A 126,527-nucleotide genomic window follows, 5' to 3' on the forward strand; every position below is an offset into this window, starting at 1 on the left:
CAGCAGTTCTACCAGGACACACCGGGTAATATCCTGTTAGAGTCCATCTGGTTTCTTCTCTCTCTTGCTATGTGCTGCAGAAAGACAGAGAGAGTCACCCAGATGGAATAAGATGAGCAGTTACACTTTCTCACTTTCTCTCTGCAAACAGATCTGAGAGACAATAATCTGATGTACCACAAACTGTGAATTACACACAGTCCAATAAAGAAGCAGATAAATAAATAAATCTCAACACTTCTGGCTGAGCTCACTCTAGGTGAGACGCCGTCTATCATCTAATTCAAAGGTGCACTTAAGATCGAGCTTTGAACCTTGTGAGGCATCCGTCTGCTGCGCTGCCACGCACAGCACTTATGATTTGAGTGCGAGGGAGGCTGTAGTCGCAAGCCTGAATACCACATGGCGGCAGCATTTTGTAAACATGAATAAAAATGATATATCTTCAGTGTCACTGAGTCTCCATGCTCAGACTCCAGATCCATAGTCCTCTGAGCCACTCTGAGGAATTTATATACCAACTTCTCCCCTCAGGCCTGTCAGCATTTTCCCTCCAAATCATGACGGAGAGCTGAACAAAGAAACAACTTATGTAAGTTAAAATAAGGACTTTCCACTCTTATAATCTCATTTATTTGGTTGAGACTTAGTGCATGTGTGTGTGTGTGTTGTTTTTATGTCCAAGTATACACTGAACATACTCTTCCATGAATATATGCACATAAAAACTATTTCTGTATATAGAGTAAGTTGTGATCTATATACTACAATATTTATTTATAGCAGTCTTTGCACAGCCATCTGTACAACTGACTGAGAGCTGCTGAGAACCTGAGCCAAACTACCCGGCCAATACATTTAATTCACACTCTTCTACTTTATGTATAAGGACAGGGGTGTATGTGGGGTTATACAGTATATGTGTTTACATATTAATTGCAGAGGCTGTGGCTGACGCAGCAGCTAGCAGCACAAAACTAAGACCCACTTCCCACAAACCTTATTTCCTCCTGTCACAAAGACGATGCTGCCGGTTGTCAGCCCCGACAGAAAGATGCTCCTTCAGTGTTGTTTTCTCATGTTGGAAGTGAATCTTCCTCTGAGAACCTCATGAAGTCTGAAAGCTTTGACTCTGTTTGTGTTGAGAGAACATCTTTATCTTGCAAATTTCCAGTAAAATCTGACCCAGATGCAGACAGAGTAGACTGCAGCACAGAGGCCTTAAAAGGCTGCCAATCTTCCCAATGATGGACTGTTTGTTAATTACATTACGTGAAATCAATGCGGTGATGCTAATGTACTGTGTGTAGACATTTACTGTAGGTCCTGTATGCATCCTATCATGTCCTTACTGTATGTATTAATATTGTATGTACATATACACATGGAATGAAGGTGCACTCACCCACAGTTATGAGCTATCGCCGGCAGAGCACAGGAGACAGACAGACAGACAGAGCACACTAAGGATAGTCCGTGGTGTGAAAGAAATGAAAGAGAAAACATAAATTAAACAGACAGAAGAAGACAAACAAAAATCTCACTCTATGAATCCGCCTCACTGTGTCTCAGTAAGAGATTTACAGCAAAACGAGGAGTGAAGTCAACAAAATCGCATAACACTTCTGCAAGATGAGTGTGTTTGTGCATGAACATGTGAGCAGGTAGGAATGAGTGTGTGTAAGTAAACGTGTGTATAAACAAGACAAGTCTGCAGCCACACCACTGGCTCCGATACGGCATGCTAACAATGACATTGCTAACATGCTGATTCCAGCGAACCTGGCGAAATTATGGTTTCACGCATTGTGCTGTAAGAGTTCGGCACTCTGGGGAAAACTTACATTGTGACCTGATGATGGTGCTGGATGAAAAGTTCACCAAAAGTAATGCAATTAGTCTACAAAGACATAGGAAGTCTTAGTGTGTCATGTCAGAGATTTAAGGCAAGTACACTCAAATTAATCTCCAAGTTCTTTGTAAGAACTTTGCAAACTCAACAGAAGTACACAACTGCACTTCCATGTGAGCATGTAAGGATGAGGAAAACACAAAAAGCCCTCAAACAGCGAATGTAATATCTGTAATGGCTTCAAAGGAATTGATTGAGATCATTGGTTTTGTTTGAATCACAGTGTTATGTACAAACGTGTCTCGAGTTGCAATGGTTTCAGCTGTCATAAGGAAAGCTGACTGGCCACGTTCAGCACACAGACGCTCATGTAGAGGAAAAGCAGAAAAGGCAAATGAACATCAAGACACAGCTGACATGTTTTTATTTGCCCTCGGCCAAGACATTTGGCCTCATATATTCTAAGCTGAATAAAATGAACTGAGCTCCTTAAGTCGCCTGCGCGCACTCGCAGTGTGAAGTGAGACTGGAGTTCAGGCACTTTGACATCTTCTTAGTAATTTATCTGTAAAAGCTGAGTTTGTTTCTGGAGCGGGAAACAAACATTCACCGCTTTGATCTTAAACACTCCACCGACCTGATGTCTTTGCTCCACCGCCATCACCAAACACACTCAACGAAACATGTGCTGTCTGTTCAGCGTGGAAGCCAGGAGTGTGCTTACCTACCTGTCGTATACAGAAAAAGGTAATTTTAGTGCAAACGGAAGTGGTAGAAAATACTTATTAACTTGTAGCCTTGACTGTGAATGAACCACAGTCACTGAGAGTGGCAGCTTCACAATATACTGTACTATAAAGCGTACAAGCTATTAAAATGATTTGCTTGATAGTAATGCTTACAAATACTGTTGAGAAAAAAACATATTTATTCCTGTACTATTGACGGCACAATAGTAAGACAGCTTGACAGCTTTGGGGCTGCAGAACAAGCTGTAAACACAACATTGTACCTTAGAAAGTTGCTAGCATGTTAGCAAACGGTTTACGCTTTAAGCACACACAGAGCAAACATTAGCAGTCATGTGTGTTTCCTGATGAACACACGTTCAATAAGTCTCTCTAAGAGGAAATATCTGGCTTTAAACGCTCCTCTATGTTCCCCAGCTGGTTTCTAACTTTGTCTATCTGCTGTTTGGTGCTGAGCAGGCAACGGACAGTTGGTTTATCAGAGTGTTTTTTCACTCCAGACAGCTGCCTGCCGTGGCTGGAAAAGATGCTGATAAAAACAATGAGAGTGAACCACAAAAGGAACAGTCGCTTGTGGGCCACAAACCAAAACAATGAGCTAAAAGGCGCAAAAACGCTTTGGAGAGCTGAGCAGATCTGTAGGTTTGTCACTATGAGCAACACCTTTCCCATTATACCTAGTCTGTTAACCCACGTTAATATAAAACTTTAAGTAAGGTGAGATTTCACTATTTCTGCCTAATGCAAATCAGTTTACAGAGACCTCCTCCTGCACTCCCTCCAAGTCTGCCTTCAGTTTCTTTCTCTGTGTAAAGCTGCATCAAGGTTGCCGTGTGCAAGTGTATTTAGATCATAACGAATGAAGCTTAATGAAGCTTTGAATGGTGCCTCACATTTTCAGCCCTCAGTCTCTCTGTGTGTTACAAGCCTAGATGTTTGTAAAGTCTCACAACCCCTCTGAGATCTTCAGAGTTATCCTCCAACATTTAAAGAAGATCAATATCCAGTGAATCCCTTGTGTGTCTTTTTCCGAGTACAGCCTGCAATTTTATGGATTTTATGGAATGGTGTTTTTCCTGACTCACATGGCATGTGTCGCCATTTACAGGGCAGAGCGATTGTGTCAAAAATCAATGACTAGGACAAAAAAAACAACTGAAAATAAATCCTTCAGTGAGAGTTTTTATTTCTCCGTCAGAGTGTGACCTGAAGGAGGCTGCGAAGATCAAAATACAGCTTGTCGACATCTCTGAAATAAAATAGTGACTCTAATTAGCTAAAAGCTAATTATTCCGATGAATGTCTCAGAATTCATCATGGTGAATACTTAATATATGCAGAGGAGAAATTCATCTTGACTAGGTTGAAATAAAATAAATATATTTGCAATTATGCTGCTGGAAGATGCACATCAGAGTGGAAAGGAACAAGATGTTGTCGTCATTACGAGGGATTTAAAGGCAGGAACCTGGGACTGAATGAGGTCTGTGAAGTTCCCGCTCGGCATGCAGGCTCATTATTTCTCTGTGTAAAGGAAGAGAGACAATGTTGGCAAGCGCATGTATTTTTGCATCACTTGCCTTGTGTTTGTTCATGATGCAGATGTGAATCACCTCAGTTTGATCTGGTTAGAATGACAGGCGGCATAATGCACCCTGGAGAACAGACGGGGTCGGGCGTACAAGCCGAACAACAACAAAGAGTCGTTGTTGTTTTTTTGTTTCTGGATTTGCGACCTGAAACGTTTCATCAGGACTTCTGCTCAAAAGCACAAATCTTCATTAAAGGACACTGGCATCTCTGCCTGCATGTAGCCACAGTATAAACATGTATATATATGTGTATATATATGTTATTTATGAGTAGTGTGTGAAATGTGTACATCATTACATTGTGTACTGAGTTGTTTATATTTGCTTATCAAAGAGATTTATATGGAATACACGATGAATGAAAGTGTGTTTTATTTTGTCTCCAGCACAGTGATGGATATGTTGTCATGACGAGTCGCTGACACTTCCGTGAGTCAGTTGACACATCCTGAACCTCACAGAGCTGCGAAGAAAAATCACGCAGATATTGAGTAGTATTTTTTGCTTGTTAAAGGCTGGTTCACCTCAGTAACAAAAAAACATCTTTTCTCACCTCTAATGATATCTTGCCATGAAGATAGTTTTATTTGAAATATCTGCCTCCACCCTAACACACTGGAGGTGAATGGACTTATCCACAAAAACACACAGCCAACAGTTTTCACTGGGACTATTTCTCCAGTAGAAGGTATGAAAACTATTTCTCCAGTAGAAGTGTAAGGTTTAACACTAATGAAATCCTATTTACCTCCATTACACTGTGGTGGCAACAGAAACCTCACAGATAGATATCTCAATATCCATTGGAGGAAATATTCAGATCCTTTACTCAAGTAAAAGTAGAAATACCACGCTGTGAAAAGACTCCATTACAAGTAAACGCCCTGCACTGAAAATGTAAGAATTATTACCAAAATAAAGTATCAAAAGTAAGAGCACTTCATGCAGAAAAATAGTCCCTATGAGATAAATTATATCAACGGATTACTATTACTGATGGATCAATGTTTAAGTAGTATTTTACTCTTGTATTTCACTGTGAGTGGACCTTATATGATTACATGTGACAAATAAACTTCATTGAATGAGTGAAGGTAGAGCTAATTTGAACTCTTTTCTAATGTAACCAGTAACTACAGCTGCCTAATAAATATAGAGGAGTACAGACTACAACATTTCCCTCTGAATTGTAGTAGAATATAATAATAAAGTAGCAGAAACTGGAAATACTAAATAGAAGTACCTCAAAATTGAATGTACAGTACTTAGTACTAGTAAATGTACTTAATTAAATTCCAGCACTACCTTTATGTCTCGGTAATAGTAGCGCAAAGTGAGATACTATAACAAAGTACCTCTTGCTAAAATATGAAGCCAGCCATTACAAATACCCTTCAGTAGTTTATGTGTGTTAGTTGGGTAGTTATGTGGCATCCTGACAACGCACTTTGAAAAACAGACATCAAAGCACTCGAGAAAAAGTAGACTTTTAAACTTCCAGTTGCGCCAGATGACAAGAAAAGCCACAGCTCAGACATTGTAGAGATCCTCAGTCAGAAATATAAAAATATTGACTCTGATAGAGCAGCACAAAAAAGAATAGACACAATCAATGTTACCGAAAAAAAACCCTCTTGTAGTGTTTGATACTGAAAGATTGCACTCAATTGATTCGCTCCAAATAAAGCCGTCCAAGGCTTTTGTCTGCCCGTTTCTGAGAAAACTTGAGTCAGGAGAGTGACGTCAAACCCTCCTGAAGATTTAGTTTCAGTCTAAAAGAACAACTTAAATGGAATTAGTATTCTGTAGAAACCTTTTATGCTCTCGCTCAGGTACTATCTGTGCAGATATGAAAACCTGGCACGCAGGATAAATTGCAGCATAAATCAGAGACAAGGTAAGCAAAACTGTCCTGCTGCAAGATTAATTCACCCTCCTCCCTTCACTTCACCCCCCAAAGTGCTGGACTGTCTATCCAGTGGAGTTACAGACAGAGAGGCTTGCAAATGCTCACATGTCCCATCTCGATGCATCTGGATTTGATGGATCCGGCTAAAATTATGTCTGGAGGTTTGAAGAACTAGTGAAAAACACCGGCCCTGTTTTAAACATTAACATCTCACTTAAGCTATCATTTTGATTCATAGCTTAATCAGTTATTTTCAACAGTATTTTAAACATTTCATACTTTTTTATTGCACCTTCATGAATAGTCCATCTATGACAGCAGTATCCCCCGAGGCTCTGTGGACATTTTATGCTTCTGAGCTTTTTTTTTTTATGATTCTCCTCTAACTAATGCATACAATTTTAACTTTAACTTTAATTTTAACGTCTCAAAGCACTTCATAAGAACGGAAGTGAGCGCCACACGTCGTTTAGACCAGTAGTCTAAACCTTTTCACGTCAAGGACCCCTAAAGTGACACAAATTAGACTACGGACCCCCACCAGCGTCCCGCATCTGATAGGATTTCTGCTTTTAGATGTTTTATTACAGAGTCTGTCACCAAAATAGTCGTACATTCGGTCGCTGTGTTACTTATGGATGCAATTATTGTGAAAATAAATGATTCCCCCCTCAAGGACCTTTCAGAAGACAGAGACAATGGTGGTTTTCTTGAAGCAGGTGGGAACAATCTCCTGTGACAGCGAGGTGTTATAAATGTCAGTAATGACATCAACTAGCTGTTTGGCACATGTTCTTAGTACGCAGACGTTATCAGGTCACTCATGTTCGCTCTCTGCAGGATTACTCTCACATCCACTGTGGATACTGACTGTGGAGTACAGGAGGCTTGACAGCTGACTCTTTGTTGAGGAGATCAAAGCAAGCATAGAAGGAGTTAAGCTCATCTGGCGACCTCACACATGATGGTGGCCGCTCCTTCTTTCGTAGCCTGCGATGGTCTGGATTTCTTGCCACATACAGTATATTTGGTGTCCGTCCTCATGTCTCCACTTTTGCTCCTTGTCCCACGACCAAAAAGAAGTTAGTCACACTTCTGTATTGTATATATTGCAGGAGTGATCGTGTCAGTTCATTCTCTACCGCGGACGACGTTTCTAAAAGCACTCTCTCTCTCTCTTTTAGTGCGAAAGTTAATTCTTGACCTTGGAAACGGTTCCTCAGGAGATGGAGCTGTGCTCAGTTGTCATGGAAATAAATCAGATGTCATCAAGCCGTCATTGCGGCCTTTACTTAAGTCACATGATAACGACTGAGCTGTCTCCGTGACAACTGGGAAAACTCCATCCGCTGAGGAAGACCCTAACACTGACCCTGAGATAAGATTATTTTGTCAAAATCCTGTTGCTTGTTTTTCTAAATCACTGTGTTATAAGAGGAAGTGAAATCCAATTGATTCTATTCCACCTGTATATCCAGAAAAAACAACTACATTTCATATTATATTCTATTTTATAGATCATACATTTAGTTATGTGTTAAATTACTGTACAGTGATTTCAGGAATTTTAGATACTTCTTTGAAATAAAAACACAAAAGTCCCTTAATTTCTCATTTTGTTCTAACAGCAAGCCAGGAGCTTTATATATATATATATATGGCTTCTGGAAAACCATTTGTGAGACTCTTTCTACCGCCCTTCGTAAATTACTTCCCTTGCTGCCACGAGTGCTGTTACTAAATGATAGCATCAATTTGGAAACTATGAATATCACAAAAGCAATTGTGGTCAGCCGGTCTTAGGGCAACTGCAAAAATGATAGCGTGCAGATGGATCGCACACATTATTTCATGGACTGACTCACTGAAAATACGTGGTGCTAAAATCTCCAACAAAGAAGTTCTGCTGATGAAGATCAGATCATATGTGCGTGTGCTCCTCCTTGTGTTGTGTGTCTGCATGCAATCACATGCGTTCTACTCATCTCAACTTTGTCTGTATTAAGGAGGTGTCACTGCAGCGTTGGTGTCACGGCGTCCTGTAGCGGACCCAAAGGAGACGTTCTGCTTTGTTTTAAGATGCAAAAAAAAAAGTGATCAGAAAAAAAGTTTAGGGAAGGTTGTTGATGGTTGTTTCTTTATTTAATTAAATAAAGAAAACCCTGGCTGATTGGTTGACGCTACTATTTTTCAGACAAACATGACAAAAGAAATTCTGTGAGATCAAGCTCAACGTCCTTAGGACAGTTAATGATGTTTTTTTTATTGTTCATTGGTTTGTTTTCAATGCAAACAAACCTGTTAACACAGCATCCCTCCACCTCAACAATTTCCCAATGTGGCAGAGGAGACTGACACACAACCCAGCAAATGAAATATAAAAAAAAATACATCAGATAATACAATAAAAAAAAAAAAGTGTCTGAGAGGAAGGTGAGTGACAGCTTTCTCTTCTCAAGAGTCCTGACCGAGGTCTCGTATGCCAGCGTGCATAAAGAATCTATAAATGAAAATGCTGCGCTACGGTGAAATGCCACTGTAAGTCGTCTATTCAGCGTTCCAGACTCCAGGTTTTAATGTTTGATCCAAACGGAGAGCATCTTTTCTTACATTTCTAAAGAGGAGGATGTTTGACAGGAGACGCGCGGCGACAGCACCTGTCACGTCGACACAAATGAGGTGTGCAGTTCAAAAAGCCTCTTTAAATCAGATATAAGTGAGGAATTGTGTCAGTTTCCACACACACACTCCACGGCTGCCGTTAGAGTGGCAAATCAAAAGAAGAGCATCTTTAACTCCCTTATGCTGAGCCACCGTGGCACACAGGCATTTCTCCGTAGCAACAGGCTGACCCCGTTTCTATGGTTATGGTGTCCCTTCTGCATTTCTTCCAGGACAACGATGGCAAAAGGAAAAAAAAAAAAAGAGGACATGAGTATGTGGGCGCTGCTCAACCTACAGCAGGTGGTTCATTTAACCACCACAAACAAAGGAAGGTACTGGCAGGAGCAGCCGACAGCACGGTTCACATCCCCCCTCAGTGCTGAGCTGAGTTAAAGGGTTGTAGCAAGTTCAACAAAGAGGACTCAGCTTTTGAACTGAAACTGATCAGTCAATACCTCCAGATTGTAACCCCCCCCCTCCAGAGTGCCAAGTTAAGATGCAGCCTACAGGTATATCCGCCTCAACGGCTCTCAGCTCTGAAAGACAGCTTGAAAGGGGCCATGTCAGTTTGCGCAGGATTTCTGGGGGGTTGAAACCCTCTGAGCTGAACGACTCAAGCGGATAAATGATGTGGATGGTGATTTTATTTCCAACTTGTTCCTCCACTTCTCCTCCCTTTTTTTTTTATTTTCTTCGTAGCTCTGCTCAGTCCCTTCTTCCTCCGAGCAGTGACTGAGTCTGCCTGCCGTTGCTATGCAACAATCAGAGTAACGAGAATCATTATTGAATAAGTCATTAACTTAAGGCAATAGTTTAAGGGGGGCATTTCAGACCTGGAGACATGATCTTACTCCTCATTTATCAAGCCAACAGAACAAACTGTGTGAGATTGTGTGATACCCGCAGAGGCTTTCTGTGCAGTGCAGTTGATGCTCTGCCACTCAGTGTGATGAGTGGTTATGACAGCTGATGATAAGTGGCTGCCAGACGCTGATGTAAAGCACCGCCACAGAGGCTTTTCTTCTTCCTGGTCCCCAGTGTCCAGAACCACACCCCAGCTCTTGACCCTGAGTGACCCCTTCAGCAATCCAATTCCATTTCCTGCTGCCAGCTGCCCTGAATGATTACTCTGACTAACTCCATTCATAGAGGTGGGGGGGGTGTGCAAGGGCTATGAGTGTGTGTGTGTGTGTGTGTGTGTGTGTGTGTGTGTGTGTGTGTGTGTGTGCAGCTGAGAGAGTGTTTGTCCCTCCGTCTGTCAGGGTGTGTTTTTGCAAGAGACGCACATTTTGATTCACAGTGTGTGTCGTGTGGGATTCTGTTCAGCGCTTTGGCAGTTTGTGTGGGAGTGTGTGTGTGTGTGTGTGTATCTGTGTCATTTTTTATTACAGGTTTGATTTTGTGTCTCGGAGAGTCCCCTGGCAAAACAAACACAGACACCAATTAAAAGCTGCTGCAGTGTCCCAGCCTCTTTACATCGCTAATAACGCGCCTATAGAACGAGCCCTCTTTAACCCTCCTCGTCTCGTCCACACCTCGGAAACATTAACACACTTTATTATTATTAGTATTATTATTATTATTATTAATAATAACCCATGCTGGTTTGAAGTGGGCGGGGCAGAGTTGGGAAAAGGTGATGTCAGCTTTCTTTTTCTCCATGGACCAATCAGAATCTAACAATATAAGAAAGAATCAGAGTCTGATAACAGTTGTTGAACTGTTTGCTCACGTTACCACGGAAACACCACTGCTGATCAGAACCTGACCCGGTTGCACCAGCTAAGTGTTTACAAAATGTACACAACACTATATAGACGTTATGCTAATAACATACTCAGATATTTCCCACTCATTCTAAACTCAGAAACACTCATATTTCTCCATGTATGCGTATGAACATAACAAAGTCAGACCTACTTTTACAACGGATTTGCCGTTAAGTTGAAGATATTGAAACTAGCTAATAATTACTGAGAACTTAGAAGGGACTTTACACATTGTGAATAGCTGGTGCAACCAAGCAGATTAGCTGAGTTTTAAACTACTATTACTAATTTCAACCTTGTTTGTTGCTTATTAAGTCACAAATACTTTCAAAATGACACCGTGTGTTGAGATTGTTTTATCGAGTCACTTTAATGGAGAAAATAGACCTTAAAGCTACTTTATGTCGTTAAAAAGTAATTTCTTTTTATTTCCAGGGCCGTCGCGTCGCCTCTAATTCCCACAGACAATGTGATGTCGAAATTAGACATTTCCTGCATGGTTACAGACAAATCTAAGTATCAAAGTATCGAACACCTCAGCAGTAAATGTCAAGTGTCGGTGTTCATCCCTTCGAATAGAAGAGTAACATTTTCTCTCCAGACTGAATCATTTTTAATTAACTAATCAACTGGGAGAAATCTATTGTACTGAACAAGAGCTGGAGCGACGGACGGATCCCCACAGTACAGTACAGCCTCAGCAGCCAGAGTGCATTGCAGTGTTTTGATTTAGAAGACTGACTTTAATGTGTTCACAATAGTGAAAACTCACTCTCCTGCTTTTACTACGCTCCACCACCACTCACTTAATGCAACAAGCTCACGGCTGTTCTCTGGCGGCTGTAGAGAAAGTAAATCTGGGAAATTTAAGAAATGACCAACAGAGGCTGAAGAGAAGTGGGGGAGCTCTCAACGCACACCTGTGTTGTGACTTTCCCCTCCTCCTCCTCCAGACGTAAACTCTTATTCCACGACATTACGGACAGATTAACATTAGAAATCAACTTGATATTTCATTAAGAGGTCAGCTGATTCCACCCATTTAATTACATTAACGAGGTCGAGAGTGAGCGAAGGTCGCGTGGAGGATAATGTGATCCTGCTGGCCGTAAGCACTTCCAATTACAGAGGCTGCACAGCACAGCTCTCTGCACACCGTAAGCAGGGGATACAATTGTTCATTCACAGCATCTTCTGTCAGAGCAGGCTATCCATTACTTCCTTCCTCTTGAATGCAATGTTACATTTCACTCCAGTACTGCAGCTGGAGTGGTTTGGTTTTTGATAAGCGGGTGCTTGATTGAGGAAGTTGTTAAAATGCTCTGGGGTTTTTTTTGTTTTTTTTCACTGATTCACAGGCCTCCCACGAGCAATTAAGTAACACCAATTACCAGGAGAGCTTTCCCCCAGGGGTTTGTTGATTCTCTCTCTTTCTCTCGCTCTCACTGTGTGCTTTTGAACATCTGCAGTCAGAAACCCCCAAGTGTATTTGGAGTAAACTGAGCTTCCCTCCCGACGTCGGTGCTCAACCACAAAATCTAATTACACCTCCTGTGGTATTACTATTTGCGTTTCAACAAATCCGAGTAAACACAAGCGTCACTTCAGCATGTCGCAATTATATTAAACAGAATTTCTTTGGAGTTCAACACCGATTCATGCAATTGTTGTTTTTGTAAACCAGATCTGCACTGCTTCGTTAGTTGCTGTAAGTCAGTGAAGTGCTGTTTCTAACGAGGTGGAAAATGGAGGCAGTATCAGTGACGCTGCTCCTGGTACAGGTTTGATTTCCCTTGCAAGCTGCAGTGTACACACACACACACACACACACACACACACACACAGGCCTTCAACACACACGTCTGCACTGGCATGTAGACATGAATTCACTGAAAGAGCTGCATCATTAAAAGCAAACAAAAAGGTGGGTCAGAGATCATCATAAGGCAGAAAAACCATCCACCAATGTAAACAAAATATATATTTCAGGAAACCATATTTCATGTTTTACCTTTTACATTAATCATGTATGACCTATTTCTGAATTAACGTAGAGGTTGAAATCTTAATACACCACTAACATGTACTTAGTTACTGGTTGCTGTAATTGTGAAGTTATGAGGCTTTCAGAGTTGATCAAATCAAGTAGACGTCTTCTAAAATTACAGTATTTTTAATACAAAATTCCCTCCTTGTGTTTTCCCAGACTGCATTTCCTCGCTGAGCTGTGGTGGACGGATAATAACACAAAGAGGGAGGTCTGTACTCAAAAGACCGTAACTTTACAGATACCCACTTGACATGACTAAGGCCGCGTTCAGACCGGCTTCAGCTCTGCATGAAGAAACACAGCCTACTCATTCATTTAAATGAGGCCAGTCTGACAACGCAGGATAAAATCCTGTCTCAGAGTACTATAAACCTGATAAGCCTTCAGACTCATGGATCTGTTCCTCAGTCTGGACTTCCTGGATTATATTTCATTGTCTCAGCTGAAGCAACACGCCCCCACCAACGCAGCCCCTTGGCCTGTTTTTGTCCTTCATATTAGCTTCAGCTGAACTTTAAACTGCAGTTTCGCTGTGGATTTTGTCCCCAACCACTTACATTGGGGTTGGATCAGGAATGGATCTCTTCAGGGCCAGTATGGACAGAAGGAGCGGTTACAGCAAACAAAAACCATTCAAATGTACATACAGGCCTGTGAGTACTGTATTAAGACAGACTTGAAAAAATGTGAACATATCCTTTAAAAAAATGTCCATATGAACCAAAAATGTAGCCTCAGCTGTTAGAAATAAAAAGGCATTAAACCCCGATTATAGGACAGCTCTGGTTGGATTTCCACAGCACTTTTCTGAGTCTTTTCCGCTTGTCCTGTCCATGAATTCAGCTGAGCACCTCTAAATCCTCATCAGCCACTGACAAATGTGAGCAGGATTCCCGAGTCGGGCTGGAGCCTGCTCTCAAATTGATGGAGCCGTACAACTTTGCTGCGTGTTTGGAATATGCAAAGGCTTTCCTCCTCATCATCTCCCCCTTCCACATGGAGATCATGAGGAGGGTGGAGAGCAGCACGCCCCCGAGGGTGAGCAGGCACAGTCCCGCTATGACACACCGGTCCAGATGGGCCCCCACCCTGGCTTTCTCCCTCTCCAGCCGCTCCATCTCCCGGGCGGACACGCTGTCAGGGTTCACCCGGACGTCCCTGGGGACCGTGTAGGATATGGCGACCAACGAGATGCCGGTCACCAGGCATGTCACGGCGATGATGAAGCCGTAATCCACCGACTTCCCCGAGCCGTCAGAGGAGAGGTCGTCGTCGGACAGCAAGTAAAGTTCCGGGATGTCCTCCTCCTCCTCCTCCTCCACCGCCACCTCCTCATCCTCGTACAGTTCACTTGAGGAGCTCTGGCTGAGTCTGCAGGTTTGTGGGCTTGTCCCTATCAGCTGCACATCATCATCCTCTTCATCATCTTTGTGCTTGCAGGTGAAGGATGTTTCCGTTTCCTCCTCCGGACGCGCGGCTCTTCGGGTCTCTGTCCAAGGTGCTGAGCCCTCTCCCCCGCAGGGATGAAGTGACTTTCCGCCGCCGCTGCTGCAGCTGATCGCGTCGACACTTTGCTTATTTAAAACCAGGGAGGTGTCTCTCGGATCGGGTTGATCAAAGTAAAACAGTTCGAGATCAGCCATTTGAACGCGGGCTGGGTTTCCTGATCTGTCAGCAAAACGTGCAACAAAAAAAAAGAGAGCAAACAAGAAGATGTTTAAACCTGAAATGACTTTAATTTATTCTCCATGCTTTGTCGCTGCAAGCCACTTTACATCTGTGCCTGAAGTATTTGCTCAAGCAAAATCTACATCTCTGTCTCTCTCGGGTGCACCGCAAGCATTTCAAAGTACAGCTAAGCAAGTCTTACATGAAAATATTCAATACCATAATGCCATTTATACTGCTCAACAACACTTTATCTTTTGTCTTTTCTGGCTTCTGCAAGCTCTCGAGAAAACACTTAGTAACCATGCGACACGCTAATAAATCTAATTCCATCTCTTGTGTTTCAATAATCGCTTATTAAGCAACAAAACGCGGTTTGCGGAGTACCTCTCTCCCCGTCTGTGGCTGCTCGCATCCCCGGCTGCTTCTGCTCCCTGGTCAATTAGAGGGGAAGGTTTGGCAGACCCCTCCCACGGACTGAGCTCCGGCAGACCGCCTTATTCTGCTTATTACCGAGCCAACTTCAGGGTTCCCCGGCAGACTGCACCGTGGCCAGGGGAGCAGAGACGTTTCAAATGACGGCTCCAGCTTCTCATAAGGCTCTCCATATAAAGGGTGTGTGAGCAGTAGCTAATAGCTCAATTAATAGTTAATTAATTCTTTATGGATCAGCTATAAGCCATTAATAAGAGCAACTTTTGGGTTGCCAGGTTGTGAGGAATATGTCTTGCTGGTGAGTCATTTAATGGTGAAGTCACGATTTTCTCACTTTCTACTAAACCATCAAGACTGCAGTTAAATGCAAATAAGTGGTGAGGGTAATGAACCACACGTGTTAATAACATCATTGATGAAAGGTCCTGAGTTTCTCACTTTCTAATAAGCCACCAGCAAAAGTTAATAAGTGCAATTAGTCTATAAGAGTCTGCAGCCATGTTAGCAGCTCAGTGTGTGCTAACATGCTAACATGCTGATGTTTAGCAGGTAAAATGTTTACCATGTTCCCATGTTCACCATCTTAGTTTAGCATGTTAGCATGCTAATATTTGCTAATTAGCACAAGCGCTAATTACTGATGAGACAGTCGCTAGTTTTGCAGGTATTTTGTCATATACCTGGTTGTACTGGACGAATTTAAATGTTGATCTGATGATGGCGCTAAACGGAAAGTCGGGATCAAAGTTATTACAAATCATCCTGTGGGGAACATGAACACCTGTACCAAATTTCATTACCATCCATCCAATAGTTGTCAGGACATTTCACTTAAAACAACTGTCAACCTCATGGTGGCGCTAGAGGACAAGTCAGAGGATCACAAAAGTCATTATGATTCATCCTCTGGGAACCATGAACGTCTGTACTAAATATCAAGGCAGTCCGTCCAATAGTTGTTTAGATTTTACAGGCAGGACCATACATGAAGCCACGCTGCTATTGTGGCCAATGAGTCTAATAGGGACTTTTACAATAAATCATCAGGTCTGAAGTTGGAAATGTCAATAAATAGTTAATAAATGGATTTTGGTCCAGATGCCCAGCAGCTCTCCTCCGGAAGGTCAGAGATCAATGGTCCATTGGAAAGGTCTTCCTGATAAATCACAAACTAAAGCGCTAAAAGGACAAAGCGAGTGTTCTGCTGGAGGAGGAAAAACACCAGTCAGAGAGATTTTTCACAACCTGGCAACCACAAGTTGTTCTTAATAATGACATATATCTGATCTATGAAGGGCCAGTAAATAATTGATCAACCACTAATAAAGTCATTAGTTACTAACCCTTTAGGGCTTGAGAGGAAGAAAAGGTGACGTGTTACCGAAATGACGGCATGTGTAGCTATTGTTGATAACAAAGAATGACGAAGCAGGAATCAGTGTATTTTTGTGAGACAGCAGTAATGTGATTTATGCTTCATTGATTGCTGAAGAGAAAGTGTCTTTTCAGGCGTGTCCCCACTTTAGGGGGGTCAGAGGTCAACTGGAGAGCAGGATCCCTGCAGCCGAGGCAACAAGTCCTCCAAACAAAAAACATGGTCATGAGTCCAAGAGCCCACCCCCACCCTCACCTTTATATTGTTTTTACTTGGATTTTGATGGTTTATTAAATCAGTTAAATGTTCAATTATATTTTTTGTTAATTTTATTTAACAACATGAAGGTCTAAATGCAGTTTCAAAGCTTTCCACAATTCTTCATCATTATTGTCCTTTTTTTTTTAAAGGAATGGTTCAACAATTTTTCAAAACACACTTTTCTTGCTGAGAGTTAGACGAGAAGATTGATACCACTCTAGCGTTACTACGGTAAATATGAAACTAATTACAGCCAGCTGCTAGTTAGCTTAGCTTAGCACAAAGACTGTAAACAGGGGGAAACAGCTAGCCTAACTCTGCCTAAAGAGCTCTTATTAACACGTTATATCTCATTTGTTTAATCGGTACAAATGCTGGTGTTGGTAGATGGATTTTGTTACCTTTGGACGGATCCAGGCTATCGCTTTGTTTCCAGTCGTTATGCTAAGCTAAGCTAACCGGCTGCTAGCTCCAGCTTCTACTAAACGGACAAGAGTGCAAGAAATTAATTCCTTTAATTGTAGTGAGTCTAAAAATACAAGAATCACTCCACCACCAGAAGTAAAATACATGACATGATCCCAGTGTCCTCAGTGGTAGCTCGGTGCTCATCAGCACTTCAGCGAGACACGATCCCCTCGTCTCATTAATGACTGGAGCATCCTTCCTTCTGGGAACACATTTAACATCATTATGGGTATAATATGCATTCAAACAACATTATTGCAACAAATAAACTTGTTTAAGTCCAGAAAAAAAGGGATTCTCCTCCTTTGAAATGAGCGTTTGCACATCTTTTTCCTGACTGGCCCATTTTCAAAGGAGCACCACGCAGCCAGAAGAAAACTCCGATATTCAATCAAAACCGCGTCAAATCCTTATACAGTCAATGCTGAGTGAAAAGAGCATTGCAGAGCATTGGAGCATATGTAGGCTATAGGTAGCCAAAGGTCATAATTTCAAAGCGCTTCAGTGCTCCACCATTCAAGGTCATGTCTTCTGTTTACTAACATCAACCGTCCTGATGCTTGAGGGTATTCAATAAATACTGTACGCTCCGCTCGCTGTACATTTCGCGGTCAGGACCTTTTTCGGAAGAGGGAGAAGAGAAGCGAAGGCGACCCGCTTCAGGGTGGCTTTAACATTTCTGACAGAGAAAGAGGAAGGAAGACATGTCTAAAGCAACAGATTTCACAGCTGCGCAACACAGCATATAGACGTATAGTCTGCAGAGGATCCATGGTCTCTCTGCAGAAGACCTGTGTGTGTGTGACACAAAACTGCAGAAGAAGAAGAAGAAGAAGAAGAAGAAGAAAGGAATCTCTTTGGCCAATGTAAGTACAGTGCAGGGAAAATACACTCTATGGACAAAAGCATGCCATATGCTTTTGTGTACTTTTGGTCGTGGACTGTTTTTATGATGATATGCTACAGCATATTATAACATTTTAAACAACAGTGTTCGGCGGCTAAGCTGAGGCTGTTACAGCAGCTTTTTACTGCCCATGGTTTGGCAGGAGATGTTCGACAAACACACAGGAGTGATCTTCAGGTGTCCACATACTTTTGGCCACTAGCGGTGCCAGAGGCGCATCAGTCAGAATGGGTCTCATCCATCGTCACGGCATCATGGATCCCCACAGTACTACTTTAAATTTAAACAAGAAAATGCATGGAGCAGTTGTTTTAGCATCATATTCTCCACTTCTGAATCTTTTCAGCCTGGTGATGGTGGAAGGTATGAAAACAGTTCCATGCTCTCATGCCTTCTCTCCAGGCAACAGAGGAGACGTGGTCATACTGATGTGGGCGATAACCAAGGTTTGATATGCCACTCCGGGCAACGTTTGACTGATACAGTCAAGGTTTCTCTCTGTCTTTGCTGCACTTTACACGCAGCCCACAGTATTCATTGTTTACAGTACATTCGTCCTACAGCCTTCAGTGTTGTGGGAAGAATAAGAAGTGTCGAGTGTGGTGCAAGGAGATGCAGACAGTTGGTAAGCATGTTATATAAAATCATGTGGCTTTTGTTGCAAAAAGTCAATGTTGAGACGTCACAATGTAATTTTTAATGTAATGTTTTCATTTTGCAGGTTAAGTTTGCACTTTGTGTTTAGGGTTTTCAGAGAATTAGCCATTCCTCCAATAAACGTTTGTAAAACGACTGATGTCAGGAGATATTAGTGAGCTCAAATCTAATATTTGTTGAGTAAAAGATAAAAGCATCCATATTACACCACCCTATTTTTATTATTATAATTATTTGAACCTGCCAATTGTAATTTATTATAATATTCATCAATACTTTACTTTTAGTCCCCCTATTTAGAATTTATAAGCAGTATATAAACAGTTAATAAATGGTTTATAACACATTATAACACATTTGTAAGCAGATATAACTGTTTATTAATGTATGTTTCAACAACTAAACTTCTCCTGTGGGTGAAACACAGTTGTGATAATATTCTTCATAGTCTTCATAGGAGACGTTTTACTAATAACACTTAGAAATGTCCTTGTTGTTGCATACAACTGCATTATAGTGTGTTATAGCTTTAATAAATGTTTGTATACTGCTTATAAATGTTTATTTGTTGTTCTTGAAACTCATGACATGAACGCGATGCTGCAACATTAGTACAGTTTCTGCCGCCTGCCTATAGCAGCCTGTAATACATAACCATGACTGTGCCATGTCAGAAGGAGTCACGCATACTTTCATGACCTACACACACACACACACACACACACACGCACACACACACACGCACACAGAGGCCTGAAGGGGCTTCTGTCATCAGTCCAATGTTAAACACAGCACGTAACATGTCCACATGCCAAACAGCTGGAGGTCGAGGACGAAACGTTGGTTCATTAGTCCAATGTGTAACGACAATGTTAATAAAGTAAAAGTATACAAGTTAACATCAACAAATCAGTTCTGAACACATACATATCTATATGCTGTAGCTATCTGACTTAAAAGAAAACAAACTGAGAGGGGGGGGGTGGAGATGTAGCAGAGACTGCCCTCAGTGCCCTTGAGCAAAGCTGCACACAGTCGTTCAGCTGAGGCCTCTCAGCGGCTGACAGCACTGCGTTTTGGTAGTGATGTGTTCCCCCGGGACGTGAGTGTGCGTAACCTAATCCCACCCTATAACCACATCCCCCCAGGCAGTAAACAGAAACAGGGAGAATTCATCTGTCTGATCACGACTTTAAGTGCAGCGCTGCAGTGAAATTAAAACTAACCACCGAGAGACGGATTGAGACGAGGGCCTGCAAATACTCTGCTCCATCACAATCCGACAAAACCACCAGGCTGTTCCCATGAGATATTTTCCTAGTAACAACGCTGCCCTGTTGTTTATGATCTAAAGTGATTTGTCATTTCCTCCAGAGATGCTCCCAACCAGCAGGCCCGTTTTATTTGCGCCATCCGGCGAAGTGTGGCATTTTACGCTGACGGATCTGCTGTGAAGCCGGAGCGCAAGTCAAGCTAAGAATAGCTGATGGGAAGCCAGCAGCAGCAGCAGCAGCAGCAGAGGCGAAGACGCTGGCTCAAGGTTAGACTAGGACACAGCAAAACAGACGTACAGGAAGACACAACTGAGTCAGACGGCCTTTCAGCAGGGCAGGGAGGATGTCTTTGATTGGATAAACACACGCACACATGAACGCACATATGCCTGCTGGATTGTTTGTGTCCCGTGGTCACTAACCAGAGGCAGGCTGGTGCATAAGAGCTGAGTCAAACCGCAATGCTAAGCTGAGCTGAGTAGTCCGATTTCTCTCTCTGCGGTCTCACTCAGCACAACTTAAAGGCTGTTTTTGGAGGAGGTTCAAACAGGGAAATCATAAAGATATCAAACAAACGTTTGCCCTGAAAGCAGGAGAGCAGCTGAACTACAGGCATCAGAGCACCGGAGGCGACTGGAGTCTGATTATCTTATCTGAGTGATGAAGTGACCCTTTGAACAATAAACAACTCTCAAAAAGTCCCTTAATGTGCGATCATTTCACTACATCACCATTTCCTTCTGTGTGCTTATCCTCAGGTTTTATTTGGTATAGTTTACAGCAGTGGTTCCCAACCTGGGGGTCCCGACCCCCATTAGGGGTCGCCAAAGCTCCACGGGTGGGGGGGGTCGTAAAGCCCTCTTGATTTTAAGGGTGCAAGATCTTTTTTATATAAATATAAACTATAATATATATATACATTTAATTAATTTCTGCAAAGAAGACAACTAAATTTAAGTGTTATTTTAGAAATGTATATCTTTATTTATTCATTATAAAGCCGGGCTGCTTGGACTATTAAAACATATAAGAAACACATAAGAAAATCATAATACAGACAGAGTTGTGTTCCTAAAAATATCAGGAAAAATCTGTCTATTCAGAATTTTATACACATTGCTAGTTTTACTTCCTGCAGGTATTAAGTTCACTACTGAGGTTAATTGTACAGTTAATTATCTTATTGTTTTTTATTTTATAAGATATTTCAAAAGAAGTAGGCTACTTTTTCCCCTTTTATGTGACTGTGTGTGGGTGGGGGGCGTTGGGGGTTGTCAGTGTATATACAACAGTAAAATAGGGGTCCCTTAAGAAAAAGGTTTGGGAACCACTGGTTTATGGTATAAAAATGGTGTCTCCTTCAGTAGCTGTCCTAACTGTATGCAAATCTACACCAGTGAATAAAGGACAGCGTACCCCCACTTCCTCTCATCCCCACTTCACTGATACTCCATCTAGGACAAACATCTCCATCTCCATCCACAAACAAACACGCCTGAGTTCATCCATCAATTATTGGACACGTTCCTGATTAAAATCCCGGGTTTTGTTCAAACTCTGTCTGGGGGGGGGGGGACAGTTTTGTTTCAGCTTGCACAGGAGAAATCGGGCCAAATTATGTGTTTCTTTTTTGTCTTGCGCCAGATTGTCTGAACAGTTGCTGCATCATATTTCTGAGAAGTTTTTTTATTTGCTTGCAGTTTTGCAGAATTCAGATCAAATCCTGTTTGAAAACCAGGACAGTGTGAAATGAAAGCGGGTGTACCAGCTTACAATGACTTCTGATGAGCGTAACAGCTTTAAAAACTTGCTTCTTTAACATCAGCTAAATGTGAATAAGCTGTTATACAAATTACAAGAAGTTTAAGTTGTCAGGTTATGAGACCAGATTTAATGCTGACATTTCCACGTTTTTGACCTCAGACTACTTCAGTGTCAGTGTTATTTATAAAACAGTTTCAGGACTTTATCTTTCCCAGCAGTAAGCAGCTTAACACTCATTTGGCAAAAAATAAGTAAAACTTAAACGTATGTTCTGAGTTGCACTACGAGAGACACGAAACTGTTACGGTCAAACTGACTGAAGCTGTGAAATAAATACTGCATTCGGCCATGTATTCATATTGTTATCTACAGTAGAATTATGAAAAATGATGTTTTAATGGGGGCGGACTGTGTATTATTTACTTTTACAGCTTCAATCTGACAACTTGATAAACATTTCTCTCTTAGCGGAGACGCAACACAACAACCTTAACCGTGCTTCACCGTCCCGAAACAACACAACAACCACAGGACAAACTGTTTCCGCTGACTTGTCTTTTGGCAGCTCTCCGAGCGTGACTTTATGGACCACTCGAGTATTTCAGGAAGAAAACTGGAGAACATCCAAAAACACACATTTACAGCATTTATTATACTAGTGCAACTGTGGACTTGATGGCTTGTTGTAAAGTCTCAATCTCACTACAAGGTTCATTTACCAACCAGTGAATGTAACTAAATACATTTACTCAGTTACTGTACTTTTGATGTACTTGTATTTGACTTCAGTAATTCCATTTCCTGCTTTATACTTCTACTATTGTACTTTTTACTCCACTACAGATATTTGTCAGCTTTAGATACTTGTTACCTTATCTGACAGTTGAAACAATCCCAACTTTTGACTTTACAAACTTATAAATGGCGACTTATGAATTAAATACAACGATATGCCAGAGTGTGACGTGTTAGAGAAGTATAAAATATTCACACACACTTGAGGTCCACCACAGATATTTTAAATCCAGTCACAATAGCAACCATTTGGCATCCCTCTAACAGGTCAAAGCATCAGGTTCAGCCTGGCGGCGGCTGCAGGCTGCAGAAAAGATTCTTTATTTCTATCTGCTTTTTCTTTCTTTCTCCTGTTTCGATAAGAAGAAAAATAACATTCTCAGCTCAAAATGTTTAAATCAAGCTCTCCACAGCCGTATGTCTTTTCTTGACTCGATGTGTCTTGAAGGTGAACTTCTACCTGATTGACATAATGTCCAACCAACAACAACACACACTGGTTGTGTTTCCATTGAGCACACTTTATTGTACTCTGGAGGTTGTTTCGTTAAACGATTTTTCAACTGTGAAATTCAAAGCTGCAGGAACAGATTTTGAACGTTTCTGAGAGGAATCCCTGCAAGACATTATGCAACACTGCAATCACTGAGCATGAAACAGTAAAACAGACAAACATTCAAATGTTAGTTTTAAAGTTTGTCTTTTGAAACTACAGGTTACATTTCAATGAGTGCTTTCCACCTTTAAAACCTTTCTTTGAATCTTATGAATATTTCACGATTTTAACCCACCCACATACCTCCACACTGTCGCACCTGGACGCCACGCCGAACAAACTCAGCCTTCTGCCGTTGTCGTGAGCACAATCAGGCTTCCCTGATGTTTATGCAGCGATCATCGGTGTGTGTGTGTGTGTGTGTGTGTTGTGCATGAGAACAGCCCAGACTGTGAGGAAACAGGTGGTGGGTGGTGGGGAAGACGGAGAGCTGTCTTATGAGCAGGAGTGATGCTTTCTGTCAGTGGAGGTTATGAACTGGACCCCACAGTGTGCTCACCATTAACTCAGGGGGGGTCAGGGTCAGAGCAGCGAGCAGTTTGTTTATGACCAACCTTGAGTCATGGGTCTGTAGTGTGTGTGTGTGTGTGTGTGTGTGAGGTTGACAGCCATATGGGTCTCAGTTGACTCGGACTGATTTCCTTTAAAATGACCTGCCAACATCTCAGTAAATCAGAGCGGCCAAAGGTCATTTTTCATTTTAAAACACTGTTATGCTTTTCGTGAAGTAGTGAATTATGCAGTTATATTTTATACGTCTGGAGAAACGCAAAGCCATCTCTTTTTTTTTTTCAACACATTTTTTGATTTATTGTACAATACAGCAGTAAGCTTACGTGTTCATTGCTGTGCACTCTGTGCAACAGCAGCATAACTCAAAGGAGTTGACACATTTTATGGTTTTCGGGAAGAGAAACAGACGCACTGATATATATGTTGTATGCTGAGTCTATCCATATTCATGAGGTACCTGCAGAGGATATCGTAATCTTTCCTCTGCTGCCGTGTTTTATGGTGTTTCTGTCAGACCTAAGCAGTACTTGTGTTGAACGTCGGTGAAGCGCGGCAGAAACACGACACACTGGCTGTTTTTGTTATTGTCAGAGGTAATGGTCCGTGGGCCCAGACGTCACCAAGTCCTCCAGCTCCGAAGTCCCACATGTTCCCCCTGCTGGCAGAGTTCCCCTTCCTCTCTCTCTAAATGTAAATCTGACAGAAACAGAATTAAGCACCGTCGGTTCTCCTGCACGTTCTAACTGTCACTGATTACTACTCATGAGGGGGTCTCGTCAGCCCAAGAAATCACTTGTATTGTGGTCTGTATCTCTGGGTGAGCTTCGTCTACTCTGAGAAATTAACCCTGGTGACGTCACGCTGATGTCATCAGGCCTCAAAGTGTCTTTATTTTTTACAGAAAGCCCACGTTACAAACTCAGGGAGTGCAGTTTGAAAGACCAAGCAGAATGAGAGACGCTGTTGAGTTGCATTATGGGAATTGTAGGATCCAGTGTTTCTGGAGGTTGACTCATACTGGTGACTAAAAATCATATGTGATATATCACCCTCTGCTGCATCAGTCCTTTTTCTTTAGATCTGTCTCTCACAAGTCCTCCAGTTTCACAGAAGTGCAAAGTTTCCCTTTAAGATTATTGTTTGATAGCTTTCAGTAGAAAGTAACTACTAGTACTTTACTTATAGTATTTCATTTCATTCTTCTACTCCATTACATTTCAGAGGGAAATATTGTACTTTATACTTCACTACTGAAGTCAAGTAGTTATTTTACATATGAGATATTCTTTTAATTTCCTCCTTGACATGTAGCTACCCCCACCCTGTTTTTAAATGACTAACCTCAACCTTGTTGTCATGTTAACATTATTACCTGTGTGTGTGTGTGTGTGTGTACTTTTACATGTAATATTGTATTTTCTTTTCTATTATTCTTTCATGTGACTTGTAAAGTGTACAGAGACTCTGTGTGATGTTCACTGTGAATAGTTTCAAAATCTTTCTTTTTTATTGCTGTGAACTTGTTTCAGGTATTTTCAAAAACCTCTTCAGAATCGTAGTGTTGCCAACTGCCTTTCTTCTTTCAAGCTACAGAAATTCCTTTCTAGAGCATTTTTAAACAAATTGATTTAAATTAAAACCAAAATATCGTCACCACAACAACATATTTTCAGAACGTTTTAAGAAGACATGGTTTGCAGGACTCAGTCATGTATATATTTGTGTACATGTCTTTCCTAATGTTAATAATAGTAATAGTAGTTTGTGGATCTGCTCTCTTAACAATGACGTCACATTACAGCTGTACTGTCGGTCTATACGTCATCCCGTCCGTCTCTCTTCCCTCTTTTCTTGTCATGTCTTTACTGCTCTCTGTCAAAATAAGGTGGGAATGGTTCTTTGGATTCAAGTTTGTGGGGAAAAAAGACATAGATGTAGGATTCAGTGAGTGAGATAATTGAAATGTATAAATTTTAAATGCTCAGGTTCGTCTCGGTTGTGGTACTGCTCAGGTGCGTCCTTTGGGTGGCAGTAAAACTCTTTCACTTATTTTCTTCAAGTGATTTTGCTTCTTCTTTCTGCCACTGCAGCTTTGACTTCAATACAGCAAATGTGTTAAAACAGGAGCGTCTGTGTAAACCAATAATAATGAGTTTGCAAACAGGATAACTCTGCAGAGGTCCTGGTTTCAGCTGTTTGGAGGACATGAAGCTTTTCTCTCTGTATATTTATAACCAAGTGATAAAAGGCTGAGAGACAGTTAAAATCTAGTTTTGTACCATTTTACAGTCCAACAGTTGCCGCAAAAACGGCATCTTAAATCCACATAGTTACCCTTTTAAAGTGGAGTTGACCTTATTCCTCCTTTTCTTAATTATCAATTTAGAAAAAAAACATAAAATCCCTGAAATGGCCAGCAGCAGTAAACGAATCATCCTGATAATCACAGCAGATTTGTATCTGCTGACGTCACCCAGGACTCACACAAAAAAAGCAGATGAACAAAAATGGCAACAAGAAATGGAGCTAAAAGTGGCTCTTTCTTCAGAGCTGGGAGATAATGGGAGGAAGGGAGGGGTAGGGTGTGTGTGTGTGTGTGTATGTGTGTGTGTGTGTGTGTGTGTGGGGGGGGGGGGGTCATTATTATGTAATTCCCCATCGTCCTCGTCCACCTGTTGTTCGGGATGGACGGCTGGCAACTTCAGAGCTCGCAGCACAATCGCGTGAATAAAGCGTGTGTTGGCGTGATGATCACCACTCTCAGCTCGGGTCCTGGAGAATGTGCACAGTTGGTGTGGAGGAGAGTTTCCCACCTCCACAGCGTTGTGCAGAGAACAGGCAACTGCAGATTCACATGTTGTTGGACAGCATGGCAGCTAATGCGGGTCACCGCAGATCTGTCTTTCACTGCTTTTCATACTGGCGTTACAATAGTTCAGCTTGGAGAGCTCACATATTGAAATAGACTGCGACAGCATCCTATTCAGTGAAGCACAACATGATATAAGTTGAATAACTGTACAGTTTAGCAGGCATGTACTCTAATTAGTACTTGAATTAACCAGAAATGTCAGTAATGTGAAGTATAGTCTCACATTTTGGCAGCAGTTGGTACGCTATGTTTGCCTGCATTATGTATCAGGAAGATTTCTTTTTAAATGTTAACAAAATATGTTTTTTTACGACTTTTTAGTGCATACACTGATATTTTAACAGCTCTCACAATAAAGCCGTGGCAATGTAAGATATTATAAAGACACGTGTCAGATGTGATGGTGACAAATGGACAGAAGGTGTAACAGCATATAAGACTGAAAGTGTGAAACAATATGATGCAAAACAAATGAACATTTCACATAAATCTGTTCTTGAATCTATACCAGCTTTGTAACTTCATCAGGGCTGTAATTTATTTATTTTGTTTATTTATTTTATTGCTTCTTAATGTAGGGAATTAAAAGTTAAGGAAACTATAAACATTTAAAGGAATAGTTTGATATAAAGACTTTCTTTTGGGTGCGTGTTCAACATTTTCTGAGTGGGCGAATCTAGACGAAGTTCAACTGATGACCTCAGCGTTTCTAAAATATTGGCTACGTCCTTGATCTTGACTGAAAATGGAAAGAAAAAAAAACTATTTATAGCGATGATGTGGACACTTTGCCTAAAGACTCGTCAGCATTTTCTTGGTCTTTGAGTGAAGCCAAGATTTCATCCATCAACTGTAACTTGGAAATATACCAGCCAACAACCACAATTCATACTTCACTAAATATATATTTTGGATTATGTGATGTAACTTTTGCTTCTTCAGTCCTGTAAATGTGCTGTACATGCTTCTCTACCATCTTCCCAAAAAAAAAGCATCCACTTTGAAGTTAGATTGCTAATGAGAAACTGCCTGCAGCTTCACCTACAGGCATGCAAATATTGATCAGCTCCGTCCTACAGAGTCTGCAGCTCACTGTATCAAAGAGGCTTCAGAGGTGAGACTGCCCCGTAAAAAACACACAAATCTTACAAACTGAATTCTGACTTTAAGGTGCAGATCAACAGTTCAGAGACTACAGTGACAGAATGAGAGGCACCTGTTTAAACTGTCTTTACAGGCAGCACTAACTGACTTCTGTGAGAAATAAAATAACTATATCAGAGTAACAGAAAGACACAAATAAATACATTTTTGGCGTTTGAGCAGCTTTGTTGATGGGGGAGGTCTGGTGTCGGAAATGCAATGATGGGCTAATCCTCTCGCATGCGTAATGAGAGCTGGTGCCAAGAGCAAGGCTCAAAACCAACCCGCCATCTGTCAGACAGACAGTTTGTTCTGACGAGAACACGGCGACGCACCGCTTTTTACGCACAACACGACGGCGGAATTACACCGGAGTCCGAGCAGCTCTTTGTCACATTACGATGGTTTCATGTGCAGCACGCGGCTGAGTACAACTGTGAGCTTTTTCAGATCGATTTACACTTTTACGGACCTGCAGGAGCTGATAGATCTCTCGCTTCTGTCGCGCGTAAAAGCTGTTCGGTGCGTCAGGAAGCAACAAACCCGCTGCAAAGTCGCGTTTTTCTCGGATATTTGAGCCGAAACAAACAAGATGGAAAACTTTACAACAGCTCCAGAGCTGAACCAGACTCTGGGGGACTGGACGGACTACAGTATCCAGTACAAAGTCATAAGTAGTTTACTGCTTTTCCTGATTTGCGTTTTAGGAATCGTTGGCAACGTGATGGTCATCCTGGTGGTGCTCACCACCAAACACATGAGGACTCCGACCAACTGCTACCTGGTGAGTTTGGCTGTGGCTGATCTGATGGTGCTGACAGCGGCTGGTTTACCGTCCATCACGGACAGTATCTTTGGATCTTGGGTGTTTGGCCACTATGGGTGCCTCTGCATCACCTACTTCCAGTATCTCGGGATCAACGCCTCCTCTTGCTCCATCACAGCGTTCACCATAGAGAGATACATCGCCATCTGCCATCCCATTAAAGCTCAGTTTCTCTGCACCCTGTCCAGAGCCAAGAAGATCATTGTGTTCGTTTGGGCTTTTACTTCTCTGTACTGTGTGATGTGGTTCTACCTGTCTGACATCCAGGAGCTGGTGTACGACAACATCACCATCATCACGTGCGGCTACAGAGTCTCCAGGAAGTTTTATTTGCCCATTTACTTCTTTGACTTCGGCGTGTTTTTCGTGTTGCCGCTGCTGCTCTCTGCGGTCTTGTACGGACTCATCGCCAGGATCCTCTTCCTCAACCCGCTGCCCTCCGACGCCAAAGACAAGAAGAAGAACGGGCAGAACAACCACGCGTCCAATCAGAGAACCAGCTGCAAAAACTCCCGACACTCCAGCTCCACCGCGACCTCCCGCAGACAGGTGGGTGGTGCGTGAGCCCGCAGAGGACGTCAGACAGGCTGGCAGCATTCACAGATCCGTAACCTTGTCCGCAAACTGCAGTCATTTAGTCACACAGTGCCAGAAAATGGCACATTTACTCAAGTACTGTACTTATATATATACATGTGGTACTTGTACTTCATTTTGTGCCACGTAACACTGACTTCACTACATTTCAGAGGGGGGTGTTGTACTTTTTTCTTCACTAAATGTGTTTAACAGCTGTAGTCAAGTTACTTCAGAATCAAGATTTTACATACAAAAGAAAACATGAAGCAATATTATAGAATAAATTACCCAACAGAATGTGAAATACTGCAAATTAGCTCCACTTCCACCAACTACAATAGTACAATGCTGCTCGTGAATGCATCACGAAAGTAATACAATTGAACTATCACAGGGGCAGTATTTTTACTTTTGAAACTTTAAGTATATTTTGCTGATAATACTTACGTACTTTTACTCATGTAACAATGTCAGTGCAGGACTTTTACTTGTAATGGAGTATTTTTATTATTATAATCTGACCAACTAACTAGTCTTGAAAAAAAGATGAATAAGACAGAACAATTTAACAAAAATGCCACTAAATTAGAAACAACTGGCATTTTCCTCTTGTATTAATTAAATAATAATCAGTATTCAGTGGGTTCAGATGATTGTCTTTTGCGTTGCACTTCATGTATATGAAGTCAAGTTGCTCTTTGAACTCAACTTCCAGGAAAAACATTGTTTGAGAGGCAAATTTTGTCTTTAATTTCTGAGAGAAAAACATGTGAAATTCAGCGAGAGATTCAGCCAGATCACAGAAAAAATTAATAAATGGATGAATAAATAAATTAATAACCAAATAGATAAATAAATTATTGCTGCAACTAACAAATATTTTCATTACACATTCATATTTTATCAATTAATCGATTAACCATTTGGTCTATAAGATGTCGAAGTCCAAGTTTACATATTCAAATGTCTTGTTTTTGTTCGACTAACGGTCCAAAACCCAAAGATGTTCAACTTTATTATCATAGTATCCTATAAGACGATAGCAAATACTCTCACTTGAGAAGCTGCAACCAGCAAGTTTTTGGCATTTCTGCTTAAAAAAAGTAACTTTATGACAACTAACCTAACAATTAACCTATTAGCAAAATGGTTGCAGATTAAATTTTCTCCCTATGGACTTTGACGTCTAGTGGTGTCCAGCCAGCCAAACAGTTTCATATAATAAACGTGTTTTCTGTAAGTTTGGGTGAAATGGCCCTTTAACTGAGATTACAAACGTCAACCTCACTGTCAACTGAAAATATAAATGGCCTCTTTCTAGATGTCTATAAACTCAAAATCATGAAGAGGAAGACAAAAAAAAAATACGTGTGGCCCCATAACTGTTATTTTTATGTACTTGTTAACAGCTCAGCAGTATTGATTTTACCAGGAAAGACTCCTCTGGGAGCTTTATTGCAGCAGCAGCTCTCATATTTCTCCTTGTTGCCCACTGCAGGTGACCAAGATGCTGGCTGTGGTCGTGATCCTGTTCGCCACGCTCTGGATGCCGTACCGCACTCTGGTGGTGGTCAACTCCTTCCTGGACCGGGCCTACCTGGACAACTGGTTCCTGCTTTTCTGCCGGATCTGCATCTACCTCAACAGCGCCATCAACCCGGTCATCTACAACGCCATGTCTCAGAAGTTTCGCGCCGCTTTCCGCAAGATCTGCCGCTGCGGGAGGAAAGGCTCCGATAAACCCGCCACCTACAGCGTGGCCCTCACGTACAGCGCAGTCAAGGATACGTCGATGGTGGAGAGCACCGACCACTTCACAACAGAGCTGGAGGAGCTCACCGTCACGGATGAACTGCTGTCTGATCAGAAAATGATGTTCCCAGACCCTTGTGTGTACGGGAAAGTGAATTTCAGTGACGCCTGAGGTTCGTTTGAGGCCAGAGAGACGATTCGGAGAATCAATGGAGGATTGAAGAGTTTCAAAATGTTGCTTAATGGAGTCTGTGGGAATATTGTTTCCTGAGTGCCTGCTGACCTTTTCAAAGCCAGGCTGCTGTAGCTAGAGATGTAAACACAGATTACAGCCACTGATGCGTAATGACAGTCTTTGAGGCACAAAGCCAAACATGCTCTTCGTCGATTATGATCCCGGACATTGTAAAGCAACACACATTGACAGATAAGCACTCTTGAATTGAATAGCTGTTTATCTTATCTTGCTGATACCCACGTAAAATACTGTCTATGAGTCAATAAAACGTGAACGTGAACAAAAACACCATTCGCACGTCAGATATGTGGTGTCGCGTCACAATCCAGATCAGCACAGACTCAGTTCTGATCTTTAAAGCTGCACAGGGCAGCACGGCACATTGGTGGCTCCAAAATGGCAGCACGACATAATGTGAACTCCAATACCCAGAAATCCTGCAACATGAGTACAACAGCCCTCGACACATTCATGTTTACCAACACAGCTGGTCAGTGACGCTTTAATACCCAAGGATACCAAAGAGATGACTGAAGCAAAAAGAATAACGTCAACAAGTCCTGCTTGGAAGTGTGGAATTCAGTCTTTATGTTGTGATTCACCATTTTCCAAGAGTAAATCGACTGTATTGTACATAGTAAAATTCAGGACGGGTCATTTCCTCAGCCTCAGACAGACTTTGGGATTTAAGCTGAGAAAAATGGTTATTTTCACACCGAAAGAACCCTCACCCTGTGCAGCTTTAATAAGTGCATGCCATCCTGCCCTCCTGTGGTCCATTAAAGGGTGAGTCACACCTGAACCTTCACGGACAAAGCAGGTCCTATTTTTACCGTGAAGGACACGTATACGGCCTCGAGCACCATGTGAAAACCAAGACAGACTGTGCTGAGTGTGGTCTGGAGGCCGGGGTTGTGTCTCTTTATAAGGCCTCTTGAAGTGCTCACTGAAAGAGAGGGGAAACATGAGCACTTTGTAACTTGAATTTAAAAAGTGCCATAATGAAGCTTATTATGTGTTGGTCTAGCTCCCACACTATCATGCTGTTTCTAATAAGGCATAATTTATAGTCACTAACAGCTTCATCTATAGCAGTGGTTCTTAACCTTGTTGGAGGTACTGAACCCCACCAGTTTCATATGCGCGTTCACCGAACCCTTCTTTATTGGAAAAATAAAATGTGTCATCACGAATCATATGAGTGAGGTGTGTGTCTTGACCTCCACCGAACCCCTGAGACTGACTCACCGAACCCCTGGGGTTCGATCGAACCCAGGTTAAGAACCACTATTTTAGATTGCTTTATAGATTAGTAATAAGTCATTTGTGAGAACAGCTTTTAGGTTGCCAGGTATCCATTTTGTTGCTGTGTGTTTCAGCATAACTTGATTTGTCTTTAAAGGAATATTCTTAAAGATTTTCATGAAATCAAATCCATCTTTTCAATACTATTTACGGTCGGCATTCTTTCAGTAACAGCCATTCAATGTATTGGCATTCAGTAATTACCTTTCTATTAGTAGCTTTTATTGTTAGTGGCGGAGTCCGCCATTCCTGCACAGGATTCAGACGCACGAGGGATTCACAGGAAACGATGCATGTGTGTAATCTTCAATTGCTGTTTGTAATTTGATCTAAAAACCAGAGTTTTGTCGTTGGGATTAAGAACACGGACGCCATTTTACTATGTCAACGCCAGAATCCATCCAAAACAAAAATGCCACTGTAGGTGTGGATGAGATGGACGCAGCAAGTCGACTTACATATATCATTATAAAAAATAAACTGACTTATGTCTTTGATAAACAAGACAAACATTAAGCTAACTGTTCCTAGCAACTGCTGCAAGTCACCACTGATAAGACAGAGCAAAATAACCTCCAAACAGACAATTAACATGAAGACCCTCCATTGAACAGTTTGCCCACCATCAGGAAAAGGGCCGCAGAGAACCAAAACTCTTCTATTAACAACATCTACCTAATATTTACACCTTTTTAGACTATTGTAGTGAACATTTAAAGAGTATCTTAACACACACTGAAAAGCAGTGTTTCACTGCCCTCTCTGTTTTAAAGTTGCACCTGTAAAAACATCCACCTGTGATGTCACAGTGTACTGACACAGCTTTGAGTACACGTATACATCACTGCAGCAAGGTAAGAAAAGAAAACATATTTTAATATAGTCTTAGTAACAACTTATAAAAAATGCCTTATAAAATATGCCTTATTAGACAACGATAGTTCCCTCACTTTTACATTTAAAAAAGGTTTTAAATTTTTGTTTTTGAGCAGCAACACTGGTTGTAAATCTCAATGATTAACAGTGTGAAAGACTGTATATATAGTGTTTGTACAAAGATTTAGTGTAACATAGAGAATATGTTGATATATTTCAGCTGCAGCACTATAAGTTCCATCTAAGCACCAGTGTTTAAGTTGAAGCGAAGTGAAGTGAATGTTTTGGTCCGTGTTTTGTATCATGTGAACTGTGGATTTAACAAACCGTCGCTGTTTTTAGTTGTGAAAGCAGTCAGCGAGCCGGTGAACATGGCCGGATGGACGTGTGATGTTTAGATATGCTGATGTTGTGCGGCGTTTTCTGCCAGATCAGTGACTGTGACTGAATTTCTGAGCAGTCTACCAGACGGGGGAATATAATTTGGCGGCGGCAGCAGCAGCAGAGGAAGATGAAGTTTTTGTTTCATGATTGTAACAATACTGTACATGCCTTGAGTATAGATTCATGCACTTGTGTATGTTCCCTGTGTATTTAAAGTGATTGTTATTTATGGTAACTCTTCTGTTTGTAAGGCGGAAATGATGAGTCTGTACATTTTTATGCCACTCTTGCTTTTGTTATTGCCCATTAAAATAATATAAATTATTTTGTGATGTACAACTTGGAAGCTGATGCCTTCGTCTTTAGAATAATGTGATCCTGTGAGTATGTTCGATGGTTATCTAGAAACTGATCATTTGTACATTTTATCTTTATGTTCTAAATAAAGTTGTTTCTGGAATTAGAGGAGATTATTTTTTACTTCTTTCTCCTTTCTGCGTCCAGAAATGCACATTTGAGGACGTCAACCTTTCTTTTCTGCTTGATTTCTAATAACGTCTCCTCACTAACCATCCACACTGAGCAGAACTGGGCTTTAGTCAAAGGACGGGAGGGAGAACATTCAAAACGACAAATCCAAAATACTCCAGAAATTAAATGTCTTTCTTGGACATTCAGTGGATCAAACTAGATTCCTGGCAGCCAACAAGGGTCACGCGGATCCTAATATCAAACTGGAGGGTTAAACTGACTGATTAATTAATTATGGTCCCATTCTATTTAGTGATTCACAGCCGTCCCAGTGAGCCAGCATGCACAATACCAGGGCTCTGGCCCACCTGCTGTAAATGGAAGATAACGCATAATTAATTTTATCAGTTACACCTGTGTTTAGCCTGCTTTGACATGTCAAAATGGCTGCTGTGAAAAGGGCCTATAAAACAAACCCTTGCTCAGTTCAACCCTGCTACAGCCTCACTCGGTCTGCTATGACCAGAAGCTAATTAACTAACGTTAACTAAATATATTTGTTTAACTATCTACTAGTGCTACTGTTACACTAGGTTTTAGCATTTACTATCCTATACTCGTTACTCGTGGCCTCAGTGATGCTGTGTTTTCTTAAATTCATCAGGTGGTCAGAAACATTTTTTAAATTAGATTTTAGATTTATTCATATATTCCACAGAGACAATAAATCATTTAGTATGTAAATGTATCACACCACAGCTCCCATCCCACTCAATCAATCACTTTATATTAGACATAACAATAACACCCATTTGCGTCCAAATGGACAGCCTCCCTACATTTACACACTACATTTACCTTAAGAGAATATGTGACAACATAAACACTGCGTTCGTATAGATGTAAATTCTGCGAGCATCGTCTAATATAAAGTCTGAGAGCAGCTTCAGTTAACTGCCAATTTACCGCCATCTGCGGGACTAAAGTGCGAGAGTGGAATTTCTCCATCTCCAAAGACTCCATACATTTTCTCTGGAGTGTAAATAATGTTTTAATGTGAGCCCCCCCCCCCTCCCGTACACAGATGTTGGTCTGCTGTCAGCTCCAGACTCAGAGGTGAGAATGGCTATAAAACACCTTAGAAAGAAGACAGACAGTCCACAGAAAGACATTAACCTTTAGCCAGTTCCCTGATGTAGACATGTCTCACAACCTAACAGTCTCACAACTACACACAGTGCTTGCTCTCAGTCAGTATCCTGAGAATACTGCATTTAGTCCACATTTAGAGGGTCAGTTCACAGAAATGACAACAAAACATATTGGTATCTAGCCATGCAGATAGTTTCAGGCTCACGTTAACTTTTCTAACTAACTCATTAGATATGACTCATCGCCCCAACACAATGGAGGTGAATTTTGTTTGTGGTGCTCAAAGCATTACAATGATGTTTGAACGAGCCTACAACCTTGCTAGCGGCTCTGTGAGGCTATCTGAGCTAAATGCTAACATAAGCTTGCTGACATACTCCCAATGACAATGCTAAAATGTTAATGAGGGTAAAGTTTACCATGTTCAACATCTTAGCTTAGCATATTAGCACATAGCCTATAAACATATTAGGATGCTAACATGCGCTAATTAGCACTAAACACAAAGAGTCCAATGAGGATTTCAACCAAAGTATGAACAACAAACTAAAACTTTGACCTCATGATGGTGTTAAGTCATTAGAACTTATCCTCTGTGTAGGTAACCTGAACATCTGTTGAACATCTGCAAATTTCACAACAATCCATCCAAAAGTTGTTATTTCACTATTTCACTCGAAACCAAAATCGTCAACCTCATGGGATCACCAACGTCATTAGGATTCATCTTCTGAGAACCAGGAATGTCCGTACAAAATGAGATATTTATGTCTGGACCTAAAGCCACGCCATTACTGTGGAAAATAATGTAACAGCAGGGTTGGTTACCGTGCTTACTGGACACTGGCTAATCTTCAAAACGCTCAAAACAAGTTTGATATTTCTTCGGTAGAAAGCTGCTCAAGGCTAGATATCAGGAGTGGCCGGCGGAAATATGTCTCGTAATCTTGGTGAATTGACCCTTTATGGAAGCAGCTCTTGTTGTTGCAGACATCTGCTGCACTTTGACAACTTAAAGTGGATACAGTAAGACGGGTGTTTGGATTGACCTGCAGGAGAAACGTTTTCAGCTTTTTAATGTAACTCGGCTCTCACTGAAAGCCCTCACAGCTCAGCTACTGCGTGTCTGCAAAATCAATCGACGCCAATGCGTTTTCCAGGCACTTGTAACGCCACCTGTAATGATCCGACATGTTTTCTGTGACTGTGGTATTGATCTGGATCCTGAGTGGGTTGGAAGAAAAGACAGATGGCAATGTATGTGATGCACAAACATGTAAAAAATAAGAATAATGTGAAAATGATCATTCACCAGAACAGCTCAGCCATCACTTGCAAATTAGACAAAAACACATCATATTACATACCAACTCTGATGAGGCCCTAATGAGTATGGGATGAGGCTTCCAATCACATTTTCATATAAATTATTTATATTTTGCGGATCTCTGTTGGTGGCTGGCTCAGTTACATTTACTCTTCTGAACAACGGAGATAGATGCCAAAGCACTACAAGTCCTCTCCAACCAGAGAGACAAGGAGGAAAAGAAGCTATAACAGAAAGTGGAAAACATAAGTTGGTTTTTGATTAGCTTAGCACAAAGACTGGAAACAAGAGGAAACATCTAGCTTGGCTCTGTCCAAAGGTAAAGAATAGACTAAGACTAAGGAGTCATTAGCATGCTAACATGCTCGCAATGATGATGCTTGCATGTTTATGTTTAGCATCTTTAGCATGTTAGCATGTAATAACCAGGTTTCCCAAAAATGTTCGTGCATTCGGCAAATAACTCCGACATTGTATCACTTTATGTTTCCTTTAGGTTAACTAAACCCAATTTAGCCTAAACTTAACCTTCAGAAGTGGTACTCAAACTCATTTTGGTTAAAAGCACTACTACTACTAAAGAAACTCAAACTTCATCAACACATTATAAAACATATCGCTGTGCCACCAACACTGTTTGATTGACAGGTGATTTCTGGCAATTGCAGAGCAGAAACGGCCACAGCAATTATCCATTAGCAACGAGGAAGAATTAAAAAATATCCAAAAAACCTGCAGATTACCACTTAAAATGATGTACTTGTATGACAGGCTATAATTAGCAGACAGTCTGCGAGATGCAGGCCTTGAATTAGATGAATCACATTATTGCCCCTCTGGAAGTTAAATGACTATAATATTAAATAGTCTGAATTTAGCTGAAACAAGTGTGAAAACAGACAAGGTGCAAAAGAGGAACTGATGAAGTGGGAGTAAAGTTAAGAGAGAGACGGGAATGATACAAGAGAACGAGGGAGGGACATTATTCAGGTAGACGGAGAGAGGTAGAGATAAGAGACTTTCTGGATCATTAACTATGAAATAAATGTGTTCCAGCACAATAAAAAGAGGTTGTTCGGCGATAATGGGACTGTAATGTTCATTATGACACCCCGGACAGAGCCAGCAACAAAGACAAGGGGTGGTGTAATTGCAGCTCTCCTGCAACAAGAGAGCAGCCTCAGCTTTTATGAACAATTACACGTAGAAGAAACGTGTCGAGTGGCTCTTCAAAGAGAAGTCACTTTTTATCCAACGTCTGTGATGGAAAACTACAGTTTCTCATATTTAGCTACAGTAATGAAACCAAGTTTATGTGGCTGTATATTTCAAGAATTATTATCGTCAAAGAAAACCCATGAAAAGATCAATTAATTGATCCTACCACCAAGTACTGTCTGTGTGTCCAAAGCCGTTTATACTTCGCTGGTATACTGACACTGTTATATATATGCTCCGTTAATATGATGAACATGGGCACTGCAGTTTATTCTGAGTCCATCACACATACAGCACACCCACCTGTTGCCATAAATACTCACCACAGCCCCAAATGTCCACAAATCCACAGATGAAAATAGTCCCAAGCAAACCCGGGGACCTATTTGCTTAAAACGCAGCTTTTTTTTTTGTCAAAACAGTCAGTTAGTTGCATTTGCATAGAGACACGACTCCAAATGAATGCTAATATTGCTCCGTATCTGCGTAAGAAAGCAAACTATACTCATTTAATAAGGTGATAATATGTCCGAGTTGTGTTAACAGCAGTGACTTACAGCGAGTGTTTAAATGACTAGTTTGATTTGTTTACTTGCCGTGTGTTAGATGAGATCAATATCCCTCTCAGGTTTGTATGATAAATGTGAAGCTACCACCAGCAGCTGGTTAGCTTAGCATAGCTTAAAGACTGGAAATAGGGGTGAACAGCTAGCCTGGCTCGGTCTGAAAGTAATAAAATCCACCTATGAACCTCACTTACTTAGACGTTGTATCTCGTTTTCTGCAATCTTCTTTAAGCCTGTCTACATTTAAGATCTTCTTCCAAGTAATCTGCCTTGATTCGAGATGATGAACTTTCCGTGGTGTCGTAACATTAGCTGCCTGTGGAGAGACGACTGTGCAGGTATGACATCCGAAACATCTAATTACTTTCCCTGCGTCTACTGATCCCGTCGGGGAGGAGCTCTATTCATTACCAAAGAATGTGCAATCAACTCAATAATTTACTTATGTGATACACCTACTGGATAATTATGTGGGTTTGTTTACTTTAATCGTTTAATCATTTAAAAAGGTGCCAATTACGCCTGCAGATAAAAGCAGCCTCATCATGAGGAGCTGAGCTTTAATCACAAACCAATTGTTTTTTCAGTGCTCCGTACCGTAAAGATGACACAATAACACTCTTATATACTGGTGCTGCACTTGATAAAGATATATTAGCACTTAAACTAATGTATGATGATGTCATGGCGGAGTAAAGACCGATGCTTATTAACATTATAACAACAAACTGTGGTAAAGGAATGATTCTGTATAGGACTTCAGTGTGTTATTATATTGTGTTTATGTGGAACACAGAGGAAGCTGGTTATTCAGCTCTCTGTATACGTTATTTTAAAATTATCCAGGTTTCTGCACCCGCTTTGGTTTCTCGCTGCCTCGACTCTGCTTACATTGATCACCTTGCTGGATTTAGATTCTCTGTCGTTTGACCAGAAATGAAAGACGGTAACAACAATACAGTTTATACTCTGCTTCCTCCACCATCGCTGCTCTACATGTCAGCACGTAGATGACAATGTTTATCATCATATTTAGTGTTTTACTAACATAACTTAAAGAGTTAAAGAAACACATGCACGCAGTGACGAACACTAATGAGAAACATGGATGAAGGTACAAGATATTTTGTATTCAAAACAAACTGAATGAATGTAACTGATAATGAATTTTATAACATTGACAAAGAATACCAAGTCCCTATCCAGTGTGTTCCAAACAAATCCAAATACTAAACTCAAGGTGTGCTTCAACTTTCAATTGTCTTTTTAAATCCTTTTTAAACCTTTTTGTTTGCATTTCATTAAGTATCATTTGGGGCTATTTATTCACATCTCTCACAGCACTGTGATTTGTTGTTTATTCAGTTTTAGCTTGTTTTTATCTTCCATTTTATTAATTTAAAATCATGTTTATGTGTTTTTTTCAGTAGATATTCCTTATTAACATGAAGTATCACTGAGATTTGACAGACTTGTGACAGTAAAACATACTGACAATATGGAATACAGATACACTGACATTGTTTCTGCAGTACCTCTGGGCCTTTCTTCTACAATGTGTAATGATTTACAACGTTCAACAAATATCTCAGTCTGCTACTATTTTATAAAACAAAAGAATCTAATTTAATTGAATCTATTAAAGCTGCATGTTAATTATACTGAGATGTCATATGATTCAATAGTTTCCGTTGTCAGCACTGTATAATCCTTATCGTCTTCTTCTTTCTTATGAGTCATGGTTAGTAAAGGTACTCGTACGTCTTGTGTTGAATAAATGTGTCACTGGTGGTGAAATATGAGCCAGCTGCAGATCGCTGTTGTCTCAGGAAACCTGATTTTAATTTAGAGCCAGATCAAGTTTCCTAACCCTGCAGCCAATGAGACTCATTTAGACTGATTACATTTTCTAAAAAAAAAAAAAGCATAGCTGCCAATCTGGAACATGCTCTTTTAATAAAGTTCTCAAAAAGCCAACCTTTAAAGACATGTGGTGTTTACCTGAAAGCAGAAAGATGAAGGTTTGGGAAATGCAGACGGCGAGCTGTAACTTATAATCTTTCATTATCTGATTCTCTGAAGTGAGATGGCTTGACGACGTGTGTTTTTTCTTTGTATCCGAGTAAAGACAGAGCCCGTCCTCTGAGACATTAGCGGCTCTGACAGGCCGGCTTCAAGTAATCTAGGGATGTTGGTACGGCTAATAAAAACAAGTGGTGCAGCCTAACTCAATTGCGCACCAATAATTAAATAAAAACAGAGTAAAACAGGATTTTCAGAGAAAAGGGTGATTACCCAGTGTGGCTTAGCAGAGGAAAACAAATCGCCTCAGTAACTGGCAGCACTCGGGGGAGCTGAGGACACAAATTGCAGACAGTCTTGCTCAAAATTGCCCGGTCTGACGAAGACTATTGAATTGTAAAGCCGAACTGCCTTCGACTGGGACTCACATTGATGCACTGTCCCTTGGCCGCTGCAGTTCACACAACACTGACAATTTCAAGCTGGATCAATAAATTGGTTAGAGCAGTTCTCCTATAATTTCTGAATATGTGCAGGTTTTAGCAGACAGCAAACAGACTGGCTGCCTTCTGTTTATTGTTCCCTTCAGTGGAACATGAGAAGACACTGATATGAATCTATTTCTTGCAGGAGTCGAAGGTGATGTTGTGTTTAAGCCTCTTTCCTTTTCGAATCTAAACCTGCGAAAAACCTTTATCCCCGTATCACCCCTGATCTCTCGCCATTTTCTTTTGTAAATATAAATAAAGGGGGGGGTGGGGGGGGGGGGGGGGGGAGTCCATTAGTGTCTCTCTTGAATCTTTTCGTATTTATTTGGTCGATTGCATGAGTGGCGTTCTTCGGGGATTCTTAAAATGGAAAAAGAAAATGTCTCTTATGAACAAGCAAGGCAGAAATGTTCGTTTACTGGCAGGATTTTGGCTTCGGCATAAAGATGTTTTTTAAAAAAGGGGGGGGGGGGTTTACACAGCTAATGCAAACTGCTGCTCTTCCCATGTCTAATGCTGGAGAAATGTTCAAAAGTTTAAAATGTGAACTTTTCTCTGCCCCAGGTTTCTAAGTGGCACATGTACTCTAGTTTAATAGCTCAGAGGAAAATGCATCAAATGCCCTGTTCAGTGCTTATAAACATACTCCGAGCTTGTATGAGAAGCGCAGCAGGAAGAAGGAAAGAAAAAAAAAAGATTGGTAGCAGATGTGATTGAATTTTTAGGCCTCTTGAGATTTTAGGCTTCAAGTCCATCCGATCTGTCCAAGATTGAGGCTAATGCAACAGTAGCCGGTGTGATGTGTGAAACATGTTTATGAAAATTTATGGAAATGAATGTTGGCTTCTTTCATACTTCCGCAGCAATGATTGTACAACGAGCCAAGGAGAGGGAAATCCTCAGTGTCCTCCTCCCCACTGACCATCTGACAAAACACTACAACCAGCCAGCAGTGCAACACAGCCAGCCTTCAGTAAACCAGCCATTCAGCAACAGAAGTGTCTACTATTGTATTTATGAATTGGAATTCATGGAATTACAGATGATGATCTGATATGATTATCTAATCAGTTATATTCATCTTCTTAATGAATATCCTGGAAAGATTCAGCTCTAGTGAACGTTTATTATTATCATTATGACACAATTTGTCTTTCTGAAAATGGTTCCTTACTTTTTGATCTTATAGACATTTCGTAAACACAGAAGAAACATGAGGAGAATTCAGTACAGACAGACAGAGCACAAATTCACACATGAGGAGGTTCGTTTTTTCTCAGTTGTAGCAGACGACACATCTTCAGTTTGGAATGATCGAGAGAGGAAAATCTAAAACTAACAGAGTCCCAAATCTAATTATTATTGACCTTTAGAACAAAGAGGTTACTGGAGGTCAGGATGTACAGTCTCTCATTGGTCGCTCTGAAGCCCAGGATTGGTTTATCAGAGTCCAGGCTGGCCACCTGTTGCTTAGCAACCTGCCCTACCTGACGGCCCTGCTTCCTGTTGAAGAGGACGGTTTCCACCGGTGACGGCTGTCGGTAGATGAACGTGCGGCGGAGGCACTCGCACAGTGAAGCGTAGGAGAAGTTTGGAGCGCAGGTGGCAAACTTCTTATCCCGTTTGGAGGCCTGGACGTAGCCTGTGAAAACAGAACGGTAAGATCAGAGAGACGCAGAGAGGATCTTTAAACAGGAGAGACCTGTTCACACTCACACAGTGAAACACATTCACAGCTGCCCAGAGCAGAGTAATAAAGCAGCTCCACAAGAGCAGTCGGGCTATCATCACCCAGATTTATCCTGCTGGATAACTGAAGTTGGCTTGATAGTGGATCAACCTTCTACTAACTAGCCAGCTTCTCTAACCTTGAGGCCACCACTGCCCCATCGAAAAGGTGTAGAGAAGACTGGATGAGCCAAGTGAATGATGGCTGTTATTTTCTGATGCACTGTTTTGCTGCACTAGGCGACGCTGTGCAATGGGAGCTTTAAATTGCAAAAGTTAAAACAGAAGGGGAAGTGCACAAACAGAATAATTCCTCTCGTCTTGGTGCACAGGGAGGAGAAGATTTGAAGCACTGTAAAGCTACCCATGTAGTTTAAATCCTCAAAAAACAGTCAAGTAGCTGAAATAAAAAAGGCCTTAAAGCTTTAAGTGCTTGGGTGTAGTAAAAAATAAGGTTAAGATCAGCAGCAAATGTTTCAGTCCCTCAGTCTTTCATCAGTGCTTACAGATTCATGATCTCAGGGGATCTAAATACAGGAAGCACAGGTGGCTTTAATGAGCCGTTATTCAGAGATAGCACTACGGTAGCAGAGATATACATGTTTGATGTTCACATACACTGAGAAGAGCTCTATAGATGTAACACGTCAATAAAGTAAAACATTAAAACTAAAACAAGAGAGAAAATTAATCAACAACAAACATTTGCTGGTTCCAGTTTCTCAAATGTACAGTACAGTTTTTCTGTTTTATATCAGTGTAAATTAAATACTTTTGACTGAACGGGCAAAACAAGTAATCTGAAGAAGTCATCTCGGGCTCTGGATAATCAAACAATAACAGTTAGTTTGGTTGCTGCCCTACAAATCACTTAAAGCCTGCAGCACTGACACAGCTTCTCATGTGTTTGTCGTGTTCTTCAGGCTCCGAGCGGCAGAAACGTATTTCAAAATTCCTCAACCTTGAATCATTTGCCATCACTGAACTCCACACAGCGCGCTCATGTTTGCTCTGTGCTCGCTTCATACCACAAGAGACCTGATGTTGGTGAACTGAGCTCTTTGTTGGACGGAGAAACACACGTTACCTTTCACTAAAATCTGATTAGCCACTTCCTGCGTGCTGAGATTGTTTCAATAACAGAAGGTGATGCACTAAATACTAAATGCTGGTTTAATAGACACTCATGCACCGTTACAAGCCTGATTTTGATGTCCATGTTTTCAGCCCATTTTCCTCTGAGCCTCATTTGGACTCCCTTAGATCATTTCGGAAAATATCCACCTGCGCTCTCTCAAATGGGGTGATGTATTCCCAGCAGAGATGGGCAGATTGCGAAAACTTTGCTGTGTTAAAAAAAAAAAGGAAGACGGTGTCATAAATGTCAAAGTGGAAAAATTTAAATGAAACTTGTTCCAGATGCCGTCGTTGAGGAGAGATAGATGAGTAGATAAATTAAATGAAGACGGAGATTGAAAGAGACTGTAGAAATGGGTACGCTGGCTGATGGCCTGAGTATTCGGTTTGAGATGTGGAGTTAAATTAACAGTCTCAACACATCAGTCAGAGGCACAATATGATTCAGTTACCACACACCTCTGTGAATGGTTAATATGCCGAGCAGAGGAGAGACCTGTTAATGATCCTGTTTTCAAACGATTTTTCATGCATTTCTGTCGGTGTCCTTGTAGGCTGCAGGCAGTGTCGGTGAACTCCCTCTTGTCATTAGCTGCAGTTTTATTGCCGCCATTTAAAATGGTCTGTCATCTATCTGCTGTAGCACTGGAGGCACAGCAACAGCATGACAGCGGATGTAAACACAGTTAATAGCTGTAAGAATGAATAATTCGACTCAAGTTGTCATCATTCATCAAGAATGGAAATTAAGCTTCGGCTACTTCCACAAACTGTAACTAACATTTCACATATCTTAAAGGGACCCCGTGGAGTTTTTGACCACTAGGGGCACTGTAGAGTTTTGATGGTTGTATGTGTTGTACATGTATGCCAAGAGAGGCTTTTGTGGCGTCTCACATCAATGAAATAAAAACCTCAGAGGTTGTCACAATGTCTGAACAAAATAAGTGTTTTTTTTTTTTTTTAGAATCCTAGTTCAGCAATGAATGCCAATAAATCCTGGATGCCACTTACTGGCTTTATTTTCTGTGTGCTGAAGGCCGAGGTGCAATGATCAGCAGTAGAGGAAGCTGTAGTAGATTTATTATTATTTTTAATGGAGTTCCTTAGCTCAGTCCTTTCTGAAGCGGAGGTGGAGGTGGGCGGCAGTAGAAGAGAGCGAGAAACACTGAACATTTCACTTCTAATTTTCTAATTTACTTAAGACACCCGTAACAGTTTATTTAAATGTATTCCTATAGCATACTGTAGCTATCTACCATCTACTCACACATTACGTCTAATAGTACACCATATATTTCTGTGGAGTATTTGTGAGATGCTGAAGCAAACAGAATATATACAGATTTGTATGCCGAACTGGAAGCATCAGAGAGTGTGTTTTTAGTCAAAGCTCTTACCCAAGGCGTTGAACGTGGCAATGTGCTCCCACATGTTACTGGGTTGGTCGGGGTGAGGCTGCCACACCAGAGCGTCCACGTCATGTCTAAGGCAGAGGCACGGCATTTCAGACGGGTTCACGTCAACGGTGAACAGGTACTGATGGCTGCCTAGATTCACCTGGAGAGAAACGGGCCGTAAGGAAGGGTGTAGGTGTGAATTAAAGTTAGTTCCTCTTTGGGAGTCTGTCAGTCATATTTCACAGTATTTCACAAGTATTCTCTGGGCGTGTCCCCCTGTGACCCAGGAGCAGGTTAGGGATCAGGGCCTAGGACCCTTTTTTAACTACTTTGAGGATAAAACCTGCGACTTTCTAGTTATACTAGAGGGGATTTCCTTTGCTCCTCCTCCGCTGTATGAAGCAGGTATAATGTAATGCTTGAACTACAGTGCTATTACCATCATTGTTGTATCTTACTCAGAGTTTACTTGTGATTGCATACATAAAATACCAAAAAATACACCTAAAACCAACCTTAACCTTAAAATCTATTAACAGATCAATGAGAGGAGAACATTCGTCCTTTTTGTTGATTGATTAAAAAAACACTAGTGAGAAAATGTCTACAGGTTTCTCTACATGTTTCTTCCCACATGGTCGCCAATATCATTAAAGGGAGAGATTAAGATTACAGTTTGAAATTCAGCATGGCCATTATGGGTAAAAGGCTGTACTGAACAGCCATAGAAGTCCATATATTTGCCCCACATTCCCCTCACTCTGATCAATGTGCTTGACGTAATTGCATGCGTGTGTTCGGTGCCATTCTAGTCTGACTCCATTTGTTTTGGAAAGAAAATGACCGTTGCTGTGACATAATTGCTCCTTGACATCTGACTGTTCACCGATGTGACACCGATCCCGCGCTCGGAGTCAACCCACGTCCTGCGAATCCAACTGCCAACATGTCTCAGAGGCTGTCAGGCAGCGCTGTCCTCCCCATCTCAACACACACTTGACAGGCATTGAAAATTCAGCATAAACCAGCCCATATGTTGGTGGTTGATGGTTCTGCACAATGACAAGCCTTTTAGCGAGCCATCACTCCTCCTCTCTAAAACTCACTTCATTGCCACTTGTGCTCGACTCGCGGCAGATGTTCGCTCGTGCTTTAGTCGAGCCTGTGTGTTTGTTGACTGACAAGGACGCCAGCGACTGCCAGGGTCATGATTTGTGAACAATAAAAACAAAAACAATACAAAAAAAAAAAAAAAAAAGAATAAGTACACTGAATCAAATCAGAAGATTGTATCTGTCATGGAGGGCAGAGTATATGCAGGTTTCATTAAACTCAAAGCCTCCTGCAAGTTCTTCCTCTCTGCACTAACGAATGCTAATCAATCAGTGAAATCAGCTGATGTAAAATTATATTAAAACAGCCAGTCCTCCAGAGCACACAGCCGCCAATTTCAGTATTACTCTTTTTTTCTTTCTCATCACCCTAAAGGCAAAACTTTCACTGAATCTTTTTCAAGTTCCTGATGTGGGAGACCTTACAGGGTCACTTGGTGGTGGTTTCTGACCATACAGTTTTAAGTGCCAAGATTTTGATATCCAACTTTTGAAATCCCCACCATCAACATCGGCCACCGCGGCAATAAGATGGAGGTGACATACATATGAAAAACTCAAAAGCAACATGTTGTTCAGGAGGCAATGTCCCGGTTACTCAGGAGTATCCACAGACCACGAAGAGAGCAGTTTTCACATGACTGTTTCTTTAGAAGAACGATTAGTACATCACTTGACTAGTCGAAAAATGCACTGGTTCCACCTACACAAATCTTAATATATATCCTCTTAGAAAATAGTCCTCTATGATCGTAAACTGAATATCTTTGTTTTGGAATGTTGGTCGGACAAAACAAGACATTGTAAGACGTCATCTTGGGCTCTGGGGACTTGCAATGGGCATTTTCCTCTATTTACTGACTGATGAAAACGTGGTCTGACGATGTAGGTGCTGCACCTACACCTCTGAAAAGTGTCTGGCCACGCTTGTTTCTTATGTGTAAGTCATTCAAAAGGCCATCAAAAAAAGGTCCTACACTGAAACACTGAAAATGGATGGCTGAAAGCAACACAACCACTTTTCTTTGAGTGTCTTAATATTTCTACAAATGAAAACGTATGTCATCATAATTACTTAAAGATGCTTTGGTCACGTAAAAACTCATAGGGGCTTTAAGAAGTCCATGTACAACAGCCTAAATGTCAGTCTCCAATAACATTTTAAAACTAAATAATGCCCAAGTTCCCAACAATGTTTTTTTTTTATCCAAGAAGTAGTATTCCTTCTGACGCACTGCAAGAAAGAAGAACCAATACAACAATGTGGCTTCGTGACTTGACACACAGTCCCCATTGTAAAGAAAAGATACACTCCTATGGAAAGGCTTTCATACTTTCAGAAAATCTAGTTAACTCTTCAATATGTTCCACCTGAGACATAATAATGTTCCCAGCTCTTACTCATAGAAACTGATATTGAGTGGCCGCGGATATAAACTCAGGTATTACACTTTTGTTTGTTTGATGAACATATTTGGGAGCTGGAAACAAATTATTTTTGGCAGCAAACTCAACTCTCTGCCACGTTTATTAGGAATTACATTACCCAGAAAAATGAAACTAGATTGTCAAACACACCTGCAGAACAATAATAAGAAGATTATTTTGTTTTCCTTCTCCAAGTCAAGACATTTTCAAAGTCAGTGCCTAAGCATTGTTGACTTATATGATATTCTGCGGCTTGTTAATATCACTTTCTCACAAAGGAAAAATCCAATCATGAGGCTTTTATCTCATTATTTTACGGCGCCTCTGGCCTGCTTTTTGTGTCGGATATGTACTGCAGAGAGTTCAGGTCTTAACTTACAATCAGAAGAATCAAAAAAACTCTCTAAAAAGTGAATCGGAGTCAAACTAACAAGATAAACATAATCCTACTTTAGTTTCCTTACAAAGTCATTGTTGAACGAGGAGGATTTAACTGCCCGCAGCAGAACAAAGCGCCAGATTAACCTCTTGAATCCAAAATCTAAATTCCAGCGAAACCGAGATACGCTATTCAAAATAGAGAGCGATAAAAAACGGTAAGCTCAGTTCTTAAGGACCAGAGGATTTTTATTAAATGGATGACCTGGACGCAGCAAAAACCTTCTCAGGTGTCTGTCAGTCGGCAAAGAAATCTGCTGCCTACAGCAAGACTGTTTAAGTCTTCTTTATAGTTACTCAATTTGCAATGAATCAGTCTTTATAACAGCTTCACCCATGTTTGAAGTAAACGTTCTCACTTTAACATCCCCTGAATTGATGCGTTTCTGTAATAAGTGTGGTATTAATGCCAATAATACATTATAAAGTATTATATGTAGTGCAGGGTTAATTGAGTGGCTGCCAAGAGGCCTTTGCCAGATAATCAAAACTGAATTGCCATTATTTACACATGTTAGGCTATTTCTGTTTGAGAGCGGAGATTGTTTGGTTTCATTTCATCCTTACTTTCTCAGTTAACACAGACGTTGCAATTTAAGATTAATTTGTCTCATTTAAGAGTTGTTATTTCTGTTAAGACCGACTTAAAAACACAGCCCTCTCATCCATTTGAATGGAGCCAGAAATAATATCAACTTGGAAACTTTTCCATTTGAGTGACAACTTTAGACATTGTCCCAGTTAACATTAGTATGGCTTGCATGATTGATGTATACAATATGAAGTACAACAGTTGGACTCAGAATAAATAAAATAAAAGGCTCAGTGCTAAGTATAAATTACTTCCACCTGTTCTCAGTCTGGATAAAGCTTTTAGTGAGTACTCTTTTCTTTTTATCAAAGGGTTTATAGGCTTTGTAGATAGAGGACAGGAAGTGAGAGGTTGTCATTACGAAAGCAAAAGCAAATGCATCTGTACACAGAGGCCAGCTGTCTGTAATAACAGCTGAAATGCCAACTCTCTGTCATCATCATCATCATCATCATCATCATCGCTTCCGTCATGTTCTTTCCTGCTGCTGCTGCTCACTCGCCTTTACAGAGGAGGACAAATCGTATTTAGACTCTCTCCAGTCCGAGACGCTGAACTTTGTCTTTTAAATCCACCCAAGTGTTTTGTTTGACAGTAAAGACAACAGTCTGACATGATGACCTGGTATGAGTTCATAAATATATGATAGGAAAATCATTTTTCCCTCGCGGCGTCAATCTCTTGGACATGACATCTAATTAGCGTCGCTCTCTTGAATCAAAGATTTAAAAGCTGGTATCATTATGCATTTTACACAGAAAACCACTGTGTTCAGATATACTGTCTGCTATTGTAAGATGCTGATTGGCTTGTGGAGTCACACTGTGACACTGTCCTGGTTGACAGTGCCAGCACCATGAAAGAGACAAGTTTCACACCACGTTTTTATCTTCATGCACTGAATGAATGAATCAATAGTGTAAGCCCAGCAGTACCACGCCATAACTCAGGCTGATCAAATACACAGTGGGCCTCCACAAAGAAAAAAGACCTTTGTTGTTGTTCAAACATCACTGTGACTTTCACCACCAAAGACGGACACAAAGAGAAGAGAGTTATGGATTTTAGCCTTGAATATCTTAACAAGATTAAGAGGCCACTCTAAGCCATGCTAGCAGCTCTAGCACAGAGGTGCTTTGAGCTAAATGCTAACATCATCATGCTAACATGCTCACAATGTTAACATGCTGATGTTGAGTGGGTATAATGTTTACCAAGTTCACCATCTTATTTTAGTGTGTTAGCATGCTAACATTTTGTAAATGGCATTAAACACAAGGTACAACTCAGGCTGATGGGAAAATCATTAGATATTTCATGAAAAAAACCCACAAATGTCAACCTCATGGTGGCGCTAGATGAAAAGTCGGGGAATACAAAGTCATTAGGTAACATCGTCAGGGAATCAGGAAGGTCGCTGGATGGGTGAAAACTTTGACCTGCTGGTGGCACTGCGGGGAAAGGTCAGTCACCAAATCAGAAAAACCAGAATCAGAATCAGGTTTACTGTCAAGTAGGTTTTCACATACAAGGAATCAGGATTAATCCTCTGGGCACCATGGATGTCTATACCACAATTTATGTCAATCCATCCGGTAGTTGAGATATTTCAGCCTGGACCAAAATGGTGGATCTACTGACCGCCATCCATGGATTGATGCCGCTAGTGTGTCTAAAAATAAAGAATATGCACATCTGCAACACATGGAGCTGACAAACATCAGCATTTTATGAACATAAAATATCTCCATTATCAACACAATTACAATTTCAATTTCAATAGCGTTATCTGTAATCATAGGAAACTTTGCATGTTTTCAAAGCTAAATCTTAAGGCCTTGACAGTCAAAGCCTGCAGTAAATACAGTTAACAGAGGTACAGATGCGCTCCATTGCAAAAGGTATCACAGATATGGCCAGTGGATATGACTCACAGCCTCCCTCTGGGGAAAACACATAAAAACCATTCTTAGTCCTTTCAACTGGGATCGGAACCAAAGAAGCACATCGACAAAGGTGCCAAATTAATAGGAGGTGCCACAATTTTAAGCTGAAAGGTTTTATACAAAAGGTCAGCATATGTCCTAGTGGGCAGGCGAGCGACTCGAGCATTAATGCCGATGCAATGAGGGTGGGAAGGGAAGAATAGAAAGGTAAGGCTTCCTGGATGAGATACAGATAAACACAGCTACACACACACACACACACACACACACACACCTGTACACACTCACAAACAGATCCAACTGTCCTTCAAAAGGATGATGGTACAGCTACGATTTCAATCCACCTTACTTAAGGGCAGCAGCTTGCCTGGCTGCACTGTTTCCAGAGTAAATAGAGGGAGACACATTACAGGGCTTGTATTCACATCGAGCCCTTCATTACAGCCCGGGCACAAACACTGCACCTTACATTTAATACTCATTATTAGCCTTTCATTACGTAATGAAAGGGGTTCATTTTTGAGTTTTTGTGATGGTGAATTCTTAACCATAAACACGGAAATTATTTTGTGCAAATGAAACAGAGGAACTGAAAGAGGAGCGTCAATGATGGACATACACTAATGTCCACAAATGAATAGAGCTTTTGCAAATTGCTATATATCTGCTCTGAAAGAAGAAAGACATTATTTCTCACTATTCTGTATTTCCAAGGTTTGTCTAAGGTTGTTACAATTAGTGTTTTAATTTGACTTTTTATACTATTAGTGAATTTGAAAGTGTCACTTTCTTAATAGAAATATGAGTGAAAAACATAATTTTAACTCAAAGGAGACGTTAATAAATCCATGCTTTCCTTATCAATTAAAGAGTCTGTTTTCCCCCAACTAGAATAGATCACCTTGTCTTCACAAAAGACTGCAAAATGTGATGCATGTTTTTCACCTTGGGGCAAATAACGCCAAAAGAAGGATGTTTATGGCAGTTGTCAGTTTTTCTTCACATATTCTGGCTCCCATCTTCCTCAATAATGACCCCCCCAATGCTTTAGAGAAGTTGAAAAACGACAAATATTACAAGGCTGAGATTTCATTCAGCACTGCAGTATTCCAGATTAAATGTTTGCAAACCTTCAAACCACAGCTTCTCCTGAGGGCTACTTCTGTAAAAACTCCTCAACTCAACTACAAGGATTACAGAAGGAGGACCATTTAGCGTATTAGCTTGCATACCCCTTGTTTAATAACGGAAAAGACAAGTCCAGTATTTGCTACCTTGAGGATATGTCTGTTTCTTTTATTCTGAAAACCACACAGAAAGCCATTCTTATCATTATAGCATTTAACTCAAAAAAACGCCGCGCCTAACTACAGCCTCAAAGAGCTGCTAGCATGGCTGTAGACCCATGTTGACAACATAAACTAAAGATTATAATTATTGTTTGTTGGAGTGCATGTTGAGGATCGACTGTAAACACTGTTATAAATGCCAGCAATGGAGTTTATATAAATCCACTGTGACCTTTTGCTAACGCTCACTGCAGCTAAAACAGACAGCCCAGTGGAGACTTTGATCAGAATATAGAAGAAAAAATATCTATTACAAAAAGTTGATAATGAGTAAAGGCCTCCTGGAACGACAACATATCTTTGGACACAAGTCATCAAGTTCACTCATTTCTCCGTACAGAAGCAAAGAGTCGATATGTGACTCACAACGGTGGAAGGGAGGGAGAAAAACAAGAATCTGGACCTCAAAAAAACCCAATCCGGACTCCACTTTGAAGCATCACACCCTGTTAAAAACTTTGGCTGATGAAAGGAACCTGTGGTTTTTCAGTTACAGTACAGCAAAGCCTCTCTAAGCACCTGACAACCCTGACAAATATATTCTCAGATTGAGCATTCATAAAAATAGCTGTGAGCTACAACCGTTCAGCTTCTTACTATTCGAGTCACAAGGAGGGGTGATGGAAGTGAAGTGGATGGGCCTGTTCCTTCTTTACTGGGCCTTTGTGGAGCTCTCTGGTCAAGTGGCTTGTTAAAAAGGTAAGGCCGGCGCTGGCTTGCTCACTGGGAGCTGGGCTAAATAAGAATGTGCTCTGATAAAGGCAGCGAGCATCAGGTAGCCAACAGTGTACTTGAGGGGAATGAAGGATGGAATGAGCAGATAGAAATTATTGAAAATGTTGGCTCTGGCTTGAAGGATTGGAGAATTAGTGTGTTTACTGGTGAAGGAGGGAGGTGTTACTCACCACCTGAGTGGGTTTGAGCGATTCTCCGTCAAAGTGTGTGAGGCTGAAGCTGTCTTCTGGGAAGCCATCACAGTCCTCCAGCTCCTGAGAGTTACAAGGGGGCTTGTCCTTGTCAGGGTTTCCATTCTGGATGGGAAAGGAGGAACAGGAAAACCAGACAGAGGTTACGCTTGTTTTGCATTTATTACCATGTAAAAGACTTGATTTGCACTGAGGGCCTCAAGTGGGCCCAGACGGTACAAATGAAGGGTTAGGCTAAACATGCTGTCGAACATGAGACTGACAGTGACTCCGGAGACCCGAGTGTGATGATGTGTTGAAGACGTCAGAAAGAGGAGGGCTCAGAGCAGCTGAAGGGGGAAGGGATCGAGATGAGTATTTTCAAACACACACTGCTGATTGATTTAACACTGCAGTGATTCAACCAGACATTTATCAATAGGGCTGGGTGCTATGACGATATATATACTGTCAAGATATCTATTGCTTTAATATTTCTGGGTGTATTAAGTCATTACAGCCACTGTTTCAAATCAGTTAGCATGACTGTTGTATAGTAATATCAGGTTTACAGGATTGTTGTTTTAATATGATGACGTACCTTCATTTGTCAGGTATTTAATTCACTGGCAAACACAGACATTTCCATTTTTATTTTATTTATCAACCATTTCCCAATTGAGTTTCTACAAAATAATGCAAAAACCACATATCGTTTCATTAAAAAAAAAGGAAGTTTCCAAGAAAGAATGATGTAGGTTGGTACTAATTATAAGGAAAATTGAGATATTGTTCATTTGGTATTCAATTGGTACACAATTAATTTATCTTAATTAACTGCTAATGTAACCTAGAGAGTATTTTAGTCAGTGCAAAGCAAAGTGCAAAAGCACACAATTCAACATTAATTAAGTATATCGTTTCCAAGAAATAAATGAATAGCTAATTAATATTTATTTGGGTTTAAACAGTTTTATGAAGGATATTCCTGTTTTTCTAATAATTTGTATTAAATTATATAGTTTGTTCCTCGAAACTACCAAGGTAATTATTCATAATTTATTAGAAAATTGCAGACCTGTAAAATAAAGCATCACCCAAAATGTCATAGATATGATTGAAACCTGAAAACCGATTGAAAATCGAAAACTAGTGTTGTTGGCTAGAAAATAAATTACTTTCAATTTAGACTCAAATAAAAAATTACTTCATAATAAATGTTTTGTCTTTCTCTGCAGAAAACAACATATTTATTTTCTCCACAATATAATAAGATAATGTATTTTTTAAATATCAAAATCTAATGAGCAGAATGCCATAAAATATTAGTGAGCTAATTCATGCCACACAGAGACAGATTACCATAATGCATAACTTAACATAACAGGACGGGGCTACTACTAGTTTTGGGTATTTTCATGCAGTTTTAGCAAGATATCCGTTTTAATGATGCCACAGATACAAGAGACCATAACATTTAGTACTGGAGTTATCAGCTTAATGTAAAGACTGAGCCTACCAAGTCTTCAGAGGTGAGGTATGTCAGTCTCTCGTGGATGAGGGCAGCTTGCTCGTCGCTCACCACGTACTCCCCTCTCCTGTCACCCATCACTAGCTCCGCCCACATCGGCCCCTCGCTGCGCTTCTGCAGGGTCACCTCCAGGCTGAGGACATATTCATTCATATGCACATAAACAAACAAACGCATGTTCCTTCTCATTCAAAGCGCTGATGATCCATATATATGTAAATGATGAAGCTTAAGGTGGCGGGATGCAGACACGCAGCGTCAGAAAGTTCACTTGTTGATTGCCTAAATTGCCTAAATCACAATTGGAAAGCTGCGTCAAGCTGCCAAAAGGCCAAAAACTCCGGTTCCACAATTTCAGAAAGTGGCTGAGGGCGTGATTCTTATGAACTACAGAGCGAACGGTGTACTTCGAATGAGAATGATGCAATCAACCAGTAAACATCCAATCAGGAGCAGTCTAGAGGGCTAAAACGCAGTGTTGATGAGAAAGGTCAGAGGAGAACGCGAGGAGTTATTCAGGCTGACAGGACTGTGGCCGATCTGGTTTTGATGCAAGTTATGTTCCTCAGTAGCAAGTGAGACGTGCGTGAAGTTGAGCAGAAGAATGAATCAAGGAAGAGAGCACAAAAAAAAAACAACCAACTTGAATTTAAAATCACAAGAAGCAGCAATTATTTTATCTGAGAGGTAGAAGCCGAAATGTGTTGACAGGTTTCTGTCCAATCAAAACGTTTGCTCTATGTTTTTCCAAACGGTCCCAGTACTTCAGACTAAGAAATCACTCTCACCTTTAAATAGCTATTATTAAACATTATCAATTGGCTTGCCCCTGTCGCTATCTCTGGGAATGGCTTAGAAATGACCCTCGATCCACACGGCTTAGCTTGGAGGCCGCACCTCTGGATCCAATTCCTCTTCGTAATATTTAATATGTTTCTAAAAAGTGGGTTACAGACAAAGTAAAGGGCAATTTTCTTCTCCAAAATACATTAAAAGTAGTGGAAGATTATTAGGAAGACAGGGACTGTGGAGGAATCTCTCTTTCTCTCTCTTTCTTCACTCCCATTCATTAAATCACATTAAATCCAGATTTCCCCCCTCCTCTGGTGGACCACACATTTTATTTTTAGGGGTCTGTGAAGGGTATCTGTACTGAAGAGGACTTAATGGCTAATGGTGCGGTCGAATCTTTTAACCAGCTCACGTAGAAGTACAACCTTCCCACAAGTCACTTCACACGATCTTCTCAAAAGTAAGGTTACATTTAAAGTTGTGATACGTCAAAATAACGATTCATCAACTCTCAGTGTTTCGCTAAATTATGGCAATGAAGATCAGTCCTAATGGATTCAATGAATGAATTAGAATAAAATCAGAATAACATTTCCTTCCTTGTATATGTGCATTTTGCTCAGGGCGATCTCACGTTTCCCTGTGGTCAGTAGATGCTCTGAGTATATTCAGTCATAGTGCACCATTTGCAGTTTTCCATTAAGCATGGAGAGCGTAATGAACTACGGTATGTTGGCAATTCACCATGTTTTCTGGCACCGAGCATCATGTACTCTCCAAAGCATTTGGGTCCTCTGAATAGGGCTGAATGATGAAAAGGTAGACTGAACCGTTGTAACTGTATCACAGTACGCTCTTATCACCTTTTGTTGGCTGAGAAGGCAGAAACACAACAGTTTTTAGTGGCAGCCTAACAAATGTTCACAACCTGCAGCTTCAACCTGAAAATGAGGTGAGCAGCATGATATATTATGTAATGTTGATTACAGGTGTTGCCTACTTGGTGCAAATAGTTGATGTTATTAAGTTTTAACTATTGATATGATATTTATAAAAGCTTAACTGGGCGATTCACCTGAAATTGCTTTAATTTCTCTGAAGAGTTGCCACTTTGTTGGTCATGATTAACTGCAAAAGCAGGTAAGTGAAGTGTATGAGTTTACACCTCAGAAATTTAATTACTTTGGGTTTTAGTTCTACCATTATTCTGCCATTATTTAGTCAATCTCCTACTTCAACGTGACATGTTGCGCATATGTTGCAGCTTCAATCTAAGAATGCAAACAGGGGCCTTCAGAAGCCAGTATCATTCATACTCTATTGTACTGCTGGATGTTATAAAACAGGTCTATATTTGGGCAACAATGGGAAGATATGAAAGAGACACACAGGGCAGCTTCTTAATTCAGTTCCGGAGAGAGGAGAGCAGGATGGGGCTCAGCTGTCTGTCTATAAAGAGCAAAACCCATTGGTATGGAAAAACGTGCTCAATACAAACAATAGGAGTGGTTTTTTTCTAGGTATTTACATTGTAAAAGGCCATCTAGATGCAGTCTGCATGCACACACAGACAAACATACACGTTTCCCCAGCTAGATTTCCACCTATGCACCTACGGATGTTTTTTTTACTCTTCATGGAAACAACTCAAACTGCCTATTTTATATTTTGTTTGGCTAACGTAATGTCTTTTGTGCATCTATGGGAAAAACACAGTCAATACCCAAATTGAAGGTGTTCACAGCTTAAAAGGGCATCTTACATGCAAACAGCAGTCTGTCACATTATGGAATTATCAGCCACCAAGCACCAAATGACAGTAAAATTTATCTTTGACAGAAAAAATAAAAATCAAACTCGCAGGATAAACACTCACGTCCACCTCACAGATCCTCATCTGAACAACATTATTTTTAGATTTTTCTTTCTGCACACAACAAGACACAGACAGACAGATGCCGTCTCTCCCTCACACAAGAGCCTTTAAACTTATGAAGGTTTATCAGAAAACGAACAAACAGGCTACGTAACATGCTTTTACACTGAATGGATCGGAGGACTCATCCTGAAGAAACAGGAAGCAGAGATGGAGAGCTGATAGAGACACAGATAAAAGGTCTTAAAGTGGGGGATATGACTCAACTCATATTGACTACTGGATTAATAGATACAATGCTTATGAAAAGTATTCAACCCCCTTGGCCTTTTCCATGTTTTATTGTTTTGCCACACTGACTCACAGAGGATGTAATTTAAAAAGTAGAAAATGTCCACTGTTCCACAACCAGGACATCTCCGCCTGAATCTGGTTTTTAAAAATGTGAACCACCACTTCATCTGCCAGTCCACAGGCACTGCCCCCGACCTCTAAGCAACATTGAAGAAGTCAACCAAGACACTCCACAACAATCTCAGGGCAAATCTCATCCTTTTTAAATACCTCAGTGACCACTGCCAGGGAGGCAGCGAGGTCACCTGCACGTCACTGCAGCAAAGAGTGGAGAAAAAACAAGATTATCAGGGGGTGTTAAGTAACTATGCCCCATTAGTTTATGTTTACAACCCTTACAAATCTCTTCTGACTGCACCTTAACTCTTCTGACTCTGCCTCCTCTACAGAGGGCATGTCGGTCGGTTTCCTCCTTTACTGACCAACTATATCCCCAGTCAAGGTCAACACTTCTCCTCCCCTGCTGAAAACAGCCTGAGCGAGGCCCTGCATTCCCCTCCCAAGTTGTCTCATGTCCGCATGAAAGCTCCACTCCCAAGCCTGGCTGCGGGAGTTTGTCCTAGACTCACCATTCGGGGGCGAGGTGACTGTTGATTTAATGTACAAGGCTTCTGGAATCGCTGTGAGACTGGCTCATTACCTGAGACAGATTTGCCCTGAGAGACCCTTAGAGGACACTGCGACCAGGGTCACAGGGACATGCAGTAAGAGGTTCTGTGGCTTAGTGTCAAAACCAATTCTAGCTACACACCCTGTGATTCAGTGCTGTAAAAGACCTGCATTTCTTGACAGTATATTTGGCCATCTTGCTCAATAGATGAAGAATATTCTTCACTACAGCTAACACCACAATACGTGAAATGTACGATTGACGAAATGTGCTGCCAAGGATTAGTGGGCCTGAACAAATAAATTAATCTCTACTACATTTCCTGTACATTATGATGGTCAATGAAACTAATCTGAGTCAAGAACCAAGCTTATAACATGTCTCACGTCTCTTAAATCCTTAGTATGATGCCTGAATACTGCACACAGTCTAATTTCCATACATTCACACAGATATATATACATACTATATACAGTATGTGGGATCTATGGTTTTGATGTGAGGTTGTGAAATAAAATGAACATACAGGAGAATAAAAAAGACTGATGGACACTGTTGCTTGGGGTTGATGGTTGAAAAAAAATGAAATATTGCTGTAATGTACTATGAGGTTTCCTGTGTCGCTGCTGAATACTGAAAGCAAAGAACAACTCTGTGCATTCCAGGACGCAAACCTTTTGTCATTTTTGATGATCCAGGCGCTGGCCTCGGGGTCTACCGGTGCGGACAGCTGGCCTTCCAGTAAAGGAGGGAAACCCTGAACTCCGATGCTGATGTTGTCTGCTGTCAACCTGAACAGCACCTCCTCTTTAGTGACACCCTCGGGCATTCGCACGCACACCGTGATGTCCTCCTCCGCCTGCTGCCAGAAGTAAATGGGATCTGAATTCAAACGGGAGAGAAGTGTACGGCGCTAAAGTTAATGACAGTCCTGTGCCAGCTGTTACAGAGTCATACATAAATCATCTAATACAGTGCTGGAATTGAAGGGAATTATTGTTGAATATTCAGTGACACTGCAGATGGGAGTTTATTAAAATAAATAAATTATCATACCACAAGGGGGACTACAAGGCTCAAGCTAACAGCGAAGCTATTAAGCCAATTCTGCGGCACAATTTGACGGATGGTTCAGATAAATTTTCCATTGAAGGTTTGAATTTGTTGAACCTCTAGAAAAGGAATGATATAAAATCACAAGAGATATAAGCGAAGGTCTGACTGAACAAAGAACTCACCAGAGACTCCCGCTCTCTTTCTCTTATTTCCCTCCAGTTTTTCTCCTTTTTCCTCTCCTCTTTGTATGTTTATGAATCAGATTTCCTAGAGACGCCTAAAATCTGCTTTGCATTCTGTCTGAACACACAGTAACTGTTGTCAGATCTTGATTAAAACATTTTTAAACCCTCTTTGGTGCACAGAACTACACAACGTTCATTTCAAACCAGTGAGGAGAGCACAGACAAAAACTCTCCAGTGAAATAAACAAAACAGTTTTAACTTTGTGTTCAAGTAGGACCTTATCACTCACTCACTCAAAAACAGGTTTTCGGGGCCTTTAAAAGCAAAATATTTACATTATATACAAACCAGTAGCATCATTCATTACCTCTGCCAAGGATGGATCTGAGAGGTTTTAGTCCTGTTTATCTGCTGGTGTGAAAGATATCTCAAAACCCCGCAAACAAATCTCAATTAAATTTAGTGCAATGTTAGGCCATCGGCCAAGGAACACGTGAGCCGTCTCTGGTGTGGGTCCAAGCCAGGTGCTGATTTGTGATTTTTTTAAAAAAGGATTTCTCAATATTGCTTTGGCCAATGAGGCTTTTTCTGCTGCTGCTCTTACTCGAATAAAAAAAAGAATCACTACTTTAAATGTTTTTCAATTCAGATCCAGACACAGGTTCAAAACTTGATTTCTATTATTCAAATAACAAAGATTAAGAGGGTTGTGAGAGTTTGATCTTTCTAGTTGTTAAAGTAATAACTTAAGTGTAAACTACAGTCAACAAAGTTACAGTTCAGAGTGTTTTAAAACAGCGCTGAATTAGTTCAGGCATTGGCACTCAACTACTTCCTTTATAGACCTTTTTCATAAACGTGACAGCTGCATTTCCGCTCCTTCTAACAAGGAACAAATCTGTTCTCACCATTGCCCACATTGTTAAGATGCCAACTTTCTGTTGCCTCTGACTCAGCACCTCGACTGGCCTGTAAGCATGCTGTGATCCGCTATCAAATCAGTTTTTTCCTATGACAACACCTATACTGTGTGGTACGTTATAATGAAACACAAAAATGAGTCGTCGCAGAGAGAGTAGGCTTCTAAAAATTGCTGGCGACGGTACGAACAGATGTACACCCTAAATGAAGCGGGAGTCAACAGGCCATGTTTGTTAAAAGCCTAGTTGGAAAATGTATGAACAGCAGGCCTTGTGTCCTCCTTTAACGTCTCTTTAACAGTCCACAGATGCTTGATAAAATGACTTTGGCTGCCAAGTACATAATCATAAATGGAGCAAACATTCCCACCACATATCTGATCGGAAATTTTGCAGCCTTGTGCTTTAATCACATTTTCAAGAACGAGTCAGAGGTTGTTCACTGATAACCGTTTCTAAAATAAAGTCCCTTTGAATCCTTCTTTCATCAACAAAGTCCTTTTCATCCTTTCCCGATCAGAAGGGAGATTCATACATTATTTTCTTTCAGGCTGCAGTTTCCCCTTTCTTCTTAGTTTTTGCCTCAGGTGTAAGGTTTCCTCTGCCAGGCATTTAATAACCAGCAGAATACAGTGACCCCATCACTCAACAGTCCATCTCATTTCACTAGATGGAAAACAAAATACTGCTTTGTATTTCCTAAACAATATATGGTTACTACCAGCTACAAATGTGTTATCAGTGGTGGGAAGTAACAAAGCACATTTACCCAAGTATTTGAGGTACTTTAAATACCATAAACATATACTTTAACTCCTCTACATTTCAGAGGGAAATACTGCTAGCTTTACTGCATTACTTTTATTGGACAGCTATAATATACAGATTAAGATTTTACATAAAACATATGTATATATTGTGATCACATGTTTCAAATGTCTATGAGTTGTTAGCAGTTCCACCAAAGACTGATTTCCCTACTTAATTAAATAAAACCCTTTTAGCTTAGTTAACTGTTTTGAGGCTCAAAGAGGTAAAATGTTATTAATCCTCTCATTACCTCTCAGATCCTGTATGTTGGGAACCACTGGACTGAACTACTTACAACTAACAGCAGATTAAGTAGTCAAACATTAGCTCCGCCTTGACCAGCTTTTCACACATTGATGCATCAGTACTAACAATCTAATAATCTCATATATAATAATATATTAATCAGGGGGGCATTTTTCTGCAGGACAATTCCTTTTACTTTTGGTACTATAAGTTTAATTACTACTAGTATGATTTTAAATTGTTATATTGGTGCTTATACTTAGTAGTAAGTGCTGTAAGTATACTTATAGTAAAGGATGATTATTGTAATAAATAGTCCGTAAAACAGGAGATACACGTTTGCACACGTTTTTTTCCCTCATCATAGACAAAGCATACTGATCTTGAAATGTGAAAAAATGTGAAAAAGTGTGTTCCTCTATTCTGAAAAAGGTTAAACTACAGTCAACAGTAAATAAAACAAAATCAGAGATGCTTCGATCCAGGCTGCTATTACACATATGATTAAAAAAAACAATAAGAGAACTATGGGGGATATTTAGATAACAGACAGAAGGGAAAGATCACCCTGAGCTGAATCATCTGATTCATACTTGCCAATTTTCTCATATACAACACTCCTATAGAGAGAAGTGTGTCAGAACTGTCATACACAACACTCTGTGATCACTGGCAAAGCCTGAGCACTGAAATTGGTCCAATTACAATGCTCCAAACCAACACAGCAGCTCCATATCTGGCACGGATGAGAGGAACTGAGACATGTTCATTATCACCTTTTGTTGTCGACTGAATCAACAAAGAAACTAATGAGAAGGAGAGATGTGAGCTGCCAAATCTTCTCCTTACCTCTCCAATCTCTATTTCTCTGTTGGCCAAACTGCCGAACAGACACATATAATGTCAATCCGACATTCACAGCAAATGGAAAATGTCAAAACTATCTTAACTTACATAAATGACCCATAGTCGCACTTTATTACTTTTGGCATTTATCTAAGTGTTTTTGGTGTCCTGTGATGACCTGAATCATATTTCAAAGACCAACCATTGATTTGGATGCTTTCTCTAGCTACACAGTATATACCGTATTTACTATAAGCAAACCTCCATCAGCGCAGCAGTAAGTCACCTTCATCTCTCCTGCCCTCTTTGCATTTCCTCTCTCATAACTTACGAGCCTGTTTGAAGATGCCTCCTCTCTTGACATCTAATCCACTTCTTCCTCTCCGAAAGGAGAAAGGCAGAGCGCTGATAAAAGGATTGGCTAAAAAGCTGCCATTATTCTGCATCTGCATCATCAACACACACACACACACACTCACACACTTAGCCCTGTCTGGGTCACGCAAGGTTTTTCATATCTTTTGAAAAAGAGGGCGGCTGTTCGTGAGAGTAATAGCAGGAAAAGGAATAAAAAACCATGGACGTTTGGTTTAGTTCAGTTCAGACACAGAATGTTTTGTGAATATTAGAAAAGTTATGGTTATAGAGTTAGTGAGTATGAAACATAAAAGTAAGGCTAAGTCTAACTTTTAAATAAATCATAATTACTTCTGAAAGATTTAGGAATAGTTCAACATTTTGGGAAACTCGCTTACGTAATAATACTCTCATGTCTGTACGATAAATATGAAGCTAGAGCCAGGAGCCCGTTAGCTTAGCTTAGCATAACGAGTTGAAACAGGGGGAAACAACTAGCCTGGCTCTGTCAAAAAGTAAGAAAATCCACCTACCAGCACCTCTAAATCTCACTAATTAACACGATTATATCTAGTTTGCTTAATCCGTACAAAAATGCTGCATTATGTACCAGACTATCTACTGGTCGCTGCAGTAAGGGGAGGGGTTAAGCTGTGGTTTGTGTACACAAACACAGATTACCAGATTTGACAGAGACCTCTGTCTGATTGGGAATTTTCTACTGCCCGCTCAGGCGTTTCTATGACTACAACCAAACTCGTCAGTTTGTGCCTCTTAAAGGTAATGAGCGGAGGAAGTGAACGCTGCTTGACTGAAAACGAGCAGATGCAAATGCATGATGAATCTTAACTGGAAGAGGTCTCATCACAAAATGCCACGAAATGAGTGGTGTGGTAATGTCACGTCTTTCATGCAGTGGCTCAGGGCCCAGATGATGTTTGTATTTCGCTTTGTTTCAACAGTTTTACAGACAGGCTGGCTCGCTCCCTGGCCAGTTTCAGACTGTGATCTTAACAAGTAAAATAAATAAAGATGGCACTTTCTCGCTATAAATACGATTAATGCCAAACCCCGTCAAAACCTCTTTTAGTGTTTTCTGAAAGTCTGAAACATGAGTAAGACTGTGTCACATCTTCTGACGTGACATCTCGGCTTTTTCTAAATTAGTTCTGCACTATGAACAAAATCTTTTGACACAGAGAGCCAGAGTCTGAAGTTAATAGTGGCACTGAAATATGGACAAAAAAAAAATTGGACTTACGTTCTTTGCAAATGGTTATAATTATCAGCATTATAAGAGTTCACCTTAACACAGGTGTGTGAAATTGGTTTGGGTTCATTATGTGTCAAGCTCTGATACCTGTTGGTGTATTTATATAATGAAGTAGCCTATATTCATCAAAAGGTTTTGATTCTATCCAGTCCTATCCTTGAGTTCCTGGAATAGGATTCTTTAGGCAACTCCCTACTCATGGATTACCCATTAGCTCTATGCCGTATTGTTTTTGTTAACAACCTACGAATCAGTGTTTTTATAATAACAATGCCTCAAATTAAAGAGTGTAATGCAAAATGGGACGCTCGTAGTGACACAGAGAACTATCACGAAATCCTGCAGCTCTATGAAACGTTTTGGCCTCTTTTAGCTCATTGTTGTGGTTTCATTGCCTGCAAACTCTGCTCTCATTAATCCTGTCTCCAGCAGCAGGCAGCTGTGATAAGCTCTGATAAACCCAATGTACACTACCTACCCTGCACCAAATGATGGGCCGACAAAGTTTGCAACTAGCTTAGGAAAGAAGTGGAGCATTTAGCAGAAAAAGATCCAGATATTTTTCCAAGGAGTTGATGGGAGACCAAAAAAGAGCTAAAAGGAGGGTGAAACTGTTTGCTAATACAGTACTCACAACAACTTTATAAAGTGATAATATGTCAGGGCTGTGTGTTGTTGTGGGGATCCTCTCACCCCATAGACGAAAACAGTTTTGGACTTTTATGCACAAGGCTAAATAATGTTGAAACTTTTTAATGTAATAAAGTGTCAAAATACCCGGTAGACTTGTGATGTAAAGCAGAGAAATCCCAACAACAGTCATGACTTTACAGCAGATTTCTCAGCAGCACCTCTGACCCACCTGTCTTCTCCACCTCCATGGGCTCTGGGTCGGGCTGCTCCACAGGACGACCGTCCACATGTGTGAAGACAAACGGTTTCTCCGAGGCCACCATCAGCCCCTTCCCCTGCGGCTCCACTGCTGCATAGTGAGGCACCGACTTCCCCCTGAGGACCCTCCTCTTCTTCACCTCATACTTCTTCTCCTGACCTGCATGTGGAAACCAAAGGATACAGTGACGAAGGTGCAAAGTAATCTTGTCTTCCATTAAACTCTGACAGAGACCAACATCAACATCTGTTTCATGTAAGAGCTATGTAGAAAGCTCAGGCTGTTTAATTCAACTCCCAATACACACCGAATTCAAGTCGCTTCCATCAGGACGAAGGTTTTACCCCCCCAGAGGAACATCCAGTCTTTTATTCCATCAGCTACTCACTCTTTGAACAAAGTGTAACTGCTCTGAGGGGGGGGCTGTCTCCTGGTTTCTTTTTGCTGTTGTTGTCTTCTGGTTATCAGCACTACACATGAGTGTAAGGTGCATTTATTTGCCACCATTTTATTTATTGCTGTATTCATTGTTCATTTGACAACTGACTATAAACCAGATTGTGCTTTATAACCTGAAAAAGTCAAATGAATAAGTAGCTAATTACAGCAGAAGTTCAACAGAAATGTTTCGGGAAGATGTAAAACACTGCGATGTTTAATACTGTAGTTAAACTGCTATTGTCAGGTTTCACATGAGATTTGGGCAGCAACTAATAACTACTATTAATTCATCTTTTAGTCTAAATACGTCTTCAGATTAATTGCTCTGACCATTATCTGACAATTACTTTCATGATTAAGCAATTACCAAAATGACCACCACTTAATTTACTGAGCATTTACTAATTAATTCATCAGCTATTTATTTTGTTGCTACTCATGTTTTTGTGTTCGTAGCTTAGAAGTCTTGTCATACTGAATCTCATCATTTATAATTGTTCCAAAGCACCAAATTGTGTTTACTGTGAATGGACATTATACTGCCCCTAAAAAAAAACTAGCATCATTTGTTTATTTTTACACTATTTTTTAAATTTTATCAGCTTGAAATTATGTTGTGTCGTATCCTATTTCTTCACCTCATCTGAAGTTCAACAAAATAAAATATGGATATTGGGGGGGGGACTCGAAAAAAAAACATGCAAAATGAGGCATTAACAACTTATCACACAGACCGTATCGTCTGTATTTTAGACAGTGAATGACACACAGCTAATAAAACCGTTTTCCATGACAAGCTCTCCTAACGTGAGACACAAAAGAGAGGCAGCTGCTCAACTGACACTTAGTGACACAGTGACAGGACAGCACATTTTCAAGCTTATACCTATTATCAACAATACATAATACTTCATACAAGCATTCACACAGCCCCGTGGCTCCTCATTGCAAAGGTAAGGGAGAAGAAGCCTTTAATAAAATCACAGATTTAAGCATTTTTTGTTGTTGTTCATGTTTAAAAAATATATTAAAAAGTCTCAGGAATATTCTACATGTACATTAAATTCCCCCCTACACTGACGTTCAAACCCTGCCGACTGATACAATTGTAAAACTAGATTAACAAAAGGTAGATTTTCACCTTTTGAGGTAGTCAAAGAACAGAAGATTATTCTACAGCTCGCAGATATCAAAGGGCTGCATCTTTAAATCCAACTAAATGAGGAAGGGACTCTCCAAAGGCTGCTTCTGTTTTTTTGTCTTTCCAATCTCTGAATCATTAGTCAGGGTGTCTTTCTTTTTCAGCCAAGTGCAGAGACCTTTAATGAAAATCCTTCATGCCAATGTTTGCGTCAGAGTACACTAATCTCATCTGGGACATAATAATTAAACCCTATTAATGGCAGACTATGACTAAGTTCCTAGTATAGTTTAATTAACAAGGATTTCTGTCATCTGCTGGGTATGAATGCTGTAAAAATGAACATGAAAATGAAATAACAGGCTTGAAATTTACATCCTAATTCAGACCTAATTATGTATGGCACACTTGTCTTTTCTCACTTCATGCTCAATTACCAAAATTATGATAGGTCAGTGCACCACCCACCAGGTCCCGCAGTGTTGGCGACTGTGATCCACTCAAGAGACACAGAGTATCCACTTCCTTTGGTTTCCTGCGGGTCTTTCTGGATGCGGAGCAGCAGGACCTCCATGGTGTGGACTCCAGCCTGGACGTGTGAGATGCTGTGGAGGATGGTGAAAGGCTCCTCCATGTCTTCACTGAACAGTGGCTGCAGGCACAGAATCAACAAGTACAATCATTTTAACAGGATGCGGTTGGCAGCGGGCAAAATCTGTTAAAATCTGTTTTCATACGAGGAAATGTCAGATTTGGTAATCTGCAGCACAGTTATATAAAATGAATTCAGCTCACACCAAAACTACATCTGAAACGATGAGCCAATATAGCGATGAGTCGATGGACAGCAAAAATGACTGATCATTTGCTCTAGTTTCTTAAATGTGAAGCTTTCATATTTAATTGTAAATTGAAGATCTTTTTGGACTGGTGGTCAAAACAGAACTAAATATTTGAACAAGTCACCCTGGACCCTGGATCATTTTTCTTTATTTCCATTTGAAAGCCAACACAAGAAGTGGTCGGCCATCTCGCCTACATTAAAGACCTCCTCCATTATTATAATACACATTTAATAGACCTTTGTTAAATAAAACATTGATCTTGAGGAAAAAGGGCCGAGGTGCTATTTCACACAGCCAATACATACATACATTTAGTGAGCGTGGTGATTTGTGATACTAATTTGTTTAGCTAAGCTGATCAACAGATGAGATGTGTTCAGATCTGAGTGGCCACCTCTACTAAACAGTTTCCTTGAAGGACCCCAGAAATTTTTAGTGACTTTTTCATATGCATCTATGTGATTTAAAGTCATGTTTGTTGATGATTTGTTCTAAATATCTGTCTTTAATTATCTTTTTAAAGTTCCTAACTAAGAGAATGTCCAAGACACAAAAATCAAGAGGAACTACTGCTTTTACTTTTACATCCTCATTGGAAGTTACTTCAAGTAAATAAGCAGAGAGGCGTCCAGTGTCCTTCAAAAGGGGCTCTTAAACGGTGGGTGTCAAACTTTTGGACATTTTGGTTAAAGAAAATAACATTAACAGATAACATTCAGCATTCATATGATGCACACGCTGAAGATCATCTCTGCTTTACATTATTGCCCTGTGGAGAGAAGACTTTAGTATTTATGAATCGCCTTTAATTAGTAATAAGGAGCGCTCCTTAGTTATTAACCCCTTATTACTAACCCTCACCTGCATGTAAAATTTGAAATTTGTGAGGAGTTTCAAGGAGGTGTCAGCACATCTGAATATAAAAATTAGAATTAAGAATATCCCTTAATCCAGGAATAAGAAATGAGAATGTATCCTTGCATTAGTCATTTACAGATAAAAGGTTAATGGTTATAAAGATTAAGAGCTGTTTGCATGCTAATGTAGCTGTAAAAGATGCTTTAATGAAGGCCGCACAGCATTAACTGTTATAATCCAAGGGCTTTAAATGGTCTTGCACTTTGGAAAGCAGGTATTTGTCTTTATTTCATCAATAAAATGCTAATTCAAGCCAGTATTTCTAAGTCAGTGTCAGGTGGAAGAAGGTGATGTGCTGCTGAGAAGCAGTGTGAATGCATAAATACATTCGGTTTATGAGTCAGTTTATAACCGGTATCTTTATACCACACACACAAACCAAAGTGGAAGACACAGCGTGGTTTGGCTGCGATCCCCGAGTGCTGAAACTTAAAATTAGAACATTGGAAGTTACGACTCGAGGGCTTAAATGTTCATTACAAAATCCACTCTTGAACTTTGCTTTCAGAGTTGCATCAAGTGTGCTTGTTCTCATTTGTAGCCAAGCCCAATTGCTCGCCTGTTACCAGGATAAGGTGCACAAAGACTCATCTTATCAAAGACTTCATCCCTCACTACTACAAGCCAATTTCCAAAGGCCGGCTAAGCTTTTTTATACACAGAAACTGGAGCTAAAGCTTGAATTTGCAGTTAAAAATGCCTCTTTCTATGCTGAATAACAGGACATTTCATCAATTTCTAAACATGACTCTGGGTTGCTTGGTTTGGTTAATTTTGACCTTTATTCAAATACGCTGTACATACAATCCTTTAACTACTACTTATTCTTACAGGATAGGAATCTACAGTACGTGCCAGGTTAAAGAATTCGGCTGGGCTGGCGATATATATTTCTTATAAGACTAAAACCAACAATATGTTAGTCCGTCTCTCAATACTTTCTGACTTCCCTACCCTTTTTACCAAACGTCAAATAATCAAATAGTGTATTTGTTGGGGACTATTCAGCTGCAGACTAATACACATGTGGTCAGTATTTACGGCAGCAGCACATACCTCACATATGACGGGCTCATATTATATGACACTGCATGTCGTCATCATAATGAATAAACATGTCAGCCTGTGCAACAGTGTGGCTCATTGATGTGTTTTTAAAGGTTTCTGGACAAAATGGAGCTCAATTCATTGGTCGTTTCATGTTGACAATTAGGAAAATTAAGAATATGACCAGGCTTATCCTTTAACGATTTTACCAGCTACCTAAGATTTTTTAGAAATGAGACAAATGGCTTTTCACCAGCAAAAGTGTCTGCTGGCATAGACTTATTATCATAACTTATTTGTCACTGTCATAATGAATTACCTTTTTTAATAAATAGTAATACTGCTCCTGTTGGAACATCCACTTTCCAAACATTCAAAACATCACTAATCTCCCCCAAACTTGGACTCATTTTCAACAGCTGTCAACACAGCACTGATCAAGTGATTACAGTCGTACATGGCGACATATTTCCTCTTCAGCATACAGTATGAAGGGTCTCTGCTTAGCTACTCGCCTCTTTTATGAAAAGGTTTGTGTCAAGTTTATACTAATTTCAAACTTAGACTCATTTGTGGCTATAAGAGGGATGTGATCTGTGCAACAGACTTGTGTAAATAGCACGTAACACCTTCAATCAGTGTTGTTGCACTTCCATTTAGTCACCAATAGAGGTCAATAAAAGGTCATGGATCGTTCCTGCCCTTTTACCTTCACATTGACTGCTAGATTACATTGCAACTGACATATATAATGTGCTCTCGAAGATGTCTAAATTACAGAAAACATACGACATTTGTTTGAAAATGTTATGCTTACTTCCCACTTCATGTGGGAGCTGTCTCCCCTCTTGCCGCTGCGGAGGAGGCACAGTCGGCCGGCGCCGTCAGAGAGAGCTGCCCAGGTCGCTGAGGTGAGGCTGAGGGACGCACAAAGACGGTCCTCACATTGGCTGGAGTCAGCGGTTATACGGTACACCTCTCTCGGCTTCCCAAGGGCGGTGTCCTAGATTCACAACACAAAAGACCCATCAGTCGGCACTGCATCCAGAAAACAGACAGATGTAGTGTCTAAATCAGTCTAAGCTATGTTTTATTCATTCATATCTGCAGGGAGTACATTTGACGGTGTTGGTGGAGAGGGATGAAACGATCAATTGTTTTCTCGATTAATCAATAAAGATTATTAATTTGGTTGATGAAAAAAAATGGCCATTACAATTTCTTAAAGCCCAAGGTGACGTCTTCAAATTGCTTGTTTTGTCTGATGTCAAGATATCAATTTACTGTCATATATGACAAAGAAAAGCAGAAAATCTTCATCTTTGAGAAGCTGGAATGGGATAAAATGTTTGCTTTTTTGCTTGAAAAGTAACTCAAAAGATTAATCAGTTACTAAAGCAGTTGCCATTTAACGTTGTGTCAGTCAACTAATAGATTAATCGACTAGTTCTTTCAGCTCTAGTGGTGGAGAAATGCATTGCAATGGTACCAAAATGGATTCCGTCTCTACTTCATTGCAAGTTTCACAAAAACTGAGTAAAACATTTTGTTGAATATTGTAAAATGGGTGATATCTGTTCCATCAAATTACGTTCTTTGAGCAGTCCAGTCATGACTCACAAAGACTCAAATAGAAACACTTGAGACAAGCGAGGGCTTTGATCTACAGAAGAGAAAGGTCACTGCTTTTGATATTGAATGGGGCACTCTAATCCCATATGAAAATTTAGCGATTAACATCTGATATGAAAACACAAAACATAATGCTCCTCTTGTTAAAAAAAAGGCCACATGAAGATACCTTCAACATAAAACCTGAACAGCAGGAAAGAACACGCACTCAAGGAGAGACAAAGTTATCAGCTGTCATGTGGCCGCCCATGTGATTTGTCTCTGCATGTGATTCACGACTTTCAGAGCCTTATTAGTAATAGATAGATATGCCACCACATGAGCATCAATTACTCATTGCATGAAGTAACAGTGTTTCAAAAGCAGTATGCAGCAGCTGCCCTGTTGTTGGCATGGAGCAAGACACTGCGTATTATATTGCTACCTAATGTATGATGCACCTTTGAGATCATTTTCTCCAGCATCCGTGCCGTTAATGCCCTCAAATGTACTCAAAAGGCTTGCCAGGGACGATAATTATCATGTGATGATTGTAATTAGAATTTTAGCACCACATATTCATAAAGAGTCATTTAATGATGCCACTGAAAGCCAGAAATACTGTCTCACAGGATTATAGTCTGATGAGCATCATTCAGGCCAGTTCAGACATAAAAAACATAGATGCAGCACCAATTATCTCTAATCATAGTCAATGATGTCTTAGACATAAAAGAAGGCCCTGTTGAAAAGGTCACTGGGCTGATTTTGCTGCTTGTCTCAGCATCTTGGTATTGGTAAAGACCTGGATCAGTCCCTTGAGTCACTTGTGTAATCACCACAGACATACAAGGGCTCATCCAGAACTTTATCTTGTGGGCTGATTCATACGACGGACAAAAGATGGAATAAAACGTTGTGCTTTTTACAGACTACTGAGACTCTCACTTCCTCCAATTAAGCATCTTAAGCAAAAGAACAGCAAGTTAGTGAAATTATAATGAGCCACATTAACATCGCAGCTTGTAAAATGTTAATATTGAAAAAAGATAATTTTCTCTTGACTTCACCTACCAGAATTGCACCGTGGGCTGATGCTGCTATTACACAAGTATTTGGTCACCACCTACTGGTGTGTCAGATGCATTAAAGTCCACCAACAATCACAACCGCTTCATTTCAACATGAAGAATAAATATACAGGAATTTGTCTAAAAGACATTGGTAGAGAGATAAGTTGACAATAAGGTAACGATAAATACAAACAGGCCAACATTTCACCGCAACATAAATATGTAAATTGCTACCAGGAACAAGGACTTCCAAGAAAAAACAGGGTTATTTAAAAGCTTACCAGTGTGACGGTGAGACTGAGAACCCTCCCTTTGCAGTCTACAAACAAAACACTGTCTTCATACCAAGGGTCTAAGTGGAGGTAATTGTACATGCCAAAAGCACGCACATGCTCCAGGGTGTACTGGGTATCCTTTAACTTAACTTCCTCCACAGCTGCAGTAGGGAAGAAAAAGCAAACGGTTAGAATAAGCAATAAAAATGAGACAGCATGTGACCATATTTACACATTTTGTTATCAATTTTTATCTAACATCAACCTGTTTTTGTGTGTTTTATGTATTGGCTCTTTATAACTCTCTGTAAGCCGTCATAGACAAATAAAATTCCCCACTATTGTGTACAGCAAGTCATTCCTGCCAAATGCAATTCAAATATTGGATGCATTGCCGCATTATGCCTCATTCACGAACTAAACCTTGTAACCAGGTCCTCTCTGTTTTGTAATTATATTTCAAAACTGTATTTATATCTTGTGTTGTTTTCTTTTTAATGCTGATGGTAAAACTAAAGATAACTGGGGACAATATAAATTCCTCACTGACTAACACTGATTTCAGTAGACAGCTACATAAATTAAGTTGTTGTTTGTGTATACATTGTCAGCATCATTAATGTCACTGTTATTCTGATAATCTGCAGTGAATAAAAACAATGTTAAACTACTCTTTAGTTCCTTGGGGACCCTCTGAACCCCTCCAGTGTAAGTGGAAGACATTGTGTCAGTGAGCGACAGCTAGAGCAGCTTCAGTGTTATTACTTAACACAACCAAAGGACGTTTTCAATTATTATCAACGTGTAAGTTCGACTAACTCATTTACTGTTTATTATACCTGTTTTGCTTACAGCTGTGACAGAAGTGACATATCAGAGTTGTGTGGTATCAGTGCTAAGCTAGCACACCTGCTAACTGTACTGTAAGTTAGTTTCTCTCACCAGCATCCAGCTCAACGTTGTACGTTGGTATGGCGTCCAGAGATAACCTGTAACTTTCAAAGCTGGGGTCCAACAGCTCTCTGTTGACCTTCAAGGAATAATTCGACGCAGCCATGTCTTTTAAATATGAATGGCTTATTCACAAGTTGATGTGAGGCAAGATGATGATGTTGAAGAAGTCAGAAAGAATCACGTTTCCTGTTTTGACGCACACGGAGACATTTTTACAGCGGACACGACCGGCCGTGGCGCTCATGGGAGATTGAGTTCTTCCATCTTCTAACGTTTTGTGTGACTTAATACGTGTTTTTATTCAGTCGTATAAGAAAAGAATATAATTTATCTTAAGAAAAAGATCCCTTTATGACCAAGTTTTTAGCAATGACGCAGTTTGTTTGTGTCAAATTAACCGCCGCCAAAGCGGAACCGTTAAGCTTTTAACGTTTCAGACGGTACGGTTGTGTAAAGGGACTGTGTGTTCCCCAGCTGATCTATCTCGACGAAAGGTAACGTCCACCTGATAGCTAGCAAAACAAAGCATTGTCTTGTATTCCCCCTGAAATCGTTGAGTCCAAACCGACATTGCTAGCTAAGTTACTGTTTGTGTTTGATTTCAGACAGATCATGAGCAAAGACTCCCAGATGAGGGCTGCAATAAACCAGAAGCTGATAGAAATGGGGGAACGGGAGCGGTAAGCAAGCGTCTCTCCTCAGTGGTTTGGTCATGAGTGGTTTACAGACAGCACTGGATATTCACGCGTTTAAATAATGTCATCTAAATGTGTGGCCGCAGGTTGAAAGAATTGCTCAGGGCAAAGCTGGTGGAGTGTGGATGGAAGGATCAGCTGAAAGCACACTGTAAAGGTATTGTATCTGTGTGTGTGTGTGTGTGTGTGTGTGTGTGTGTCCATGAAAACTGTATCTCTGAAGTCATTAACTGTTTTGTCCAGATGTGATTAAAGAAAAGGGCCTGGAGCATGTCACAGTGGAGGACCTGGTCACAGAAGTCACACCAAAAGGCAGAGGTACAGATCTTCATTCAAACACGGCAGCAGCATAGAAATAACAATCACACTCAAGTAGATGTGCTGTTATTATGCTTAACTTAATGAGGCCGTGTGGACTCTTTGGGTCAGTCTGTAAAAAAAAAAAAACTCCCGCTGCACAGTCAAACTTTGGTTGAACCCACAGAACATTTGAATGAAAAAGATTAGATGAGATGTGATCAGCTTCATTGATCCCACGCAGAGTAATTCAAGTGATAAGTAATGTGTAATTAGTGAACATTGTTTTAAAAATTAAAAAACAAAAATAAAAGATACTAAATACAATAGTCACCATAAACAACTGAAATTATTTCAATGTTTCCATTTGATAGAATATAAGAGTCTTGATTTTTTATATTTCATCCAGTGTAAAGGTGTTTTTTTTTCTAAACGTAAAGCTACTAAATGGGGGAAGATGTGAGAAAACTGGAGCTTTTAAGAGGTTAAAAAAGTACGTCAGTTTTATTTAAGTTCAAACTCTTAATTACACACAAAAGATGCAGAAATCAGAGCTTCACTGAGACAAATGTTTCTCAACTCTTTAAACACACACAGTGAATTGTTGATACTATCTTACATAAAATGTTCATTTTTTGTTGAGACTACTGCTTTAGTTTCTGTTGACTCCGTTCTATGGTGCGTTTAGAGGCAGTACTTTGTGGTGCTGTTGTTTTGCACTGCATTAATACTGAAAGGTGTTTATAATATTTTGTTTATCTGGTTTACACATGTGTAAAAACGCCATACAATATAATGCAGTCCAGTACAACAACATCACAAACAGTGTCAACAGCTATTGAAAAGTATGTGCATGTGTTTCTCTTTCTTTCTGACACGTCAACACTTTCTCTCCTGTGCAGCGCTCGTACCAGACAGTGTGAAGAAAGAGCTGCTGCAGAGAATCAGAGCTTTTCTAGCTCAACACGCAACCTTGTGAATGAGACGATTCCCGTCTAGACATTTTTTTACTCGCTGTAGATCTACAATTAAAATCCAAACTGATGTTTGTTCTCATTGTGAGCAATGCTGAAGTGTTATTTTTATTTTGTATTGTGTGTTTTCATATTGATTTTAGTTTGTTATGCAGCAGTTTTGGAAAAAGAATAAAGTCATGCCTATTTTGGTCACTGGGGGTCCTGACTTTTTCTTAAATACTGCTGAAGACTTGTTTGTCTGATTGATTTCTTTTCTTCTTTTTTCTTGCCGATCGATTTTTGTCTCGGTAGACAGCATAATGAGTTGTGCTAAAATAACACTAGACGGTATGAAATCTCTCTCTCTCTCTCTCTGTGTATATATATTAATACATTTAATTTATATTTAAATGTACTAATATATTTCATGAGCAGGGAAGTGTCGGTGATTCTAATGTAGACAATCAACAATTTCTAGTTTTTACCTTTGAAAGTCAGGCAGTTCATACTTTAAGTTACAGTCCAAAGAAAATAAAATCGTGGTCGAACACATCTCAGACATGAGCTCATGCTGCTGCAGTTTTGAAATTGTCCCTTTCAGGAATCATATTTGATGTTTTTTCTCAGAGTCACTCAGAGGAAGTTGAGCCAGATGTGATGCTCGCACATCTTGCATCACTGTCTGAACCGGCAGGACAACATATCTGCTCGTGTTTCTTTTCTCAGGAGTTCAGACTTCATGGAAAGAATTTGTCAGTTAAATTATACTGACAGCGACGAGGGTATTTATACTTTCAGAGTTTTGAGTTTGTTGCGTGAGAGCTTGTGTGTAAATAATCTGTAGTCCTGACCACAGCGTTACTAGTTTCTCCTCAAGTCTCCTTAACACCGTATCGCTCATTCAAAGATCTTCTCTGAGCTGTAGAAACCACAGAGTGCTTGAAAAAATGCAGTATCTGTGTTAGTGTGTGTGGCCTACAGTCAAAGTCCTCAATTCAAACTAAATATACATGTTGGACCTTATTGTATTATTCATTTACAGTTTCTTGTTTTGTAGACAAAAGTCATGATTTTTGTCTTCTGAATGATGCAATCAAAAAAAAGGATTCTCTTTTTTTTGTAGGTAATAAGTTTCAAAGTTATTTTCTCTCCCCTTTTCTTGTAAAACAGCATGATTTTGGTTTAAGCTAAAAAAAACAACAGTAAATGAAAGAATGAAAGAACTACCATTATTTATACTTAACACAAATACCTGTGGGGCTCTGCTGTTGTTCTCATGGTCGTTATGTGAGAAAGCTCAATACCTCTTAGTTTTTCCTGCCCAGAGGCACCTATGAGCTGCAACGTGATGTAAGTTAAACATCCACGACTACAGGCCGACTACATTTCTAACTTAAGACACTTTGACATGTGTCACTGTAGCACAGGTGTAAATAATACAGATTAATGAAGGCACTTGAATCTAACAGAGCCATCATTAATGTTATTGGCTGCACCTTTGCTTTTCCTACTGCGACAGGTCAAAATGGCTGCTGTTTTACTGGCTGTTATTTGCATCTGCATTAGAGTGGCACCACTGGCTTTACTCATACTCAGTAGCTCGAATCACTACAGTCTCTAGACCTCTGTGATGTCACTCTTCCTCATGCTCTGTAGGAGTGTTGAAGGAAACGTGGATGTAGGTGAAAAGAGGTCAAGACAATGACAAACACTGAGTGTGTTGATTAACACAGAGGTTACTGTAATACTGTCTGATCAGCACGCCATGGTAAACTAATAATATACTGACGCTGTGTATGCAAAGACAAACGTTTCCTGTAGATGTTACAGAAGTTGGTGTTGAAATGACACGTCAGTAAACATTCCTAAACAGCAGAGTGTCTTAACTCAGTTTATTGACACACACTTGATGATTGTGCTCTGTGTTACATGAACATCCACACTGTTGAAGATAGGAAAAGTTAAAAGGGGGCTTTAATGCTTTTATGCACCCATAATGTGGTATAAACGTAAATAAAGGGCAAATAAATAAATGAAAAACACGAACAAGGGGCCACTGAGAGTCATGACCTCTCTGGTAGTGATGAAATACGCTGCTCATATTTCAGTGTATCATTACTAATTCTCTCTTACTGGGATTGTGTTTATTCTTGGGCCTGTTTTTGCTGATTTGTTGTTATTTTTCCTACCAGTCATTATCTTAAACTTAATTTAAGAACTTGGCACACTTGTTTTATGTGTTTGTCTCGATCCTTTACAGTATGTTGTGTGCCAGTTTCATATTCTTGTCATTATTATGACATTTTAACTGTGTTTCTTTTCACAATTGCAATGAGGGAATAAACTCAAACTTGAACTTGAAACTAAATAATATTCATAGACTCGCTGCCTTTCGCTTTTAATTATTTTAATAATTTTCATTTATTCTTGTAATGATTTTATGGTTTGCACTGTAAACAGGCCTCGTGAAGGTGTCACTTTGGACTCTGGGTGATTGTGACGGCATTTCTCACTATTTTCTGTGTTTTTACAAACCAAACAATCAAATTCATTCATCGAGAAAATAGTCAGCAAATGAATCCATAATGAAAATAATCAATAGTGGCGGTCCTCTATGAAATAGTTATTGATTAGCTCCACTTCAACCAACTAAAATACAGATTTTACATTAATGCATTAGTGATAATAATCTAATTATTCAGTATAACAGTCACACGGCACATTTTACTGCATTGAGTACTTTAAGTACATTTTCCTGATTATACTCACTACTTTTACTTGTAACCGAGTATTTGTACAGTGTGGTATTAGTACTTTGAGTTTTTTTTATAGTTTCTCTACTTCCTCTTCACTTCCATCAAAGTCTTGATATAGTTTCCCGCCCATGTGTCTGTTACTCATCATTTGGCTTCACTCTCTGACAGGAAATGGACCAATCCGTGCGGTCTGATTTCAGCAACACATAATTAGACTTAGAGATTAACCGCGGGGACACCAGGACGGGTCGCTCTCACCAGCCTCCTCCTCCCGGGCTCAGGTGAGAGGCGGATCACCGGGCCGCCTCATAAGGAGTCAGTGCGCTTTGCTGAGCAGGCAGTGTGTCTCTGAACACCTGAGGCATTCAACAGGTACACAACAGGTGAGCTTTATCCATTTTTAAATCACAATCATACAGCTGTGTTATTATTTTTCATTAGTTTTCTTGTGATTGTTACAGATTTTACTCAATTGAATCAGTAAATTTACATAATAACCATGTAGGGATTTAGTCTATCTACTCAAAAGTGACTCTTTTTTTCTTGGTTTACTTGTCACTCTTCATGGTATCTGGATTTTAAATGATTTTTCTTCAGATCACTTTGTTATAATGACAAATTATTATTATTTATTTATCAAATCAGCCTGAAATACGGTCAATTCTGCCTTGTGTGGACTTTCTTATGACCTTTCCAGGCGGCACTCTGAAGTAGCACTTTTAGTGATGAATGTTTTACCGTTTCCCAACATGTAGACCCTCCGTCAGACCACAGCAGCCTGCAGGTGAGTCCGCAGGGAAATCTGGGATATCTCCGGGATGGGGTCCCCGCTGAAGCCGGCGGCTCTCCTCCTCTCACTCTGGTGCTGCTGCAGTAAGTAGCCAGTTACTAATCAACGTTGTGTTGTTTTAAATGCGTAAATGTCCTAATCAGTCATTAGTGCTCAGGGGGGTAACAGATCTCTCATGCTGTTTTATATATATATATAAATATATAATATATATATTTCAGGTGCTCAGCGCGTTGACTACATCTCTCCACGTCGAGGAAGCGCCAATGGAGCAACACGACTCACTATATCAGGAGACGGTGAGACATTCAGTCCTCAGACAGGACAGGTTACACTTTTGTTCATGGCGACGTTTAAAATGATGAGACTCATTTTATCTTCAAGAATAATAATGTTTTATAATTTATAAACGGATTATGGCACATACATGAAATATACATTGATGATCAAAAAAGTAATCAAAGAATCTTGTCTGTGCTGTAGTCACCATATTATTATATTGTTTAGCCCCAGAGACGAAGTTTGAAACAGAAGCTGCAGTTTTGCAGGATTGTTTGTTTCTAACTCCTAATCCCAAACTTATGGGAAGTTTCACCTGTTTCCATGATGTCAAACGATTTCCTTCAGTGGGACTCATCCTGTCTGCTTGTTGCCGCCTTTAGCCAGAAAAAAAAAAACACTTTCCATTTATTGTTTTAAAAGTGATTATTTCGCTTTGTTTTTATTTTTTTTCCCTCCAGGTTTTGCTCAGGAGCAACAGTTCCAGCTGAATCCAAAAGACGACACGTTTGGCAACCGTGTGACCCTGGTGTCAGACGCCCTGTCAGTCCCCTGTGACGTGGAGAGAGACTCAACACACAGCAGCCAGATCATGTGTTACACCAGGTAGCCTGTAGGCCAAAGGGAGCTCTGTTGAATATACACGTTTTATTTGTAAAAAGTCACTCCATGCACATGACCATCTGAAATGTTGTCCATCACAGAGCCATGCCGTCCGGTCACTATGTGGTCCGTGTCAGTGTGGACGGTGTTCCCATCCCTGACGGCAATATATGCAGAGGCGTGTACAAATCACACCAATGCAGCATCTTTGTGAGTTTGCAGCTAAACAACACCGACGCCTTCATTTACAAGTTAATTGATAATCAAGCGTTTGGATTTTGTCTTGCTGGTTTCTAACAGTCTTCTTACTGTGACTCTCCTCAGACCGTCTGGTATCGCACGCCTACCATCACCTCTCTGAGTCCAGTCAGTGGCCCCCCAGGTACAGTGTTTACGCTTCACAGCATGTGGTTGATGCTGCTGAGTCCCAGTCTCAACTTTATATTAAACCCAGTTCAAAATCACTGCAGGCTCCTTGGTGACACTGCAAGGACGGATCTTCACTGATGTGTATGGCAGCAACACTGACAAGAGCTCCAATGGCCTCAACGTGAGATTTCTGAGGTAAAAGAATATAATAAAGCATAGAGGTACTCTCAAAATATTCAGCACCCAAGCATTTCTGACTGCTATATGATGATATCCTGTCAATATCCTATAAAAGAAGGCAGACTGACCCACTGATATAGGCTAAAGAAAGTAGTGTGACAGAAAACTGTGTTTATTTGCATTGAAAACAGTTGAAATGACTCAAACCACTGAAATGTATTCCCTTGTTTTAATAAACTTAGTTAGACTGAGGATTACAGAAGAGCTGTATTTGTTTGTTAACTGCCTATTTCTTTTAAACATTAAAATGTAACTTGTTCCTTGCAGGTCCTACATGGGAGGGATGCCATGCGAGCTGCTCAAACCGGAGTCAGATGAACTGTAAGTTTGTCTAGATGTCGACTGTTTAAATCATCACAGCAAAGTGCACTTTAGGCAATAAACGTGTCAAGTTCAGATGTGTCTCACAGCTGCAGAGAAATCTTATGAGAAATCTAAAGTTACGTTAAATTAAACTAATATAATACTAATAAAAGTTATTTGTTTTTTTGTAATGTATTAAAAGCTTTTCAAATATTTCTAAAGATATAGCCTACAACTGAATTCTGAATCTTCGTATTGGGGACACATGAGCTGCAAAATGACGGGGACGTATGTTGGTAAGCTGGTTTAAGCTGCTTTTAATATATATACAGTGCTTAACAAATTTATTAGACCACCACCCAGTGTAAAGTGTTTGCCACCGCTGCCCTAAATGAACAGTATTGCTGATTACCAAAATATATATTTTGTTTCTGTAATGGTTAATCCACCAGTATGTGCAAGCTCTTTAATCAAAATGATATCTTTAATGCTAAAATATAGTTATTGTTGTTATCCATGAATTCTCAAAGTTACTGTTTTACAAAAAAAAGCAGAAAAAAATAGTAAAGCACATCATTATTTTTTGATTGAGATGCCAAATTACAGTTATTTACTTGCATTCCTGAACAGAAACATTTGTTTTGTGTTTGCAAGAATGCAAGCTGTTATCAGGGCCAAAGGAGGTCGTACAGAATATTAAGATTTTTGGTTAATATATGTGAATAAGGACTATTTAGTTGTTCCAGTTTGTTATTTGCCTAATAAATAACAATACAAAGTTTTTGACAGATTTCTAAAACATTTGTGTTTTTTCGTTTTTATGACAGGTGGTCTAATACATTTGTTAAGCACTGTATATATTTTTAAATAATTGATTAGTTTTGAAACAACACAAACCTGTCCTTTAATAATTATGTTTTGTTTCCAACAGGGCATCACAACTTGAGTTACATTCTTGATAATGACTTTGGAAGGTAAAGCATTTTGCATTTCTTCCGTTCAACCTTTAGATAAACTGTTTTAATCAACAGCAGTGTTAATGTATGAGCTACTGTAATAATATTAATGAATGTCTTTAAAATCTTTAGGAGCTTAGCGGAGAAGAAACTGTACAGGGTTTCAGCTTTGGGCAAGCTCTCCATGTTTCAGACCTTTGCAGGTACGTCAGACAGAAAGACATTTGTATTCAAGTAGCTCCTCTGTAGTATTTCTTCTTCTCACAGTGAAACGTTTGTTATGTCTCGTGTCCAGAGGTGACAGGAGTCTCCCCATCTCAGGGAAGTGTCATGGGTGGAACCCTGTTGACCGTCCACGGCCGCTTCTTCGACCAAACCGATCTCCCGGCACGTGTTCTCGTTGGAGGTAATCACCACCGTCGCGCTCACCGGCCACAGCCAGTCTCCATGACAACTTTGCTGATGTTGTTTTCACGCAGTACAAAGTGTTCGGCACGAATAGATGAACGTGTTGCGCCGCCACAAAAGAAAACTCTTTACATTGTTGGGGCCTCAAGTCATGCGATGGTGATAATCCTTTTCAACACAACAGAATGTGCACATACTTCAAGACCCAACAAACAAAAGAAAACCACAGAGTTGTCGCACGATAGAGGAAAGAATCCTCCCGAAAGCTTCCAGACACAACAGACCGTGACAAAAGTCAGCTGGTGTCTTTCAGTCTTTTAACATGCTTTTGACTTTTAGTTACAGTACACGTTTGACAGTAGAGAGAGTCACATTGTTGAATCAGCGCAATCATTAAGCAAGCATCAGAAATAAACCACTATTCTTCCACATTGTCACATTATGAAGATGACGATGATGAACTTTGATTAATTGAAGGGTTTAACAGACACCAGAAGTTAAAATAAACCAGACACAGAATGCAGAAACAGTACATAAAGTCCAAAATTAAGTATACCTATTTGTATAGTTTATCTAATCAGATTTTTCCTGTCTACATTCACATATTACTGATAAAGCATGTGTAACTGTAACCAACCAGAGAAATCAAAGTATTATAAAGACTAATTAGATAGTCCATCTTGCCTTTAGGTCCATGCTTTAAAAGTTTGATCATCTGCACACCAGAATATTTTACCTCTTACCTCTTAAAGCAAAGCAATGTCTACTTCTGATTCTTGTCACTGGTTGCATACGTCGGCTGCTTGTGACCAAAGACAGTTCTCTTTTCTATTTATTTTATTTTTTCGTGGCCTGGAGAGGTCAAATATATCAAATAATTCACTTTATGAGTATTTTGTGCTGTTAAATGTCTCTTCTGGTCAATCTGGTCAATTTTCTGGAAACCACTGACAAAATGAAGCACTGAAAAACAAAAGTGAACGGTACAAAGTGTATTATAAAACTAATTATCACAAATAAGTGATGGAATGTGGAAATTGAAACCAAGGTGCATAAACATGCTTTTATTTTGAGTACATTTAAAGAAATATATCACCCTGAAACACTTCAGGGTTCAGACAAAGTGTCATATTGTTTCAGCTGACAGGGAGGTGAGCAGATAATGAGTAGATTCCCACTTAACTATTACATGAAGCCTGTGCTGTGGTGGATTTGTGTCAGTGGAAAGTTATTGTGTGCTAAGACGACGTGCTTTAAATGGCTTGATCCGTCTTCAGGCCTGCCTTGTGAAATCCAGAGTGTGTCCGATGACAGAATTATGTGCAGGACTGCCAAACACGAGATGAACAACAACACGACGGTCTACCCAGGTGAGAACACACCTCCTCTTCTTCTCTCCTTTTGTCTTTTGATGTGATGCAACCAACGCTTATCTTGATCCATCCCGTGGCTTTATTTTGTGCTGTGTCACTGTCTGAGCAACGCATTAACGTCAGTTAAGACATGTTGATCACAGGAAGAATGTGAAACATCTGAGCTGCTAGCTGTCGTCTTCAAGATGATGATCTTATCTCATCACTTGTCACAGTTCATCAAGACTCGTTGACTTTGATGTGCTGTGTTCTGTAGCGAGATCATCTGTTACCTGACCGTGACGAAAGCACATATTTCTGATCATACAAAAGACTTCTCATCTGATGCCAACAGTAAATACGGACACCGATTTGTGATTTCTGCAACCATTTTTTGTTAAACTAAATGAACTTGCTTGAAACCAAACAATAAGACCAAGAGCCCTTAATATAATCTAAAGAGTTAGATGAGTTCTCCTGGGTGTCTCATGTGATTCAAGGGTATTTATTTATTTTGTATACAGCATGCAAAAGAGCTTGCAGTAACGTTGGTTTCTGCCAACAATGTTTCATTGTTAGACCGTTTGGCTTCAGCTGAAAATAATTTTAATAAAATTTGATTTGATTTTGTTTGGTATTTTAATATATATTAATATACCGTGTAGAGAGTGCCTCACTGTTCGCCACCCAGATGTTGAATAGTCATTTCTGACTAGAGATGCAACTAATGATTATTTTTATATCGATTACTCTGCTGATTATTTTCTCTATTGATCGATAGCTTTGTCTGTAAAATGTCAGAAATTGCCTGGTGACGCATTCACAAAATTATTTAATTTACTATCATATATGTCAAAAAAAAGTTCTCCCATTTGAGCAGCTAGAACCGGTGAATGTTTAATTTTACCATGGATTGACTCATTGATTTTGATTGAGTTCTGCTCTAATTTGGATGCACCACCATTTATTTCCATTTTATTAAACCCAGGTGGAAGAGGCTTGAAGATGGAGGTGTGGAACAACACAAGACCCCGGTACCTGACTGACATTCGCAACTACAATGACAACACCACCGGATACTGGACACAGTGGATCGACTCCATGCCGCACCCCTTTGCTTTTGAATTGAATACTTTCTCCTCACGATCCAGAGGCTTCTTAGTCCCTCCAGCCAGCGGCAACTACACAATTTACCTCCAATGTGACGACCGATGTGAACTCTACCTCAGCAGCTCCAGCCGCCCAGAAGACAAGGTATGAATAGAGGATTTAGTTCATCTGAGTGTACAAAATCAAATTAAATCACGCCATGTTTCCATTGGAAACAATCAAAGATTACCTGAGAAATCTTGCACACATTTTCATACACTTCCAGCCTGTAACATGTTTTTTTTTTCACAACCTCCACTTCAGGTGAAAGTTGCGCACCAGCCATATTTTGTCTCAGATATCACTAAACTGGAATCTCAAAAGTCTGAAGTACTGGCTCTAGAGAAAGGAAAACCGTAAGTACATGGCTCTAATTAGCTCTTGAAAACAAATGATTAATTCACAGTACACCGTATTCCTTGTAGCTGTGAACTTTGTTTCCCTTGAAAATAATTTAAAAGGTTTTTTTTCTTTCTGTAGCTACTACATGGAAGTTCTGCATCAAGAATATGGCGGTCGAGCCGGCTTCAACCTCGCCTTGTTCCAGGAGGAGAGTTCCTTTACAGAAGACCAGACGAACGATGCTGTCAATGAGGTTCAGAATATCGTGGCTGAATACGACGTGTTCGATGAGGAACAGGTATGTAGCTGCTAACCTGTAGCTTTGTTCCGTTAAACACAGCACATCCCAGATCATAGTCACCCCCCCTTAAAGGAATGGTTTTGGGAAATACGCTCTTTCTTGCCGAGAGTTAGATGAGAAGATCGATGCCACTCTTATCTGTATGCTAGATATGAAGCTACAGCCAGGAGACTGTCAGCATAGTTCAGCATTAAGACTGGGGAAATAGCTAGGTGGCTCTGTCTGAGGAAGTCACTGCTCCCGGCCAAGAAATAGTCCAGCATGTAACTCCCCATAAAACCACAACTTGCCTGTTCTATATTTCAGTTTTTGTGTATATTAAACAAACGATATATAATGAAGTGAGCTTCAGAGGTGGTGGTACTGTTGGACTGTTTCCAGTCTTTATGCTAAGCTAACGTGGGCTCCTGGCTCCAGCTTCATAGTTAACATACAGATATTAAAGTGGTATTGATCTGTGAATAAGCATATTTCCAACTGTATTTTACACCTCTCTATCCGGTTTGTCATTAATAATTAATCCACTGAAATTAAATCATATGCTCTTTTTCAACACGTTTAAAAGCAGCTAATGACAGATTAGCATGCTCTAATAAGTTACAGCTTTTTCTATCCTTCTTTCTGGGTGTTTCTAGCTTTCTAGCTCAGTTTTTGGGGTCAGAGATACCAATGTGTTTTAAGCAAAGGATGCAGCTTTCTCGACAGGAAAAGTTAGTGTTTTCCTGCTGTTACAATGCTAGCATTATTGCTAGCGCTATTGTTTTCTCCACCTTCATATTTAACTCACATCTGCTCTCCAGGGTTTGTTAAAAGTCATTTTGGAGAAAGTAGGAAGTCACTAAATGAGGTGGAAGTAAATGTAGCAGGTTGTAAAAGAATTACTGTCGATCCTCTGTCCACCTCTCTCTCACCGTTGCCCAGGTGGTAACCTTTGAATCCTGGCCCAGCAATGTCGCCGGAGTCAAAGAGGTCCAGAAGGTTACCGTCAGCAGCAGCTGTGCCAGCCATCTTTGTGCGAGCACCTTCTTCAGCCTGGGCTATGGAGACGCAAACACTGGTAATGTGTTTTAAAGTATAATGACTGCATACACGTTTGTTCATGATCCTTGAAATCATTTGGTACATTTGTATCTTGTACATTAATTATCTTAATGTGGCATGACTGCATACATTTTAGCATTGGTAGCCACAGAAGGAAAACCCTAAACTGCAGTATATAGCAGCCATTAAGTTTGTTCATGAGCTTTGTCTTTTTCTTCTTTAGGACCAATCGCTGTCAGCGCCTCACCAGACGTGATGGAAGCGGCCTTGAACAACCTTTGGTCCATCAAACCCGACACAGTCCAGGTCACCAAACAGAGCGACAGTCAAGGATCTCACTTCACAGTCTCATTCAATTCTGACAGAGGTATGAAGAGCGTGTTGAAGTGTGTCGTTGTTGTCCTTCATTCACATTCAAAGTGACTTCAGAATCAACTTTAAACTACTTTCTCCTATATGGCGTCTGGATACCTGATTGTATCTGTGATTTTAGCCGCCAAAGTGCAATAAATAAATTAATCACCTGTCTTTTTTTGACTGCAGGGGATTTCAAACCTCTTCACTATGAGGTTTTTGGCTCCGACACCAACGTCACTGTTGCTGAGGTTACGAAGGGGAGAAGCAACATGGAGACCTTCACTCTGCTCTGGGGAGGAATCCCTACAAAGCCCATCGCCTTCAACGCAACTGAGTCTGAGGTCTGTTGTGTAAAAATGCTGAAACCCGAAGTCTCTCTGTCTCTCTTTGTGCGCAGATACAGTATCTACGGTGTTGAATAGTAGAAACAATACTAACATCCGGCTTGTGTGATTGTGAACAGGTGCAGTCGGCCCTGGAGGACGTGATGAAAGCCGAGTGTCCCGGTGAGATTGTGACGACCGAAGGGACCGATGTGAAATACTTCAATGACTTTGAAAATGACAACTCTCAGGTCAGTGGGGACAAAAAAAAAACACACACATGTTTGTGCAGTGCAGAAAAGAAATGTGAAATGAGAAATGTGACTAACACTCGTACGTTAATGTTCATACCTTGAAAATACTAACAAATCTTTGGAGAGCTTCTCACAGTTTGTCTGATTTCTTGCGCTCGCCAGTTCAATAGTGCTGAGAAAGGGACTCCAGTGAAAAACTCTGCTTTCTGTGGCCTGTGGTCGCTGAAGAACGCCGAGGTTCTTTTCAAGGACAGTTACACCAAAGAGTCTGGTGGCACCTACAAACCAGTTTCATTGGACAACCATCCCACGGTAAAACACACCACTGCTTTGTTCAGTGTTGTTCATTTTGTACAGCTGGTTAGATTAGCACAGAATTTACATGTAAATGGACAAATGGATGCAAGCAAGAAAGTAGTTAGTAAACGTACCACAACATGCTGGTTTGGACCCGATGTGTGATTAAATCTTTGCTCCTACTGTCTATAAAATGTTGATTGAACTATTTTGAAACATTTTCTATTTATTTTCTTCCAGCTTTGCTTTGCGTACAAGGGGATGTTGAAGGATGAAGTTGGAATGAAGTTCACTTACCGCAACAGCCAAGGCCAAACCAAGACAGAGACTGCAACGATCGACACTCTCTTCACTAAGAGCCACAGGTCAGTGAAAACCATAAAGTGATTTTTCAGATATATGCAAACTTCTCAGCAAAAGTGCAGCATATAAATGTTATTCTTTCTTGACAGATGGAGTTACAAATGCATGGACTTGCAGAGTTCCCTGCAGACAGAATATATTGGAAGTAAATACAGTTTGCTGGAGTTTTACCTCTACAAAGACGTCTCAGGCGCAGATTTCTATGTGGATGCCGTTCACATCGGAAGGAGACCCACCACAAGTGATGAAAATGGTACAATATGATAGTAGTTGATTTTTGGGAGCAGTTCCTGTGCAGATGACAAATACCAAAACTTAGATGTTTATTTTAAGTTTATTTCATTCCTGCGCATTGTTTTCTTACAGCTGTTCCCCACAAGAGGAGGCCTCCACCTTTTGAGCGCTCTGGTCATTCCTTCCAGGTGATCGCTGTCAACAAAGACGCATCAACTGCTTCACGGATCAGCTACGAAATCAAAGCCACACCAATAGAATGTGCCTTTGGGTTCCCGTTGCTACGAGTTGGCTTCCTGCAGGTAACTGATTGACTGAATTTATTTAACAATGTCACATTAAAGATCTCGATCGATAGTTTTTCACCTGCGTATTCCGTGTTTGTGCAGCAGTGTAGACTGCAGGAAAACACAGATGCACTGTCCATCCAGTTCAGGTTCATTTTGTTATTTAGAGCCAGGAAACACAGATTTGGAGCCCAGAGTGAAGCTGAAGTGAAGTAAGGAATGGCAGCTACCTGTCAGTTAATCACACACTCCCCAAAACATAAACCGCCCTCCTTGGGCCTCAATATTTTCTTAATGGGACAGTATTTTTCAAGACACGCTGTAAAGAAAGTGTTTTTAGCTGCTGAGATCCTAACTTCTTGAGTTATGTAAATGAGGAAAGATTTACTTCAGTACAGTCAGGGTCTGTTGCAGCGACAGTCTGGACTCTCTAATCTGCCCAGTTTGTGTTTCTTGTGAAATAAAATCAACACGAGTCTTTCTGCTGTGATGCAACTGTACTAACTGTACTCAGAACATGGACAGCTCCAACAAAAAAGACAATACAAGCATATACCAATCTATCTTATACAACAGATCCCGATAACGTTTCTTTGAAACAGCAAAGAGGAGGACTTTCCACAAGGAAAACCAGATGCCCCATTGAAAGGAACAGTGTTGCTTCAGCAGTGTGACTCATAAAAACAGAGGAAATGTTCTGTAGCCCACGGCCATGTGATATAACTTACAGCACGGAGAGGCGCCACAATGATCCTGTATGTGTCTCATGCCTCGACATGCTGTGCAGTCGTCATTTGCCTAACAGATTACAGTGGAAGCCGCGGCAGGCTACTGTGCAAAGACTGGCACGAACAAGTGTGACTGCAGGGTGTAGTGTCTGTTTTAACATTTGTTTCAATTAAATCTGACAGTTGATCTGACATGAATCCATTGTTACCTCATCCTGCAGTGTTTGTAATGATTTTAAAACCCTTTTCCCTCTGCAGGTGAGGTTTTTTTTATGTGTGTATCCAAAAACAGGAGTTGTTTTCTTAACTAAGCTGATGTTTATTTTTATAGGGATATAAGTATATGGCAGGGGCCGGTGCCATGTACTGTACCACAATATTTATAGTATTTTATAAGCAATGCTGCTTTTATAAAAATACACAAAACTCAATAAGAAAATACATATAAAACTTCTGAAAACACAAATAATGACTGATTACTCTTTAAAGGAGTTCCACATATTGATCCCCAAACAGAGAAAGACGTCTGTCTAACTACATCAAGGATATCATTTTGTTTCAGTCTTGACATACAGGCATGGTGGTATGTTAAAAGTGACACATGCTATTTAGGGTTTTGAGAAGATGCTTGTGTATTAGAAAAATGGCCAAATCCAAAGCCAAATTCTCTCTCCACTTGTATTTCATAGATGTCCAACAGCAGCGAGGACGTGGCTGAGTTCAGGGAGGGAGAGGCCACCGTCACCATCACTCGCCCTCACAGAGCCAGCCCTCCTCTGAACGGCACCTTTGATTTGGAGATTTATGGAGGCCGAGCTGAAGGTAGGTCAGACGGACAAGTGTAGTATTTGCATTGGAACAACTCTAACTGTCCAGGCTGAATGCACGTTGTTGCACAAGTAGAATCTAATCTTTACACTGAGAAATCAAACACTGTCCATCAACACAGAAGAAGAAGTATCTGTCATGTCTCTCAAGTTTAAAATAATCACATTATGAATATATATGTATAAAATACATTATTAATTAGCAATAGCTTCAGTCATTCTTTGTGTGTGCTTCCCACCTGTAAGTAAACGCGTTGTTTTGAATGTTGCATCGTTGTCATCGTCAGCACTCTTAACACAACCTGTGCTTGTTCTCAGGTCTGTCGGTGGACATCGGCGAGGAGGACCTGAAGTACGCTTTGCAGGGAATCGCAGGGATCGGTCAGGTCAGCGTCGCAAAGCAGGGAAGCTGCAGACGTCCCAAGTGGAGAGTCGAGTGGCTCACTAAACCCGGAGACCAGCCTCTGATCCAGGTCAGACTCCACGTCTTTATTTGAACATTAGTTTATTGATTTTTGTTTTGTTTTGTTTATAATATCTTTTTTATAATATGTATTTATAATATATGTGTGTTTACATATGAATATATGTTCTTGACACTTTCTATCAAGACCATCATTTAGTAACTTCTTCAAACTTAATTTCTTCTCATAAAACGAGACAGTTTGACAGTCTTCACCTTCCATTTTGTAAAACCAGACATGCCCAATATTTCCTTGATTCCTTCAAGATATAATTTCAAGGTTTTTATGATTTCTAATTAATCTTGAAAATGTCTATTATTGTCAGCTGATTGGTGCTGCTTAGCTCTGTTTATTTTTTATGTCTCTCATTTTACCCATTTCATTCATATTTATACGTATTTTATTTGAATAATTCTTGTTTTTTAAATGACTGTCCACTGTACAGGCCGACGGCTCCTTGACCTCACATCTGTTTAACTTCTGTTGTCTGGGTTTATGATATTTGTACAAGTAAAAAATTACTAAACTAATAGCAATAGTAACAGTAGTACTGCGGTAGCTACAGCAGCAGTAGTAATAGTGCAAGTACTAGCAGTAATAGAGTAACTAGGATGTTGGTAGTAGTTTTATTAGCAGTATTTACTCGTACTGAATGTCCATTAAAGACATTAAAGTTTCTACAGGTAAAAAGAGTCCAGCAGCTTTAGTCCTGATTGTGATTTATTCTCATTGCAGGTTGACGACTCGTCGGTTGTCGGCAAAAACGTCGTTGTTTCAGTCCATGAGAGGAAAAAGGGAGGACTGTTGATGCGAAGCCTGACAGGAGACTTCCTCCGTGTCTGGGAAACCAAACCACAGGTACAACCTGTGATTCAACCTGTGCCTCGGGCACATCTGGTGTTGGGTTTCACCATTACCAGTCAGTCAAATGTCTGCTTTGGACACTACTTATTACTTTGTGTGTTTGCATACTATAAATCCTGTAGAGCAAGTCCTATTTTAGTCTGCAGTCTCGGATTTGATTCTTGTGTTTGCATGCTGTTAAATAACGGCTTTGTATTGAAGTGACTGACAGCTACACTGACAGCTACACTGACAGCTACACTGACAGTGATTAGTCCAACCCAGCGTGTTATTTCTATTTCTATATCTTAAACTCGACATTTTTGATTAGAAGTCTTGTGATGCTGTTTGCAGGTGGAGGTTTACATCAATGGCATCCCCTCAAAGTGTTCTGGTGACTGTGGGTTTGAATGGTCCGAGGACACGACTCCAGTTGTGACTGGAATCAGCCCATCTCAAGGTGTCCTTCAGAAATATTGTTTGTTCATTCAACATGAAGCATTGTTGGTTATTGATTGACTTTTTTAAAGCGTGATATATGCAACCAATTTCCTTTCAAAACAAACAGTTCAAAATCAGTAGGCTTTGGTGGAAGGAACAAATCGTAAAATATTCCGAACCTTTTCAGGATCTAATGGCCTTGGGACTCTTCTGACTGTGACTGGGACTGGCTTCAGTCGTGAAAACGCCTCCATCACTGTGGGAAAGGCCAGGTGCCATGTTGAAGAGGTCACTGGTAAGTGAACGAGGCTGTAGACTGTATCTTATGTTAAAATGAATCAGCTGTTTATTATCTAGTGAACGGGGGTTTTACCAGATTTTGTATTTCAGCTACCACTCAGGTGTGCAGGCTGGGCAGCGCCAGTGCTGGTACCTACCCCGTGTTGGTCAGCTTCCCCTCTCTGGGTAACGCAGGCGGCGACATGCTCCACTTCACCTACCAGCTCATTGTTTCCTCTTTCTCCCCGCTCTCTGGAAGCGTGGCAGGTAAGACATTACTCACAACACTGAACTAAGTAACCCAGTTTATCTTATTATTTATCAAAAAATCAAAAGCAGAATCACTTCCTCTATAATACCTTAAAGAACCTTAAAACACATACAGTGATTAAATTCTGGCTCTAATTTATTTTATTTATTTATTTTAAGTGTAACCATTATCTTCTTTATTCTTTTCCCAGGAGGCACACTGCTGACGGTGAGAGGCTTCGGCTTCAAGCAGAACACCACGGTTACTGTCGGCAGTGAGGAGTGCGCAGTGGTTCATGCCAGTGACACTGAGCTGAAGTGCAGAACGCCAGCAGTAAGTGTACAGACTGTATCTGTTATGCATCTCACTAATTTTGATATTGAAATGATTGAGTGATTGACGTTTTACTACATCTTACTTATTACTTATTACTTATTAATTAATTAAGTGTTTGTATCACTTATTTCAGGGGACTGCAGGATCACAGACCGTCACAGTGATGGTGGGAAACATGAGTCAGACAACCGGCAGCTCCTTCACCTACGATAACAGCCTCACATCCCAGATCTCAGGCCTGAGTCCCCACACTACCACTGTGATTGGTGAGTAGAGGGTCTTTAATATTTCCGCCTTTATGAATTGTATCCACGCATTTAGGATCATTATAAAGCGTTACTGAGACGGGTAAACCCAGAGGAGTGCTTGGATTATGTTCTTATATGTGTATAGCTGAATGGAGTTTAATGGGGAAGAAGGGTTTTGTCCTTAAAGGTCAATAGAAATATTATCTGTCCAGTGAATGCAACAGACCCATTATATAGTCTGTTCATGAAAAGAAAAGGATGGGTTGTTTATTCATTGAGTTTCAATGCCACGCCTCATAACATTCACAAACTTCTCGGTTATCTATTGGCGTAGTACAGGCTAACAGGCTACTAATAGTCAACATCAGGGCTCTCCCTGTGAATGTTGGGGTAACTGAGGTTACATTGTGTGAATTTGTGATCATAGATCACCTGAGATGCCTGTCTGACGGCTGATGCTGTATGTGTCTGAACGGAAGAGGAATAGCATGATGTTGTTATTTGGGCTTTACAGTTCAGCATCATCTGGAGCGTGCAGAGACCTTTTGTTACCGCTGTCACCTCATTAGTTTTGCTCTTGTGTCACGTAATGTTGACTTGCAGGTTTTTTCTGTTTGTTTAAACCTTGAGAATCTGAGCTGAAGAGACCGACATGTCATCCCATGTAATTATAGTGAACAGTACAGAAGCATCCACACAACAAGAATACATGTTAATCTGCAGGACAATACTTTTTTAAAAATAGAGAGGAATCAACCGGGTGACAAGTGCTAATTATCTTCCCTTCCCTTTTTTGACTTCTTTTGTGTAGGACATCGAGTTCTCACCATCCAGGGTTCAAACCTGGGAGGCCAAGACAACGACAGCGTCGTGTTTGTAGGCAGGAAGGAGTGCGTCACCGTGCAGTGGACCGCGACGACCATCACCTGCCGGCTCCCTGTGCTGCCGCCTGGCATGTACAAGGTGGATGTACAGGTTGGAAACAATGGCTACCCCCAGACAAGGTACAGCTGAGTGATTTGGAAATACTCTCACGGGCATCAGTCCATCTGTTACACAACAAATGAAAGAGTGCTGATAGTGTTTTGAATTTTTTCAGAGCTTTTGTTGCACATTGTTTAAGAGTTAGATGTAAGAGTAGATGTTTATCAAAAAAAAATCATATTGTACAAAATGTCCCCACTCAGAAAACATAACAAATGGCTACATGCACACACAAAAAGGATATTTACACGAGACATTTCAATATTCCTTTTTACTTATACTTATTTCTTTTCATATTACAACTAATGATTCACCTTACGGATACGGATATCACATCCTCAGTTTTGCTCACAAGCCAGAAAAGATGCTTCATTTGGGACTTAATTGGACTCTTTTCTGCTTTTTCGTTTCATAGCAACGGTGTGAACGCCACCATTGAATACATCCTGGAGATCCACAGCATCTCCCCACTGTTTGGCTCCTTAATGGGAGGAACCAGACTAACTGTTTCTGGATCTGGTTTCAGCAACAACACCTCTGACAACAAAGTCTCCGTCGGTAAGCAACACGAGGCCCAGCTATTTCAAATAGACTTATTAGCACTGCAATAATCTCTACCTACAATCTACTAAAAATTGTCAGCACACAATTAGATTTTGTCAGTGGAGTTGAACATCAAAATAATAGTTGAGGGGAAACCTCGTAGGGCTACTAGCTGGTGGTGATCGACTGTGATGTAACTACATGCAAATGTGGAAAAGCAGCACTACAATGCAACTGCTTCAGGTTTCATATATGATTTCACACTTGTTTTGTGTTGGTTTGTGGTGTGACAGGAGAAACCGAGTGTGAAGTGAAGGCCGCCTCGGAGAATGAGCTGCAGTGTGTTGTGCAGTCGGAGGAGAAGACCCACGTCGTCACCAACCAGGGCTCCCACCGCAGTAGGTTTATGTTTCGATCCTTTTTGCAGGTGTCAAACTAAATCTGAGTAGGCTAAAATAGAGTACAACAAAAAGAGGATTAATTTACTAGAAACTGCCGCAAGCAAGGAAGCTGTCACCTGTGGATTAAGTGTGACTGAAGCCAGAAACTGTTTCAAAACCAGTTTGACCTCCATTTTTCCATAATTAGCCATCTTTAGAATAGGAAGGTATTTGAATTACATGTTACGTAACCTCAATGAAATATCTCCTGTTAATCTGTCTGTTAATGTGTATATTGCATGAATACATTTTAGTCTAACTTTACATTTGTCTGTGTGTTCCAGGTTATGGACAAGGCTATGCATGGAGTCCGGCCTCACTGACGGTGTTTGTTGGAGACACAGTAACGTGGCGCTGGGAGGCTCCAGCCCCCAGAGTCATGTACCGGGTCTTCAGTGTTTCCAGTCCAAGTGGCACCACCTACGAAGGGGGACCATTCAACAGTGGAGAGACCAAGACAACCAAAGGTAGAATACTGAGTCAGTCTCATTTACTATGAGACAAACTCTTTTCCCTGATTGAGCTTCTCTCAAATTATAAGAAAAATCCACCCTTAAATTGTTTTTACGCACATCAGTTTGTGATGTTCATTGCTTGAGAAGTGTTATTTTGTTATGCAGGTTTGTGTCTGTGTGTTCTTTCTTCACACACTGCACAAATATAATAATGTACAGTTAAGATGCACATGTGCTCAGTTGTAGATTTATTGCCTGAATGGAGAGAAAAACAGAAATGGTAATAACCCTAAAGCTAGAATTGTGGCTAATACTTTCTTGCATCGCATTATGGTCCATGTTCATCCTTTTCTTAGTGGAATAAAATTGCTACCTTTTCCTCTTCAACTGAATTTTTCCTTTTAGTGTCTGCGATGTTGTGATAAATAAGATATGTGTCTCATGCGATGTGTTACACCTTGCATCATGCAAGAGAGACAAAAACACACCATGTCCAGGAGTCCTTGAAGATTTGATGTCACATATTTACAAGCTCTCCCTCTCGCTCTCTTGCTGCCCTCAGGCTTTTTTGGCTACCGCTTCACTGCCCCCGGTGTGTATTACTACAGCAGTGGCTACATAGATGATGCCAACGTCAGGCTGCTGCAGGGAGTCGTGAAAGTGGAGCCTCGGGAGGAGAAGAGCAGCGAGGTCTCTGTCAGTGTGGGAGGCATGGAGGCCAGACAGGTGACAGGAGGTAAATGTATAGATGTGGATGAGATGCTGTCAGCCAGCAGCTCCATCCTCAGTAAAAATCATACCAGAGGACTTTTTAATCATTTATATTATTAGACATTAATAAGAGAAAATAAATCAAGTCAGATCAGGTGAATAAAGTTTATCTTGGACAGGACAAAAACTCAACAACTCAGATCCAAGTCAAAATAAAAACAGTTCCAAGTTTGCTGGATTAAAACTGTCTCCCCTTCAGGTTCACGTCGCTCCTCCAGAGAAGCCCAACAGTGCGTCGCCTCTCCTCAGTGCCAACAGACCAACAAGACTTCAGACAGCATTTCCTTCAGCGCCTCCGCCTGCTCCAGCCCCACAGTCCACTCCATCTCCCCCAACCAGGGATCGTACCACCAGCTCATCCACATTCAGGGCACAGGCTTCAGCGACACCGCCTGCGCTAATGAGGTTAGCAGCGTTTTTATAATAATGACGATAAACTTTGAGCTGCCAACATTAGTTGATTCATTATTTTAATTAATCAAAAGCTATTTTGATAATCAGTTAAGTCATTTTTCAAGCAAAAAGTTAAAAAAAAATGGATTTTAACATTTTCCATTTTTCTTGTTCTTACAAGATAATAAATTGAATACTTTTGGGTTTTGGCTAAACAAAGACATTTAATGAGGTCATCACATATTGTGATGGACATTTTTCACAGTTTTCTAATGTTTTATAGACCAAACGATAATCGGCAGATTAATTCTAACCCTTCACTGAGATATTGTGCTGGAGAGCACATACAATAGTGTTCAGTGCAGCAAAACTATAATGATTTATTTGTTTTGTTTTTGTTGTTGTTTTTGTTCTGTTCTGTTTTTTTTCTTTCTCTTTGTTTTGCAAACATTGACACTTCATATCAGTAACTTTTCCAAAAGTCTTCAGCTTAAATAAAAAGTAAACGTTCAGCTTTTAAAACTAAGAAAACTATTTGAACGGCTCGATGTAGATCAGTACGTCTGTATTTGACAACAATACAACTGACAATGACAATAGGATAATTAGACTAAAAAGTAAAGAAATCAATCAAATTGCACAATACAGCAATATATATTCAGTTATATATTCAGTTATTAAAACACTATTTGTAATTGATGTAAACAAACACACTTCGCCACACATACTTAAACCCTTCTTTACATTTCACTCACAGTTTATAACGTATAAAATATGCAGAGTGTACTTTTGTTAAAGCTGCCCAGTTAATCCGTCACCAGTCAGTGTGTTTTTCCAGATTCTGCAGATCCTTTATCATCGTTGTCGGCATCCAAAACTGAACAAAGACTTCAGTCATCTTGTGAAATGAAGTGAATCCTCGTACAGATCTTGTCGTGACTCTCACCGGTGTCTCTGTGTCCTGTAGGTGACAGTGGGAGATCAGCCCTGTCAGGTGATCAACAGCTCTGACTCTGAGATCAACTGCCGTCTCAGCTACAACGGCGAACTTCCCATCGGTGTCGCTCACCTCGTGGCCGTCAGAGTCAACAACCTCGGCAGCGCCATCATCGCTGTGCCAAACGAGCTCGGCCGCCGCTTTGTGGTTCTGCCTGTGGTCAATTCGGTCTCGCCTCCTATCGGCAGCCCCACCGGCCACACCCGGCTCCTCATCCACGGCTCTGGCTTCTCTGAGGGACGAGTGACTGTAGCCGGCATGCCGTGCTCTGTTGTGTCGCTCAATTACACTTGTATCGTCTGTGACACCTCTCCCTCTGAGCCTCACACCGGGGATGTCGTCTTCTACCTGGGCAGGATCCAAAGCTCCTGTCATTCAAACTGCTCCTTCACGTACTCTTCTTCCACGACTCCCGCCGTCACCAGTATTTCCCCCGACAGCATCAGCGATCTGACCACCGTCACCATCTCTGGCTCAGGGTTTGGCAGCAGGGTGGATGACGTGGCAGTGTTTGCCAGCACCACGGAGCTGGAAGTCACCGCCGTGACTGATGGCAACATCTCGCTGAGAGTGAACGCTCTGCCTGCGGGCGACCACCCGGTCAAAGTGATCGTGAGAAGTAAAGGCCTTGCATCCGGTCCCGTCACCCTGAGCAGCCGTGCCCAAGCCGTCCTCAGCCCCGATGTGGGCAGCCTGGCAGGAGGAACCTCTCTCGTCTTCACAGGAAACGGCTTCGCTCCGGGGAACACCAGCGTGATGGTCGGTGGCCAACCCTGCGAGATTCAGGAGGCGATGCCGGGTCGGCTTCGCTGCCTGACGGCTCCTCGCGGCGAGGGGCTGGTGACCGTCAACATCCAGGTCTTTTCGGTGCAGTATCCTCCTCTCAACTTCACCTACTCTGCAGCCCACACTCCTGTCGTCAGCTCCATCAGCCCCACCACTGGTAATTATGGTCCTCTACGTCCTGTAGTCATAGTAACACTACCCCTTATCAAGCAGCAGCCTGAGTTCTGGTCAGGAGGAGAGTTTGTTACCTTATTGAGGATGGCATTTGTTCGATTCCTTAATCAACCTTGAAAAACAATACTTTCTTTCAAAGCCTCACCATTAAATTTGTGTGAACCATTTTACAACCAATATCACTCTGACAACAGCTACAGGAGTGTATACAGAACAAAGATCAATCTGTGAGAAAAGAAAAGTACATTTTACCATGTTTATGCCTCTGTATATTCGGTTCAGTATCACTTAGACTAATTCTTACATTTTGATAGTAAACTCCAAAGAGTAGTCTTTCTGAAGAGACCAGGATCATGAGTGTAATCTAAAGGCTTCAAGAACACCAATTGTTTTATTTTGGATATGTTATTCTCAGCTTTGTGCACAAAAATGGGGGTGCTTGTTTTTAAAATAAGTATTTTTCCACCATAATCCATCCAGTCCTGTGTAATCTTCCTCTCGTCACCTCGTCTTCCTCTCTGTCTGTTTCCCACAGGGCCGAGCGGTGCAGCCGTCACACTGACAGGTTCAGGATTCGGCAACGACTCTCAGCATGTCTCCGTCGCCATAAACCACGTCCCCTGCAACGTGTCCGCGGTCTCCGACACGCAGGTTCAGTGCACTGCAGGAGACAACCCGGGGGGGGCGTACCGGGTCGTGCTGCATCACCAGGTCAAAGGTCACGCCCAGTCAGACGTCACGTTCACGTATGAGCTGACTCTGAGCAGCGTGCAGCCCAACGAGGGTAAGCAGAGACTAAACAGTTTTCACATTATGAACATGTATAAAACAATATGTTTGACTGGTGCTTTTGTGGTTCCTTCTATATTCTTTCTTTCTATATTTATCTTCTTCCTTGTATTCTTTGTTTTCTTTGCTGCTGTTATGCCTCACTATTCAACTTTCATACATTATCAACAACAACAGAACAAGTTCTTTCTCCCTCGCCCGTGATTCAGGCAGTTTTGGTGGCGGTGCTCTGCTGTCGGTGCAGGGTTCAGGGTTTGACCCGCACAACTCCACTGTGATGATCTGCGGGGAGGAGTGTGAAGTTCACAGAGAAATGTCGACATCGAGCCGCCTGTACTGCCAGTCTCCATTCAACAACGGTACGTTTAGATTCGTTTATTTCACCAGGATGATCTACTGAGCTCAAACAAACAATGAATAAAAGGAGACGTTTAAAACATGTTGGTACAGTCTGCTGATCAAATGTACTGGTGTCCAGATTTCAAATGATGGGTGATGGTTGTCTTAAAATAATTTGAATTACAAAAAGACTGATTTTGTAATGTTCTTTATTGTTCAAACTGAATCATTTATTATTTAGACAGAAAAGAAATGTGGTCTTATAATATAAGAAATTATTATACATCCAAACAGGCTTTAATTAGACAACAATCAACAAGAAAAGCGCAGTACTATGTTAGAAACATCCCCAACGGTGTAATTTCCACAGGTGATGTCACTTTTTAAAATCCTGTATTTGTCCCTCCAGTTTCAAAAGTTTCAGTTTGATTTACTCACTAAAATCTCTCTAAACAGTTTCCATTCGGACAGTGCTGCTCTCCTAATTATCTTTCCTTAAGTCTCAGGTGTCTATCAAGGATCTCAATCTCAACACAACAGGTTATTACATTAGCAACAGAGAGCTTTATATAATATTTCCAATGTATTTGTTTATTGTAATACTGCCATTATTATAATGGGAGGCACGATGACCAATTTCATCATGATTTCTGAAACCAAACTTTGTACATCCCTGTACAAACCTTCTACAAACAACAACAACGCAGGGGCTGCTCCTCATATTTTCCATATTTCTAATTCAAAATGTCACAGGGTTAAAGGGTTAAAGGCTTTTTCTATGGAAAGAATGTGTTCCTGCTAGTTTCTGATATATTTGGTTCCAGACTCATTATAAGAAACCGGTTCCGTCTAAGTTGAACTTTAAATGCACTAAAATGAGACAGACTTCTGTCTACGAGGAATGTTCTCAGCCTTTCATCGCACGACAAAATGACAGGCATGTCAGATAAGACAATAACTTCTTAGGCTGCTTGTTCCTTCTTGATTCTTCATGTCCTTCTGTCGTTGTCTGCACGTGGGCGTCCTGTCTGCTCTCAGGCACTCAGGCAGAGGTGAGCTGCGTGGTTGCTGTCTTGAACCCGCTGGACTCCGTCAACATATCAAACGGCTTCACCTACAAATCTCAGCTGACTCCGGTGATCGCCGACGTTTCTCCGCGCAGAGGGGGAACCGCTGGAGGCACCCGGCTCACAATCACCGGCTCCGGTTTCAGGTGCAGTACAGGAGGAGACTCCGGCGTGTACAGATGACACAATGGAGAGTCACACCCAGATCATGGACCACTGGTTGGGAATTAAGTGCTCAATTTACAACAAAACAATTGCTTCTGTTTCATGGGACGTCTTTGACATTTTGTTACATTTGGCGGGAAGTGATTTCCAAAACTTAAACAATATATGGATCTAATTTTTGTTAATACAATTCCTTTTATTTATTATTATTATTATTTTACACGACAAAGAATATTAGTATTTCCACATGTAGTCATTATCAACACATAGAGCCAAGAATAAAGATTCAATGTACAGTTTTATATACACACCCTGAACTGACACAACTGTACAACACATTATAATGAACAGTGTGTGCATTATAACATATACATTATATGCATACATATATATAGTTTGAATAGTTATTATATCGAGATACCACAGAAAGACATAAATGATACAATAACATAATGTACTTCTACACAGTAATGTACCATACTGCATTATATTATAGTACAGTATAGTATATAGAGTATATAGTATATATTATAGTATATTATATGATTCTATATGGAATTATATTAAATTATAATAGTTCATATAATTGTATACCATTTTATATAGGATGGTATTGTACAATAGCATACAAGATAATTATATAAAATACTACCATGTAAGACATAACGTAACATAATATAACATAATTTTATGTCATATGATAATATAAGGTGTATTATAGGTATGTAGTATAGTATTATCTAATGTGCTACTGTGTTTTATTATCCTAGGAGAGGACTGATGATATTTTGTATGCTAAAGTAGGGTAAATTATATTACATTATATCAGTATAGTATATGGGTGTATTATGTTAAAATAAAGTATGTTATTGTATCTTTTATATATCACATTTCATTATATACATATAATATGTATGTCACAAATATAAATATAAATATAAGCTTTTGTTTAATCTGATTCATCTTTCTACTGATTCATCAGTTAATTACTTTCCCACCTTACAGCACTGACAGGAATGAAGTCAACGTGACCATCGCTGGGTCCGTGTGTGACGTTCAATCCACCAACGACACACACATCATCTGTGTGACGAACGCTCAGCGACAGTCTCAGGAGACCAAAGTCCGAGTCAGCGTCGGAGACCGCGGCATCGCCAAGACGGTAAGAGAGTTCAGCTTCACATCAACAATATAATCAGACTGATTTTATACCTTTAGAGGGCGTTTGTCTCAATCCAGTGTTTGTCTCTTTCTTTAGGATAATGCAGATTTCTTCTACATCGACGTGTGGTCGTCCAGGTTCACGTGGGGTGGTCTGTCTCCACCCGAGAAGGGCTCGTTTGCCGTCATCACGAAAGGCCAGACCATCCTGCTGGACACCAGCACCCCTGTCCTGAAAATGCTCCTTATTCAAGGTACACAAATTACTTTATCATGTTTTCTTTTTCTTAGATTTCAACATTTTTTTCCTCCATTTCTGTATTTACCTGTATATTTTTCTTTTTTCTCATCTTCGGGTCACTCAAGACTTTATAATTTATATACATTTTTTTGGGTGCAAAGTTTGTAGGATCACTAGAGAAGTTGTTGATTAATGAGGACACAAACAAGCATTTTCTGAATTCAGTATTGTATTGGTATAACTGGTGTCAATAGTATAATATATTAAAATGAAAACATGTTTGTGAAAGTCAAACTTCCCCAGCTTGAGGACCTCACATACAGTGTACATGCTCAATACAAGAACATAAAACTCTTTCTTTCCCACCAGTATTTAGTTAGTAACCCGCTGCTTCTTTGTGCTCAGGAGGGACGTTGATGTTTGATGAAGCGGACATCGAGCTGCAGGCAGAAAACATCCTGATCACAGACGGCGGACGGCTCCAGATCGGCCAGGAGGGGGCACCATTCCAGCACAAAGCCATCATCACACTTCACGGAAACCAGCGCTCACCTGAACTTCCTGTTTATGGAACCAAGACGCTGGCTGTCAGGGAGGGAGTGTTGGACCTGCATGGTATGAACACACGCAAACGTCTTCAAACAGACAAGAAGATCAATACCGACTCTCATGTCTGTGTGTTAAATATAAAGCTACCGCAAGCTGTCGGTTAGCTTAGCTTAGCATAAAGACTGGAAACAGAGGGAGACAGCTAGCCTGGCTCTGTCCAAAAAATAATCTTTTTTAAATAAATTCTTCTTAATTTTAGTGCTTCTATATTCTTTCTTGTTTCGAGATACAATTATTTATTTATTTTTGATTAACTCAATTATAGATAGAAATATCTTCACAAGCTTGAGGTACTTGATTGAGGGTGAGTAAAAATCAGCTCCATCTCAACCAACTACAACAAAGATGCAGCACACACATTAATGCATCAGTGATAATAATATAATATAACACTATAAAACAGGCCGCTCAGCAAAATGAATACTTATACTTTTGTAACTTTAAGTATGATGATTACACGTCACTATGTCAGATAATGGTACTCTCAGTAATTTGAGTTATGTGTCCTGCAGGGATGTTATTATTGGTGACACCTCAGCTGCCCTCCTCAGGTGTAAGTCATTGTTGACAACCTGTTTTTCCAGGTATTCCAGTTCCCGTCCCGTGGACCCACTTGGCCCAAACTGCAACCAACGGCTCCCTTACACTGACCCTGATGAAGGAGGTGACATGGAAAGTGGGAGATGAAATTGTCATCGCCTCCACCGGCCACAGGTACAGCGAGCTCTCGAAGTCATGAATGAAAAGAAACCTGAAAAGGAACACCAGGAAAAAGCTTTTTAAAAATACAGCGATTACCTCCTCCCTCCAGTCAAAACGCAGCAACAACAAATTTGGGCAAAATTGAGTTAAGACAAGAATCTTTTTGACATCTTACCTCACTGTATAAAACTTATTATGCTATAGAAATGTGTATGTTTTGTAAAAAAAAAACCCATACATATTTACATAAATAAAAATAACAGCATGTAAAAACCAAACTGCAGAGATAGACTTAGCTACAGCTAATTTACTCACTTCTTCCTGTTTCCTATATTTCTAAGAATTTAACTAAATCCAATCATAATGGAGAAAAAGTCTCTTTTTCAAAGCTTTGGGCAGGCCAATCATGTCTACTGTATTACTGTATATTCTGTTGACTGACACTACTGATAAAACAAAGTTACAGAGCTGCAGGTAGAAGTAATTTATTTCTGTTTCCAGGCACAGCCAGAGAGAGAACGAGGTGAGGAGGATCTCCGCCGTCTCGGCTGATGGAAAGACTCTAACCCTGACCGAACCGCTGAAGTACACTCACCTCGGGGTGAGCGTCACGCTGCCTGACGGTACGGTGTTTGAGGGCCGAGCTGAGGTGGGTCTCCTCACCAGGAACATCGTGGTACGAGGCTCCCAACACCAAGAATGGAACGACAAGATCGAAGCCTGCCCCGATGGCTTCAACACAGGTGCCGTGTTTTAGTGGAAGATGTTTCTGAACTTTTCTGATTCGACTTTACATTAAAGGTTGTGTAAATGTAAAGAATAAGAGACATGACGTTGCTGTATATTCAAACTGACGACTTCAGATTTACCAACATATTGATGAACCTGATAATTACCCAAAACCCTAAGCAAGAAAAACAGTAAGTAAACATATTTTAACTGATGGAACCAGAAAGTCGATTCAGCCACTAATTGTTTTAGCTTTCCTTTAGGTTAACAAGCAGAGATTCGCATTGAATACTACTGTAAGCCTTTCAAAGAAAAAACAATAGCTTTTAATTCAATTATGAATATATCCAATGAAATTAGCAGCGGGCAGTTTAATAACAAAGACACAACAACATCAGGTGTATTATCATAGGGGTATGGGGTATCAACATCTTTCTGTCCCTGTGCTGTAGGTGAATTCGCCACCCAAACCTGTTTCCAAGGAAGGTTTGGAGAAGAGGTCGGCAGCGATCAGTTCGGAGGCTGCATCATGTTCCACGCACCCAGACCGAATGAGAATCTTGCGATCGGCAGACTGGAATATGTTGAGGTGAAATGCTTCTTGTTCTTTTACAGCTGATTCAGTTGACAGCAATTACATTGTTTTTCTAATTCTCCTCATCCTCACAATCTGTTCGTTTTTGTTCCTTTTATATGTACGTCTGTATTTACACAAACTGAAATGATAAACTTAAAGGTCTTTATGCTTTTATGCCACAGGTCTTCCATGCAGGACAGGCCTTCAGGCTCGGACGTTATCCCATCCACTGGCATCTGATGGGAAACGTCGACTACAAGTCATACGTGAGGGGTTGCGCTATCCACCAGACCTTCAACAGGGCCGTAACCATCCACAACACGCACCGGCTGCTGGTGGAGCGCAACGTCATCTACGACATCATGGGCGGGGCCTTCTTCATCGAGGACGGCATTGAGACGGAGAACATCCTGCAGTACAACCTGGCTGTGTTTGTCAAACAAAGTACCAGCCTGCTGAACGACGACGTCACTCCCGCCGCCTACTGGGTCACCAATCCCAACAACATCGTCCGCCACAACGCCGCCGCGGGGGGCACCCACTTCGGCTTCTGGTACCGCATGCACGAGCACCCTGATGGCCCGTCCTACGACTCAAACATCTGCCAGAAGAAGGTCCCCCTCGGTGAGTTTTACAACAACACCGTGCACTCTCAGGGCTGGTTCGGCCTTTGGATCTTCAAAGACTTTTTCCCCATGAAGGACGGCGGCTGCCGCTCCAAAACCCCCGAGCCTGCTGTCTTCCACTCCCTCACCACCTGGAACTGTGAGAAAGGTGCTGAGTGGGTCAACGTGGGCGCCGTGCAGTTCAACAGCTTCGTCATGGTCAACAATGAGAAAGCTGGCATCGAAGCCAAGCGCATCTTGCAGTGGGCCGTGAGCCGCTTCGGAGAGGACGGAGGGGCGACGATGTCCAACAGCACCATCGTGGGCCACGTGGACGAGCTCGGACTGGGAGAGAACTACTGCACGAAACGAGGTGTCATCGCGCCGTTGGAGGACGGCCTGAGCGTCCTTAACACCAAGTTCATCAACTTCGACCGCAGCTCTTGCTCAGCCATCGGGGTCGCCTCAATCGATGGGACGTGTGTGGATCGGTGTGGCGGCTGGGCTGTCAGGTTTGCTGGAGTCCAGTACTTCAACTCACCCAACAAGGCCGGCTTCAGGTGGGAGCATGAGGTGCAGCTGGTGGACACGGATGGCTCCCTCACAGGTACTCAGTCTTTAGTCTCTTACTGTTCACTTTTCTCACGTAGTTATGTGAATGATCTGTCTGCCTACCTTGCCTCTGTGACATTGAGCCTTGAGCTTATTGGTTCCTACTGAAGATGTAGATCTGCTCAAAAATACAGTTTCTAAAAAGTGTCTAATGTCCTTAAACAGCTGGGCACTGTAGTTTTTAGCAAACATTACGCAAACAGGAGTGAATAGTGCATTTGTTGGGGACTATTTTCAGCGGCGGATTAATACACATTTGTGTTCTAGTGACTATTACAGGACGGTGTTAAATTACAGTCTCCATGTTTATGGTAATGAAGGAACATGTCAGTGCAACAACATGGCTCATTTATGTATTTTTAAACGTTTTTATACAATAATGGAGAGCCAAACGGTATTATATATATTATAATATTACTTATATTTACAGGGTTATTAACTGCCAGTGTGTAAAAATTAGTATGACAGAAAATAAGTCATATTATCAGAAGGGATTATGTATGTTGAAAATCTTACTGAAGACATGTTACATCCTGTTCAGTTGATGTCAGGCATCACCAGAAAATAGCATACGTCAGGTTAACTAAACTCTGTCACCCGTGTTTCCTTGTTTTCAGGAAACATCGACCACAAAGTCGTTCCTATGAGCCCCTTGCTGGACCCTGCTCACTGTTCCCAGAGTGCCGAGTGGAGCGTGGGCTTCCCCGGCGCTGTGTGCGACAACACCGTCGACTTCCATCGTCTGTCGTTCAACAATCCATCACCAAGCTCTCTGAAGGCCAAGGATGTCATCTTAACCAACTCGCATGGTATTAAAACACACAGACTTCACTTTTTTGTGAATGTCAGTCTGTTGCTGAAGAAGAAGTCACTTATCTGTAATCTTTATTGACCTCTGCTGGTGATTAGTGGCAATTGCAGACATTTGATGGAATTTGACATGCTTAATAAGGGGGATAATTAAAGGGTTACCACATATATTAATGTATCTGCTGTTATTTTTACTGTTTTAAATGTTAAACTCGCTATTACAGGAACCAGTGTGATTCCCTATTTGAAGAAGAGAATGACTCATAAGTTTGGCTGGATGGCCATGCTGCCCTCTGGACAAACGTACAACTGGTACTTTAATGACATGGACCACATCACAAACATCACTTATGCTGCAAAATTCTACGGCTTCAAGGTACATTAAAGATCCTCAACATGATAGTAATATACATCAAATCTCAAAGCAGCTCTCTGCCTATTTACCCTGATGTTTTTTTGCTCGCACTTTTCCCCCCTCACGCAGCCGGATCAATACGTGATCATCAACCACAACTTCACCCAGAATCCAGACAGATTCCGTGTCATCGATGAGAGGAACGGCTCATCGACGCCACTGAGCTTCAGCAGTAACAAGAACGGAGACTGGTACTTTGACGACAGCTCCAACAACCTCTACTACATCGGTTAGACACACTAACATGGATCTATTGGTTGTATATAGTAGTAGTGATGATTTAAGTTTTTTATAAAGCAGAAAAGCCAAACATGACTTGATTGCAGATTCTCAAATGTGAGGGTTTGCTGTTTTTATCAGTTTTTATATCGTTGTAAATTGAAGATCTTTGGGTTTTGGACTGTCGGTCAGACAAAACAAGATGTCAACCTGGGCTGCCTGAACTTGATGGCATGTTTCGCTATTGTTTGACATTTTATAGACTAAAATAAAATCAAAAATGTCTTTGTTATAGTGATTATAAATAGTAGTAATAGATTTTGCAGCATGACAGTTGGCTGCTATAACATAATCAGAGAGTCAAAAACTGTTTAATCTGCTGACATGTTGAGCAGTTTTTGTCTGTTGTCCTTATAAAAAGCAAATAATCTGCTCATATATTATACACAGTGTGCTGCTATAAATTAGCATAAACACTAGTTAAAACTGCCTAATTATTGCCATCATTTTTATTAGCAGTGTTATTGTTTTTGGTCTAAATCCACATCTTAAATCACGTTAAACATTTTTTTGTGTGTGCTTAGGTGACTGTTTAACACTAAATCACACAAGAACATTCACTAAAAGTCATTTGTGCGTCTTCATTCATTTGACGTCGTTCTGTGTCTGCAGTGTCCGGGAAGACCAGCGAGCGCAGGCGCCGTAACAGCGTTGACCGCTCCACGGTCGACTCCGCGGTGAACTTGAGGGTCTACCGCTGCTTCTACCCCAACTGCATCCCACCAACGCCACCACCTCCAGCCACGCTCGCCCCCTTACCCACCCGTCGGCCTGACAGCTTCATGTACGTTTAACCCGCACCACAACACGTGGCCAGGAACAAACTAATTCCAGCTCACCAGCTACAGTCAGACAGCCCTGTTGATCAGTATTCAGCTCATTTGCTTCCTCTACTTCCTCTCTTATTTACGCACTGCAACAATATAAAAAATAGTATTAATAGCCAAATGCACTTAAAGTATTAAAAGTAAGAGTACTGATTATGCTGAATGGTCGAGATGGTTTTAAATACTTTACACAGTAAAGACGTCTCTGTCTATTAGTGAATCTTAAAAACCTTTATTGCCGTGTGACCTGAATATTTAATATTTAATTTGAATGTTCTAGAAATGAAACAAGACAAGACACGACCAGAGAATCATGAGACATTTTTTCTACCCCGTAAAGTAGTGAAATGTGACAGAGAAAAATCATCATCATATTAGATTAGGAGTAATTGTTGCATCCAAAGCAAGCATTGTTGATTTGAAGTGGGTTATTACTAAACAAAAAAAGAGTCACACGATATTTCCAAAACTGAAAATAGTTATTATGTTGACTGTGGTTTGGTCTTTGTTTGTGTGTTTCTCTCTAGTCGGTGGTCGAATGCCTCTTTCTGGAAAAGCTCAGCTGAAAATAACTTCACAGTACCAACAGAGGGCGCCGATGTGGTCATCCCATCAGGTAATGTCTAGAAGAAAACCAAAGGAAATGTTGAATAAACCAAAGTAAACAACTTTTCATGGGTTGTTGCGTGTCAGATGCTTCATTTTGCCACTTTATGTGTGATATCATGATTTATTTCACTGTAAGATGAAAGAGGACACAGTAACTAACTTTTAGACGATCTCTGAACCTTGTCTGGTGATACAATTACTTTATAGTGTTCAGTTTGAAGCGGATCTTATGGTCCCCTTTGTGTCCCCCCATCAAACCACAGGGCAGTGGGTCGTTTTGGACAGCGACACTCCTCCACTCAACAAGCTGACGGTGGTCGGAGTTCTTGAGATCCCCGACACCATGAACAGCTCGTCCAGCAGACAGGCTCGGGCTGCACCTGAATACAGTACTGTGGTGGTGGACGCTGTCTACATCTCCATCCAGGTCAGTGGGATCAGCAGTCTCCCCGACCTCTGTGATGATCCAGATTATCACTTTAAAATTAATCTGTTTCATGTCTTTCTTTTATTGATCGAAGAAGAAATGTGGCAACCTTATATTTATCTTATTTATGCTTTTAAAAAAAGTGCCAAAAACAGCTTTTTGTGTCAGTTTGTGTCTCTGTGGAGTTATTAGATGAAGATCTAAGTATCAGCAGTAACAGTCAAACTAAATCAACACATCATCTAAGTGAAAGGAGATCCCAGTACTTCCCACGCAGTCTGATTGACCGTGTTTGCGTCTCCTGCTGTTTCAGGGCGGCCGGCTGATTGCGGGATGGGATGACGAGCCGTTCAGAGGTCAGCTGCACATCAAGCTGAGAGGGAACCACCGCACTCCTGACTGGCCTCTGCCTAACGGACCCAACCAGGGATCCAAAGTCCTGGGTAAGAAAACAGCACCAGAATCAACGTCATGCGCTCACCTGAACTAACATTTAAGATATAACAGAACTTTGCAGTGTATGTACTGTAACTATATATAACAACATTGTCACACATTTCTAAATATATTTATAATATAGGTATAGGTATAATATAGGGGGGGGGGGCACTGTGCACTGACTCAGTGTGTGTTTTATTGAACCACAGGTGTGTTTGGTACCCTGGAGCTCTATGGACAACCTCACAACGTGTACCACACCAAACTCGCTGCCACTGCCGACGCCGGATCCAACACCCTGACCCTGACGCAGTCTGTGGACTGGCAGGTCGGTGTGGTGTCTTTTTACCTTTAACTCAGTGTTTGTGTCTTGAAAATCTTGCCTTTACACAATCTTAGTGTTTAGTACTAATACAACTCACTACTGCAAAAGCTACTACTCCGTCATTTGTTCACATGTCTGCCTGTGTGTGCAGGTTGGAGACGAGGTCGCCGTCTCCACCACCAGTTACAGCGCATGGGAGACAGAAAAACGTCAGATCGCCGACGTGTCGGCAGACGGCCGCGTCCTGACCCTGAGCCAGCCTTTGACCCACACTCACATCGGTCAGTTCAACAGATCTGTCTCTAGAACTGAAATTTAGCCCATGACTTTAATTTATTGTGGGGTGCATTTTTATTGTATTATACTGAAGTTCGACCATGCTGACCTCTTTTTGTCTCCTCAGGTGAGACTCACTCTGTCTCAGGTACGTCGTCCTCCTACACTCTGGCGGCTGATGTCGCTCTCCTGACCAGAAACATTAAGATCACCGGGCAGGAGTATCCGGAGATGATGCAGGAGTCGTTCGGAGCCAGACTTTTGGTGGGCACCTACTCCTGGGCCGGGATCGACTACAAAGGTACGTTTTTATTAAATGTATAAAATGGTATGACTTTGCCTTCACACTCATTTACATTATTTTTGAACCTTGTATTTGTCATTAAACACATTAAGACATCAGTGTTGGATATTTTCTTCCTAAAGGCAACGCTCAGATCAGGAACGTGGAGTTCTTCCACTCCGGTCAGGAAGGCTGGATCGACTACACCGACCCTCGTTACTCTGTGGCCTTCCTCAACCTGGGAGAGGTACAGCAACACACACAAACACACACATTACAACCTACTTAAAGTGCTTTGGATTCAATTGTATGTTAGAATATAAATAATATATAAATGTATGTTAGAAAATTAAGGGTTAATATGCTAAGATTTTTGTTTTAACACAATTTAAATATAGCAACATTTAAAATAAAAGATTTTATATCAGAACAACAAAAAAGTAAAGAAATTGTTCTGAAAGAAACGTTCAAAATCTTTCTTCTACATCGTCTTATTCGATCACAGAGTCTGGAAAAATCTTCTCATGACCACGAGCTTCTGTTTGGACTCGAAAGCATCTCTTAAATATGTAAAATGTCAAATTTAATATTGTTTTTTTCTGTCTTGAAAGGTTTCAGAAGAAGACTCGTACATTCAGGGTTGTGCTTTCCACGACGGTTTCTCTCCAGCCATCGGCGTCTTTGGGACAGAGGGTCTGAAGATAGACGATAACGTCGTCCACCACACTGTGGGAGAAGGTCAACACTGTCGACATGATTTACAAATACCACCTACAGATGATTCCCAGCAGTGAACAGGAACTCTTTAAAGTATTAAAATGCGTCCCTGTTTGCAGGTATCAGGATTTGGGGCGACAAGATAACAGCGAGGAGGAACCTGGTGATGATGGCGCTGTGGCCCGGATCATATCAGGACCGAGAGGAGCCCTTCAACTACGCCTGGAACGCTGCCATCGAGGTCCGTCCCCTCAAAACACAAGATAGAGGACTTCTGATAAAAATCTAGTGCTGCATTTATGATCTTTGCTGTTTTTTCTTCAGGTCAATGAGGGGACAAATGTTGTGCTGCAGCATAACATCGTGGCAGGTTACGAGAGAGTCGCTTACCGCATCAATGGTGAACCATGTCCAGGTAACGGAGAGTGATAGTGGACATTTCAGCCTGAAATGTTCTTTCTTTCAGAACAATAAAACTAATCATGTCAGCTTATATTTCACCAGTTTGTACCTTGAACGCTCAAAGATGCAGAAGTCCTCATAGACCCCCCCCCCCCCCCCCTCCTCCCCCCGACTTTCTGCCTGTGCAGGTTATTTGAACGAGAATGAGAAGTGGATTCACAACGAGGCTCACGGCGGTCTGTTCGGAGTCTATCTCAACAAAGACGGTTTGCCCGGCTGCAGCCTCATCCGGGGCTTTTTCATCTGGAGGAGCTTTGACTACGGCATCTACTTCCAGGTTTCAATACTGAACTTCTTCTATTTCTGACACCTTGATTTCAGAAAGCAATGCTCTCACTGAATTTGACTGCAACAAGAGGCGACAGAGTCTGGAGTCGGATACACAAAGCAAAATGAGGAGTCTGCTGTGATCCAGGAGACTGTAGAAGGACTTTCAGCCTTTAATTTAGCACTTTTATACCAAACATGAATGTTCTAGACTAAAAAGACAAAGACTGCTTTATAAATCGAGCTAGTACATGAGATCATTTGTCTTGTTTCATTTATCAAAACAAATGCCATTCTTGCAACACATGCAGGACAAATTCATCTGCATTAATTTGTGAACTGTGACGCTGCCGCCATTTGCAATCTGTGTGTCAGCAAATTGCTTTTGTGAAAGCAGCACGTCAGTCTCTTTGGTGTTGCTGAGGATGGGAGGAAGTCATTTAAACAGACGGTTGCTCTGTTTGCGCTCTCTTTTCGAGATACATTGTGCTTGTTTATAATAGTTCTGAAACTCTGGTCCTGATATCAGCGAGTTATGTTCACCTTACAGGTAAAGATTTATAAGAGCTGAGTTTAGGATTCCTGAGGAGCTGAAGGGTTAAGATCGTCTCGATTATTCAGAAGAAATGACAGCAGATCATCATCCTCCTCTTCTTCCTCTTCCTCTCCCCCTCACAGACCATCATGGCTGTTGTTATTTCCAACGTGACCCTGGTGGACAACGGGATGGGCATCATGCCGCTCATCTTCGCTCCTCCTTCTCTCGCCCACGCGTACGCTGATAAACCCGTACGCATTCAGGTGAGTTTATTTTGATTCACTCGTTCTTTTTCTTTTCCTTTCCTCATTTCTCACACGTCATTTAGTTACACAGTAGTTGACAGATTTCATATTCCTCACGCTCATCTCTTCCCAGAATGCCCTGATTGTTGGCAGCAGCCCGAGCTTCAACTGTTCAGACACTTTGTCCACCGATGACTTTAATCTTGAAATCAGCCAAGGCCATCGAGCTCCGAGACCTCTCAAAGGTACAGAACAAACTCCCTGATTCTGCCAAGACGCCACAGATCACTGCTACAGAGTAGACAGATGTTGAGAGAACAGATATACAGGGTTGCAACAGGCTTTAAAAGGCCTTGAATGTTTTGGGATTTTCCTTAATAGGACAAGACCTTTTATAAATCAAACAGGTGAATTACCTCAGCTCACATCCTGCTGATAGCTCTGACATAGAGATTTGTGTTGATACAAAAACAGCATTTAGAATCAAACAAAGACATGTTGACTTAACAAGTCTAAATGTGTAATTTCAACCATTTATTTTAAGCAACCAAGAACTTGAAGGTCTTTGAAAAGTGCTGGAATCAGATAGATTTTTTTCCTGTATAAATGTAGGCTGGTTAAACTGAAAAGATTCCTTACTTTGTGACTCTGCTTTCACTTTGCACAGGTGGCAGATCTGGAATCTGTTGGCCGTCTTTTGGATCTGGTCACAACACCGCTCCAGAAAAACCCCATCATCTGAACATGAACTACAATGCCATCAAAGGACTGATGACAGTCAAGGGTGAGTTCAGGCTCTGAGCTTTGGGACCGGTTTTTGAAAATGTTGTTATGTCGTGATGCCGTAAACAATCTTCACAATGATTTGAAGAAGAACATATTCCTTATTCCTCTTTCTAGACACGACATTCGTCGGTTTCCGAAACGTTTGCTCCAGCGAGACGAACTTCATGTTCATCACCAACCCGCTCAACGAGGACCTGCAGCACCCTGTGCAGGTTTCAGGCATAAAGATGATTGACAGCACAGAGGACGGCAGAGTCTTCGTCCACAGGCCCGATGTGAGGTAAATCATTGCACATGTACATCAAACAGTGAGAAAAGAATGAAAAAATATGTCTGCAGGAGTAATTATATAAAATTGATTATTATCCAGGTGTATTTTTATATTTAAAAAAAAATTATATGTTCATTTTTGTTATTTTCTTGTTTATTGCTGCTTAAATTTAGGATTTAAACGGACAAAAAAAGTGTATTTTTCTATGAAACATTTCGGTGTAAGTTTTACATGACATCTTTCTGCTCTTTTATGTGTGTGATGAAATAAAATCGATAACTTTTATGTTTTTGTGCTTCAGCAAAGCGAACCCGGCTGATTGTGTGGACATGGACTGCGATGCGAAGAAGAAGAGCCTGTTGAAGGACTTGGACGGCTCGTTCCTGGGTGCAGTGGGAGCCGTGGTGCCCCAGTCTGAGTACGAGTGGGGAGGTGATCCCAGGAGGGGGCTGGGCGACTACCGCATCCCGAAAGTCATGCTCACTTTCCTCAACGGCAGCCGCATCCCTGTGAACCAGATCGCTCCGCACAAAGGTAACTAGACCAGCGGAGGAAAAGAAAAAAGATCAGTACTGATGCAAATCAAACTCTAAAGTCCACAACTGAATAGTAGTGCAGAAATAAGTCCATGAAAAAGAGTTTCAGCTAACAAGCGCAAACTACAGTAGTGGTTGATTCACTTGGTGCTGCCACCTTTGAGTAAATGTTTGCTTCTTCACTTTAATAATTCAACATTTTTATAGGAAAAGAAAATCAGTAATCATCCAAGTTCAAGTCACTGCACTCAGTTTCATAGTTTTATTTAAATGCATGGTTCAGTATGAGCACTACAAATTAATTCCTTGCAGTTTTAGTCTAAAAGAAGTAAAAGTAGTTAAAAAAAACTATTAAACGTCTACTTTTACTGTCCTGTGTGACACTTCTGGTGGTATATCAGAAAATAAACTAATTTCCGAAATGCCATGTTGCTTCAGGTGTGATCAGGAAAGACTGCACGTACATGAGTTCCTGGCAGAGCTACAAGTGTTTCGGGCTGAACTACAGGATGCTGGTGATTGAGAGTCTCGACTCTGACACGGAGACCAGACGTCTGTCCCCCGTCGCCGTGCTCGGAGACGGCTTTTTGGATCTGATCAACGGTAGGACGAGTTCTGCTTTCTCTAAAATCAGTTCAAAAAGTAGAAATGACGTGTGTGTTAACTGTGTGTTGCGTGTGTCTTTGCCTCCAGGTCCTCAGGATCACGGTTGGTGTTCGGGCTACACCTGCCAGAAGAGAGTGTCTCTCTTCCACAGCATCGTGGCCACAGGACGCTCCTTCGACGTCTTCTTCAGCAGCGTCAGCCCTCAGAAACTTCGCCTCATGATGCTCAACGCTGATCCATCTGAGGTCGGTGCACAACCTGCAGAACACGACTGACACTGCTCTAAACGTTCGAGTCAATAATATGAACAACTACATTTTCAGCTTCAATAATGTTGTGAAGCCCTTTAAATGTGACTCCAGGGCTAAAAGTCACTCTTCACCGAGACACCTTTTGTTTTTTGATTTGTGCAGAGCGTCATGGTGTCAGTCTTCTACTCCAAGCCGCAGCGGTTGGATGTGTACGTTGACGACCAGCTGGTGGCTCCGACTAACGCTAACTGGAACGCTGACAACACTGACTACACCCTGAAGGAGCCCCTCCATCCAGGTACAGATAGTGTGACTGTAAATCAATTCAGGCAATAAAACAATCAGAGTAGGGTCTATAGTATGTATTAAACACTATAATATAATGTTGGTTCTGCTCTTATTAAGTGTAATCAAATATGATTGATTGTCTGTCTCAAGCTTCAGCTTCTCTTGGCTCAACCAGAACGTTTGTTAGGATCTGGCCACGTTTTCTGTTCTGTTTTCAAAAATGGATTTCATATTTTCCCTTGATATTGTGTTTGGGATGTACGTTTGCAGGCTGGTTGCTGTTGTTTGCATGCAAAAGCAGCCGCAATCTCACCTACAAATAGCATGTCATCTCTTTGTAAATGTATCATTTGGGGGGGGACTGCCGACTGCCTTTTTTATCCAAATCATACTTGTTAGTCTCTAGATTGACAAATGAATTATTCCTTTCTTACCACAAGCATCCGAATGCTCCGACAAGTTTTTTGATGCAGTTTGTTTTCAATTGCATTCATGAAATTTGCCTTTTTTGACATTTATTCTGTTTTTGAAACCAGACTTTTTTCTTTTTTTTTTACAATCCAAAAAAAAAGGATATTTTAAAGAGACAAGTTTAAGGCCATTTACTGCAAATTCGTTATATTTACCTTTTCTGTCGACCATTTTCAAAGCATACCGTACAGTTTTAGAATTTGCAGTAAATGTTGATGATGCAGGATTTGTCATCAATTGACTGAGAGCCTAATTTTCCACATTTAAAGCAACTGATAATCAATAAAAGTTGTGGCTCTTTTGTCTTGGATGAATCATGTGTGACACAGAAGACGTTGCTAAATCATATGTTTTTCTTCCTTTTGTCCCTCAAGGTCAGTACGTCCCCCAACTGAATGCCACTGTGGGCACCAACTACTTCGACCAGGACTACAAGATGCTGAAGGTCGTGCTGAGAGGCTCCACGCCGGTGGAGATCCGAACCGCCCCGGTCCTCTTCATCGCCTTCGAGCTGCCCGCCATGACTGAGGACGAGTTCTTCAGAGAAAGCCTGATCCGGAACCTCGCTGTGTTCCTCAAAGTTCCCCCGAATATGATCCGAATCACCAACATCGTCCGGGAGGATGGAGGCGCACGACGCAGGAAGAGGTCCACAGGCCTGACGGTGGAGGTGGAGATCAAGAAACCTCCGGTCCAGCAAACCACCAACAGCACCAACGGTTAGTGGGAGGAAAAGTGTCATTTCTGTGTTGATGTTTGCTCTTATATGGTATTTACAGACTGTAAATGTTGGCCTTTAAGTTCAGATCCAGCCCTCTAACAGCCACACATGTAACATCTCTTTTCTCAGATGAGGAGGACTTTACGTTGTTGAAGACCATCGCTGATGATCTGGGTCAGGCAGCAGTTTCCGGAAACCTCAGTCAGTCCATCGGCTTCAACGTGTCTGCGATGGGCGTCGTCCCGCCTCCTCCTCCATCGTCTGACCCCAGCTGGAACGAGGTGAACGTCAAGACTTGATCATACCAACGTCTGCTCTCATAAAAACTACATTTTACATGAGTGCTCACTGGTTCGATGGTCTTCTGCTGTTAAATCTCAGGAGGCCACAGCAGAAGTGACGAGGGAGAAGCCTAAAGTGAACTATGTGTCCAGCGTGGACGACCTGCTGCTGATGGTGGAGCCGGTAGCCGGGGAGTTTGTGGGTCCTCTGGACCAGCAGCCCAGTCTCATGGCTGTGGATGAGAAGGTGAGGCGATGATACAGCTGCTGCTACATCTGCGTTGCAGCTCTCGCCCTGATTTCCTGTCACCTCTCTACTATTGCTAAAGGCATAAAATACACAAAAAATACTGATAATTAAAAACACATTTGATTGGAGGTTGTTTGTCCACTTTTCTGAGGGAGTTTTTGGATCATTGACTGATAACGAGATAGAAACTTTACCAGTGCATCCTCCTCATCTTGATTACTGAGTACTAACTGTTTAATGTTTTATGTTTTGTTGATTCAGTGTGTGAGCAGTGTGCTTGATTCTTTGGTTTGTTTATTTTTTTAATCTTAAAATGCTCAATTTATCTCATCTAGAACCATTTAAGAAGGCACCTACTAGGCATTTTTAGACTAAATGAGACTTAATTCACCTTATTTTAAAGATAAAATTAATTAAATGTAAACAGAATACAATGCAAAACGTTTTCTGATTATTTAGTTTGTTCCCATTTTTATTAGCAAAGTCATAGTCCCCATAAATATCTTATTCTGCTTCAAACTAACATTTATAGGATGTTATAGAATAAACTAGGAGACACACACCAGAAGATTTAACATTGTGATTGAAGTAGCTGCTGTGTGTAAACGCTGACCTGCGTCGTTGTCTGCAGGGTAACTGTGTCTCTGTGGGAGTGACGACTCTCACTGTAACAGCCAGCCTGAAGGACTCCAGTGGGAACAGCGTAGGTGGACTGGAAGGAAACACCACCATCCTGTTCAGCACCTGCTGGGCAAACTTCACCGACCTGTCCATCATCAACAGCGGTACGTCTGCGTCAAGTTCTTTAAAATAACTCCTACAACCTGCAAACAGAGTGATCCGTCCCTTCAGCTTGTTACGGTATAATCATAGAACATGAAGAGAAAATTAAGAGAGAAAGAAAAAATAGATAAAATGACATAAACACATTTAGACATAAGAAGTGTGTTTCAGAGAAATATACATTTTCCACTTTTCCCAAATTTCCTCAATTTTAAGTTCCTGAAGCCTCGTGGAGAAGGTGATTCTTTCCATTATAATATCACACCAGTCGTCTATAGATGGGCTGACTGGCTGGATTTAGACATGTTGAATGTAAAAGCCCTGTTACATCCCACCCAATCGACCACAGAGAAACACCTTTACAACAACCAAAGCCGTGGGATTTATTAACATAAAGACATCCAAACAACCAAGACTAGCAGTCCCCATACCAGAGGCCTCTCCCCTCTGGTACTACATAGGATCTTTGAGGTGCTTCCTTCTCGGGCCAGGTGCACCTCATTGAAGACTCATGATGTAGCACACCTGGGCAGAGCTGGATACAAGAGAGGAAAAGGGGGACGAACAGTACAGGGGACACATACAGCCATATCAGCCCAAAGAAGGAGTTTTTTTGTCCTTAATGTATTCATTAATTCTGTGTAAATCTTACGTCAAAAAGTATGTGCCTTTGGACAGAAGCAACAATGTATTCCTCATTTTCATTTTCATTTGAATCATCACATGGATCACAGCAATAATTACCCCTTATCCTCTCCCCCCGCAGGCGACAACCTGACCATGGTCTTCACTCTGAAGGAGTGGGGCGCTCAGTCACGCGCCTTCAGCGTCAAAAACACCCCGACCACGCAGCCCCCGTCCACCACCAGAAACGTCACCGAGCCGGCGTCCACCTTGTCCACCTCGACCACGAGCGGACCGCAGTCCACCACCGACGGGAGCATCTTCAGCTCCGGCACCGCCGCCACTGCCGGCAGTCTGTGTCTGGTCAGCGTCATCTACGCTGTGGCCTGCTGCTCAGACGGCGTCCCCATGTGTTAGACAGTTCTGCGAAGCTGAGAGGGTTTAATGAAGGACACCTCAACTTATATTCACCTTAACACATATGTAAACAAAGTTATTGGGATGTGGTCACACGTTTGTTGATCCACACAGGAAGTCACTGAGTGATATCTCAAAACTCACCATCAGTAAAGTCTGTTTTATTTCTGTTTCTTTTGAGTTCTTTCGTTTTATTATGTCTGATGATGAGTAAGACTCACATAGACTTTATATTTTAAAACAGGTGCAATAGGGTTTAACTTGAATCTCTCACAAGATGTTTGCATTTTATTGATGATTGTTTGAAACTTTATTCTCTTTTCAATAAATTCTATTTTTCATTGATAAACGTCAGTGTTTTTTCTTCACTAATTCAACACCCGTCTGATGCCGAGGGAGGGCTCTGTCCGTGGTGCTGAAGGAAGCTGATTGGCTGAACGTTTCTGCACCCGCTCGGTATGTTTGCGCGTCACTAGAGGGCGCGAGACTCCGCGTTAAATCGTGAATCCATGACGCGCTGAGGCTCAGCTGCTGCGGCGTTTAAAGTCCCGCTTGAACAGACAGAAACTTGTACATTTGAGACAAAACACTCAAAATGAAGAGCCGTTTTGGTTTCGAATGAGCAGCTTTTGTGTTAGAAACCAAAGAAGTGAGTCTCCGCAGACGCAGCAGAAGTTGACGAGGATCTTTTCAGCGCACATCTGCCCTCCCGGGAGGAGGTGACGGCCGACAGAGGAACAATTAAGTTTTACAGCCTTCATTTGCCCCCTCCATTTAGCCTGAACGGTAACAGTACAATGTGGGCGTGTTCTCGCCCCCTTTTTAACTTTGCACCGCCTGTCTTGCGGAGCTGTGCGCACTTTGCGGAGCAGCCACTTGCTGCGGAGTGGATGCAGAGTTCAGCTCCGGCTTTGCCCGTGGTCCCCCGGCCACAGCTCAGGCTCCGGCTCTGATACCAGGACGAGACCAGAGGATGGATTTCTCTCACCTCACCTTTCTCTGCGGGGCTCTCGTGTTCGTTTGCGACATCCCCTCTTTTCAGACTCTTGCCATTTTCCCTCCAGCTGCGCCGAAGAGCAGCAAGGTGGCGAGGATCTTTGATGGACAAGAAGCTTCTTTGTATTTCAAGGAGTTTTACGCGCCGCCGTCCGTCGACAGAAACAGCAAAGCAACATCTAAAGACGTAGTTGAGCCTCACGATTACATGCTGTCTATTTACAAGACCTTCTCCACGGCGGAGAGACTCGGACTCAACGCCAGTTTTTTTCGGTCTTCAAAAGCTGCAAACACTATTGCAAGTTTTGTGGATAGTGGACAAGGTATGTGGAGCTTTGAGTGTGTGTGTGTGTGTGTGTGCAGGTAGGATTGATTGAACACCCATGACTTTGTCTCCCAGATTAATTCAGTGCAGACAATAGTGGAGTTTTTCCTGTCAGGTTCCACATCTCTGTGGTGTGCACATCATCTCCGTGAGAATCGCTCTGACCCTGCTGTTTTAATGCTTTCTACAGATGACCTCCCACTCTCCCCTCTGAGGAGACAGCAGTATCTGTTCGACGTCTCAACCCTCTCCAAAAAAGCGGAGGTGCTGGGAGCCGAGCTCAGGATATACACCAAAGTGTCTGGGAATTTCAGGATATCGGAAACAGAGCCCGTCGACATCCAGCTCCTCTCCTGCCACGACCGGCAGCTGCTCGACTCCAAAACGCTGGACTTGCAGGATTCCCAAAGGCCGAAGTGGGAGGTGTTGGACGTGTGGGAAATATTCAAAGAGCAGCAGCACCTGAGTCATGGGAAGCACTTCTGCCTGGAGCTCAGGGCCATGCTGGACAACCCGGAGAGGGAGCTGGACCTGCACCTTCTGGGCTTGCACCGGCACGGCCGGCCTCAACAGAAGAAAGCCATCTTAGTGGTCTTCACCAGGTCTAAGAAGAGGCAGACCCTCTTCAGTGAGAGGAGAGAGGGGAGAGCGTTGCTGGGTCTAGAGAGGAAGGCCAAAGAGAGGGGCCCTGGCATCAAAGCCAGCAGGAGAAGGAGGACGGCCGCGTCCAAAACCCGCCACGGGAAGAGACACGGCAAGAAGTCCAAATCCAGGTGCAGCAAGAAGCCGCTGCACGTCAACTTCAGAGATCTGGGCTGGGACGACTGGATCATCGCCCCGCTGGATTATGAAGCGTACCACTGCGAGGGGGTCTGTGACTTCCCCCTGCGCTCCCACCTGGAGCCCACCAACCACGCCATCATCCAGACTCTGATGAATTCAATGAACCCCAGCAACATGCCGCCCAGCTGCTGCGCCCCGTCCAAACTCAGCCCCATCAGCATCCTCTACATCGACTCAGGAAACAATGTGGTCTACAAACAGTACGAGGACATGGTGGTTGAGTCTTGTGGCTGCAGGTAGTAGATCTGCTTCACATTGACCTCCTCCTTATCGTCAGGCTCTCTGGTTAGTGGGAATCGAACAGCATTACAGTCTGTGTAGTGGGAAGGCTGCACCTGAAATAAGGATAACTTGCTTGATTTGTTTGCCGAGATGGAGACTCCCTTTCCTCAACATGCACCCAGCAAGGTCATGTTTAATACCTCAGTAACATTTTGTTTTCTTGTTGTTGTTTTTTTCTGTATGTTCCTGTCTTGACAAAACGTATCCATCAGGCCACTTCAACACAACAGTGACTGCATATTCATGTATGATCGGATAAAATCTATCTCTTCTATGTCACCAAATAAACGAAAGGTTAAACATTTCTTCTATCGAGAAGATCGATTCCACTCACCTGTCTGTAGCTTAGCATAAAGACTGAAAACAGGGGGAAACAGCTAGCCTGGCTCTGTCCAAAGGTAACAAAGCCGTTTTTACGTTTCAATTGTTTGTACGCGTTAAACAAACCGGATGTAATATATTAATTAGTGAGCTTTAGAGGTGTTAATAGGCAGATTTTGTTACCTTTAGACAGAGCCAGGCTAGCTGTTTCCCCCTGCTTCCAGTCTTAATGCTAAGCTAAGCTAACTGCCTCTTGACTGTAGCTTCATATTTACCGTACAGACACGAGAGAGCTATCGATCTTCTCATCTAACTCTCAGCAAGAAAGTGAAAAATGTTGAACTATTCCTCTAGTCCTTTAAATATCCCCCGTTTAAGGAAAATGAATCTGCTTGTAGAAAATGAATTCCAGTGCAGAAAAATAAACAATTGGTGCCATTTTGTTAGCCTTTTACCACCCGCGGTTGGGCTCACTGGACACTAGCACTGTGTTAAACATGTTAGATTAGACTCTTCTGGTCATTGAGGTCATTTTTAAAAGAACGATATGCATTAAAAGAAATCCAGGTACAAAGCAAGGCCGAAACCTTAAAAGTCTCCTTGTCGTCAAAAAGCAGTCTGGCAGTCCAACAATGTAATCGTCATTAATAACTTTATGTCCAAATTCATTACAAGGTTTTAATGATCAAAAATAGTCTGTTTTAATTTAGGACATTCGGTGGCTGAACCAAATTGATTACACTTTTGTGGCCTGTTTCTTTCACTACTTTAGAGAGTGATAAACTTCAGGTAAACGTTTTTTTTTCCCATAGTGGACGTCTTGAGCGACCTCTCTGCCAGGATTAAAACGCAGATTTTCAGCACTTGACATGGCCTATGACTCAGGGAACGTCCTCGAGTGCTGGAGAGAATGTGAAGTCCTTTTTTTTCTTTTAGATTGAACCACCGTCAGTTCATTTCCACCAAAACCAACGCAGGGTTTCTCTTATTTTGTCGAGGAGATGCTTAATTTTGTCTGCAATGCACTGATGTTCAAAGGTACCATGTGTAAATATTTGATACGGAAGTAATAATTTATGTTCTACGAATAAGTTATTTCATTTTTATTGTCCGCTTTGTTCCGTTACAACATCCAGACGGCATGAGTCACACATCTGGATGTTCAGGTTCAAATAAACACATATGGGTAATGTTTTGGTAACGAAACGTGACAGCCATGTTCTGGTCGCAGACTGTGAAATACTGGAGTATTATCAGTGTTTTTGTTGTATATATTAATAGGAAATAATTATTCACCAAAGGAAAAACATTGTTTTTGTTCGGTGAACTCTTTGTTTTAGGCTATACTGTTGTTTAAAACATTCGTAGCACATTTTAGCCTCTTATATTTTGTATTTTGCATTATTTACTGTAATCTGAAAATAATATATTATACTGATTGATACTGACTGTCAATGAATGAATGGATGATTCAGTGTCATGCCACAATGTTTATATTTTATTGGACCCTGTCTTTGCTCTCCTGCATCAAACCATGTGACACATTATTACAGCAGAGAATGAACTATTTTACAGTAAAATAATAAGTGAAATTGTTTAACCAAATGAATCTATTCTTATAAACTGTGTGAACTGTAAGATATGTAGAGTAACAGGCAAATTAAAATGTCTGAACTTCAAATGTTTTCTTGTTGAGGTGTGGAATTTACTAATACTTTTAATTATTTGGTCATTTATTACTGCTAATACTGCTATTATTTGTGTTGTTTGTTCTTAATTTTACCTTTTTTTGCTAGTATTTTATAATAAGCACTGTGTCACAATGTCACACTTTTTATTTCACTCATCCTGGTCTTAATCACAGACCAGTTATTTATCAATCAAGTCAGACATTAACAGCTTCTATAAGGTCACTTTAGTCCGAACATTTTCAGTCAGTTCAGTCTTTATTGACACTCAGCAAAGCAAAAAAAGACTCAAAAACAGATTCATGCATCAGTAAAACAGAATAAAAGAGAAATAGATATAAACAAATGTTAACAATAAGCTAAAATACATGAAAACAAATAAAACCAACAAGATTAAAAAAGAAAATAACAAAATCGATACCACTCCCATATCTGTCCATTGAATATAAAGCTATATCCAGTTAGCTTGGCTTAGCATAAACACTGGAAACGGGGAATCTAGCTAGCCTGGCTCTGTCCAAAGGTAACAAAATCCACCTACCAAAAGCTCTGAAGTTCACCATTTAGCATGTTGTATCTCGTTTGTTTAATCTGTACAAAAAGTGTAAAAACAATAAGTGTCAGACTCCAGGAAGTCACTGCTCCCGGCTAAAAAAATAGTTCAGCACATATTTTCCAAAAACACATTAAAAAAACTTGTTAGTGTTAAAAAACACTTTAAACAAACCAGATATAATTAACTAGTCAACTTTAGAGTCGCTGGTAGGCTGATTTCTTACCATTGGACAGAGCCAGGCTTGCTGTTTACCCCTGTTTCCAGTATTTATGCTAAGCTAAGCTAACCAGCTGCTGGCTGTAGCGTCATATTTATCGTACAGACATGAGAGTGACGTCAATCTTCTCGTCTAACTCTCACCAATAAAGCAAAGCGTACTTCCCAAAATGTATCCTTTAAAGTATAGGTCACTAACAGGCGGACCGCGGTCTGAGTCCGGACCCAGACGCCGTCCTTTACGGACCCGGACCTAAAATTTTGACGGGGTGCTTCTATTTTAACCGGCGCAGCTTTTCTAGTCTTTACGGCACTGGTTCAGCGGATCAGGAAACTCACAGACCAATTACGAGTTAAGCCAGCCCACGTGACGCTACTCAGCCAATCAAATCTGTGCCTTCCAGGCGATAAACATTGCGACTCTGAATACAGACAGGCGAGAGAGGTGAGAGACGAGTGACAGAAGATAAGACGAGTTAATGACACAGGGAGAGAGACTGTGAAACAATTAACAAAGAAAAAGGGAAACTCAAGCTGCTGCTTCAAAAGCTATTTTATTTATTTTCTCTATTTTATTTTTAAATGCAGCTCTTCTTTTACTTAATGAGAATGGAACATTATACATATCTACAGTATTATATATCTGTATAGTTCAACGTTAAGTGACAATAAATATTGTCAGAATGTTTTTGAATTGTACTTTCTTTATTTGATTTGACAGTCAGTTGTTGATTACATGCAGACGCTGATACAACTACTAGGCTACTTCAATATATATCACACTAAATCACAACGCAAGTTAGACATTATGATGATCCGGACCTTTGCTTGAGGACATCTTCTCTAGCTGGACCTCTGGAGTTAGTTGAATACCCCTGCTTTAAAGGGTGGAAAGTATTTGTTATGCCAAACATCTAAAAATGCCTGAAAGTGTTGACTGCTGCTCGATTATAGCTCTACTGGCTCCTGTTAGCAATTTGTTTATTTGTTTTTTGTTGCTGACCTTTTGTTGTTAAAGGTATGGTGCACCCAAACTGTCCCACCACAGGAAGCAGAACTGTACCTGCTATCGTTCAATATGAAGAAGAGTCGCTGAATTTCCTCTGTGGTGTTGAACAGACGAGTGGGGTGAGCGACAGTTTGCAGGGTGAAAACAGGGTCAGCAGACAAGTGGAAAGAGCGCCATCTTCTCTGGGTGGGCTGTGTTTCTGTGTGTGGAGGTGGTGGTGGTCGTTGGGGGGGGGGGCAGTATGTGACAAACAAATTGGTGGGCAGATGTAGTGATTGCCCCCCCTAACACCACCCGTTTAGTCTAGAGCCACATTCGCTCTCGGACAATGGCAGTGGAGGATCTCAACATCAGATTAAGCCTGCCTTTTCCTCACTGGGGTCAAAGGTCAAGTGGTCCATTGTCTCCGGGGGCTGTGGACATTAAACAACGTACACGTCCCTTTAGAAAAGGGCGGCAATCAAGAGGGGAGGGAGGAGGGTGAAGGGAAGGAATGTGTGTGATGCTCTCTGAAGGCCTCGCTGTCACTCCCCAAACAACAAGGTGAGATATAAAAAAGGGGCGGCCGGTCTGAACAGCTGCTCTGAACAGCCAGCGGAGGACAAAAGACTGGAATGTACCGTCTCTATAGTGGCGTACGGAGGCGTTTCTGCACTGTGTCTCACTGTGGCAGATTTGCTGTGAGATGGAGAAAAATATTTGCAGGGGAAACAAAGCCGGGTGTAAATCGAGTGCGGTGTGTGTGGGAGGGTGGTGGTGGTGATGGTGGGGGGGGGGGGGGTCACTGGGAGCTCGTGTTTTTCTGTTTTCTTGCTGAGTTTCTCTGTGATGTCAAATGTTTGACACATGTACAGAGTGCAGTCGAGAGGAAAAGACAGCTAAGGAGGGATCAGGAGTGAGCACAGTGACCGAGATCTGGATTAAGATATTCTCCTGAAGAAGTACGGAAAGCAAGTTTACGACATGTGGCGTCCAAGACATCTCAGACAGTCGCAGCTAAAAGGAGAAAAAAAAAACTTTCCCCTGAAGTATTCACCCGATATAATTCCTACACTTGTCTCTCTTGTTTGCTTTTAGTCGAGGGCAAAAGTGATGTCTCGTCATCTTGACCCCTGTGTTTGCTCTGTTAAACGCAGCCTGTTAGAGGCTTTGGAGTGGAAATCCTCTCTGTGGCGTCGGATGGCAGCAGACTCAAAGCCCTTTGACTGACATACGAGGGAAGTGACTTGTTACTCCTTCTGTTTGTCGAGTAAACTCGAGTGACTTTTTATTTGTAGTCGTTGCTGCAGGGTTTTTGCTCTTTTCAAGTTTTGCCTTCCTCTGATTCCCAGTTGGCTTTGATTTGATTGATTTTCTAGGTATCTCAGTTAAAATTTGGCTAAATGTGGTGAAAAAAAGTAAAAGCTTTTAAGACATTTATTATATCTAGTCAATGTTGCAACAGCATTAAAATGACTATATCGCAACGTGAAGAAGGTCATTGAAATGCTGTTGAAACAATTACACAGAACATTTTAATGGCGTAGCTGCTTTAGGTGGAACTTATCAACTACTTTACTGTCTTTGTAGGGATCCTTTTAAGATTCGTACATAGGACAGTAAAAGTAAATAATACACTCAGTTGCCAGTTTATTAGGTACACCGAGCTAAAACTAATGCAGTCTAATACAACAGACATGAAATCAATCCTGCCTTCATGAAGATTATAATGTTAAATGTTTGTTGGAAGTGTTTTAGAGAGGCGTTGATCAACTTTATGATCGTTTTGGAGGACGTAGCTTGTGGTGCTGTTGAACTGTATTTCATCATACAGAGAAGTGTTTCTGCTGTTTATTCTACCCTCATTGATATAAATGAGGCTGACAAAACAATAGAAACACCTGTGAGATTTTGAAAAAGTCTAAATTGAATTATGCTTTGTCCAAAATTGGGCTAAGTACATGCTCAATACAAAATAAAAAATTCCAGTTCCTCTAGTACTTTAATTTTGTGGACATTTCACTCAGGCGTGATGG

The 126,527-nt window shown here is 41.0% G+C and overlaps 6 protein-coding genes across 6 annotated transcripts; 4 read left to right on the forward strand and 2 right to left on the reverse strand.

The window, feature by feature from the left end:
- Positions 1-13,424: 13,424 nt before the first annotated feature.
- Positions 13,425-14,228, reverse strand: LOC139299449 (transmembrane protein 74). The gene has a single exon (XM_070922352.1). The coding sequence runs from the start codon at positions 14,226-14,228 to the stop codon at positions 13,425-13,427; it is 804 nt and encodes a 267-aa protein (XP_070778453.1).
- Positions 14,229-27,865: 13,637 nt separating this feature from the next.
- trhrb (thyrotropin-releasing hormone receptor b) lies at positions 27,866-30,602 on the forward strand. Its single transcript, XM_070921775.1, has 2 exons — positions 27,866-28,648; positions 30,177-30,602. Exons 1-2 carry the CDS (start codon positions 27,866-27,868, stop codon positions 30,600-30,602), a joined length of 1,209 nt encoding a protein of 402 aa, XP_070777876.1.
- Positions 30,603-41,363: 10,761 nt separating this feature from the next.
- Positions 41,364-72,673, reverse strand: nudcd1 (NudC domain containing 1). The gene is made up of 10 exons (XM_070922031.1): positions 72,555-72,673; positions 71,619-71,773; positions 69,471-69,656; positions 66,312-66,495; positions 64,232-64,420; positions 58,350-58,557; positions 54,032-54,176; positions 52,513-52,638; positions 44,743-44,902; positions 41,364-42,119 (listed from the first exon to the last, which is right to left on the reverse strand). The coding sequence occupies exons 1-10, from the start codon at positions 72,667-72,669 to the stop codon at positions 41,830-41,832; spliced, it is 1,758 nt and encodes a 585-aa protein (XP_070778132.1). The 5' UTR covers positions 72,670-72,673; the 3' UTR covers positions 41,364-41,829.
- A 353-nt stretch (positions 72,674-73,026) lies between these two features.
- On the forward strand, positions 73,027-74,706 carry LOC139299093 (transcription and mRNA export factor ENY2-2-like). Its single transcript, XM_070921986.1, has 5 exons — positions 73,027-73,060; positions 73,172-73,246; positions 73,348-73,418; positions 73,505-73,579; positions 74,461-74,706. The coding sequence occupies exons 2-5, from the start codon at positions 73,179-73,181 to the stop codon at positions 74,535-74,537; spliced, it is 291 nt and encodes a 96-aa protein (XP_070778087.1). The 5' UTR covers positions 73,027-73,060; positions 73,172-73,178; the 3' UTR covers positions 74,538-74,706.
- Positions 74,707-78,088: 3,382 nt separating this feature from the next.
- pkhd1l1.1 (PKHD1 like 1, tandem duplicate 1) lies at positions 78,089-118,553 on the forward strand. The gene is made up of 76 exons (XM_070922180.1): positions 78,089-78,143; positions 78,282-78,359; positions 78,801-78,945; positions 79,044-79,152; positions 79,267-79,324; positions 79,413-79,506; positions 79,819-79,872; positions 80,077-80,150; positions 80,786-80,828; positions 80,943-81,013; positions 81,106-81,216; positions 82,496-82,588; positions 83,559-83,824; positions 83,984-84,075; positions 84,200-84,359; positions 85,284-85,419; positions 85,627-85,770; positions 85,947-86,101; positions 86,224-86,403; positions 86,500-86,649; positions 86,875-86,999; positions 87,087-87,250; positions 87,364-87,533; positions 88,936-89,068; positions 89,392-89,546; positions 90,273-90,395; positions 90,735-90,840; positions 91,009-91,116; positions 91,212-91,367; positions 91,562-91,683; positions 91,820-91,952; positions 92,746-92,938; positions 93,334-93,476; positions 93,755-93,859; positions 94,186-94,368; positions 94,919-95,092; positions 95,327-95,532; positions 96,488-97,460; positions 98,013-98,261; positions 98,476-98,625; positions 99,644-99,818; positions 100,843-100,999; positions 101,096-101,252; positions 101,645-101,854; positions 102,433-102,562; positions 103,052-103,293; positions 103,732-103,868; positions 104,039-105,068; positions 105,691-105,882; positions 106,108-106,259; positions 106,368-106,527; positions 107,190-107,361; positions 107,932-108,020; positions 108,277-108,440; positions 108,754-108,883; positions 109,088-109,206; positions 109,355-109,484; positions 109,607-109,780; positions 109,906-110,009; positions 110,374-110,500; positions 110,599-110,720; positions 110,804-110,894; positions 111,070-111,218; positions 111,887-112,009; positions 112,125-112,236; positions 112,659-112,775; positions 112,892-113,057; positions 113,350-113,582; positions 114,023-114,187; positions 114,278-114,435; positions 114,604-114,739; positions 115,575-115,919; positions 116,051-116,202; positions 116,303-116,449; positions 117,084-117,237; positions 118,002-118,553. Exons 1-76 carry the CDS (start codon positions 78,089-78,091, stop codon positions 118,274-118,276), a joined length of 12,735 nt encoding a protein of 4,244 aa, XP_070778281.1. The 3' UTR covers positions 118,277-118,553.
- A 632-nt stretch (positions 118,554-119,185) lies between these two features.
- gdf6b (growth differentiation factor 6b) lies at positions 119,186-120,680 on the forward strand. Its single transcript, XM_070921973.1, has 2 exons — positions 119,186-119,595; positions 119,788-120,680. The coding sequence occupies exons 1-2, from the start codon at positions 119,250-119,252 to the stop codon at positions 120,678-120,680; spliced, it is 1,239 nt and encodes a 412-aa protein (XP_070778074.1). The 5' UTR covers positions 119,186-119,249.
- The last annotated feature ends 5,847 nt before the right edge of the window (positions 120,681-126,527 follow it).

Source organism: Enoplosus armatus, chromosome 16, assembly GCF_043641665.1.
Source record: "Enoplosus armatus isolate fEnoArm2 chromosome 16, fEnoArm2.hap1, whole genome shotgun sequence".
In the NCBI taxonomy this organism is placed as follows: domain Eukaryota; kingdom Metazoa; phylum Chordata; class Actinopteri; order Centrarchiformes; family Enoplosidae; genus Enoplosus; species Enoplosus armatus.

Bases quoted from the DNA above. Each gene is read 5' to 3' on its own strand.
- LOC139299449 (XM_070922352.1), bottom strand. From the start codon at position 14,228: ATGGCTGATCTCGAACTGTTTTACTTTGATCAACCCGATCCGAGAGAC.
- trhrb (XM_070921775.1), top strand. From the start codon at position 27,866: ATGGAAAACTTTACAACAGCTCCAGAGCTGAACCAGACTCTGGGGGAC. The intron at 28,649-30,176 runs GTGGGTGGTGCG...TGCCCACTGCAG, and splicing joins CCGCGACCTCCCGCAGACAG to GTGACCAAGATGCTGGCTGT.
- nudcd1 (XM_070922031.1), bottom strand. From the start codon at position 72,669: ATGGCTGCGTCGAATTATTCCTTGAAGGTCAACAGAGAGCTGTTGGAC. The intron at 69,657-71,618 runs GTAAGCTTTTAA...TTGTGAATCTAG, and splicing joins TCAGTCTCACCGTCACACTG to GACACCGCCCTTGGGAAGCC. The intron at 52,639-54,031 runs GTAGGCTCAGTC...TTTCCCATCCAG, and splicing joins ACCTCACCTCTGAAGACTTG to AATGGAAACCCTGACAAGGA.
- LOC139299093 (XM_070921986.1), top strand. From the start codon at position 73,179: ATGAGCAAAGACTCCCAGATGAGGGCTGCAATAAACCAGAAGCTGATA. The intron at 73,247-73,347 runs GTAAGCAAGCGT...GTGTGGCCGCAG, and splicing joins GAAATGGGGGAACGGGAGCG to GTTGAAAGAATTGCTCAGGG. The intron at 73,419-73,504 runs GTATTGTATCTG...TGTTTTGTCCAG, and splicing joins GCTGAAAGCACACTGTAAAG to ATGTGATTAAAGAAAAGGGC.
- pkhd1l1.1 (XM_070922180.1), top strand. From the start codon at position 78,089: ATGGGGTCCCCGCTGAAGCCGGCGGCTCTCCTCCTCTCACTCTGGTGC. The intron at 78,144-78,281 runs GTAAGTAGCCAG...TATATATTTCAG, and splicing joins CTCACTCTGGTGCTGCTGCA to GTGCTCAGCGCGTTGACTAC. The intron at 90,841-91,008 runs GTGTCCTTCAGA...GAACCTTTTCAG, and splicing joins TGGAATCAGCCCATCTCAAG to GATCTAATGGCCTTGGGACT.
- gdf6b (XM_070921973.1), top strand. From the start codon at position 119,250: ATGGATTTCTCTCACCTCACCTTTCTCTGCGGGGCTCTCGTGTTCGTT. The intron at 119,596-119,787 runs GTATGTGGAGCT...TGCTTTCTACAG, and splicing joins TTTTGTGGATAGTGGACAAG to ATGACCTCCCACTCTCCCCT.